The 144,179-nt window shown below is 38.6% G+C and overlaps 3 protein-coding genes across 24 annotated transcripts in view; 1 reads left to right on the forward strand and 2 right to left on the reverse strand.

The window, feature by feature from the left end:
- Positions 1-942, forward strand: part of TMEM165 (transmembrane protein 165) — a 10,576-nt gene extending 9,634 nt beyond the window's left edge. The window contains exon 6 of the mRNA XM_074822593.1: positions 11-942. Within this exon, the coding sequence (XP_074678694.1) occupies positions 11-87 (77 nt within the window). The 3' untranslated portion in view covers positions 88-942. The remainder of the gene's footprint in view (positions 1-10) is intronic.
- A 6,382-nt stretch (positions 943-7,324) lies between these two features.
- Positions 7,325-73,877, reverse strand: CLOCK (clock circadian regulator). 22 transcript variants are annotated; one of them, XM_074822570.1, is made up of 26 exons: positions 73,238-73,371; positions 62,302-62,401; positions 57,714-57,801; positions 53,398-53,488; positions 52,379-52,437; positions 43,283-43,397; positions 40,720-40,813; positions 38,955-39,014; positions 38,393-38,541; positions 34,061-34,152; positions 32,635-32,724; positions 31,015-31,135; positions 29,777-29,890; positions 27,104-27,222; positions 23,303-23,385; positions 22,973-23,079; positions 22,181-22,328; positions 21,879-21,954; positions 20,803-20,944; positions 20,309-20,409; positions 19,694-19,783; positions 18,615-18,773; positions 16,888-17,094; positions 15,409-15,617; positions 14,859-15,123; positions 7,325-12,884 (listed from the first exon to the last, which is right to left on the reverse strand). In XM_074822570.1, exons 7-26 carry the CDS (start codon positions 40,767-40,769, stop codon positions 12,702-12,704), a joined length of 2,565 nt encoding a protein of 854 aa, XP_074678671.1. In that variant the 5' UTR covers positions 40,770-40,813; positions 43,283-43,397; positions 52,379-52,437; positions 53,398-53,488; positions 57,714-57,801; positions 62,302-62,401; positions 73,238-73,371; the 3' UTR covers positions 7,325-12,701. The 22 variants fall into 22 exon arrangements, with proteins under 22 accessions (XP_074678671.1, XP_074678673.1, XP_074678672.1 ...); XM_074822572.1 differs by lacking the exon at positions 53,398-53,488 and adding an exon at positions 56,670-56,770; XM_074822571.1 differs by lacking the exon at positions 53,398-53,488 and adding an exon at positions 56,670-56,773.
- Positions 73,878-88,735: 14,858 nt separating this feature from the next.
- Positions 88,736-105,195, reverse strand: NMU (neuromedin U). The gene is made up of 9 exons (XM_074821393.1): positions 105,051-105,195; positions 101,639-101,697; positions 97,747-97,794; positions 97,590-97,649; positions 97,010-97,039; positions 96,853-96,903; positions 94,710-94,784; positions 90,042-90,095; positions 88,736-88,771 (listed from the first exon to the last, which is right to left on the reverse strand). The coding sequence occupies exons 1-9, from the start codon at positions 105,193-105,195 to the stop codon at positions 88,736-88,738; spliced, it is 558 nt and encodes a 185-aa protein (XP_074677494.1).
- Between the last annotated feature and the right edge of the window lie 38,984 nt (positions 105,196-144,179).

The raw sequence follows: 144,179 nt of genomic DNA on the forward strand, positions 1-144,179 counted from the left end.
TTCCTTTCAGTGACAATCATAGGAGGCATTGTCTTCTTAGCATTTGCATTTTCTGCACTATTTATAAGTCCAGACTCTGGTTTTTAAAATTTTTCATCACTGCAAAAGAACAAGGATTGGAAGCATCAAGCAGCTATTCTTGTGCATTTTTGTATATAATGTACAGAATTATAGTTAAACAAGCACTGAAGATGAGACACTGAACTTTTTACAGAGAATGATTCATGGGACTGACACATTTATGGACAGCTTCTGCAGTGGAGATCTGCTTATTGTCTGGTTTGTTTATTCTGTGGTGCCTGCTCCCTTGGAGGGGTTTGCGTGGTTTTCTTGCTTGCTGGACCTGGCTCAGCTGAGTTTTGAGGATCTACTCTCGTAAGTATTGAGGGTTCCTCTTTTCTTCCTCTGTTACACATGGCCACCTTCCCTGTTTCTTCAAGAGCTGATTCTTAAGGCTTCTCGAAGCAGACTGTGTCATGTTCCGTGTTGCTTAACGGAAGGTGTTAAGGAAAAAACTGCTGGCTCCCACCGCCAGGGACTTCGGTTCCAGGGTGCACCCGAGGCTGGATAATCTCAGCAACCAGAAACCTGGGAGCAGCTCCTGTACCATTGAGTGGCTGAGCCACCGACAGAGAATTTTATAAACTTAATTTAGAGGGAAAACTTCTTAATCAGGGATTTTTATCAGAAAATTGATGTGTGGTGATTAACAACCTACCGTGTTCAATATGCAATCTCTCTGGAGCTAGTATTATTTGAGGTTTTTTTTTTTTACTTTTGAGATATTAAAGTATATGAAAAGTAATAAAATGGTCCAACTTAACAATGTTCCATTCCCAGGATTGACAGCAATGGAATTCTTAGATTTAGATATGTTCCTGTTTTTCTTTTTAGGAATAGAAATGTAATCTGGAAGACCATTAATAAAGCATAGTATCTCCATTTGAGTTATTTTCAGTATTGTTTTTGGTTCCCATAATTCCTGCCACAAAGGTTTACCTAGTGATTATGTACTTAAGGTGAGGAAAGTTTACTAAATTTATTTTGGATACTGATAAATGGTGGTGTTTTAAACACCTCGAAAATGTTGACCACTGAAGATATGGGTTACAGAAATACATGCTTTTCTCTGCTCTTCAGTGATGATTTGGATTCTGAGCTAATGGCTTAAATAACCCGCTAAGATCTACTCAGTAGCAGTCTTGTAAAATAGAAGATACAGTTTCTAATATTTTGAATCTGCCTTTTACTGAAGCTGAAGTAGTATGGAGCCTTACAAACTTGACCATTCCATTTGTAGCTCACAAACTAGCTCACAAAAATTTGTAGCTCTTTCAGGTTTCTCTGCCAAGAAAACCCCTTAATGCCCCATTTCTCTCAGACTGCAGCAGCACAATGCCTGTCATGCACAGTGGTATGAAAACAGCCTGCAATTTCAGGCTCCGGGTCTAAATGTTCATGTCTTGGCCTGAAGGAAGGGTGCTGCTGACTGTACCATTGCTAATTACTAGGTCAGGCACTGCCTTGGTTTGGTGGTGTGGTTTTTTGGGTTTTTGCTGTGGGTTTTTTTTTTTTTTCCTTCTGAACCAAACATTGCAGCCAAAACCTACAGCTGCTCCTTTCCCACAGACTGGGAACACACACTCTGTCCCTGGTGTGTTTCTGTTGCTGTGTGGAGGGGGATGTGTAGCAGAGGTCATGTTAAAACAGGGCAGGAACAAGGAACCCAGAATAGGGAAGAGCCTGAACTTTTTTAACTGTTTACTGCACAACTGCTTGTCAAAAGTGGTGCTGCTGGAGTACGGTCCCTTCACGGGGATGTGTCCTGGGTAAAGTTACTGTGGGGCTGTCGTTCATCCTGCTGAAAATTCTTGCTCAAAATCCAAAAAGCCAAACCAATTGGCCATATTCTAACGTAGAAAGAAGCCTTCCAAACTTCCTATGTGCTACTTGAAGCTGCTTTGATATGAAAACAGTTAGGATTTTTTGTAGTTGAGAATGGTCAGTGTTAGGTTAATGGTTGGACTAGGTGATCAAGGTCTCTTCCAACCTAGGTGATTCTGTGAGGATCAACAGAAAAGTGAAGCTATTTAATGTGTTTGTAGAGGTAAGTGTGAAGTTGCAGAACAAACCTCTGCAACTTCCACATTTATATTTTACTATTACAAACTTAACACATGATGCCGAGTACTGCTTTTGTCCAGTCACAGCAACGTGTCTGGCTGCTCTCTAGTGCTAGCTAGGCAGGTAGGAGTCAGTCTTTTTTTTTTTTTTTTTTTTTCTAAAGCACAAACATTGGTTTATTCTTGGAAATCTATTATAAAATTAGATAACTCGTGAAATTTTAGTAAAAGCTTTGAAAGGTGCTTTAGGAGTTGCTACTAGTTATAGTGATTTAATGTTGTGAAGTGCCTGTTGGAATTTTTCACAATTTAAAGAATCTAGTCGGGGGGTAACCAAAGCCAGATGAAGGTGATGGTGAACTCCACTGACGTATTTTCAGCAGCACGGTGTCTGCTGCACTGTCTCTAGCACAAAGGATGTCCTTCCACAGCGTCCCACAGCACTCACGCCCTGGGTATCCCTCTTGCCCACTGCCTGGTGCAGGGGTTGGGATTTTAGCAGCTTTCGTCATACTTCTTTCTTGTGCTTCTAGTGCGTTGCCATCAGAGAGGTGTGTGGCACTCTTCTGTCTTGAAATACCTGCATACCTGACATACGGGTAATATCTTAAGGAGTGTGTGCATATGTGCATACATACAGAGATATATATATATAGATTAAAAAGTGTCTTGCCCTTTAGAGTGAGTTTACATCAAAAACTTCCAGGTTTTGTTAAAGCCTTTCCTTTGCCCATACTTTCCTTAAAGGAGTGGGTCTTAATTGAAGAAGGAAGTATGTTGTTGGTAAGATGACGTAAGCCTGCTTACTAGAGCTAAAACACATTTGGGGAGCAGGGTAAAATGCCCTGTGCAGGAGATGTTGAAGGCAGAGGAGAAGATCTGGACCAATGCTGCAGTGACTGTGGTTCCCTTTGAATTTGTGGGGTGGGGAGCAGAAAGCTGGTGTTTTGACGCTTGAGGTGCTGATGCACGTGTTCATTCCCTGCCCCTCCTTTGCCCACCTGTGTCCAAAGTGGAAGTTACTCATCTCTTAGTAAAAGAAACTGTCTCTATTTCTCCTTACACCAAGAGGTAAAGTGTGAGCCATGGAGCATGTCTTGAGCTGTGCGGTTCAGTCGGCTCAGGTGTTGCACCTCCTTCATCTAATTTCTTCCTTCAGGATCCTGGGGTGGTGCAGCCCCCCTGACCGGGGCTGCTGGGTGCTTGGTGTGGTTTCCCCCCCCATCCTGGGCCATGTACCAACCCAAGATGGATTGCAAAAGGCAGTGGACTGGGGCATTAAGGCACCCCCTTAATGTACCTGGCTCCTGCCTCCCCTATTGCTTGGGAGCAATAATGACAATCAATCACCTCCTGACAGCCCGTACATCTGTACCTGGGTCATGACCCAAAATGGGTGATACCAGAACTCCAAGATTTAGCAAGTTCTGGGCCTGTGCAACTGGTGGAGAGTACCATTTCTTCATCCAACTTGGGCTGAAATGGAAAATTACCTGATGAAAGTCAATTACTTTGGACCCTATAAACAGTGATTCTAAGTGAATCTTTGAGCTCTCCTGGATCTCAGTGGGCTGTGACCAGCATCTCCCCTGAGCTGGGACACCTCTCAGGCTCAGACTTCTCAAAGTTTGAAGACTGTCTGCCCACAAAGCTGGTGGAAGGCCAGGGTGAAGTCAGACTTCTTCTCGACTCTCAATTACCGCTCGTTGAGAAATACCAATGAATTGTGAGTATTTGCTCTGAACTGGAGAAGAGGGAGATTTTAACTATAGGCTTAGCCTCTTCCATCCACCTCTTTCCCTATCTATGTGTTTACACACATTTACCTTTAGAGCGTGGATGTTTATATTTCACTGGATATCCAAATATTTCTGCACTGTTTGTGTGTATGTCTGGTGTTTTACATATATACATATATATATATACACTTCGATTCAGAATGCCTTGTAAGTCTTGTAATCTTGTCGTTCTCAAATCTATAATCAAATCACTATTCTAATTATAATATATTTTACCAAATCACTGTTAATTTTTAAATCAATCAACCATTAAGAGCTGCTAAAATTTAACCTTTGATCTACCTCACACCATTAATAAATCTTAAATTGCTATTAAATCATAACCGTGTGAGATACCTTCATCTACAACAGATCCTCAGTGAGCTGAAATGTGTTTAATAGTGGAGCTGGGCATATGGGAATGGATTATTTTGTCTTTTCAGCAGTTAGCTGTAGCACTGGCTTGCTCTCTTCTGAGATACCATCCTGACAAGTTATTTGCCAACCTGCAGGAACACTAAGCCTGTGTGTTCAGGCACCAAGGCTGAGCAGAATCTGTGCCTGGTCAGATCAGGGGCAGGGGAGATATGATGTTTGCAGAGATGCTCAAGCTATGAAATCATAGCCAAGCACTTGGGGAGGGCAGCTTCTGGCTGTATCAGCATGCTCCTGTGGAAGAAACAGAACTGCACCTGTAGTTCAGCCCTGCAGTAGCAGTGTTTGAGCTGGTCTCGAGTAGGTTGGAGGAGCCATCTTCAGGGTTGGGAATTGCAAGATCTCAAGGTTCAAGATGACAGAGCAGGCTTGATGCTGTACTGGTGGGGCAACGTGTCCCACACGACTTTATCAGCTTCTGTCCTGAGGCATTATGCATAGCCACTTCCTAGATGGTGGTACTTCTGGGGAAGGAGCTGGTTGGTACATTAGCCAGCCAAGGCCTGGCTTTTCAGGAAGAAAATATAGAAAAAATTTTAAATAGTGTTATTTCCTTTTTAAATGGAGGTAAGTTTGGAAGTTGCCTTGCACTTTATGAAAGAAACAATTAAAACTTCTGCTAGTTACCTTGCCACAGTCCTATGCAATTTCTTGTTCTTTTGTAGCTGGAGAATGTAAAATACAGCCAGTGCGTGTTTAGGTGTTGAAGGGGAGGCTCTGCAAATAATTGCATCTGCAACATGGGATGTAGCAACTGTCCACCACATGTTTCCCATCCATCCTGCAGCTCTCCCTGCTGGGTGAGATGCAGCTGATTTCAGTCGCTGCCAAAGGAGCCTCTAAAGCAGGAATTTGCATCTCTGACTGCATGTGCACACAGCAGAGGTTTAAAAGTGCACACTGCCTGCAGGTACTCATTTCTAGGCAACAGAAACAAAATGGAGATGGTCAGCTCTACCGGGATTAAAAAATCTTATGTCAACTGAGATGTTTAAAATGAGAAAAGCTTGTGCTTGTTATTTTCAAAGGTGCCTATTCCTAACCCTTAGGTAAAGCCTGTCTCATTCCAGGGTATGTGGCAAAGTGCAATAAGCAAGGATTAAGGTAAACATCTAATCTGCTGTCCTGCCAGGACAAAGTTTTTCAGAGGAAACCTATGGAACCAAAGTACAGGTCCAGTTCACAAGCAAGCCCGCTCTTCCTAGGGTAATGCTACCAGGTGTGTATGTGCTGGGCGGGTGCTTGGGCTTGCTGCTTTGAGATATATTAGCCAGATACCAAGCCTGGGAACTTGAAAGTTAATGAGGGGCGCTATTCACCAAGTGCTGTAAGAGGCAGGTTGCTGCTGCAGAGGCTTCCCCTCACCTCAGCTGCACCTCCAGCTCCGGGCAGGCTGCGCAGCAGCTGGAATGCTGCCATTGTATTCACGTGAGTGGATTTACAACACATTTCTAGAAAGGAGTTGGTGGTTGAGCCTATATGTGTTAGTCCCAGATACTGTATACTAAAAAAAAAAATCTCCAATCTTGAATTAAGAGGATCAGGCAGTTTCATCCTAATATAACACAAATTATCCTTAATTTCCAGAGACATGGAAAAAATGATGTAATGGCACTTGCCATACTGACATGGCATTTCTCCACAGATGACCTCGTACAAGCCTCTGAAGTCAGCACCCTTGGAAAGTTACAGCTACAGGCTTTTGCTAATGTAGATACAGGTTACGTTTAACCTGTAACATTTTTCCATCTATATGTGGCATGTACTATAGATGTGTATTTCTTCTGGATTGTTTAAATTTATTTCCCAAGTGAAAACATAGTTGCCAAAGGGTCTGACAGTGATATAGACCGAATGCTACAAAGAATGCTAGTAAGACTAGCTAGTGGAAATTTTTGTTCTTATTATGTTACCCTCCAACAGCTGAAATGTTCTGGAATTTATATCACTAATGCCTGAGACTCAGAAGTGCAACTAACCTTTGGATTGCTAATCTTTACAAGTACTTAACAGTTGCATTCTTGTATAAGCATGGGTTTTGTTTCTACGTTTGCACGACAGCAAAATGCCATTGAACAGCATTGCTTCAGGTGTGGCAGCAGTTATAATTACAGCTCTTCTTCTTGATAAGTTTATGGAAAAATATATTGATATTTCCAAAGTTCAATTTTAAGAAAACTGATTGTTTGCCACATGCGATTGGTCTTATCACTGGTGGGTGTTGACAGATTTTAACTACAACTACAGCACTTCTATAGCTAATTTTGTTTTGACTCCTGGGCACAGGGGGTTTATGGCATATAGAAGTAATATGCAACTTGGACAAGTATCATTTAATTCCCAGAAGCAAAAGATCAGTCTCTTCACATGGGCATCTAGTGTGATATTACAGAAAGAAAAGAACTGCAGATTTTAAAAATGGCTAAGCATATTTATCATTTTCTCCAAGCATCCAGCTTCAATTACAGGATTTCCTTCCCTCCCACCTTTCCTTGAACATTTAATTAAATTTTGAATTATTAACATTTACACTTTGATCAGTGCAAAAGGATCAGGGAGGAAGGGTTAGATGGCCCTGACAGGTTACATGTTATCACACAACTCTTCAAAGCAAGAGCGGTATGCTCTAAATGAGCTGTGCTCTCAGCTAAATGCAAGCCTCTGCTTCCTTTTTCAGTGGCATAGCTGACATTTCTGATCACCTCTGCTCCTTTAAAAATATTGTTCTTTGACAATTCACCAGCAGAAGGATTACCCTGGGAGGGGAGTTGAAAGAATTAAGAGATGGGTGTTTTGCCCATGCCAAAAAGGGAAGGGCTATGCTCGATGAACCCCTTGGTGTGCATACAAACACTGTGCAGTGCTCCTCCATCGTCTGGAGAGAACAGGGATGGGGCATGTGAAGATACAAAAGTAGTTTTAAGTTGTGCATATTCAAAGAAGTGCTGCATGAGTAAATTCCAAGGCAGTAATGTAAATACACAAATCAAAGGTCTCTAGCCTTTACAGTGGGGCATCAATTTATAAAGAGATACAGAGAGAAGACAAGGAAAAAAAATACAGTATGTGTTTTTACTGAAATCTCACAAGTCATTTGTCCGGGTAGGGGAGAGAGGATAAAATCAACATCAAGCAACTTCTCACAAGTCGGTTCTGTGGGTGGGGGAGAGAGAGTGCTTTTGTTACAGTCGTGGGAAGGGTAAGAGAGAGATTCACTGTGAAACTGGGATAAAACTGACATCAAGCAACTCAGAAAAAAACCTTCTAGAACCTTAGAAGCTACAAAAAGCAAAATTTTAAATGAGTTACATTTATTCAGTTAAAAAATTGACAGTTAGTAATGGTCACATGAACACCAGGGAACTGTATCTACATTTCCTGACGTCAATATGAGCGGCACTAGGGTTTTTCTGTTTGTTTTCTTTTATGTATACAAATCTAATGCCAGTTAAAAAAATACAAAACTGAAACCCAAGACACTGTGAAATCAACACTGCTTAAAAACTCAAAATTCAATCTGATATATTTGAAAATAAATAATTTTTACCTTTCTTGTTAAAAAAAGACAACTCACCAACTGCTTTCAAAGCAGTAACATCTTTAAGACCATTCCCAAAAATGTTTCATAAATAATCACCCATTGATTGTCTATTAATGCAGCATCTCTCAGTCTTAGCTGGGGTCTTTAAATTAGGCCATACAGTATTTTGTTCAGACACAGTGTTTTGTGTTTCCTCCCCCCCCCTCTTTTATTTAGGTACATTTTCTTTGAATATAGCATATCATGCTGGCAAAGTTCATGCAGATGACATAGCATGAAGCATAGCAGAGCTTAAAATCACCTGTTTAAAAACAAAAAAAAAGACAAGGAATGTAGTGTTAAAAATCATGACAGTGAAAAAGCAACTATCCAGTCTCATGGATGACGAAGACAATTTCAAATGTCCTCTCACAGTTGTCTCATCTACTACGATTTGTTTAAATATGTCTTTTTTTAATCCAATTCATTTAATTCTCTTTAACTTTTTCCACCAGGGATAAGTAAAAAAATAAAAGGTTAATTATTAAAACTAGTCTCTTTTCCCTTTTAATCAAAATAACCATTTTTTCCAGCCCTCTGACTGTACATCTTATTTTAATAATGATTTCAAATAAAGAAACTTACGAATCTGACATGTTTGACATCCTCTGATGCCACCACATTTAAAACACTCATAACAATACCTGGGTTAAATCTCTGAAAATATAAATGGTTCTTGAATCAACTTCAACATTTGAAAAAGGCCACATCTTTAAACCTTCAGAACATTTTCACATAAATTGTAATCCTAAGGGACACTTAGAACTACTGAGCAGGCAAAGAAGCCTCCAGATGATTCTCTCTCATAGGCAACTGTGCAACTTAAAAAGTCTCCTTCCAAGGAAGCTATCATCATTAATCCCTTCCCCTGGCCGTATAAAACACAAAGCCAACTGGTTTTAGAAGCCTTTTTAATCTTGCACTTTGAGCCTCAAAGGATCACCATATTAAAGAAACATTTTCCAGAAATGTCTCTCTTTGACAGTTTTATGCATGTTATTCCTTGATGCCCCCCCCCTTTTTAACAGTTTCACTGACTAAAGAAATAAACTGTTTCCAAATAGTCTTTTCAGTAAAGTGCTTGTTATTACTCAAAAAAAAAAAAAAAAGAGAAAGTGCTATTTGAGTCTTAAAAGAATTTCTTTTTCTGTGAAAAACTGCCTGATATAGCTTTATTTTATTCATTTTTACATAAAGCTGAAACGAAACCTATCTCTTGTAAGGATACTGGGTTACTAATTTTGGTGTTTGGCAGTAGGCAAGATGCCCACAGAAGGTGGTGACACTCTGGAACCGTAGTGCAGAAGGTAAACCTTCTAGATGAAATGGAAGGCATATGGAGAGCTCCTACTAGAATCCTTTCATATTTATATACAAATATAATATATATTAAATATAATATAAAAATAGCTATATTCTTTTTCTCTGAAGTAATCCTAGAAGCTTTTCTTCAAATCCTCACCCATTGCGGGCAAACAATGTCTGTCTCCTAAACTCCATGCAACTACCCCATCTTTTTCACTCCATTATGTACCACCAGCCCGTTACTTCATAAATATAATCCTCTCCTTAACAGACTCCTTCCCTTCTGTCAGAGTCATTCTGTAACATTTACACTCCGGAACCTGCAGCATCACAGCATTCATTATCATGCTATTTATTAGGATGTTGCAAATAAGTCTATGACTGTAGTAAATGAGTCGGGCAGAAGCAAAAGGCTGATTAAGAAAGAGGTAATAGCCTGGTCCTCTTCCCACTAAAAATCAAGGACAGTTCAGCAACTGGTTCAGCAACAGGGGAAGCTGCAAACCCTTTAAATATACACTTTTTAGTCACTAGCTGTGAAACAAAGCATCTGCATACTTGCACAGAATCTGGACCAAGTTCTACATACTTGCTTTTGTAAAAAGTTTGCCTGATTCGTGGCAGGAATTTTTCGAACGCGTGCTGTATTTTTCCAGTTTCTTTGAATTTCCCCATCTTCTATACTTTCTCTACTAGCTGGTAGTTCTGTAATTGAATGACCTCTCTCTGAGGTTACAGAAAGCTTCTTGATCAAAGCGTACATTTCTATAGTTCTCTTTCAGCAGCCGTGCTATTGTCATCATCTAATTTCTCCCTCACCTAGTTTAGCCTTTTTACTGACAGACCTATAGCAGCACACCAGAGTATCTGGGAAGGGGGAAATGGGAAGAGACGTTTAAATGAAGCTTTATATAAAAAGCTGCATCATTAACCGTCTGGCTGGTATCTCTATTTTCTGTAATTCTCAGTATAACAGCTTAATAAACCTATTTTACCACTATTCAATAGTTCTAACAGCACTATTAAAGCTCTCCCAGTTTTCTTTTTTAGTGCTATATTATTATTGTAATTGGTTAAAAAAAAATTACCTAACCTATTTTCCATTAAGCAAAAGTACTGATAAGCACAGACCTCTAGTCAACGCAGCTTAATTTAGAAAGAGGTGGAATGGCGTGGTAGGGATAGTAGAGCAAGGCAGGATTTCTTTACAGAGAACTTTGCAGAAGCAGGGTTCTGACAATTATTCTAGCCCAGAGAATGCCAGAAATCCCTTTAAAGAAGGGGAAGTGTTCCTTGCTATGTTTGGTATTGGCTCCTTGCTCCAGGTTGCAAGAGGCTTCTTGGAGCAGAAAGCAATCTGATTCTCTTTGGTACTGTTTATCATGCTCTCCTTCCTTGTTCACTACTCTGCTTTTTGGTGTTGAACTCTTGCTTTATAACTGGGGAATAAGAAAGATCTAATGGTGGGACACGTGCAGAGGCAAAGGCTAGCCTCAAAACGTAACCAACTGTATCCAATGCTTGGCTAAACTGGTATTACCTTCCTGTGGGTTTGGTTCATCCAGTAATACAATCAAACTGCTTCATAGTACAAAATAGTCCATCACCATTTAGTTACATTCACTCAACTCCCTCCTCAGTATTCAAGATTTACCCAGCTTTCTCTCCCTAATACTAATTTTAACTGCTTTTACTGTTTTTGTTTTTAATTATCAGATCTATCAGCATTTATTCATTTTCTTCTGAAGTTCTGGTTTCCACAAACTAGTACCCTAAAAACCTACTGAACATTTACTTAAAATAGCACATCTGTTGGAACTTTTTATTTTCTTTATAAAGTGAAGTTGCCTTCTGAAGTCTTAGTTCAGTGATATCTCTTAAATCAATAGCCTGGTAGTGTTAAATGCAATCATGATCTCCCCCAAAACACACTTTAAATGCTACGAAAATGATTAAAAAAAAAATTAAAAAAAGCTCCCCCAAAATCAGCTTACCATTCCTTCTCCTGCAAAAGGAGTTCTGTACTTTTAGATTTTCTGATCTTTTAAGAGTATTACCTTCAAGATCTGAGATTTTAGACTCCTCTGTTTCTGGCTAGTGTTTGAGGGGGAGTACCACTCAAAAATGCTCATGGTCTCAACTCAGACCATTACTAAAATCAACACAATACAGAAATATCTATGAAGTAAATACACAGGTTTGGTTGACAATGTACTAAGACTTCAAAATTGAAAATGGTTACAGATTCAAGACATTGCAATTCAAGATGTTCAACATTATCACCTGAATTAAAATCAAGGCACTATGGGTTTTGTTGTTGTTGTTAAAATGACCCTGAATTAGTTCTGACTAATTTTTGAAGGAGAATAAAAAGATTCCAACATATTTTAACAAGTTACAATTCTTACCACAGAGAAAGTGGTTAAAAAGTGCCCAAAAGGTTATTAAATGTAAATATATTTTTGTGCAAATTACTCCTATAACTGAAACATTCTTGAAAATTACTGTCTTTTTTTTTTTTTAAACCTTTTACATAAATATTTCCAACTATGAACTATATCAAAAGATAGCTCTGGGGAATAAAATTCCAAACCATCTGCAAGAAAGCAGTGCAAATTCCTATTTTTCAAATAAAATGATGAATTAATTATGAAATGATGGATGATATTTATGAATCTGAATGTCCTGAACCCTGATGCATGATCACCAGTTCAAACAGTTTCATCAATAATTTAACCTCGAGAAGTCAACTAACCAACACACTATACCTCACCGAACAAACCCTGACATCACAGACAAAGCACAAACAAGAGACTTGTGCCCACATTACGGGTGAAAATAATGATGCATCATGTTGTAAACAAAAGGGTAGAACAGAGGAAAACATTAGTCTGAGTATGGCGTGAGAATTTAGGGAAACATATTCAAACCTACAAATAACAGATTACATTTTCATGCATCATATAAAATATTTTGCTCTTTCTCCTTTTATGCAGACATATACACAATATTTTACAGCATCTGTACAACAGAGAACTGGATTTCACACAACATTTTCAAAATATTTACTGTCCCATAATCATCTGAAAAAAATTAGATGGTTTTTGGACTATATTCCTGGCATTTTTTTTTCTGCTAATTCAAACAATTGCTCCATGTCCATTTTAATACTTTAAAAATGTACAGGATTGATAAAAATACCAATATTTTCAGCATTTCAGTCACATTTTGCGATTTCACCTGGACAAATTAACACATGGCAGCAAATCCTTTAGAACACAGAAACTGGGGCAACTATCAAAGTTGGCCATGTCCCCAATCATCATCTTGTGGCTTTTCTTAACAGATTCCAGAAGTTAGAAGTAGATCTCAACACCATGTTAGAAAGCCCTCGTACTGCTACCTCTGTAGCCTCAGTGCAACTGCTTGTGGAGCAGCTCCCTCCTTGTAGTTTGCTTCAAAAAGAGGCAGAGCCCCACACTATTGCGGCTGAACTTTGGAAGGATCAGACATCTTGTCAGTTCTGTGTCGCGCAAGTTGCTGCTGCTGCTGCTGAGACTGATGCTGCTGGTGGTGGGACTGAGTAAAAGTGCTTTGTTGTAGTGGGAAAGCAGCAGAGAGGATAAGCTGAGCTGACTGATTTCCATGAAGTAACCTGGATGTCTAAAACATGGAAATAGAAAAAGTTTGTTTTTCCTGCTGTACTGAGAAACATAGGCCTAGCTGCTTTTTAACTTTTCATAAGGGTTCAATCAAAATAAACTTTTGATTTGGTTGTTTAAGCTGAGCAAACAATGCAAAGATTAGTTCATCCTAATAAAGTTAATTAGAGCATCTGACCAATTAATAAAGCAGCTGTGACTGGTCTTCGTAATTTCCTGTGACAGTGGGTAGGAACACATGGCAGCTTGTCTCCATTTCAAACCACAAGAGCATAACAGGGCTTAAGAATCTATTTGAACAAGTGCAGGTGGCTGTCATTGCAGTCAAATGAAAAAACAGTGCATGGCTTGGCACAGACCACATTTATCCCCTCCAGCCAAAACGAACATTCAAAGAAAGTGTCGCATTTGCAGACCCAAACATCCACTTTGAAGGAGATTTACTACTGCTGGAAATAGTACTTAGTTTTAATATTAATCTTCTTAGAACCAAAAGATGATGGTTACTGAAGAAAAGCAACGAAGAATGGATATAAATGCACTTGGACATCTCAATCCTGAAACTCGTTCTGCAGCAGAGAGTAAACTACAGCGACTGCTGCACCTGCAGAATCAGCCTGTAAGAAGCTCCAGTGACCAAAGGCAGGAAAAGCACTTTTTGCCCTTTTTAAAGAGCATTTGCTTCACTTCAAATTCTAGCACTGTAATAATTTGTATTAAAAATACTAAACTTTTGCCTAGAAAGAAATTCTAGGACAGGAACAGACCTTTGGAGATCATCATCTTTTACAAAGCTTCTGTTTCACCAGAATTAAGCCAAAATTGTACAAACTTTTAAATTTAGAAACAGAGATACAGACACTACCAACGTGCTAAACAGCACTGTTGTTACAGCATTTATCTGACTTGTCAAGGAACACATTCAAATCTGCGCTCTGGTTTGATTCAGTTCAAGAGTCTCCCGCTACATGAATGAGTGCTGAAATTCAAATCGCTAGGTATTAGTCAGCTCTCTTTTTGAGAGTCAGCTTGCAGCTGAAAAGCCTTTGCCTGATGCATGACTGAAATCGGTATGTTTCCATGAAAGGTCTTTTCAACAAGGCAATATTTTCTGTCAACGACCTAGTGAAAGAAAATTTTACTCAGCCCTAAACAGAACTGTAACCATTCCTTGTGCATATAGATGTAGGTTAAGCCTCCAATTACCTACTGCATTTGTATATATTCCACCTATGCACAGGATCCCAAATTTAGTGTGAATGGAAGACCACACATAGTAAGAAATACTTGCAAAATAAGGACTTTTAATTATGTATACTCTTAAAGAGTAAAAAAATAAATAAATTGACATTTCCAGAGTAGTTAAAGAATGTTAAGAATGTGCACAAACTACATCGTGACAGTTACACAGAATTTATCTTTCTTTAGAGAAGGCAACATCAGAGGCCAAATTAAGACTTTTTTTAACCCATGTCTTCTTGGAGGCACTTCCTCTCTACTGTTCTAGCTACCACTACATCGCCCTCACGAACATCACCTGCTCAGTGAGCTATGTGCCAGTGATTAACTGGCATCAAGTGGCAACAGATCTCCTCATCAATTCTTTCTATCTTCTGGTTCTTTTCGAGATTTCCTATCTCTAAACTCCTTGGGTTTTGCCTTCCTTCTCTTTTGATCCAATCTCTCTTCTCTCTCCACTAAAACAAAGTTCTTCTCTACTCTCTGCTTACAAGGTTACTTGCTGTAGCCTAGACAGATGTTCATGCCTCATGTTATGGGGCCATGTCTTGCTTTGGTCTGCATGCTGCTTTCCAGCCCAACCAACTCTGTTTGAGATCATCTCTCATACCTCTTGCATTAATATGTGAATGCAAAGAAAATGCAAGCTGTTTTTTCAGATAAAGCACCCCTAGGATAAGCTAGCAATGCTGAAAGTGTCAGGACTTTGAAAAATTTTTAGAGAATGCTGCATTACCTGTAGGAACTGCTGGGGGTGCTGGGTCAGCTGCGGCTGAGCTGGTTGCTGAACGGTGGTGAGCTGCTGCTGCTGGTCTTGCTGACTTTGCTGCTGCTGCTGCTGTTGCGTTATTGACAAAGTCTGTGGCTGCTGCTGTTGGGCAGCAAAAGTGGGATATGCTGTCACCACCTGTCCCATAAACATTGTACTTGGTACCATTACTGCTCCACATGCTACTGGGGCTGTGACAAGTTTTGTTACAAGTTGCTGACCTTGAGAAAATCTGTTGATAGAAAAAGACATTTGGAGTCTCTTCAGAAAAAAAAAAAATCAAGCATCATGTGCACTTGAGAAATGCAGGTTTGTCAGGTTCATACTTTGCTTTAACAACATGGGTTTTGGTAAGCCTGTGAACATGTTATTTTGGGCAAAGTTTAGTTTAACAGTTGCATCCATATATAGTTAAATAATAAATGAGGTGATTTTTTAGCGCTAGTTTACCTCCTTTTGTAGCTATGTAAGCCTATCATTACAGCAAGTCATCTGAGTATTGGTCTTGAAGATTTACCTGATTTGTCTATCCTGTGTAAAAGTGGTTACTGCAGCAGCATTCTGGTTATTGTTCTGTGGTAAGCTAGAAGGAACCTGGACCACGTTTCCTGTTGTTGGCTGAGAAATCACCATAGTGTTATACAAAGGTGCCGAGACTGTGTTCTGTGACTGACTGGCAAGAGAAGACTGTTGACTGTGTCCACTAAGTACATTTTGTTGATTATGCTGAAAAGAAAAAATATTTTATGAGATAGTAATTTGAAAACAGCCAGGTACTACGGCTGTCCTCCTCATTTTTATTGCCCATACTTCACAACTGCCCATGTTTTTCTATTACAAATGAATTCTTAATTTAAGGTACAGAGATATTTCTACTGACTGAGGATTTGGAGGTGGGACTGGCCCTTGGACATCTGAAAATCTCTTAGATTAACCACTTCTCCTGTTCAGGTTATTTTTTTCCTGAATTTTTCAGCTACTTGCATACTGTTTGTTTAAGATCCTGTTTTCCACTTCTTTAGCATCTCTGTGCCAGACTTAAGACTAAAGTGCGCACATCACATCAATCAATTTCTTACTTGAAAATTTGGAACTAGCTTACTGCTGAGATGGTAACGCTGTCCACCGCTAGTCTGCCTCTTCACAAATCTCAAAAAGAAAGTATGGAATTTGGATAAAGGTACAGAGGAGGGTGACCACAGAGATCGGAGGCATAAGGAGCCTTTATACACAAAATGGTCAAACCCATCAGAAGTGTTCAGCTTGAAGAACAGGCTTCTGTGGGGATACACGTGACAGGGGACTTTGAAATCATGTATGACTGAGAAGATGAAAAGTGAATAGCTGCTCAATGTGTTTCCAACTATATGAGCTGAGTGACAAGTTTAAGAAACAAACATAATCACATTTCACAGACAGTAAAGCTGCAAAATTCCCTATGAGATACTGTGGATTTCAAAAGTTTACATGGAATCGAAAGAAACTAAGTAAACTTGTAGAAGAAAAAGGCTATTACATTACAGATGTCATACCTATGGCATCTGACTGAAATTGCTGAAGAGCAGAAAAATCAACTGCAGAAGCATCAACATATGCCTGTCCGGTTCCTATGCTTTTCTAGTTATTTGCTGTCTGGACACTGGGTTTCAAACTCACCTAGTACAAATCTCATGTTATGTGTTCTGTCAACAGAAAATTCATAGACATTCAAAAAAAAGGCAAGCTAAAAGTTTTCTTGATATTTGTCTTTCAAAAACCCTACTTGTTATTAATTATTTACATGCCTGAGTCTTACAATAAAAACAAGATCTGAAATTGCATGATCAAGAACATTGCATTTCAACTGTAAAACCTGGAACATGAAGAAATTAATATGACTCAAAGAATGTTGTTCAAAAAAAATTTGTGAGGGGGATGTCACAGAAGCTATTGTTGTGTTTCAGCTACGGTTTTGAGCATATATTCTATCCAGCAAAATCAATAATGAGAATTTCACCTGTGTTGCAGTAGTCTGCAAAGGCTGTTGCTGTACCATGTGTGGAGCACTTATATGGCCTGTGTTCATCCCACTTTGAGTCTGATTAGTCTGAACAACTTGACCTTGCATGTTTATTGGAGTAAGCTGCTGAACATTTGAAGAATTTCCAGAAGCAAGCTGCACAGAACCAAAGTTGAGTCCAGAAGTTGACTGCTGCAAGAACATCTTAAAAAAAATTCCACAAGTTAGCTTTTAAGAAAAATCTGTTAACTGTTCAAGAATGTTTTAGAGAAACTAAACTTAATTATTTTAAATCAATATAAGATAAAGTTTCATCTTAGTTATTAGAAGTGCTGAAACAGCATTGCAACCACCAAGAGCAAAAGGCCCAACTCCCATATAGGGTCAGTGTTCAGAGATGCTACTGTAACTGATAAGAATCAGAATCCTGATTTCTAGAGCCATAAACATTAAGGTTTAATATTTGTTCTTAAAGAAAAAGTACTATTTAGATACTAACTTGTAATGTAGTCTACAACTGTCTAAAGACAAAACGTATTTGAGATCACACTTCTATTTGTAGGATCTCCAGCAGTGAAACTAACTCAAACGAAGAAAATCTCAGAATCAATAGATCCAGGCATAGCACCAAGAACGTAATCTTCCTTGGCAACCGAGAAATCACAATGACTATATTGAACTTTCCAACATTTTTGCAATAAACTGAATTCAGCACAAACATATTTGAGTTTTTACAAAAAGTTAGGCCCAAGATTACAGGACAGGGTAATAAGGTAGAATGTGCAGATATTTTGCCCTGTTTCCACAGTCCTGAATGAGGTCCCTCCACAGTGCATGGGAAGAGAACTGTGAATCTCTCCTTTTGAGGCAGTCTACTGCTGGCAGGCTTATGCTAGACATGATAAAACACTGAAAATGGCACATGCCAGAAACTCCTACTCTTCCAACAGAATTTAAGTAACATACTCAATACTTCCAGGAAGTATTTTTTCCTACTCTTTATTCACAATCCACACCAGAAACATTTAGATTATTTCCTTAACGTCTTTTTTAGTTTTGCGTGGGGTTTTTTTTGTTTGTTTGTTTTTTTAACTAGAAAAAACGAATAGGGTCATTCTTTTCTTCCAGAGATAGCTGCTGAAAAAAGAATGAAAAAATTAGAAAAAATTATACTGGTTAAAATACAGAAATCAGGTAGTCACTGCTAGACTGAGTAATGCATCCTCTAGACTTCTCATCTTTCTGGCTCAGTAACTACTCCAGAATACTATGCAAAGTAGAACCACTTCACCAGGAGGGTGTGTAGGAAGACCACAGCCTCATAGCTAGGACAGTTTAAGGAACAAAAGGTATGAATTTGACGCCCTCAAGCTAAAAGAGGAAATAAATGCTTATCGTGCACATTTTGGATTAATATTCTAATGCAAAACTTTGCAAGAAGTAACAACCATTGCATCCTTTTATATTTAGGTTTAGGCATAAGCTAGGCTCGCGCTTCACAACACTGAAAAGATATGCTGGGGCACTTCCAGATACATTCAGAAGCAAAATGGCAGGTACCTTGGGAACAGTAGCTTCGGATGCTATGGATTTTAGGCACATTAGGTCCAGATGGCAGCTGACAGGGGGTAGGGAGGATCACCTTGTGGAATTAAGTGCCCAAGTCTCATTTTAGATGTCTAAATTCTCCACAAATCAAACCTGTAAGAGTTACACTGACTTACCTGGAGTCCTTGACCATGGACAATTTGAAGCTGCTCTTGAATCTTACGCAACTCTTCCTGCTGCCGATGAATATTTGCCTCTATCATGCGTGTTCTTTGCTCTAGCTGGTCCTTTAGATGCTGCATAGCTCCTAATTGAGCTGAAAACTGAAACACAGGCTGTAGTGCAATGAGTAAATTAAAAGCTGAGCAAAAATAATGACATTTTATTTACAAGCAGTAAATACACTCCTCCACAGTAGCAAAGAAATCAAGCACTTTTTAAACTGCTAATAATCATAATCCGAGGACAAATTAATTAGTATGAAAATGTCACAGAACTCACATATAATTGATGTCACATTTAATTGATGCATCAGAATTGGTGAACTAAAAAGAAAAAAATCCATAGCAAAAGAAATTGACTGGTATCTGAATCACCAAGACTCTATAAAAAGCCTTAGTAATTTACATGGTACTGCAGATGTTAAAGTTCTCTCAGGTTAAAAATTAGAATTATACCAGTTTACCAAAAAAAAAAATCACCCAGAGCTAAAACATATAAAAATGACTTGGGAATACCCTCAGTCACAAACTGTTGAAGGCTGAGCCCACAGAGAAGCTATGTTTGGCACTTCTATTCTTCCCTAGACATCTGCTATGGGCCACAAGTCAATATAACCTCTTGATACTTATATCCTATCTACAGGACATAGACCTTCGGTTGAACCTGATACCACTGTTCTTATTTCACAAAAGTGTTTCATAGACTAAGTTGCTTTGTGCTACAAGCATATGTGTGGAAAGTTACCAGCATAGTTGATGGATTTTTAAATTCATGTCCTAAAATATTTTACCTTAAATTGTGTTTATATCTACGTTTCTAATGGCCAAAGCTTAAAACTATATCCACACAAATAATGGGAAGAAAAAAAAATAAAGGAAAAGTGTCAAATTTGGGGAATTTGATCACTTCAAGAAAGTAATGCTAAAGGTGACTTTGGCACCAAAGAACACAATTTCCGAAACAGGAATTAACCTTTCATTCAGAACAAGACTGTTTAAAAAAATAAAATACAATAAACCAACTTAATCCATACCTGGGACATGCCAGACTGGAGCTGTAAAGTTGCCGGCTGAGACATCGTTGGCTGTGCTACTGGTTGTCCAAGAGACTGGGAGCTTAAAGACTAGGATTTAAAAAATTGTTCCATAACTGGAAGAGAATGAACTTCATACTTGACATGAAATATTTCTTTACATAAAATGCCAATTCCAAAATAGCATCATATGAACATATGATAAAAACAAGTAAGTGTTTCCTGAAATATTTAACCTTAAGTATTGGAGAATTAAGAACACAAGAGCAATTGATAATATACATTTTATATAGATATATATATATGTATATAATTGCTTATAAACATACATATATTAAAAATGCAGTATCACAGAAAGAAGTTATGTGTGAGTGAAAGCAGAGATTCATACACAATCTTGCAAACCCTAATGTTTAATTATTGCATTCTCTTAAAATGTCATACACTGAAGTTGCACATTGATGATACAATTCTGATAGTCATGTATTTCAAGTGAAACTGTTACAGTTTAAATGTGTTTTCAGAAGAAATAAAACAAAGGTTATATGGATTTAATAATATCTTTTAAAGGTGAATGACACTGATTAAGTACAAAATTCTTCTCTGAAGAGTTACCTGACTACTCAGAGATGATCTTCTTTGTGCAGTCTTTTCATGACCAGATAAGCTTTGCCTTGGAGGAGTGCTAGTGTCCACCGTCATTTTAGTTGGTGTTGCTGACAATGTTCAGAATTACAACAGAAAGAGACATGTTAATAGTAATCTCGATTCTGCAATACAATAACCAAATCATAGGAAGCTTTTAATGTATAAAAAAAAGCTTAAGGCTAGGACTTGTTTTTTTACCCTGACTATCCAACAATAAAGCAATCTGATGGACTGAAACAGGGTGTTCTAGGGTCTGCTAGTGTACTTTTAGAAGTAGAATTCACTAAACAACCTCTGAAAATCTGAGTGGTCAGCAGATCTCTGAACCATCAAAAAGGACGTTTTCATTTGCACACTTCATAAAATTTGATTAACTGCTAGTTATGCATTTAATTAAAGTAAGTAAAGTAGAGAAAGCCTTCACTAGGAAGGCAATTATATTTTCAACAGTTGGTGCTTACATGAATGATCTGATACTGCAGTATGTGAAGATTTTCTTGAACTCCTGGAGGAAGCAGAAGGTGTGGGGCTGGTATCAAACCTTTCCAGTGCTTCTTTCAGACTTACTGTGTTTATGTGATTATCAGACCCAGAGTCCTGATTCTGAAGGGACACACACAAACAATTATTTTATCTGATTCAGTACACAGTGTATATTTCTGTTAGTAAATATCTAAGACCATGCTGCTAATCAACCCTGTTGTACAGGTGACTGCAGAAGTAGTGGCCTGTTTGATATCTGTAAGCTCAGTTTCCATTTGCGGCTTTTATCCTTGGAAAAGAAACCAAACCAAAGCCATATAAGCCTAGAAACCAAAATGCATGCAGGTATAGGCCACAAACTCACTGCTGAGCTGACCTCCTTCTCTAGCAACTCAATTCACTCTGAACACCAGTGTAATGAGTCAACTGCTTATTCTTTTGAGAAAGCATGAGTTAATTCCACTAGAAGGAGCACTGTCAGATGAAACTTGCTGAACTGTCAAGGGAAAACATTTCTGAACTGCCAGGGGAAAACACAACATAGCATCTGCACAGGTTGGCTTATCTAAGACTCACTGAGCTTCCAAGGACATTAATTCAAAATTAAGTTTGTATACTTCTAAGAAGTGGGACTGAGTCACACAATGGAACAGACTGTGCTTTCATCTTGTGAATTTTCTTTAAGTCATTTTTGTGTGTTGACCTTGTTTTTTCAGATTATGGGTGCTTCCAGTAAGGAAGAACATTTATTTATGAATCAAACTCTGCAGGAATCAGATCTTAATAAGGACTTACGGATGTTGCTACGTTATAACTACATGCATGTTAACTCCTGAAAAGAGGAGGGTAAGTGTTCAGGGCAGAATACAGTTAAACAAACACCCTTCCTAGACATCTTTGATCATTTTAAATAGTCGTATTATTTAGAGATCAAAATAATTACTACCTTTACTTACTTACTTACAAACCACTGTTTGCTGCTGTGTATTTGCTTACATATTATTTTTAGTATGAAATAAAGAAGAGGTAAAATAAAACTGTAGAAGACACTCACTTTATCTGCTGTTAACTCTGGAAGAGACTCCTCAATACCAAGTTCTCGTCGTCTTTCTGCCCTAACTTCTGCGTAACTAGAAGAACAAACCAAATATGACTACTGTATTCTTGGATGATTTAAAACACATACCTCAGAAAGCAAACTCCTCAGAGCTACCTTGCTTACAAAGTATCTCAGGAAGTTTCCCAATGAGTCTTTAAACTGCTATGATTTCTCTACCTCCAAAAAGACCAGCAATACAGCTCCCAATATAATACCAATAGAATTTCTCTAACATAGATTTTTCAAAAATAACTTACCTTACAACAGTGTGCGTACAGACAATAAACTCTGGCCTAGAATTCCACTGATGGTACGTGATATAGTAGTGTGTTTGCAGCCAAATCCATTGTTGTCCCTTTGTAAGGAATCTGTAGTAACATGACTTCCCTTTCCCATATTGCATTACTGTAAAAGTGAAGAATAAAGTTTACTGTCTTTCCAGTCTGTAAATACTGCAATTACATAATAAACATTATTTTCCAGCTTCATATGGCCCAAACCCATGTCTAAATCCAGTATTATGACAATGACTAAGAACAGGTCTAAAACTGTAGCTTTCTACCAAAAAATATTTACACTGCATTTTTCAGAGAACTGCAGAATTCAAACTTCCATTTTCGTGGGGTTTTGTATATATTGTGAAAAATTTATGTGCAAAAAAATTAAATGCAGTTTTATAAAGAAAAACATAGCTAAACAGAAATCTTACTCTATTACATGTTTAAACATTATTTGCATTTATTAAATATCACAGAACCTTTTAAATGCTATTGGAAGAACTGCAGAAATATTAATCATAGTGCTGTGCACTCCAATTTACCATAGTGAAAACTCTAAATCATAAGATAAAGTTAAATCTGTTTTGTAGTTCTGTATCAAAAGAAAAAAGATGAAGATCAGCAGCACAATAATGTCAAATAAATGGGAGTAAAGATGCTTCACTCAAATATATCACAAAATTTCAGTACAACAGTTGCACAATTTAACAAACTTTAAACCAAACATCTATAAAGCAAACTTGCTTGTTTTAGCAACTTAGTCATACTCACAATGCTCGTGACATTTTGCCAGATTATCTAAATCATCCACATGATAATAATCATATCCTGACGTTCCCAAAACTTCAAATGGAAGATAACCTATTATCGGAGGTGCCCTAAATAATACAAAAATCAATGTCAATTTATTTTCACACAAAAAACCCAAACAAAATTATTTCATTATATAAGTTTTCTTGTTTACAGTATGTGCTCTGAAAAAATTTAAAAATTAAACCCAACACAAGCTATGAGTAGTTAATGCTGATTAGTGAACTCTAAATATTATAGCCACCACTGGGATTCAGCTATTATTGCTGCTATACATAGAAGAAATTGCACCTGTGATCCAAGAATAGGAACTTCCATTCTAAGCTATGTCTAGATGTGAACTCTTCATTGGGTTCTTCAACAGTGCACATTTCCTAAAAAGTAAAAAAAATAAAAATCTCTCTCAAAACTGCTCTATTCTAATTCATAAACTCTTTGGAAATTCAGACTTACAGAAGGTAGTAGATAACTCCACAATAGTTATAATGTTATTTTTAGACAGTTTCATTGTTTTTGCTTGTTTAGATGCATAGTACTGAGGCAGAATCTAGTCTCAGCTGTGTCAGGCTGACACCCAGTTCATTTAAATGGAACAACCCCTGTGTGCGATTAAACTCAGGCTCAGTATCTACAAACACAGATATCAGAAACGCAGAAATCAATAGTTCCTGCAGTTACGCTTTTAACTTGTAACAAGCAAAAGAAGAGATGAAACACTCTCACCAGACACTCTGATTACAGTATATGTTTCCAATGGGTAAAAACCTACACCAGCAAGATGGTCATATTATTTTGAGTTTAGGAACAGGATTCTTCCTTTTATCGAATACAGAGTATTTTAAATCACTTTGTCTTAAGGGCACGGACACATACTACAAATAACACACTATTCTTATGTTTAGAACTCACGAAAAGTCAGAGAATGATTGTATTTCCACTACTACAACAAATCCTCAAGGTATTCTGTACATAATTTTAAATGTATTCTGTTCAGACATATGTGAAATCAGCGCTTGTCAGTCAGTTTCTATTGTCCCCATCCAGAGATGTAAAGATGCCCCACAAGTACTGTGCTGAGACAGTAAGGAAGCTAAGTACCCCAAGCCAGTCGGTTCTTTTGCAAACTCCTCTAGTACTGCCTTACAAGAAGAAAGATGGATGATGGAATACATACAAATACACCCCTCAAAGAATTACAATAAAGTTAGAGATCAGTAAATCTTTCTTTTTTGGACACCTGCACATGTTTGTCACACTTGTTGGAGCTTGCAATGGTATTCCCATTGCCAGGAACACCGTAGACTCTATTGATGATCAGGCACCACAACAGTTTCCTAAAGGAAATGGAAACTGCTGCTGCACTGACATAATATTCACAACAGACATGGACAGACGAGCACACTGCTGCTCTGCAAACATCTATAACTAAAATATTCCCGCAGAAAAATACAGTAGAAGACTAACTGTTGTTCCTACAAAGGGACCACCTTCCTTTTCATTCTTGCAGGTTATAATACGAAGTTCATATGGATATTTTGCAGTTCTTTAAATAGATATTCTAAGTTTTCTTTCTATGAAAGAAAAAACTGAACGTGTCCAGGCAATGTTTTTTCCTCACCTTCACCACTGTAAAATCCAAAGACCATGACTAGAAAATGAGTCAAATTTATGACTCTTGGTGTGACTTCCAGTCAGCAAGACATAACCTTCAAAACTGAAACTACCCTTAAAACCCAAAGTTCATTTACTTTCCTAAGATTACAGCATTTAATAAAGCACTACTCATAGCAAAGTAAAATATATGACAGAGCAAGTGTATATCCTTGAGATATACTTTTGGTTTCTTGGGTTTTTTTTAAATGTAATTATTTTGGCACAACTCAAAACAAAAGTAAAAATAACTTAAGTGCAGGCAGTAAAATCACAGTAAAAACATCATTGTTAGGAGAGGAGCTGACAGCAGGTTAGTATCTGATTTCTCAATGCATTTATATCAACGATTTGCAGATATTCCACTGTAAAATACCCCTGGGAAGAAGCTATCTTGTTCAACAAGGCATCTAGAAAAGAAAGGACTTTCATTTGTAACAAAAAGTATTCTGGTAGAATCCTTCTGGCTGGATTAATCCTGTCTTCTTGATAAGATTCAGTCATTTACCAGCCAAAATGCAAGACAAATGTTTCAAAGAATGTGTAGAGCCAAATCCCTTCAATGGTGAACAAAATTTGTGGCTTATTTTTTTACAAAAGTGGTGGGGTCATATGCAGAAAATAAAAATGTGAACTTTCAGAGATTATTCTCATGAATACTACGGCTTTCTGCAAAAGCTCTGTATATCCTTGGCAAATTACATTCTAGGTTAAAAAAAATCCAGAACCATATAGCATCTGAAATAAAGAGAAAAAGTGGCAGATGAGCAGGCAGATTCTACATTAAATAAGGCAATCCAGTACTAAACTACACATCTCATTACTGGCTGCATCATGCATCTGTTAGTAAAGTTATTGGGATGGTAAAGTTCCTGATATAACACTTATTTGTTAAAGCCTAGTCAATGCTAGCCTCAGTAACAACAGAAGGTATCAAAAGAGTATAAACAAGTATTGTCAGATTAAAAGTCTTCATTCTAATGTTAGTCTTCTTCACAAGATTTCCCAGATGAACAGCACCAGTTGAAACCCTTAAGAGGATCTTAAAATCTCTGTACATGAAAGCTTCCTTAGGCACTAGGGGCTCAGAAGTTCAGGTAGAGGAATGAAACTTTGGCCAGAGTAAGGCTTTTGCTCTCAGGGACTGAGACACCTGAAAGATCATAAATGGATGTTCCTCAACTTCCAAATGTCCTGTTCCAGAAATAGGAAACACAGAAGTTTTACTATAGTACATTCTAAACTCTCAGACTTTAAAAGACAGAAATATTTGCAAATACTGCCAGGTTGGTCTTCTTTCCCCAAGTATTTTATGTAGCAACAATCACACATTTAACATCTCTACTAACTGTAGGCACAATAGGAAGCACATTATTTAGACCCGCATGGAAAGATAAGTGTCAGATGGAAGATTTCCATGGCTTCAGGAAAAATAAACAACAAACTCTCTCTGGCACGCAGTCTGGAGAGATCCAACTCCTATTCAGCCTGACAGAACTGAAGAAGTTTATATGATTTCTCCACAGGCTCCCTACTATGCTTTCAAAGTGCAAAGTATATAGATAATGTCTTCAGAGGCTACCACCACCAATCTTCAGTTTAAGACACCAGTGCATTCAACTTACAGGCATAATATTTAAACGTTCATAGAGTTCTGCATGACAGACAGCATCCTAACCATGTGCCATATACATTTCATGGCATTTTTTTACAACTGAATTGCAAGAACAAATGTTAGATAGTAAACTATCCTGTACTGTGATCTGAATCACAATCACAGACTATCCTGTGCTGTATCCTGAGTATTTTGATTGATTTTGGTGAGGAACAGGATTAGTAAGCTACAAATTTCATTCACATCCAATCCTAAACTTGAAAAGATACCTTCATTAGCAGTTAAGCAAAATATTCTCTTTAAACAACTGCGTTACTGAATAACAGTACTGAAACAAAACGAAAGAGTTCTACTACCTCAAACCCAATTCTCAGTTACTGACAAGTAATGTAAGCTTTCATTAAGCCCTACCAGATTTGCTTCTGTGTCAAACTACAGCAAGACCATCAGCAACATAAAATTCACATTCAAGTGTCAACTAAAACTATTAATTTCTCCAGTGAATGTCGAATCTCAATGTTATCCTTCATTTTGTTAAATTTGTTAAATTACATTCCTACAGACTTCTAAATCTATTTCTTGCATATTATTATTTTATACGACTATTTAGAAATGGCATTCACCATAACAACTTCATTTGATGCTTTGCATAACATTTAACCTATTTGCGTGTGAATTAAGAAACACAGACACTTTCAGTTTCCTATATTAAAATTCCTCATGGTTTTCATTAGTAATATTTGAAATGTTGTGTGCATTCTCTCTGAAGTTTTCCTATTCAGAGTACATTTAAAAATGATACAAAAAATAATTTTATTTGCACATACCTTGATAAATTGAGGTGTAGCTAATCTAACTGTGGCTACAAAGCAAACTTTGTCTTCATAAGAAGGCCGGTGCGATCGCTGAATAGTTCCTTCAAAACCATTGTGCGCTGAGTTGGGAACTGAGGGAAGATAGAGGAGAAGAGGTCAACACAGATTACAATATAAGCATGGAGGAAAATGGCCCAATATTTATCTAATGTGGTTTGGCTATAACTTAACACGCATTAAGAAAAATGCTACATATAATATATACACATATATGCACAGGAATAGTAGTTGTACAGTAGTAATGGGAACATAACCATCAAGTAACTTTCTCAAATAACTAAGACTTGTTACAGTTAATATGATATTATCTGACAAAGCAGTTTTAAAAAACTAGTAACAATTCTAATCCTTGTTCATAACTACTAAAAATGACTGGAATACACCTTCTTCAAAAATATCTTTAAAGTTTCTCTTTTGTATCAGGTTTTGCTAACTTTTTCTTTTGAAATTTGAAGTAAGTATTTATTTTCTAGCCTCCCATCACATTCCAACAGCACAAGGTGAAGACATACTGAGTAACACAACAATCAAAGGCACAATTATGTACGTGAAAGAATCAGGACACCGAGCTGAGAACAAACAAATTCCAGTTACTGAATCACAGAGATGGATGGAATAATAAGGGGGCAAAGGATGGACTAGACCTCAAAACAGATTAACCTTATCTTTCATTTCCAGCAGATATCAATTTAGTTTATCTTTACTAAGCTCTAATGATGGTGACTCCAAAACACTGTCAGGCTCTTCCAAGCCTAACTGGTTTTAGTTCAACTCTAGAATTTCCCCTGAAGCTTCTTCATGCAATTTAAGCTTACAGCTCCTTGCTCTTTACATCAGAAAGAAAACAGGTAATTTTCTTCCTCTTTATTTTATCCCTTATCCTCTGTTCTTCAGAGTTTATCTTGTCTTGTAAATCAGATTTTTAAATTTCTGATTGCTTTCATTGCTCTACTCCAACTGCTTTACTTACTCCCAACAGTGTCAGAAACTGGATGAGGACATATGGGTTCTAAGAAGTGCAGTGGGATTACTTCATGTGGTTTAGACTATATTTTAGAAAGGCTTTTGTATTTTCACAATTTGGTGATTGGTCATGATGATTTGGTCATATTCAGCTTACATTCCACAGTAACTCCTTTTCCTAAAGGACTGATATCTAGCTGACTGTAACCTTTTCCCCTGTTCATAGAGTTTGCTATTCCTAAATGTAGTAACTTGCATTTGTTCTTAGTCAATTTGATTTTTTTTTTCCCAAAATAATTTATTTTCTAAATTTGGGGCTGAATTCTTATTTTGTTTTTAGTGTTCTTTCATCATTTCATGACTACAACCTACAATCCATACTCATAACATTAATGAAAATACTGATCAAATCCAGAAGTCCATTAAAACTCCATTTTGATGGTGAACCAGTAACCTTTCCAAACAATTTCTGCAGCTACTTTCCAGCAGTTTCAACTACCATGTGCTTCCCTTACATGTTTGTGAGACCAGAATATGGTAACTGTCAAAAGCATATTAAAGAAGTCCATCATTATTTGCGCTTTGTCCTTTTATCCACACAGTGTGTTACTCTTTGGTGGAGGAAACTGAATTGATTTGATGGTATTTCTACCTGAAAAATCTACAATGGTTGCTATTCAATTCCTTGCTAGCTTCCTGAAGCTCACATATAGTTTAGTTATTTGTTCTGGAATATTTCCCAATATTGAATTGCAGCCCATAGGTCTGCAGTTTCCCAATTCCTCCTCTTTCCAAGACTAGCACCATATTTGGCCTTTTCAGACCCGTTTCTTCAGACCTTCCTATGATATTACATACCTGCATTTGGCACTAAGACTCAACCTATACCCATTTTGTGAGAAAAATACTGGTATCACATAAAAAAGCATAGGTTTATTTACAAGATACTGGTTTTGACAATATTTTTTGGGGTGATCTTTATGAAGATCTGCTACTGACCACACTGCACAACCCATTTGTCTGGCTGACCAAAGAAACCTGCCGTTCAAGTAAATAGTCAGCACAGGCTGGTCAAACAGATAAGAGATGTAGTACAGAGGAATAATATTAGTATGTAACTAATAAAAATATCTTCAATGGAAGGGAGAAGGAACTCAGTGCGGAAAACTACACTGGCCCATCCACCCATCTGGGTGGTAACTCCTGTCAGTGAAAGCACAGAGTTGAAATGGGGGGAAAACCTACATTTTACTTCCCAACTCACGGCATAATGAGAACTGCAGGTATTCAGTACCACTGATCTTCAAGTTACTTAGTCACCTGCTTAAGTATGGATTATGCTTAACTAAATTCAGGCTCTTTATTTTAAAGCATTTGCTTAAATTTCTCTTACATTCTTTTAAAAAATGTTTTACAAGACACTAGTTTTCTTTAATTGAAAGCATTAAGCACAATTACTACATTTGGTATTCAAATGCACAGACCTGTAATATCTGATAGGCAGTTTTTCTTCCTTTTCATTAAAACAATATAGAAGTGATAACTCTGCTTCTTTTGAAAGACTGATTTTAGTTCATCGTTAAGTTTTGCACAACGGTCCCAAGCCTGTTTAGCTGTGAAGCTGCCTAAGTATTCCACTCTAACATCACTGAAATTACTTACCATTATTCAAACACTTGAAATTTCCTATAAATTTTACATATTCATATGTAGGTTGCTCTTTTGGATCTATTGTTCCTCGCAGCATATGGCAACAGAATTCTAGTTGATTTTTTGCTGAGAAAAGAATAAACAAATTAATAGGCTACATGCTTGATGAAGCACACAGGCAACATGAAATGGAAAGCAGGAATAATTAAGCTGCATACTTATTGAGATACTGTAAGTATTGTGATTACAAATGGCTACAGCCTCTGCTTTTAACCAGCGTGATACTAACTAACCTAAAGAAAAGGAGAACTCCTTTAGAATTTGTGCATGAAGGGTCTGAATACTAACGATACAGAAAACCCCTGAAAACTAGAGCTATTTTAAAGAAGCAGCTGTCCTAAACTTAACTAAAGCATGCACTTCCAAAACCCCTTAGGCTGCTATGTTTTTATTCTTGCCAACCACTACAACACAAACATTTCTTATACATCGGAAAGTCATAGAGTGAAATACAATGCAACACTGAAAATTTTACTCTTCAGGGGGGGGAAAACCCACAAAGAAGTGCTACTGTTCTTCAAGGCTCACCCATATGTTTCTGCTTAAATAACACTGGAAGAAAAGTACTGATCACATATGATACAAAGCAGATTATTTTTAACACAACTACCATACTGGTTTCATCTGGGATAGAGTTAATATTCTTCATAGCAGCTCATATGGTGCTGTGTTTTGGATCTGTGACTAAACCAGCACTGATAACACCAGGATGTTTTAGTTATTGCTGAGCAGTGCTTACACAGTGCAAAGGCCTTTTCTGTTTCTCACGCCACCCCACCAGCAAGTAGGCTGGGAGCGTGTAAGAAGCTAGAAGGGGACACAGCCGGGACAGTGGACCTAAGGGATATCCCATCCCATATGACACTGTGCTCAGCAATAAAAGCTGGGGAAAGAGGGAGGAAGGGGGAGACATTTGTGCTTATGGCATTTGTCTTCCCAAGTAACTGCTACATGTGCTGGAGCCCTGCTTTCCTGGAAATGGCTAAGCACCCACCTGCCAATAGGAAATAGCAAATTAATTCCTTAATTCACTTTGCTAGTGCACATGGCTTTGCTTTACCTATTAAACTGTCTTTATCGCAACCCAAGAGTCCTCTCACTTTTACCCTCCTGATTCTTTCTCCATCCCACTTCGGGGAGTGAGAGAGTGGCTGTGTGGGGCTGAGCTGCCTGCCACAATAATTACTTACATTTTAAGTATTCTGGTGTCAATGAATCACTTTCCAGCAGATGAGAAGACAATATTTTATAAATTTCTGAATGTTCCCCCTCTGGGATAAAATTAAATACACTCTGATCCACAAGATCAGACTGAAAAAAAAAGATTTAATAAGCATTAAACTAATGCAAGATGTACAATGTCACAAAGCCTACTATTGTAATGCAAAACAATTCCACAGTTCAGAAGAACATTACTGACTCAACAAAGCCACCTGCTGGAACAGACATGAATATTTTGCAAGAAAAAAAATCTCGCTTTGATCTGTCTTAATTTTGACACTGCGAACCATTTAATGAAAAACACCACGAATGCAGCAGATATACATACACATTAAAGTACAATGGAGCTTGTATTAACCTCTCTGAAATGCAACAAGTCCAGCATAAAAGAAGCATTTTAATTAGAAATTATAGGGTGTTGTTCTAGGGCAATGTAACCTGTTGGTGGCATCCAAAACATTGAAATGGTATCTTGGAACAAAAGACAGCCCCTCCCTACAACATATAGGTTATTATGTTACCAATAATTGTATCCAATTGCAATTGATTTTATGAACACATTTTATAATCAGTTCCGCAACTATGTACACAAAACTGGGAACAATAGAAATGAATGCAATAAAATTGAACAACTGAACAACTGAACAACTGATCATATGCATAAATATATTTGATTAAGTATTCAGAAAAGAGAGGTCATAGAATGTATGTTTAGAACATATAAATCACACCTAAAAGCAAAGAACAAGTATGCCTCTGAGAACTTGGTGAATTCTACTTTTTTTTTTTTTAAAAAATGAGAATTATCTGTACATTTTTCAAAAATCTCAGGCTGATATTATGCATATCTTAGAGGAATTTGTGTTTTGCAGAATTTTTTTTAAATATGCCACTCCAAATTTTACAAAATACTCTTATCACAGTAAGACAACTAGCCTTTAACAATAACTTGTCCTTCTCTTCTAGAAAAGAACTCACTGTTTTACTCATCAGTTGCTTGCATTTTTGAGTACTAATTTGCCTCATTTCAGAATAAATTATTCAAAGGTAACTTTAAAAACTAGAATGTTAAATTTACTAGTGAGTAATGCCACCAAGATTAAAGATGAGTGAATGTGATAAAACGCAAAGCATATACCTAGCTTAAAGAGCAGAACCAGCATCAATGTGTTTCTTATAAGAGTTCTTTGGCAAGAAAGGAATAAAAAAGTAGTTTAAAAATATTCCAAAGATATAGCTCTCTAGCAATACTCTTCTGACTTATGTAGAGGCTGTGACAGGTGTGAACTCTAAAGGGTCTCCCGCAGTCAACTGTGTTATTTCAGTTACGTTGAAGAGAAACCGATGCTAGTCTGGCACTTCATAACCCTGCCTAACAGAGTGCCAACTGCATTCTGTATTTCCAAAGGAAATGTTTAATATAGGAGACAGACCAGTATGAAGGAGTTGTGCTGAAGAAAAAGCAGAAGCATTAGAACAAAGCATGCACCTGTTCTATAATGCCCAAAAGGCTAACGATTAATTAGTACTCATAGCAGAACACCATCCATAGACAAACTGATATGTTACTGAAAGCAATTTGTACTTACTGGCAAATGTTCAAGTAAGGGAGTTATACTTTCAGATACATATATTATGTTTCCATCTGTCATAATTGCTAAAAAAAAACCATCAAGAGCCTGAAATTAAACATAATGGGCAGTTAAAGAAAAAGAAACAGAGCATATTAAAAATGTTAAGCTATGTTCAACATGGAAAATAATTTAGACCAATTTCTGTTTAGTTTATTATAAAAACGAGAATGCCTTTCACTGCTAAAATTTTTAGTCTTGCTTTTACACTATGAGCATTCCAATTCCCATACTGTTCTGTTCTTGGTTTCAGAAGCAAGTCCGTATACAGCTAGCCACTCTTTACCCCATCTTCCACTCTGCCTGCCTGTTATTTTTAATTTTATTATCATTTTAAACATTAGAACACTCAGAAAAATGAGCTAGTGACAAAAGCAAGAAGATTTTATTGAGACTTGAAAACTGTGAGATACAGTTCTGACTGCCTTATCTACTACTTAACTCAAACTTATTTCTACTAAACATAACACAACTATGTTTAAGTTGAATGCTACCAAACATATAAAGCATGACATTTTTTAAAGCTCACAACTTTGAAAAAATTTCTTATATCATATTGTTCTAGCTCAACAGTCACTAGTTGTGGACACTTATTTTGTAAGAGGACTTGAGAAACACCAAAAACATCTACAAAAAAGTTGAAAAACATAAGCAACTACTTCACTAACTTGTTGGAAAAAAATATGCAAATTTGCCACAGAGGATTTTTTGAAAATTTTTTAAGTACAGAAGAACTTTTTATTTTTAAATCTGTGCCTCAAAGAAAAGGTTTAACAATGGAATGAAAACAAAAAGTGCTTGTTCATTTACTTTAATATTTTTCATTTAACTATTATTAGAAATTGTTTCACTAACATGGTACAAATGACTTACCCTCATTTCCAAGGAAATGATAGCTTATACTGAAAGTTTATTTCTAGTAGCAATCCAACTATTCATGTAACCTTCTTTAGCAAAGTAATGCTCACACACTATTTTTGGAAAGCATAACAAGCAAAGAAATTAAACACTTTATTGCTCACAAGTTACATGGATGTGTTGAGCCTTTTTTATAATTAAGATTTTAATTTATGCATAACAATTCTTTAGTTAACTAGCACTTTCCTTGTGTTGATAATTTAAAATATCCACTTTGATAGTAAATATGTTCATTTGTGGACTTGCTCTGTTATAATGTTTTATGCAACAGAAAATGTAGTTAAAAGAAAAGCTGGTTTGCATTATACTGCATACATAGGAATTCTGACTGTTTATCTTCATGAAAATGTATAATTACAATTAACATATGAAAATAAAAAGTTATGTCATCAAACTGAAAAATTTCATCATGGAATGACTCCCTGTGAGGAAATATTCTACTCCCAGAAAAACAGAAACAATATACCTCTAACATTAACTGTGTGAACTCTTCATTACTAAGGAATGTCGGTTTCCAGTCCTGTCGAATCTCACTGGCATCTGATTGTGCAGTAATTTCTACAATCAAACATATATACAATATGAGGATTCACACTTCCAAAAGCCATTATTTTCCCACTGAGCTACACATACTCAGTAGGAAATAGCAGAAGGTTCTCCAGTCTCCTCTGTTGTTCGCTCATTACATATAGATGTTGTTCCTTAGAAAGAAAATAAATGTCTTCTCCCCCTTCTCTTTCCTTCTACCAGTTTGTGCTACAGTCCTGCCAGACTTCAAGGTAATGCTGAAGTTAAGGACAGTAAGTAATGGATTTTGACAATGGAAGAATACTCTTTCCTCTGAGACTATAATAAAATGTTTTATTGAGAGTATTGTTTTTTAAAGACTTAGAAAGCCAAAATTCCTGATCAGTTTAGGTCATCAAAATGCCTAACCCTCAAGTATCTCGGCCAATCCTGGTCATTCTAACCTTTGCACTAAGAATTGTCACTGTCCTTTCTCTTCTTCCCACTCTTTTCTGTAAAGAAATAAGGTTACATTGAAAAAGAAGTAGGTTCTCAACAAAGACTGTTAAGAGCTGTATGACAGACTCCACTGCAGAATTACTGTCTGATTCATACACAGAGACAAATTTTGAACAGAGATTCCTGTAGGACTTAAGATTAACTTCCCATACATAGGTGAGAGAAACAATGGCTGCTAAGCAAAACCAGACCCCAGGTTCTGAAAGCTGATGCTTCCTCATCAAGTGATAACTGAAACAAGAAGAAGCAAGACCGTGTAGTACTTCAGTTTTTATGAGTAACAAGGGCATTACAGAAGTACTGTTTGTAAGAACAACCTTGAACAAGTAATCATGAATCAAGTATTGAGACAAATTGAAAGAACCAAACCATGTCTTTAAGGCTTTTGATTTCTAAAGGATAAGTCCGTACAAAGGCTGTAAACTAGTTTGTCAGTTCAGATGGCTCAAAGAGCAGAGAAAACCTGGAATTGAGTTAAATATGCAAAGGGCTGGAACAGTTCAGAGTTTTGGTTCCCAGACTGAAGGGAGAAAACTTTATGAAAGAGCTTTAGACTTAAGTAGAAGAGCAGTATACAACACCAACATCATGCAAGAAACTGGCAAGAAGTGGAGAGCTGCAAGGGCGGGGGGGGGGGGGGGGAGGGAATCAACAAATAAGATGGACCAGAATTTCCAATGATCAGATCTCACAAAAGACATAAATTGATCAGGCTTTTGCTATCTGTTTTGAAACAGTATGACAAAGCAGTAAAGAGTGGGCTGAAGAATAAGGATAACCTAAGTATAACCCCAAATCTAACTTTTCAGTTAGAACAAATATATTGAACACTGAGAGGCAAGTCAAAGGACACAAAAACAGAAAGCTCTACCACCAAGCAGAGGCAAAATTCAAGGAACTTAATGCATTCAGTCCACAGGACACAGATAATCTCCACTTTAGAACTGGTAAAGTCTGATTCATTGGCTCATTCTGGTCCATATAACCATCCTACTTCAGAATTTAAAAAAAAAAAAAAAAGTCAGGCTTCTGTAGTAGAAAGGACTTATACTAAATAAAAGCTGAAGTTCATGCCTTTAATGAACCATTCTGAATTATCTTACCACAAATACAGGTGTTCTTTTACATTTCCCGTAATTAGAACAACAAGTATGATATTGAAAAATAGAGCCAAAGTAACATGGAAAGAACTTGTTTCCTTTGGTAACTTCAGAGAAATGCCTAAAAATTCTGGCAGAAGATTGCATCCAAAGATAAATGGCACTGAGGTCACGTTCCTGAGCTAGACACCAGGCAGAGGAGCATAACCAAACTTGCACATTGAACTTCAGTCTTCAAATCCTGGATCTGAAGCAACTCGGCTTCAGAGTTGCAGATCATCCTCAAAAGAAATTACCAGCTGGACCAAGATCTGTAGCATTTATCTGTGGGTTGTATGAATATCAGTCTACCAGCTGTAATTATAAGCAGCTAAATTCTTCAGTATTTCATAATTTTCAAAAATTTCTTGTTTACAAATTCAAAGGAAGATGCTAGGCAATATTAGCCAAGGAGAAGCTCTCAGTAATATAATTTCAGTGTGTTTAGCCTGCTGTTTTTTCCCAATGAGAAACAGAATCCACACTGGCCAGTAATCAGCTCAAATAGTTCATCTGGAGTTGCTGCCAGAGTACCAAGCCTGGTCAATGTTGAAATGGTCCAGAAAGAACCAGAAGCAACGCAGTTAATCAAAACCTTGTGGCTGAACACAGTAGGATTTTCAACAATAAAGCAGCTAATCAGTGCTGAACAATTCATTTATTACTAGGGTCACTCTGCTTTATTATAACAGATCCAAGCACCTCAGGAGGCAGAATATGCTCCTGACCTTTGCCAACATTTTGTTCAAAACATTTTAATGTAAACCAGTGCAGAGCAATGCTAGTAAGCACTGGCAGCCAGAGCTTTAGAGTCCTTAATACATTCTGTGCAGTCACACAAAGCTGCACTCTTGTCCCACCAGGTGAAGGACAAAAGCACCATGCCCTAAAAGGCATCCATCTCCAGAGCTGCTTTTTCCCCCTTTATCCTAAAAAAAAAAAATTAAATAATAACAATAATAATTTAAAAAGATAATCCCAGAAAGCACTTTGAAGAAAAAAGTATGACTGGTGCTGCTGGCTGGCTGACACACATGTTCATTCTACTCTCTGTATTTTATGATAGGAATCTTCAATATCAGATAAAGTGATTTTGAAACAGAACCAATTTTCACAAAGGCCTTAGAACCTACAGAACTGTCTTTTACAGAAAAGAAGCCTTCATACTGCTTTTCTTTTTGTCATGAGACAAACATGTCGCAGAGAATTATAACAGTATAATCAATATTTAATTGGCAAAAAAACCCCAAGCCTATGAATTCTCACATAAATTATTCCCCCCTCCCTTTCCATTTTACTTGTTATGTTTACCCTTTTAATAGCACTATTCAGTACGCATCTGGTGCTACCTGAACTATAACACTAACGGAAGAGACATGCTAGGGCATGAAAAAATATTTATCATACCTTAAATTGACACACATACTGTTGATAACTACATACCTATTAATCCACTCAATAGCTTATATTATTTTATAACCTTATAGCTGCTTCTTTTGTCCCCACTGTTTTCTAGTTAGTATGCATGCTCAGAAACTACTCAGGGAAGTGGGTTAACTAGCGAAAGAGTTCACTTTCTTGAATTTTTAATCTTGTTTTTGGCAGTGTGAACCACAAGGTGCCATATTAAGAACAAGTGTAGGATCAGGAGTAGGGATTCTTTATATACATAACTATCAAACAGCCACAAATAAGTGTATGCTTGGTGGAAGAATTTTTTCATGACAGGAACAGCAATCTGTAATGAACTTCAGTACAACATATCTGGGTATATCCCACCATCAGCTGATGCAAACAACCAGAGAAAGAAAACATAGCAAGGATGTTCAAAGACATTGTTTTGACATTTCACATGATGTTTTACAAAACAACAAACACACACTCATTGTCTTATACATCAGTGAATTCGTCTTGAAAATTAGAAAGTTCAGCTGAAAATATTTATAGTTTTTCTGGGGATTTTTTCCAGCTAAAAGGAAAAAAGAAAATGCCCATACTCCTGGTCTGTATGCCTACTGCATGCCACCCTCTCTCATTAAACAACCTACCCGATAACACTTGTTGGAGACCAAAATGCCCTATTGCCTTATCATCTTTGTTAAAGCAGCCAGTTGAGCAGATACCTGACATGAAGAGAAGGAGCATTAAGTTCCCTTGGACTAGCTTTTTCAGAAATTTATCTTGCATTACAGGGAACATGGAGAGACAAACCAACTGTTCGAACCAGTCTTATCTAAATATCAAAATAAGTACTTCCAGCAAGTACTTCCATTGAAATGGATCAGCAGTTTTCCTGTGAAGCAAAACTTTGACAACATGCACCTTATGAACCAGCTATATTCTAACAAAGAATTTCAATGTTATTCAAAAAATAAATGTTTCTCTTTACGAAACAGACTTCTTTGACAACTATGGGACAAAAAAAATAATTAGTACTGGCTTTTGCAAAATATTAGCAAAAACATAGTTACATCTCTGATACCTAAATTATGATCTTAAGAATATGTCTTTTCACAAGCTCTTTACATTTAATTTCCTTAAAGGAGCTGCAAAATTGTTAACATTTTATGTACTGAGTATCATTTAAAAAAATTAAGAATTTACAAATATTTTTTTATTGCTCAAGTAATTACCTTTGTGCTTCCGTAAAAAGTCAATGCTCTTCTGCAGTACAGTGGATTTATCCATCTTCCGAGCATTACCTGGAAGCATGGAACCCAGCTCTTTGATAAGTACATTGAACTGATCTCGACGTTTCTTTTCAGACTTGTTTCTAGACACTCTGAAAAACAAAACAGAAAATGTTTTATAACAACTATGAAACTTTCTTATAATAAGCTGCATACTACTGACAGGTTCCTGATGCAAACAGCCGCTTAGGAATTTCTGCTGTGAGAACTGTCACAAAACCACCTACTCCATATCTCAGACACCATTTTTGAAGAGTGGCTTCCTGCTTCTCACAGAAGGGTGCAGCTAAGCCTTTGGAAGTAAGAACCCCTTTACAAAAATACAAATCACTGAACCACAATTATAAATACACAACATATCTGAAGAATAACAGTGACAGAAATGCTGTGGAGTAATATGGTTATTTATAAAAGAATTACATTTTTATTGTTTAGAAATCACCATGGTAAATTCAAGTGTACAAGTATAGGACATCTCTTAGCTTTAAGTAACTTAAAAACTTACCTTTTTGCTTTATCTTTGTCATCTTCTTCCACCAGCCCATCAAAAATGCTTCCATCATTTCTGAAAAAAACAGAAATAAATGTTGGAATGTAAAATTGCTCTCTTGTGAAGTCCAATCACAATGAAGGGGTGGACGGAAGAGCTCATTATTCATCTTCTCTACTACTTCAGGAAACTGAATCCCTGTTTTACTGTGATGTCTCACAAGGACCATCATCAATAACCTGAAGCCAAGTCTGCTATAAGTTCTCCTTGTAGGACATTTACTAAAGAGAAAGCAAAAAACCTTATACTTCTGACACAACTCAGATTTTCAGACTACTTCTAATGAGAACTTACAACCCTATGCAAACACTTAAGTGAACATTACTTAATTTTATTTTTTTTCTAGGTTATTTGCATTACCATACCCTTTTGAAAACATGAGAGAGCACATATATAATTTATTTTTACTTTCTGGCAACTTCTATTCCAATTATTGGAAATATTTATAGTAAGAAAGTACATTTTGCTAAAATACTGAAGTATTGTTAATGGAAGAGGGCTGAGGAATATGCTATACTTCATCCAGGATTGTAATTTTATAAATATAGAATTAATATCAACGTTAAACAATAACAGCAATTATTCATTTAATTTGCTTCCTCACCAAGTATCACATAACTTCCTCAGCTTGACAACTGTCCATGTACTGCTAAAGAGGTATTAAAATATCAAAATGAGAATGTGTTTTCCTTTGAAGATGCCTCAGTATACTTCATACAACACCTTTGTTTCATTTCCTTGTTTTAAAAGACAAGTCAAAACTGTTCTTCTGTTTTCCAAAACTGCTGTATTCACATTTTATTCCCCTAACTTCTTCTGTCTGCCTTCAGTCTATGTAGTGCTGTCCACACTGACCTCTGTGTATCTACCCTAAATTTTTTTGTCCTAATGTTTTCTTCCCTTAAGGCAAGTAACCATCTTTCTAAAGAGCTTACTTCATCTCTCTGATCTATAACTGATAAAACATCGAGCAATTGTAAATGATGATAAGCACTGATGTTAGGAAGTAATTATTTTGTACGCTACTACACAAAAATAGAGCTTTTAAAAGGAATTTGCATATTCAAAAGGCTGAAGTTTCAGGGAAATGCCACAAAACTTCACTAAAAGAACTGACAAGTCAGACAAGCATTCTAAAAGTTTTACCCTTTGCTTTTATTGTTATTTATTTCAACCAGGTTTAACCTTCTGTAAATTTGATGAAAGTGTCATTTCGTGGTCTCAAAAATGGTAATACACAGAATATTAAGGACAGATGTTCACCCAGGCTGCTAAGAAAGTCCAGCTCAAGGAATCAAGTAGAAAACATCTCAGCTATTACTTTTCCCTTGAAATAGGTTAGCAGGTCACTTTACTATCATCTGCAGCATCACTAATCATTTAAACGTATTTGTTTTCCTTAATCAAATATTGAGGTACTAAAAAAAAAATTCACGTAAACATTAAAAATCAGCTCAACTTGCACAGATGCTGTTCCATGGTTGAAAACAAGTAACACATTTTAAGATTCATCTCAAACAATAAAAATCACTATTTCCAATGACTAAAAAACAATACTTCTAACAACTACCAAAATAACTTTGTCAAAAATAGCCAAAACCTCACCCCTCTTATTTTTTTCATAAATTAATATTCTCTATCTATTAACTGTAAGAAAAAGATTATTAAAGAAAGCATTGAACAGTAATTCCCTCAAAACTCTCAGTATCTATTAACATACCTGTCTGCAATGGAGCTCATTTTATTATGGGTGCTTATGGTAAAAAACATAACATATCACACTTTAGTCTTGTGGTAGACATTTGTACGTTTGCCTGTAAGAGAAGAAAAAATATCAAAATGTGACTCTGGAGGAACAGACAAGTTCTTCATTAGAGCATACTAAAGTTTTCATTTGCTCTATAAGCTGCTCTTAATCTTCCCCTCTCTTCCAACCTTCAGCTCTGCCCTCCCACCTTCTCTAATGCAGTCTCCATTATCGTCATAATCTGGACTTTAATATCTCATTTTACATGATAGAGAGTTCAAGAGAACATTGTTTTATTAAATGCTACAATAAATAAGTCTGGAATAAACCAATACAAACATTTTTCTGACTCTGAATTCAGATATAGATTTTCATTGTTATTTTAACTTTTACCTAAAAGACTGTCATAATTTTGAAGGTTGAACACATGTAAAATACACTCCTCAGTAATACATTCTCCTTAGAAACTGTGCAAACAGAAAGCATTTGCGATATAGTATTTTACAGCTCTAAATTATTTCTTACTATAATTTATTTACTATATTTTTTTGTTGAGCACATTGTTATAATAGACATGTGAAATGATAACAATAAGATACCTATTAGAATGTGATCTCCATACTGTGAGAAAGTTAGTTAACATAGCCATTTCTTAAAGGAGGCACTTATTCATTACAAAGTTTCAGCATGAAGGTTTTGGTTTTCCAGCTGTACATACGATTTTGAATAAAGAATATGAATGAAATATTAATAGTGAGAGAAGGAATATAAAATTAAAATAAGTATTTAATTCAACAAGGACCAACTTTTAGGTACCCAAAAATTACAGAATTACAGGGCTTATGGAAAGGCTGAACGTCAAACACAAATCAATGCAATCCAACCTTTTTCTCTGATATAGAAAAGTCAGTTGTCAGAGGCTGCTCAAATGGAGCAGCAATATTGTAACATTGTCAGTGATTAAGGAACAACTGCATGCAGCAAGAACTTTTATATGAGCTGAACTTACAGATCTTCAGGAAATTTTACTGTTACAAACTCAATAGTAAAAATGCATTGCATTTATTTCAAAGGACCTGGTTTTAGTCACTTTAGTGACTCATAGTTTCTGAGAAGGAAGGTTTTAGTTTTTTCTGAGAATGCCAAATCCAGTGGAACTTGCAGTGTTAATACCACAAGAAATATGGCAGCAACTCTATGATCCAGACAGTCTGCAAAATGTTCCAGGAAAATCTTATCCCAGTTTTTTAATATATGGGGAAACTGAGGAAGAAAGCTTATGTTTCAACCCAACTGTCTCAGAGTCTACAACAGACACATAGTATGCACGTTTGCTTCACAAGACTAGTATTTTCCCCACAAAGTTTCATGAGTGCAGCAGGAAAGTAAACAGGAGAGCTGTGTTGCAGCACAATCTCCTTCAAGGAGCACCACAAGATCTGCATGAGGTTTTGCCCAAATGCCCCATGAGCTCTCTTAGCCACTTCTTCAATTAATACATCCCAACTTCACCTTGCCTTTATTCTCCAAAATCTAGTGCTATGAAGACACACTGGAAGCAAACCATTCCTTCACTCCTATTCTTCAAAGTAACTATTGCACTGATCATACTGACAAATTAAATTCCCAAAGTAGTTGGTCAAGTTTTAGAAAGTAATAGAGTTGCACTATTTGAAAACCAGCCAGAAATGGCATAAGGCAAGTAAATTACGAAGAAGTGTTTGAATTGTTGTCAAAAGCACATAAAAACAGACAGGTTGCTCAGCAGTAAAAGCAAACTATCATCACTGGCATGGAATTAAGTTTAAAATCAAGACACCAATTAGAAACTTGTTTTCATTTTAGCTTACATAGTATGCACTACTACAGGTATGCACTAATTACACTTCTAGCTGTGTGTTAACTTTTAAACTAATTTGGTACCTAACATTATAGGGATCAAGAGCAATATGAAATTCTGTAGGACAAATGATATACTGTTTCCTTGATTTGCAAAAAAAAAATACATGTACAGCTAAATACAGAAAACTTTCACCGTGACATAACTGACATCATTATGCAGAATCAGAATTTAAAAGTCACTATTTTCACTTTAACAAAGCACTCAATTTATAGAATCCAACAAAATCGTTCACTTGTTACAGTATACAGATCCTAAGTCAGAACTGGCAACTTAGATTTGGTATCCAAGACAAATAGTTAAAAGAACTTAAAGACTACAGGAAATGCACCTGTAGTGCATTTCTTCCTCACTTTTCAAGATCTGAACCTTCCGTCTTTGAATCCAAATTTGCAAGATGCTGAACATTCTCAGTGGTTATACATGCAAATGCATAAGACTGCAGAGATAATTCCAATGAAACCAGTCAAGTTTAAAGGAAACACTACAGACATTGAGGACTATGTCTATTTCTAAGATTCAAATTCAGTCATGTTCTGGAGAACAAAGGACACTAGTTAACACTGCTACTCAGACCTTCAGTGTCAATAACTGAAAGCCATAGGAACTTTATTAGTTATAAGAATATAATTTTACCTTTTACACTTTGGGACTTGTTAAAGTATGAGGTTTAGGGATGAAATCCAGTTCCTCTGAAGAACAATGTGGAATTAGATGTATCCTCTTCTGCAGAAAAGCATTAAATTCTGAACTGTAAAAAAATAAAAAAGGAGAATTTTAAAATCAATGAGTTTTAAAATGATCACTTTTTTTAATAAAAGAGAAGTAATCATTTCAACACGAATAATTTATAAATGCAATATCCTGGTTATTAAAAATATCCCAAGTATTTCACTATCCGAATTCACCTGGTTCTTCTCCATGGATATTCTGATACAGTTTCATCTCTGCTTTAAGCTATCACTTTATGCCTACCTTTAATCTTGATGTCATTTTTACTTTTGAATTCAGTATCACCCACACCATCTAAATCTTCACTTCCACTACCTTTAAAGTATATCTTTATATCATTACTTAAACACCTTTTCTGCTGAAACTCTTACTTGGTTCTCTCCTGGCTTTTTCAGTTATGCCTTCCCCTCTCCAAGTCTCCAAAATTGCCACTCTCAGGACTCCAGAATGTGTAGAACGCTGCTGCTGGCAACTAGCAAAGTTGCCCAGCTGCATTATTGCTACTCCCTCAGACACAGCCATTAACCCCTTCCTTCAAAACCACTTCAAGAATGTATTCCAAACTTACCTCACAAATCCACTTTTTCTATAAAAAACCTCAACTCCAGCATAAGTGATCACCAAGTTCTAGTCTCTTTATATCATTACATTTCAGTTACAGAGTTTCTTCCCTTAAACCATGCTACTTTCCACGTTTTAAAGTTACATGAAATCAGGTTTTTTTTCTCATCTTTATCCCGTTTCTATCTGCCTTGCTTAGTGTTCTTAAAATAAAATGTATTCATTATACAATGCACTTGTACCACTTCTGAAAAAAAATTATTTTAAAGCATATTAAATTCTAAAAAGGTAACTGGGATCTAAAAACTAAATTTATGCTACTCTTAATGGATTAATGGATTTTATGGAAACACCAGAATTATCTCTTATTTGATTAGAAAAGTTTTCTCCTCCCCTGAACCTAGCAGAGGCTCTTAAGTGGTTAAAGTACAGATGCAAGTATTAACATAGGAAGTTAAAGCACAGCAGAACAATCTGCCAACAGGAGAAAAACAATTACAGCATGATTCAATGAAGCCACTCGTTCTTGTCTGGCCAAATAACCTGCTGGCCCATTGACCTACTTTTTTAGGTGCTTACAGCCTCCTCTCCTATTCTGATTTGTTCCGTTTGACAAGTGCAAACATTAATAGTGACAAAGAGTCCCATGGAAGTCTAGGTTACAGAGACTGCAACATGAAACCTGTGTTTTTAAACTGCTTGGAGTCAAACAACTCTGCCAACTCTCACCCAGTTCCCATTAAGAGTTCTAATGAGGAAAATTTCAGACCACATCTCTGCAGTATGTAGAGGTGTATTTTTTTTAAAAAATCACAATCAAACACTTAAATACCACAGCACTTAAGCACAAAACCATATTTGATAATGTCTAAAACAGAATAAAAAAAAAAGCTTTTAAGGTTATTTCAAAAAGGAATTCTAAGATGAGGAGGAAAGGAATATGTTTATGTCATAAATGAACATAAGCAAGCTTAAACGAGACCAAAACGAAAGCTAATCACAGTGCTTTTGTAACCAAAACTACATAGATCTCTAACTCAGTAGAAATGGCATGCGTGTGAAAGCCAGTAGAAAGGTTAAGACACCTACACACCAGCACTGTCAGCCACAAGTGTTCAAAGGTCATGGGTCTGTCTCCATAATTCATGAGGTTTTTTTAAATACAATGAATTATGTGTATTTGTCTCTAGATACTATGTATTTTGTACACATTCAGTCCATGTTTTCAAACTTTTCTGCAACCAAAAAGGCTAGAAACTTACTGTTTAAGAAAGCTGAGGGCCTCAATCAAAAACCTTAGCTGCTGCCATGGATAAACACACTATTAATACACAACATTGCTCAATCTGTAGCAAAATCACAAAAACTAGCAATACTGCAACTTCTACACTAGACTGACTTACCACTCATGGAGAGGAAATATGTTACTGGGTGCCAAGTTATTGCTTGGCCAAAGAAACAAGGTTCTGAGTAAGTCATAGGGTAAAAAGCCACAATCCAACCTAAGGTAATAGTGAAAAGTTCACACCGTCTGATAAAACATTCCATGTCTTAGATTGAAAGAATTTCAGTAACTTTAGTCCAATTTTATTGTCAATACTTGTATGCATGTTGGCTATATTAAATATTAGAAACAAATTCAAAGATTGAATAAACTGTGAAATTACACTGCAGTCTTGCTCATGATAGATGTTCTGTCAGGACTGGACTGAAAAATGGATGGGACAATAGTCAATGTGTTGCTTGTACTTCATTTTGCATACAGTCAGTGACTGAAACCCCTACGTCTCCAGCACTTCACCTTAATGGTAACATTGCTAAGTATTTTTAGGAAGAATCGGTATTGCCCTTATATTGTAAAAAATATTTTTATATAAATGTCTTGACTTCATAAGTAATATTTTCATGACTTTACAGATTACAGTCCTCACACGGCAACATGTATTATTAAGACAAATAATTTCACCCAGGAAAGATCACAGGAAAAATACAGGAAAAAAATAGTTTTCCAACACTACAGTTTCTTCAAACAGAAACAGATTAACTTCTTTAATACAACCTGATCTCTGTGCTATAATCCTATTTTGCCAAGAGAACAAACTAGTTATAATCACTGAGGATTAGCTTTAGAGAAGATCTTGTTTAAAGAATCAAAATCACAGCACACCAGTCTGCACCTCCACAGCACTTGATGGCCCCAGCAGAGCTCTAACACTAGTTACGTACCAGGGTAAGCAAGCCAAGGAGCAGAAAAATCACACTGTGAGCAAATAGCTGAGCCAGAACCTGACTCCCAATGTAAGCACCTCACCAAAAGCCCTATTCATTATACAGATTCTGAGGATAATTATAAACCTTCTTGATACTCGTTTCCAGGAGCAAAGAAACATTTGCTTCTGATAACCTGGATTATGAACTTCTGGGATTTTACTCTACTAGGACATTACACCATAATGGTCAAGCAGAGATCCATCTGTAATCTCATGCCCAGACCAGCACATCATGATCACTCATATTTTCCATTTTGCTCTTTGCTTCATAGGTTTACCTTCAGCCCAACCATTTTTCTCTTCAGCTTTTTCTTTTTTGGAGGTGGGGTAGAGGGGAGGAGAAAGGGAAGAACTGGCTTTGGTTTAGTTCCTCTCTAGTAACCACAGACTTTTGTAGAGAGCAAGAGATCTTTAGAAAGGTAAACCAAAACCTGCTCTCTAATCAGATATAGTTACAGAACAAGCTAGCAGGTTTTGAGATACTTGCTCCCTTGCTTGCAATGGTATACACACACCAACAAGATAGCAAATTAGGGTAATGACTGTTTGATCCCTTCTTGCTAATCAAAGGCTATCTGTTAAAATGCCGTGTTTTTAAAACTGATATATGTCTCATTTTCTACCTTAAAGTAATAAAAAAAAGTCAAAACACAAAACCATCAGAAAATAGGGCTGAAAGGAATTTCAAGAAATTCTGTCCAAACCTCGCAGCTGAAAAGGTTATTCTAGCAGCTGGGAACAGTCATATATTTTCTCTACCATATCAATAAATCAGCTGTAATCTTGGTCTGTACTTGTGCAGAAATGCTGACACATCCCAGAAGTGTCATCTTCTGTACATAAACATACTATAACAGCAGGTATACATCTTCACCTGTTTCACAGGAAAACAGAGTAGGAGAGGGCTGCTTCTAGCACAGACATCCACACAACTTGATCCCAGATGGCCTTTTAACAGGAAAATTTGTGAGTGGACACGAGTAGCCTGCTCTGGCAGAGCAGCTTGCTTAGGTCCATTACTTTTGCAGGGAGTAGACAAGGACACATCTGTGCACACCAGACAGATAACCAGTGGTGTGGGTTGCCATTGTCAGAATACCTCATCCACTCTCAAGTCTGTTCCTGAGGGACTTTTGGGAAAGAGAGTAAGTCCAAACAGTCTATAGGAGAGACAAACTGCCTGGCAGGAGGCCTGTTGTGGTAGTGGTCTGAGATAGCACATATTTAGCTGAGTTATAACGGCACTCAAAAGAGTGCATACTATTTGCCCACAGACCTATTTGTACATAGTTCAAAGAAACAGCAGCATTTGAAAGAGCCTACAGATCACTGAGTGGGAGACAACATAGCAACCACTGAGGTAAAAAGAGGTTAAGTTCTTAGAAATGGTTTGTCACACATATGTGTCCTTGTCTACTCCCTGCAAAGGTAATGGACCTAAGCAAGCTGCTCTGACAAGTCTGACTAAAAGTCACGGTAAATAATATCCTCATAGAAACACAGATGATGAGGATTAGAGGAAAAATCAATTCTCTCCTGTGTTCTTTACGTATTAGACTGTCCTGCCACGAGAAGAGAACATTTGCTCTGTCTTGGGACTGAATGCAGTTTGCAATTTCCATCTCTCTGGCTCATGGTTAAAGAAAACACTCCTGCCCACCACTTCTCTGTTCCAGATCAGTTGAGCTGATCTCTGCTTGACCAGCTGTTCTGCTGCCACTCTTCCACTCATCTCTGGAGCCGGCATGTCCTTCTCCTTCCTCACCATAGAGATGGGCCCAAAGCTCCCACCTCATTACAGTGCAGCTCTCTGATTCTGGTTCAGACTGCAGCAAAAATATGTGCAAAAGAGCTGTAAGAATCCTCAGACTCTTTGCCTGGGCTACATACCCCATTGATCTGGTTTCTGACTCTGATTTGACTTCTCAACTCATCCTCAGACCTGTCTGCTCACCAGGAACTTGCTGGGGATCTGGGCTCCTGCCTGAGCCTGGCTGCCCTGCCATGGGAGCAGCCTGCCCCTCCAGCTCCCTGAGAGTGACCAGGAAAGCGCTCAGCAGGTTGCCAGGCTTCTAATAACTGCTCCTTGGCTCTGGGTTGCTGAAGCACTTACCAGGCTGTACCCGGTCTGGCTTAGCCAGAATTGGTTTTCCCCTGTAGCAGCCCTCATGGTGCTGTGTTTTATGTTGGGAGCTGGAAGGATGTTGATAGCACATTGGTGTTGTGGCTACTGCTGAGTAGTGCTTACACAGCACCAGGGCTCTTTCCAACATTTTTTCCCCCCCCACAGTGGGACGGGGTGGGCAAGATCTTGGGAGGGGACACAACCAGGACAGCTGACCCAAACTGACCAAAGGGATATTCCATACCATATGACGTCTGCTCAGTATAAAGCTGGGAGAAAGGAGGAAGGGGGTGGGGTCACCCTTGGTCCTCCAAGGCAACCACTACGCATATTGGAGCCCTGCTTCCTGAGAAGGCCCGACATCGCCTGTTCATGGGAAGTAGAGAATAAATCCATTTTCTTTGTTTTGCTTCCACGCACAGACCTTTGCTTCACTTTGCTTATATTAAAACTGCTGTTGTTTTACCCACAAGGGTTGTTTTTTTTCCCTATTTTCTTTCTCCTCTTTGCCCTGTTGAGAAAAAAAGGGGAAGGGGGGGGAAGTGATAGAGCAACTTGGTGGGTACCTGGCATTTAGCCAAGGTCAAACCACCACACAGGCTTTTCTCCCCTCCATCCCTTTCTAGGCTGCCTGTATTATCTCTGCTTTCTAGGATCCAAATTAACTACATTGGGAGATACCTGAGGTGTTGTTTATGTGCCCCCTTCAAATTATTAATAAAGATATTAAAAGAAAGTGGTGATAATACTGATTTTGAGAGTTTCTCAGTGAACACGCTTCCTGTTCCAGAAAATCATAAAGGATAATAAAAAAAAAGTAGTACAAACCTAACTAAGTTTGTAAGATAAATTTGAAAGGCAGTGTTTAATGACCTGGCCATCAGAAACAATTGTTCTTCTTCTGTATTCGCATTTAAAATATTTTCTCAGTCCTTTGTATTCACAGTTCCTTACTGAAGATCCCCTTCCTTCAATAACAAAGCAGTAAGTGTGGCAGAAATAATGCTTGTAAATCCTGTGCAACAAGTCTAGTTTGTACAAGAGAAAGATTGTGGCTACATGTTAGGATTCCGCTTGCACCCGTTTTTATAAGGCTCCACCCTGCTTCTTGCCACCCTTCCTTGGCTCTCACTGGAGGTGTGCACCCCTTCAGCTCTGGCCACACAATGAAGCAGATTTGTGAAATGATGTGTCTAAAAAAACCCACATATCACACAGTTTTAAATACAATCTTTATTATCTTGTTCTTATTAAAAAGTGTGGCTTCATGTACCTTCGAACATTGGCACAGCTGAGGAACAGTACCCCTCTAAAAAGAGGAGCAGGAACCTCTTAACTACATCTGCCACTGCTGGATCTGTAACAGGGAACCATGGGTTAGACTTAAGAGTATGCATTGCATTTGCACATCTAAAATACAATTTAGCTCATAATCAAGCCTGGCCAAAAAATACACCAACTGCCTCCTTAAATGGTCCTTAACAAGAAAAAGAGTACTTCACAACATGGTTTTAAATAAGAGAAGCTAACCTGTTAAGTGTTACAATTCAAACCTGAAAATCTTCAGGTCTGTAAATCTCCATTTCCTTTAAGGGGATTCTGGGCAAAAACTGCCTGCAACTAGACAGCTCAAGAACAGATCCTAAATTAATGTTCACCATGCTGTGGAAAAAGTTCGGTAGATGGTATAAAATCTGGAGAGCCTGCTATTCTCTCTCACGGGAGGTATCTAAACTTGGTGTATTTTACAATGAACAAATAAAATTCCAGCTTCCTTCTTCCAACCTCTTAAATGGAATGGAGAAGGTAGGCAATTGACAGCGTTTTTTCAGAAGTTCAAAAGGGGAAAAAATACCACACGCATATGATCAAAAGTTTAAATTCCCACTGAATATTACTGTTTTTCTGGGATAATTTTCTGCTACATATGAAATAATGATTTTCTACAGAATAAAGTTACCAGACAAAAAAAAGTTCTTCACTTGATTCAAAAGAACTTTAAAATAGAGTACCCAGGATATCTATCCTGGAGTTAACAACACTGTGAAGTGACTAATCCAATTACAAATATGCATATTTATGAAATGGAACATTAGCAATTTTAAAAGTTTTGTATCAGATACAGATGTTAGTTTAAAGAACCATTTGTCTAAAATAGTTTGTCACATTTTCCTCAGGGCATAAACAATAGCAAGAATACTAATAAATCTAGCCAAAGAGAAAAAAATTTATTAAATACTTTATTCCTACACTGAAAAATATACATGAAAATTCACCAAGAAATGAGACAGATCAAAGAGTAAAACACTGGTTTTCTTCTACCCCAACAATAGGAGAGAAGAATGTCTAGATATAGAAAGTAAACTGATTTTTGAAAGCTGTCTTGGAGAAAATTCATTATCAAATCCAACAGACATAATTATTACACTTTCAAAGGAAGATAACACCAAGAAAATTCTTCTTTCATTCCATACAAAATTTCTGCTTGGTGTTGATATAAACTCATGTTTAAATTTAGAATTAAAAGTAAATTTAGAATTTAGCCTCTGATTGTTACTCTGACCACTCTTTTCCACATCCATATTAAATTCCCTCTCTTCTGCTAGCATTAGTATCTGTGATCACACAGTCAACACAGCCTAAAACTGGTCCAGCCTAAAACTAACCCAAATATTGTTTCATTCAGCTAAATCAACTACATTTGTTTCACCATATGGCTGCTCAAAAGCTATGTTGGCACAGGGGAAGGGGAAGCTGTGAATCACCAGGTTAGACATCTTTTGGCAACAATGCCATTTCATGCTGACCTACACCATGTGTTAAATTACAACCAGAGAACAAAATTAGGAAAAATGAGATTCAAATTTGTGCTCAAAGAAACGAGCATTGTACCTACTACTTGAGAAGTCTGCTTCATATTTAAATGAAACATCTGTACTCTCCCATGCATTGCTGCATCTCATGTGGCAACCCATGACAAATGAAATTTCTGGACAGAATGATGTTTCTTTATATACACTGATCCAGACTCATGGATCAGCTTCTGGATATGAAAACAAATCCAGAACTCAGCCTTAGAGTCAATGGGAAGCTCAAACAAAATGTAAAGTACAGGAGTATACATACCTGACGCGTTGCTAAGTAGTTATCAACCTATCTATCAAGTAACATGCTAATTAGCATGAACTGTGTCTGTTTTAAGATGATCCTCAGTACAGATACTTATACAAGGGTATTCACCTAAATGAATAATATGAAACTAAGAAAATTTAGTGAAAGAATGATTTATACCAACAGCAGCTATTTGTAACTCTTAGAATAGTACAAGTGTACCAAATGGACATATATTAAAAAAATTAGGATAGTTGCTAACAGCAACACCCAAGAACAAGTGACAGATGTTTCAGAAAGCTAATATTTAATCTGAAACTTAATTATCCATCTCATGAAGAAATGCAAACATGTAAATAAAACACTTTAAAAATATTCAGTGATGGGCATCATTTTTTTTCCAAGTTGATTGCACAATCCTCGATTTGTGCAGCTGTGGAAGTGCTTCTGATGCTTAGACTTCCCAGCGCGGGTGATTCATGCACAGCTAAATTATTCTGTAAAGCTTTTGTGAAGAGTGGACTGCTTGACTGCCTGAAGAAAGGAGTAGGCAGTGCACTTCACTGAAAAGCTTCTTCAAAAAGAAATAAGTGAAACTTCACATTCATGCTTCCATAAAATGAGAGAGTAGGAACATTTTAGGCTCCAAAACTGAAGCACAGTCCAAGTCAAAAATTACCAAACAGGCAGCTCCTCCTCCCTGCCTCCCCCCATCCCTTTCCGCTAGAAGTCCTGCACCTTATCCTGGAGACCAGAAAGTGGTAAAAGAACACAGAATGATGTAGCAGAAAAAGAGAAAAAACAAAGTAAGGCAAACACCAGGGGATGCTAACTTCAGCATATTCAGAAAGGTGTGCTGAAATACATTTCTGTATTAGCACACTTACTATTACATTCAGAAGACTAACAAGACTAACAAAAGTAAAGACTTACTTTTCTAAAATTCTGGTGTCTGCCAGTGGATCCTTCAGTTTTTGCCCCAATACAACTACCTGTTATAGAAAGAGAAAGTTTATACATTAAATAAAAACTCAGTACTATAGTTACAGAATTCCAAACCCCTGCATTGCACTACTCCTTAACTTCATTAAACAAAACACTAGAGTACTCTTTTGTCAGAATTTTCAATATAACAATCTACACTCAACTGGAATTACAGTGATTGCATAACCTGAGGTACAGGACAAGTACTTCATATTACAAAGGCAAGAAGTGCCTCAACAGGAAAGGGAAAACACAAAAAATAAAAAAGCTTTGCAATTGTTACAGCGAGGAAATGTCTTAATTTTTGTCTTGACTAACGAACGGACAAAACCAGGGCAGACAAACTTTAATTTTCTTCAAAACCCTTTGCAAATCAGTTTGTAACCACTTTGGGGGCAGATGTTTAGTATCCTTTCACCACCCTGCTATAAGCAAGAATCAAAAGGAAATGGAACATCAACCAACATTTAGTCAATAACTGGACTTGCTCAGGCAGGAAAGATGGTTCATTATTTTAACAAAAGGGATAGTACTGCATGAACTAAGCAGAACTAGCAATGCAGCAATAGGAAAAAAACATATAAAGTCTACTCTAAATTTAACGTAACTTTACTGTAATCATTCTGCATGTATATTCTTATATATATGGAAATAAAAAAGGAAGAACATCTTTACTTAAGTATTCAAATATCAGCACTGAACACAATTGAACTTCTGAATGCTCAGTAAACATTATTCAAAGGAAAATTATAGCTTGAAGTAGTACCGTAACATTTAACCAACTGTTTTTTAGCATTCTGGATTTCTAAAACATTATCAATTTACATAGATATCAAATTTGCTCAAATCCTTTCATCATTCTGAGCAGCAGCAGCATGCATTCCTGCTTTGTGGCTTGCTACTGACATAAGCAGAAACTTTCAGAGCTTGTGCTGACTAAGGAAGTCCAGAAAATCTACCGAATTCACCTTTTGAGGGTCACCAGAGAAGCAGCAAAAGATGACCAACAAACTCCTTGTTCCCACAGATGAGTACGATCTTCAAAATGTTGGGCCCAGTCTATTTAATTGTAAATTAAGTTAATTATGATGACAATATTACTCTTCAAGGATTGGGAATTTTTTTAATGAAGGCTTTTGGGACCATGCAGACTGATTCAATAGTCATCGCAGCAATTATGCCAATTATTTCCCATTCTTCCAGCTCTTTCAAAAATATTTTAAGATCTTATTGACTGAAAGACATAAAACATTAATATAACTGAGGAATTTCTAAGCTAAGCTTTTTTAAGCTTTGCTGCTATCATATTTGAGACAAGAATTTTCAGGATTATGGGGAAATAAAAGGTTACAAATTTAGCTCCTTTTTGGAATTTCAGATTCTGTCCCAGTAATTCCATATAAACTTTAAAAAGTTTCAAATAAGTCCTGCAAGTTATTTGTGTGAGAACTATTAGTCCTTTTTACCATCTACAATATTCAACACAAAATCAACTACTTGGGACCATACTTAACTAGATTTGCATAACTTTAGAGTCTTTTCCTCAGCTTTTTTCTTTTTCTCTTTTACCACTTCTCAAGCTTTTCTTTCACAGAATCATCAGACCACGCTATTTCTATCTACCAAAACACATCTTGGTATGCTCAATTCTTGCCCCTCAAAGCCTTCTCTGCACTCTCAAGTTCTCAACACCTCTCAAATTAGTATCACCATATTTTATTTGCAAACATTTAGAACCTTCCCTTCCAGGTTGTTACTGAAGATGATAAAATTAGCACTGCTTAGAAGACTGTCACTTCAACTAGCTAGTAGGACCTAGTTAAAAATCAAGTTGCACTACATGTGTTTTACAACTAATATTTTAAATCAAAGCAAACGTGGTAATTCACCCCCTATAGGCTCTTTTCCCACTTTATTAACAGAACCTGACTTAGATCATCCAGCACTTAAGTCCTGAAAAGTAACATTAAGAAAGTATTTAGAAAGGCATTATAGCTATTCCAATTTTCAATTAATATATCAGTTACCAAAAAGTAAAACTACAATCAGGTTTTATTTTCAATAGCAATTCTCTTCTGCTCAGAACATTGTGTATATGGTTTCAATGACCTAGGATCTTGCTAGTAGACCAATACTGGTATCAAGGAATGGGATTCCAAAAGCTATTCACAGGAAATCCTGAGACTAATATAAATTATATGTTTAGGCCACATGCCAACAGGCTGATGAAAACAGCTGTATTGTATTTAAGCATTAACAGGTTGATGAAAACAGCTGTATTGTATTTAAGCATAGATTAAGGCTTGAAACAGTTTAGTTATGCCTAACACTAACAAATTATGTAAATTCAAAACAACAGTGCAATATTCGTAAGGCAAGATTACTTAAAATAACGAGGACTCTTCATAACTTGCTGGCTTACAATTCTCATGTTTTGACCCTCAACATTTTTCTTCATTTTAAATTGAGACTTGTACCTGCCCCAGTGAGGTCCCCTCCCACAGCTGCTATATGAAGCAGGTAAGTACTAAATTTTTATTTTTACTTAATACATGGGTTTTTTTAGAATAGAATAATTTAGGTTGGAAAAGACCTTTAAGATCATTAAGTCCACCACTATACCATGTCCCTAGGCATCACATCTACACATCTTTTAAATACGTCCAGGGATGGTGACTCAACCACTTCTCTGGGCTGAAGTGCTACATACACACGTGGCAGTAATAACCGCTCTTTTAGAAAGGATTATACAAGTTGAACAGAGGGATGTTTAAGTCTAGAATAAAATATGTTAACTTCTATATGCTTATGCTAGTTACAACATGACGGAATAGACTGAATAAAAACAATTTAAATAACACTACAAATAGCTTGGTTTGAAAAAAATCACTGGCTTTAATAAAAAAAATTAAAGTTCTCCAAAACACTGCTGATACTTATGCTGCTACAACCTCAGATTTGTGGGGTTTTTTAATGATTATATTAAAGGACTGTTGATTTAAATACCCCTATCAATAGAACTCTTACTTGAATCTTGGAAATTTTGTGTAAAAAAATGCCAAAAGCTAGACTCTGCAAAGATCTAATTAACAAGAAATATAACTGAGTTTAGCCCTAACCATTGGCTTAGACATGCAGGATATTAAACTAGCAATAAGTGTGCAAAATTCATGGGAATCTCTGAATTTAAAATTACACAGGGCAAATGAGAACTCTTACAACTGTTACTTTAAGAAAAAATTATTTAATATTGGCAACTAAGTATTACTTAAATTTTCAAAACCTTAACAACTGCCATCTACAACCTCAAATTGAGGAATTCAGTCCAGAGGGAAAAAAAAAATCTGGCTTGATTCATGACAGTTCAATGCACAGAAAGATGGTAATAACTGCAAACACCTGTGAAGACAATCTCTTTTTAATTTTTTGTCTTGCTCCTACTTAATGACTGCAATAAAACACTGGACCTGGGTTTTTTTCAATGCAGATGAGCAGTTCAAGCAAAACACTTGGGGTGGGAAGTATATACAAATTTTAGAATTCTATATAAAAATTAGGAAATGAAATAAATCAGAAGACTAATTTTTAACAATTTAAGAATATAAGCAGGGAAGAAAAACAGACTAAACAATCAAAATTTCAAAAGGCAGTTATGATGTAGTCAGTTGATTCACTGTCACTTGTAGTATTTATGTTTCCTTGACAGTTTGTATAAACAAAAGTTGCAAAGAACATTTGTGCCACTTAGAAAGTTGTGAATATTATCATTGAAACTTATAACTGGATTTGTAGAATAGATATCTATCACAGATGTTCAGTGTCTTCATCTACTGATCTATAACCAAAGTGAACAATTTTGGCTATGTCTCCATTAGCAAGTAATCTGGAACAGTAGAAATGGATCAGTAGATCAAAGCAGCTGGTGCTATGCTAGCTGTTCAAGATAGTTTATTTTGGATTAGATTTCATCTGGTTTCCAGAAGCAAACACAACCATCACACAGGCCATTCAAAGTCTTACAGGGATTTAATAATTAATTCAGACCTGTATGTCCCCAGTAGAGACAGAAGAGCACTTTGCACCTGCAGCAGAACTTAGAAACTAGTTTTCTGGGAAAGGAATGCAATTCAAACACCCTGAGCAAGTATGTGGTAAGGGGAGATAATGGACAGATTTTCTGTAAAACAGTACTAATGATCCAAATCAAAATGGTAATGCATACACCAGAATTATATCCTACCTTTGCAAACCAGACTAACCAAAGCAGGTGTCATCTCTCAAAACAGAATACTTGAAGGCACTGAAAGACTCTAGAAGAATTCTGTAAGCTTTTCTTCATAACTCCTCACCACAATAAAAAAAAAATTTTAAAAAAAAGGGATAGATCATGGTACATGGCAATCTACTGGCAACCACAAAAATAATTTATTTTCCCTATTCCAGAATTCAGCAGAAGACATAAAACTGGGTATGTCCATCACTTTGGCTACATTTCTCTTTTCTTCATTTCTTCACTTCATCTTTTATGTCCTTTCTTTCCCTTTTAATATTTTACTTTTCTTGTTTGCCCCTTATTTCTTTCAGATTTTTCTCTCATTTATTTATTTCCTCCCATTACCTGTGCTATTAAATACAGCAAGAGAAAACTGAGGATTCTGGCATCTCTGAATTTTCAGACAGAGCTGTCAGCGTTGGTTTTTACTTGGAAATTCAGATGGTGCAAACTGAGACAGGCATGTAGGCACTACCACTGTGATTTAACTTGCCCCTAACGCAAACAAAATTTAAAAGGGCTAAAGATGAACATGTGTTTGCTTCAATCATTCAAATTGATATCTAAATCCAGTGCTAAGCAGCTATGTGAACTGAGAAAAATCAGATTAATGACACAGGAATATTAGTCTACTGTAAGACTGAAATTAGCCTGGTTCTAAACATCATCTCAGAAAACAGCCACAGGAACACAGAACACAAAAATGTTATGGGAAACTAAAAAAGCAACTTATATTATGGAAACACTTAATTACAGAAACACTAGATAAAAATATATTTTGCGTATACACAACTTTTTACCTTAGGAGTAAAGCCAGGAATATATTGCTTAATCTTTGCCTTTTTTTTTTTTTTCCTTTCTGAGCGATGTCATTTGTTTATATAATAATTTAATCTAGATTTTAGGTTAAATGCCAGAGTTTCTCTTAGCATTGTAATTTATAAACAGGATTTTGTCACACACAATTAACTCGTTAGTTGCTTAGAACAATCAAAATATTCAGAGACTCACCTAGTTTCACTGACATTCAATATACAACATCCAAGTAATTTTCCAGAGGATTTTTGCTAATGAAAGAATGGGCTTCACTCTGCATTTGCTAAAATTTAGATGAAAAGAAAACCAGATCTCTTTAAAGCAATTCCTAAAGAAAAATTGCCTTTTAAGAAAAACAAAAAACAAACCACAAAACAACATTATACAAACTTTCAAATGTACATAAATTGAAAATTTTAAGTATAATGACAATCCTTTTCATTTCAGAAGCTTCCTTCTGTGTGGACCTGGGCTTCAAAGCAAAACCCAGAGTTTGTAAGTAATTCTGATTTTAATAACAAAAATCAGTTCACAGCAATTTTCATCAACATTAAATACAACTTATTCCATCATTTTTTAAACCCTATTAAGCTATTACAGAATTTTAAGATTAATTCAATACTACATTTTTAATCCATAAAAATCTAAGAAGCAATAAATTATTCCATTTACTCCTACACTGAACACAGATTTCGTCTTCCTGTAACTCATGAACACAAGATGCTCTTGTGTCACTTCAACACAAAAAAACCCAAAATATTTGAAGAGGAAGTTCAGTGCAAGTCCTACAATAAGCAAAAGGGAGAGGTAGAAATGTTACCTCCACACTATAAATTCTAGTTTCAGCAAAAGAAAAGTAGAACTAGAAGTCCCCAGCCTGTCTTGTAAATCTGTCTTCTAATTTGAATCTTTAGACAAATAGGGTGGTGATTTCTCCCACAGAGGACCTCTCCCTCCTCTCCACCTGGCCCAGGGCATACCTTTGCTTTGGTCAGCAACTCCGCTACTTTATTTCGTTAATTTACGTCAACTCCTCTGATCCAAATGTAAAACCTAGGATAATCTCTTAGCTTGCTCAGAAACAATCTCTTTTTCCCTTTAAATCTCAGTTAGGAACCAAGAGATCATTTTCAGATCATTAGCTCTCTATACCCTATTAAACAAATTTTGATTTAATGAGTTGCAATTTTTCTTTACTGTGATAGGCAGAGCAGCCCCAGTAATTACAACCAAGATAACTAACTGCCCTACAGTTTCCCACTCCTTGTGGATGGGCTCTGACTGTGCTGCTGCTGCTGCTCCTCATTCACTGCACTTCTACAGCTGGTGTACAAGAACAAATCAGAGTAAGACAGTGATTTGACTTCACTGTTCTCCTGAGTAAATGTGTTTTTGCACAAGTAGTGACATGGGCATGTTTCCAGAGAAGCACAGAGCCACTGCTGCAAGCACTCACACATGTACACAAGTCAGTGACAGTGCAACAACTTTCAAATCTCTCTTCTAGTTCTACAGATCAGTGTCAGAAGTATTTTCTCTCTATTTAGTTATTTACTTTTCATGTTTCTATAAAGAACATTAAGAAAAAGATGCATAAAAAGATTTTTTCATATAAGTAAATACAAAATTTATGTAACTTAAGAACAGTTTTAAACTAAGGATTTTCAGCACAAGTTAAAAAAAAAAAGCTCTGAGGCAGAAACACAAGTAAAAGGACTACTGAAAGTGTATAGGTGAAGGAAAACAGCCCATGGAGAGACAAGGTGATAAAGGTGAAGTATACCCTGGAGAACACAAATTCTTAATAAAACAAAGCAGGTCCTCATGGTCTGAAAAGGTTACTTGAAAAGCAACACCAAAGATGCAGAGCATGCGTAAGTTTTCAGGATGCTCAAAATGAAGTCTTTTGTAACTTTTAACCACACACAGTATACATTGTTCTAAACAATCTATTTCATTATGACTGCTCTGAATACAAGAGCAGCAACAAAGAAGAAAATTCAAAGAATATAGAAAAGTTGAATCAAAAACGCACAACAGTTATGGAAATATGCTAGTGAAGCAGCATTTGAAGGACCGCATCAACAGTAGAGGAGGAGTGGAGTTCAGAAAAAGCACACAGAGGGCAGAAGTCTCCTTACTCAGTGTTCATACCTGACCTTACAATGTAAGAAGAGATCAGGCCTGTTTACCTCTCTCAGTCCAGCTAGAACATGCTCAGTAGCTCTGTCTGGTTATGACTAAAAGGATTTGGAATATATCTACCTCATCTGATTTGGACAGATGAAATGGATTCAGGCAAGTCACTGAACTCGTACAAACCGTATTTTCAGAAATATATCATGCCACCTGACATAAGAGTTTGAGATGTCACCAAAAAAAAAAATTAGCCTCGTTCTGCAGCATAACAGTTTTAAGTTTTCTCCTAAAACCTCAAGTGCTTCCTGTAACATATGCAGGTGCTTCATCTTTCCAGTGGTAAGATTTTCATTGCATTTCATTGCATCAAGAAAAGAGTACGTTCCTCCACCTCATCTCATTCTCAGACAGAGGCTGACTTTTCATAAAATTTTAGCTGAAGCAGATATATAATGCAAAGAATTACTGTTCAGTGATTTAAGTCTTGCTAAATTATAAGGAACTAAAACCAGGGTCTTGGAATAGAAAGTGTCAAGCATCATTAACTACCAGCACTGCTATCGGTAACTCCATTCATGACCAAACTTCATGCATGCCTGAACATCTCCAATGCACGATAAGCCATTAGGAATATAGGAAGGCTTTCTGCCAGCAAGGCAAAATAATCCAGTTTCAGTAAGATTGGCACAATGTCTGATCTACATAAACAGACCCGTTTCTCAGGGGTTTCTTGACCCAGTAAAAAAAAAAAAAACAAAACAGAATATCTGAAAAAGTTTAACAATAATATCTACTTAGAAAGAAAAAGCATATAAATGCATACATGGAGGCTACAGAAGGCCATGGCCAGATCCTCATGATCTATTGAATCAAAACCATCGAATCAAAGTCATCCATAAGACGAACCTTAAACAAACTACTCTCTCTGTTCTGTGCTTCTCTTTGCATGACCATGGATGTACAGAATCATCAAGGTTGGAAAAGACCTTGAAGATCATCCAGTCCAACCATTAACCTAACACTGCCCGTTCTCAACTACACCATATCCCTAAGCGCTATGTCAACCCGACTCTTAAACACCTCCAGGGATGGGGACTCCACCACTGCCCTGGGCAGCCCATTCCAATGCCTAACAACCCGTTCTGTAATGAAATAATTCCTAACATCCAGTCTAAACCTTCCCTGGCACAACTTGAGGCCATTACCTCTTGTCTTTTTGTTTGACACTTGGTTAAAGAGACTCATCCCCAGTTCTCTGCAACCTCCTTTCAGGTAGTTGTAGAGGGTGATGAGGTCTCCCCTCAGCCTCCTCTTCTCCAGACTAAACAACCCCAGTTCCCTCAGCCATTCCTCGTACGACATGTGCTCCAGACCCTTCACCAGCTTCATTGCCCTTCTCTGGACACGCCCGAGTAATTCAATGTCCTTTTTGTAGTGAGGGGCCCAAAACTGAACACAGGAATCGAGGTGCGGCCTCACCAGCGCTGAGTACAGGGGTAAGATCACTTCCCTGTCCCTGCTGGCCACGCTATTTCTGATACAAGCCAGGATACCATTGGCCTTCTTGGCCACCTGGGCACACTGATGGCTCATGTTCAGCTGGCTGTCAATCAACACCCCCAGGTCTCTCTCTGACTGGCAGCTCTCCAGCCACTCCTCCCCAAGCCTGTAGCGCTGCTGGGGGTTGTTGTGGCCCAAGTGCAGCACCCGGCATTTGGCCTTATTGAAGCTCATACCGTTGGCCTTAGCCCATCGCTCCAGCCTGTCCAGATCTCTCTGCAGAGCCTCCCTACCCTCAAGCAGATCAACACTCCCACCCAACTGGGTGTCATCTGCAAACTTACTGAGGGTGCACTCGGATCCCCTCGTCTAGGTCATCAATAAAGATGTTAATCAGGAGTGGCCCCAAAACCGAGCCCTGGGGGACACCACTCGTGACCGGCTGCCAACTGGATTTAATTCCATTAACCACAATTCTTTGGGCCCGGCCATCCAGCCAGTTTTTTTACAAAGCAATCTGTAACCTTACTGTAAGGTAAAGACATGAACAAATCTTGCAATGATGAAAATCTGCACCTCCTGGCCCATCTTCAGCTGGATAGTACATAATGTCCAATCAAGGAAGTGGGGAGATGCAACTCTTTCACAAATAAGATGACATACTGTGAACAGAGATATTGCTACTTGAACTTATGCATTCTTTTGCTTTCCATATATTCTTACATCAATGGGGTGTTAAGACCATCTCCACTTTAACAAGAGCATCTGCAAAAAAAAACCCACCCACCCAAAAAAGCTGTGAGCATGGCTCATTCACTGCAACACATCCCTAGAAGAGAGATTAATTCAGTCTCCAGAAACCACAGGGCCAAACTAGCACACTTCGTTGCTGGGGACAGTGCCATCATGGCTTTTTTTTTTTTCCTTCTACTTTCCAAGGCAGCTCAGGTACAGTTAGTTCAATTGTTTCATTCCATGATCCATGGATGAAAGCTTATTAAAAGCTTAAGTTTATTCTTGCCCCCACACAACATTAATTTCAATCTCAAATTGAAGTGGAATGTCTACCTTGCCTGAGGTTGAAAAAGAGATGCTTCTGTTTAAAGCATTACTGTTCTAGTAGCAATAAAATCTACATACTTACTTAAATTACCTAGAAATGTATTGTGCCTTGTAGAGTGGGTGGATAGCATTAGTAGTCCAAATGTGATGTCATCTGAGCAAGTCTTCTTTGGCACAGTCTTCTGAAAAACAATAACAAAAAAACCCCACAGTTCTAACGATTAATCCATTCAAAACAACTTTTAGAGGTGAGCCTTTGATTGCTGCTCTCTGTTTTCTCTCCTGCCATTTCAGTCACGTTTTTTGTATCCCTAAACTGTCCACAATTTCACTTTCCAATTCCTCTATTCAGCATAATGAAGCAAATACACATGAAGGAGAACTTCAAAACTGCATACCACCTTTTACTTAGCTCTCACACTAAAAAAATCTGCAAGACAAATGCAACAGCCTAATGGTAACATTAAAGTTACAATTCTAACACTGCCTACAAAACGTTAATATTACAATTATCATATTACAATTGCTTTGTGGTATATTATGACCTTGCACAACACCAATAATACACCAAGCAAATTTCTGGAAAGAAAATACATCTGTGTATTATTCTGTATAATTCTGTGTATTATGATTCAAACAGGACATGTGATCTACCTCAGAACACAGTTTAAAACTCTCAGAGAACATGGCACACAACAGCATAAGAAAGACAAACATCTTCCCCTCACTAATGAAAAACTAATTTCAGTAAGCGGTACTGAGCAGAACCTAACTATACAACAGAGATTTCTATACACAAACACCCTACTTATGTCACAAAGAAATAGCTCCCTATCTAGCACAGATCACAAATTCTGTATTCCTACATACTGTGCTGTGTGTTAAATACGCATGTATCATTTTGGTCATCTAATCTCATTGCTGAAAAACCTGCTGAGAAAACTACTGCTAGTTATCACTGTTGATACTTTCTATTCAGTACTCCCATGTGGCAAAGTATATCCTTTAAGGTATACATAAATCTATTTCCATAAATTTATTTCCATAAATCATATGCAAGGATAGGCAGATTTCCTTTGACATAATAAAAAAAAGGAACTTCAAAACCCTTGTCCTTTACCACCTTGTCCCTCAGTACATACAACATAGAAAGAAGAAGCTGTCAAGCTGGGGAAGAAGAATGCCAATGTTTGAAGAACGTCTACTGGACAAGCCTAATGGGATAAGAAAGGGAGACCATTATCATCTACTTCTCTATTTTTCTATACAGTGAAATGAACTATTCTGATGTTAGAAATGAAAGGTTTGAATGAAATACTAGTATATAGATAAGAAATAGCAAACTATACTCTATGGAGCAGCAAAAGTGTCTAGGTGCCATTTTAAAAAACAATTTTTACAAGTTTATGAGAGATTATTTTTCATTTCTTATGCCAGCAATACAGAGATTAACATAACTCAATATAAATCAACAGCAAATTGAATTGTCCATGTAAAGGTAGTATCAGCTTAACTAAAATACTTTTGAAAAGCAATTTCAGTTATTTTAATGAAAAAAAGTTTGTGATCCTTTTGACTTAAAGTGGTAGTGCCTCAATTACCTTTGATGTTGGAGGCTTCTATAGCCCCACCTCAATTGTGCTGAAACTCATAAGAAGTCCTCCAGTTTATACAGAAACTGGGTGTAATAGGAGGTAGCAACAGAGCAACATGAATGCCTGAGATTGAATTTTCAGGTACAGTTGCCTGTTGTTTTGCCTTTAACTTTAAAAGTAAGTTAAATCAACAGCTAAATTTCTTAAGGGGTTAAAAAAAATTCTCAGTACTAGAATTTGTGTCCTGACTTTCCTGTCAAACCGATCAAAACAGCACATTCTCAAGTACTTTTCCTGTCTCATCTTTTTTCTTCATAAAAGCCAAACCCATCATCATAATTTGTAAGTTTCTACATATCTGTTTCCTGCCCCATTTTCTAACACCTCCTAGTTACTCTTCACCTTGATTCAGACTGCTCTTCTGATTTTATTATGCTTTCCAGATCCTGCAAAGTAACACATTTTCCCTCTTTTCCTCCAAATCCCTATACTATTTGGACTTCCTTTACACTGTCTTTTGCTTCCATATTCTCATCTTCTTCCTTGCTGATCTACCTTATTCTGTTCTTAAAAATGACAACTTGTTTAATTCACTCACTATGACTCACTTATTCATTTGAATCCTTGTCCCCCTTTCTGAGGTCATTCTCATTTTCTATGTCAGTGAAATTCAGATCACAAGCTCTTCAAGGCTGGAACTGTATCTTATTATCTATGAAACATCATGAAAAGCTTTAGTGCAGCACAAAATGTTTAACTAATGCTTCTGAGATGGAAAAAAAATGAAAAACACTAAAGTACAGTATTTTAACAACAAAAACATTTTCAGAAAACATATTTTAAGCAAAAATGCTGAGATGTTAGAGAGTTATCATTGGAACTACCATACTAGTTCCAAACTCGAGTTTCATCCTCAACCATGCAACTGCTAGTAGTAGCTTGATTACATATAATGAATGTTGCTCCTGTGGATGGCAAGAAAAACTATTAAATCACATTACTACATTAAAATTGGCAGCAAGGAAAGTGTGTATGTGTGTGTGGGAGAACCTGCATTCCTATTCTGACAGTTCTTGGAAGCTGTGATTCATGCTGCTACTTGCTTTTCTACTCACAGTCAGAGGAAAATCCTGTTTCCTTTAGAATATTTGTTGTTACTATGAAAACTACTTTAAAATAAGCACAAGTCAAAGTCACCGAAGTATTTTGCAGCCCATTATGATATTTTAAACCTGAAGTATTTTAATACTTGAAGTTAATGAATGAAAATTTCTGATTACTATAACATTTGTGTTGAATATGTTGGTTACTGAAGGCTTGAAAAGTATATCTGATGTTATTAAGTAGGGAATTCTCCAGTAACAAAAGTAGCAAGCTAATGAAGTTTTCTTCACTTTCACCATTACTAAGTCTATGAGAAGTTTCTCTAAACCTATCAGCAGGACACACTACAATTCTCCACCGAGAGTTGATAAAATCTTACAAGTTGAACATAATGAGGCAAATTTCAGTCTGCAGTTTATCATGACTAAAGTGTAATGCAAATATAGGCAAGACAGGAAAGAAACAGAGAAATGTCATTCTAGACAGAAGTCCAGCTCCTCCTGCTTTTCAATTAATTAACCCCATGTTACAAGACAGAGGAGTGGGCTTACAGGAGATACTATCTTTTGTTCTTATGCTGAGAGAAAAATCTTATTCTTTGGCTATTAGTGGACATATTTCATACAGTAAATAGTATAAACAGAAATTTTTAGATGGCACCCTTTCAGCTTTATCTCTTCACTATTTAAAAGCACTTATTTGCCATGGCCTTTAAAAGGAAAAGTCTGATTTCTTAAGCTTAAATTACACTTTCTTTTACTCTTTACTACTGAAAGCCAGGTCTAAGTTCTAGCCTTTTCAAAGACATACACCAAAAGCATTTTTTTTCCCCATAACAATGGGAAAATATGAATTTAATCACAGCTTAAAGCTATTCTTTGAACTTCAGGATTTATTTTACATACTAAACCAAACTAAGAGTCAGGCAACCCTGCAGTCTGCAAAACATAGTATCATCTAATTCCAATCAGGACAGTAATTCCCTGGTTAATGGTCAAAATATCTTTTGCCAGTTTATCATTAGCAAGTTCTTCAGTGGGCAGTAAAGCACAGTTCTGATAGCTCTCTATCCCACCATGAAAAGCCAACTTCCCTCCTGTCATCCCTCTGACTCACACAATACTCTCAGTCCCCATCCCCTTCCAAAGCAGTCCAATGTTCTGCCTGTCTCCTCAAGCCCCGTTGGCACATCCAACCATGTCCTGTTCTCCTACCCAACACAGACCCAGCATGTGCTGAAAAAAACAGGTCAGTACCAAACTTGCATTGCATTCTCTCTCTCTCCAAAGAGAGCGTAGTGACACATGTTTCTCTACCCAGTTTGTCTATTTTCCCAAAACCTGTAGGAACATTACAGTCTGAGATTTCTATCCCTCCTACAAACGTGGTCGCAATTGGTCAATGATTTCAAAAACTACTGGCGAATACGTAAGGAAAGAATGAGAGAAAACAAGGAAAAAGCATAAATCACGTTTTCTTAGGAAATCAGGCTTAAAAAAGGCAACTCCCTACAGCTTTTAATGGAGAAAATGTCATGGTTGTTTACTGAGCCAAGGGAAATAAGCAGATTTTGGCAAAACATTTTCCAATTTCTCTGACTTTTTACAACTTCACACTTAGGTTTCAAATATACCTTTAGCGGACTAAGGACTAGGAAAGTTACTCCATGTAACAAGACAGTTTTCTCCCTAATATATCTTGAAGCTTTTGGATGATTGATGAAAATCCAAACCTTTGACACTTTCCTAACAAGATTCATTAGAAAATTTACAAACCTTCTACCTTACCACACCAGCAGGAGTTTACCCTCTCTGAATTCACAACTACCTTCTCACCAGCAGCTACCAAACTGATGGAATATTATTCTGTCAGGGTGCCTGTCGGTAACAGCCACAACTCAAAAGGTAAAAGCCAGTCTCTGGATTTTTTTTTTTTAAACTCTGGCATGTTTAATTATATTAAACATGCAATGAAATAGTCAAACACATCAAATGCTCTTAAATGCCAGAAACTAGTACTTACTGTCTCATTAGAAACTTTAGTCAAATGTAAAAATGGTGACTTATGTTTTATTTACAACAGCAGCATTCTCAAAATTGGAAATATGAAATCAGCTATATTAACACAATTTACTTTGAAGTATCCTTTTTTATTAGGCAGCTTAGTATCTCGTACTCTCATTCTCTAAGATCATAATTTAATATGTAAAAATAAATATTTCCTCAAGACTTCTAATGTAGACGTTAGGAAATTCACACATTAACTTTCCTCCCTCCTACAAGAGCCACTTGTTACAGGCTGGCCTGCCTCCTCTTATGTTCATGAAAGCTTGCCCTGATGGTATTTAAAAGAAAGTGCTGGAACTTTCTGGATATCTACCAGTTCAGCAGATAATGAAATGCTTATGGGATCTGAGATCATCTTTCTGCAGGATAGATTGAGACATACTCACAAACCTGTGGAGCTGCAAACGAAAAACTCTTGTAGACAATGCTGTTAGCAACACTATATCCTCCTATAAAGCACTTAAAATTCAGACATCATGCTTGGATGATCACTCTGTTCCCAGTTACTCCTTCTCTTCCAAGTGTCCCACAGCAACACCACTACCACGCAATGAGTTAGCAATTAAGTTCTGCTGCCTGCTTTGGCTGTAATAGTCAATACTACCCCAAAGTATAGTCTTGATTAAAACAGATTATCAGCATGGCACAAAAAGGGGATTTCATACAACAGGATCCACAATGCTAAAGTACCAAAGCCAGGAAGAGTTGCATTGCTCAGCAAGACTTTTGAAAAAGTTAGTAGAGATGAAAAACATAAAGGTAACCAGTGAACACAATATTATGCCTTCACCTGTTTCTGAAGGCCTACGACACGACACAAGTGACATTAGTACTCACAATCCTGGCCCTGTACTTGACATACACAGCTAAGCTTTTCCCATCAACAGCAAAAGGACACAGATGTGCTCTCATTTTGTCCAGCAGCACAGGGTTACAGCAAAGTAAACTGGAACAGAGAAATCCGGAAGCCAATCTCTAGTCTGCCAGAAGGGATTCAAACCATAATCTCTCAGCAGGCTCCATGCTGCACTGGGAAGATGGATCCACTCATAACTTCTCATTTCAGTGGCAATCTTCGGGGGGGGTGGGGGGGAGCTTTGCTGGACAGAGCAGTACCAGCAGTGTGCATGCATCTCTAGGGAGAAGGGCACCCAAATGAGAGAGATGAGTCCTGCTTTCCAGTTCTCTAATGGCATTTAAAATTTTAAATGGAAGAAAATACAAAATAGTTTTTGGATCATAGGCCAGAACACAGGTACTCACCTCCTTTTTCTTCAATAACTGGCCTAGTGTCTCTCTTTGACCCAATTAGACATTAATCATCTTGTACAAAAGGAAAAGTGGATTTTTAGGGCTTGGGGTTTTTTTAAAGGAGACGATCAACAAAGCCTCTTCCTCCTCACCCCTTTGTGTTTCTGAACAAAAGGGAGAGTCACCACAGGGTTTTGGTCTCAGTCCAATCCCATAGGTGTGCCTGAGGTGTGGTTTGAACATGTCTTTGGACAACCAAATGCCTAATCTACAGATTGCCTAATTTATGAACAGTAAACAGATTTAGATGCCAAGATGCTCAGTTGTGACAAGATTACAGAAGATCTGAGTAAGAACAAAACTTTAAGGCATTTAGAAAACTTTACTAGTGAAAACCTAGAGGCCTGTAAAATTTAGTCAACACATAGCTACAATTTTATCTGGGGCTAGACACCCAAAATCCATGTAAATCACAGTTTTGACTCCTCTATATTACTTTATGGATCTGGCCATATATCAAAATAACATACATCAGAAACCTTCTCAGAGATACTGCAGATATCCTTTTTAAGGAACTCTAAAAGGACCTCTACAGAAGAACAAGGCCACATATATTTATTTTAAAAATCCACTTTAAATTGATCTTACTCCAGGAACTGTTTTCTTCTGTTTCAGCATAAGCATAATAGTCTAGCACCATTCATCTTGTGGTACCAGGCTGTCATTATGGGTAAAATGATATTAGCTTCAAAACCAAAGCTTTCTCACATACTTTTAAGCATTTAAGTAGGCACATTTGTGTCTAATTTGGCTACATTTTTATCATGAAGATGAGGAATGCCCATAGTATCTAATAAACTTCATAAGCTTCACTCTCTAAATATAAGTCTTTATCTGTCTTCAATCTCATAGGTATATCTAATTTTTAAGGATCTGTATTAAATAAAATATTAATATACTAATGACGATTTTATAATGTATTCAGCGATGCTCCTCAGAACATCAGTGCAAAATAAGAAAACTAATTCAGTGATTTTAATGACAAAATGTAACAGCTGGAAAGAGTCCAAAGTGTGCAACACTAAACTGCTGAAAGAATCTGAGAAGCCTTGTTGCTTCCACATAATAATAAATATATGACAACCACAGAGCACTGAAACATTTGACATATATGATTACATATTCTGAAAGCGGCTATAATTAAGAATTTATATTATACACAGAAAGTACGGCAAGAGAATATTAAGACTATAAAATTAAACACTCAGGCATGAGGTATGCCAAAATTAAAGTGGCTTTTGCATTACAAAGGAATTTTGTGGCAGCAGTAAGGGTTGAGAATTCAATCCTTCAGGGCAGCACACAGCTGCATTAACCATGAGTCTCCTTCCTCTTCCGTGATTTTGCATTTCACATCTTCTCCTGCAAGAAATGAACAGGGGAATGTGCAACAAATAGTTTCAAAGTAATCCAGACCCTCATTAACTGAGTTAACAAAATAACCAGCTGCAATAGTAAGGTGTTTTCCCCAGGTGGACCACCCACAGAGGTGAAGGAGATACCTTCCCCATGGATATAGCCGAATCTGCTTGTGCCAGTGACATTGAGACACTGGAATCTTTCATTTCCGACTCTGCTACATGACTGAAGGTGTGCTTCCTATATCTCTTTATTCTGAAAGACCACTAAATTCAAAATAATAATGCAAATACTACTAATAATTCAGTATTAGTAGAAGATGAGAGAGACAGTTGAATGGTTTGGCCACTCTGTCTGTAGTCTCAGATATTTTTTTCCCCTTACGGAGATAAAGCTACCTTAAAGGAGCTACTGTTCTCCCAGCAGACTGGCGACTCTCTGCTGTTCTTGTGCCACCCCTCTTGTGCCAGTACAGCTTTCTACAGGGTGAACCAGCTCAATTAATGTAAAAGGTTAAAAAAGCTTTGCAAAATACATAAATAGAAGGTAAGAATGGCACGAACAACTACTACTGTGTGCTACCTAACTGTCTATTAATACAATCTATCCTCAGAAACATTTCTAGATCTGCTTTATCATCCGGCCTTTACAATTTCTAGCAGTCATATGGAAACTAGTACTTAAGCTGAAACACTAAAATGAACTTTTCTTCAAACATCTACCAAAGCCTTTTCCTCAAAAAAACCTAACTCATTACAATGCAATGAAAAAGAAGGCACCTTAGCTGTAATTCCACTTCTTCCTAATTATATTGTGTGTTTTGTATTAAAAACTGTATTAGGGTACTAATTTTCTGCTCTAAGAGAAGAACTATCCATATTCCTCAATCTGCAATATTAGGCTGAAGCTGTGAGGCTTTAGACAGAAAATTATACATATCTCCTGAAGGGATGCATAGCTAAAAAAGGAACTGTTTTCAAATGATGAAATTACCTAGAGAAGAAATTCACAACTATTCTCAACACAATTCTACTTTTTTTAGTAAAAAATTCACAACTTTTCAAGTTGATAGAAACATTTCATATAAAGAACATGTGGGGAAGATGGGAGTCAATATCTCTACTACTAATTTATATCTTCAACTTTTCACACAAATTTAGAATAGGGCCAAAAAAAAAATAGCAAAAGCTCAAAGCTCTTGAAAGCAGCAACTTCCTTGGCAAGACCAATCCATCCATGAAGATTCATGACTTCAGTGAAATTCTATACTAACAAGATAATTAAGCAACAGTACCAATTAAATTTAAAGTAATTACCGCTCAGTTTTTAAATTGCTGAGTACAAAAAGAGTAAAATTAGCTACAACAGAGTTTATGGAGTCCTTAGAGCATTATTAAAGAAAACAAACTCTGCTTTCCTTGCATCCTTTTATTATACCTATGTGTGCTAAATTTTTCTATGCAAGAACACGAAGCGGAAGAAATAAAGAACAAGACATGGCTGAATGACATCTTAAACTATTAAATATCAACCCAGGAGTTATTTTTTTCCTGTTTGGACTGTTTCTTGAGAAGAGGTAACTCTTGCCTAACCAACAAAATTCTCAGACCTTAAAAACACTAGCACCTACATTCAACCAAAAAAACCCCAACCCAAACATGTAATGTTTGGTAATCTGAAAGCACTGTCTGTAACAGTTTTGAGAAAGTATCTTAAATGGATATATATGAAAATCAAGAGTTTATTAAAAAAAAATTTGCAGTTACTTGTCCTGTCAAGTAGAATTAATTTCTTGTAACAATCAAATAGTGTCTAATTTCAAATAACAGGCCAAAACCCACAGATATTCACAGACAAAATCAACTTTATTCCTGTAAGATTGAACAGTATGAAACAACTGCAACTGCTCATATTGAACTTTGCCAGGGCTACCACAGTTGAGGTGTATTTCTCAAGTACTTCTTTCACTAGAGTATTTGCTTAAACAATCCTTTTGCCTTCTGGCATACCTGTCACCCAGAGAAATGATCTAGGTTAAATATAACTACATTAAAAAAAAGGTAGTTAATTTTAACCTGGACCATTTCCCCAACCCAGTTATGGGACAGGGTGCCATGGACCGTTGTGCTGGCACAGCTGAGGGTGGCAGCAAAGAGGTGAGAGCTGGGAGCAAGGAACAGACAGGCCTGTTTAAGTCAACACCGCCACCAAAAGCACTGCTTGTCAAACTATGTCATCAAAAAAATACTTACTTCAAGGATTTAGAGGATCAAGATCTCTGATCAGTCACTCTGTCTCTACATGCCACTTCATATCCCAGTTAGAACTATATCTGACTTTCCTTGTGCCTTTTAGTAGGTCAACTTTTAACATGTACATGAAAACAACAGCCTTATAAAAATCTCCCTACAAATACATTTGATTCGTTTACAAGCACTCCTCCTCATGAAAAAAAACATTTCAAATTTATATCCAGGCCTGAAGTACCAGGAATTTGAAAGTGAAGCCAACCGAAAATCCCAATCTACCTTAACAGAAACACAAAAATGAAGTACCACAGATTTCCAGTCCCTCTTGGTCGTATTTCACACACGCATGGAGTATCTGACACACTGATTTTAAGGATGCACGTAAGTCGGGAGAGGACTGGAGGCTACCGAGAAGTCCTCACGTTTAGGAGCACGAATGCGTTGTAGGCACCGCCATAAAGTTATCGGTAGGAAAAACCAAAATAAGCCCACGAAGCGCGTACTCAACCCGGTACCCCGCAGCTCCAGTCCACCTGCCGCAGGGAGACTGGGCCCCGCAGGAGCGCCGGGCTCCCTCCAAGCGCCCGGAGCCCCGGGCCCCGCACAGCCGTCCCGCCTCGGGGAGGGCCCGGCGGCCCGGCCGTCTCCTCACGACCCAGCCGCCGGGCGGGCACCTACCGCCACGGCCCCCGCCTGCCCGCCGCGTAAACACCGCCCCCCCCCCCGCTCACCGCGCTGTGCGGAGCCGCCGCGGAGAAGCTCCCCCACGCGTGGGGCAGCGGGGGCGGCCGGGCCCCTCCAGCACCCGCGAGACGAGCCGCCCCACAGCGGGCAGCGGACGTGCCCCGGGGAGAGGCGCCGCCCGCGGCTCTACCCGCCCCACCGCCGAGGGGCCGGCGGCGGCGGCTCGGCGCGGTTCCGCACGGCCCGGCCCGGCGGCGGGGGATGCCGGGGAGTGCCGCGGCCGCCCTGCCTGCGCGCAGCCCGGGCGGCGGGGGCGGGAGCGGCGCGGGCGGGCGCTGGGCCAGGCGGGCAGGGCTCCAAACGTGCCCGGGAGTTGTGACAGGAGCAAAGTGGGTCACCGGGCCTAGCGGGTGCCCCGCGAGCGCCCCCCGCCCCCGGCGGCGGCCGCCCCCGCCCGCGCCCTGCCCAAGGGCAGCCGCTGCCCGCCCCGCGCGCCGCCGCTGCCCCGGCGGCGGGGGACCCGCCAGCGCTGTCAAACTTTAACGACTCCCCCCTGCGCCGTCCCCGCTCCCCCCCGCCGACGCCGCCGCCGCCGCCGCAGTCGGGCCCGGCGGAGCCACCCGCCCCGCCCCGCCGCGCGCGCTCCTCACCCGGCGCCGCACGGCCGCTGCCCGCCCGACCTCTCCCGGCGAGAGCCGCTCCCTGCGCGCAGCCCCGAGCCCGCCGCCGCCGGCACAGAGCCTCCTCCAGCGGCAGCACCAGCAGCCGGGCCCGGGAGTCCCTCCCGCCGGCCGCGCCTGCGCCGCCCGAGCCCGCCGCCGGCAGCCGCGGCGCCTCGCGCCACCGCGCGTGCGCTAAGGCGCACTGCAACCGCAGCACCACGGCCCCTCGCGCGGGGCCGCCGCCGCCGCGCATGCGCAAGCGCGGCGGCGGCGGCCGGGGAGGGGATCCCCGCTCTCCCCCCGCCTCTCCGCGCATGCGCGCCCGCCCGCCGGGAGCCGACCGGGCCGCGAGCGGCTGGGCACGGGGGCGCCCGCGCAGGCGCCGTGCGCGCCGCGCCTCGCTGACCTCGGTTCACCTCGCCTCACCTCACCCCGCTCCGCTCGGGGAGGAAATGGCGGCGGCCGCGCTACCGAGCGGGGCGGGGGCCTTCGGCCGCCGGGGGCGGCGCTCCTGCGGGGTCGCGGCCGGGTGCCTCGGCGTCGGGGAAGCCCGACTTGGCGAGACCCGGCGCGGTCACGTCTCCGGCTCGGAGCTCGCCCGGTCGCTGGGCTGATGGTGGCCGGGCTGCGAGGTGGGGAGCCGGGAGCGGGGACGGTGCCTGGCCACGCTCCGCCTCCGAGCGGCGGCGCCGTGGGAAGCCGCGAGCGCGGGTGCCTTGCGGCGCGGCCGGGGTGGCCCGGCGGTCGGAGCCGCTGCCGCCGCAGCCAGGCGCATTGCTGCGGGGCTTGTTTTGCAGGTGGGCGCCGAGCCCGGGGAGAGCGTCCCGCGGGACCGAGGCGCTTCCCTACTGAAACGGTAAACCTGGTGCAGAGCCCCGTGCCGGGCGGCGCCCGAACGTATGACACGGTCCCCGGTCATAAGTTCATCCCCAGAGGGGAGTAAGCAGCATCTCGGATGCTCTCCGGGAATAGACGTGCCACCACAAGTTATTTAGGGATACAAGCCACCCGTCCTGGCGGTGGTTTCTTTGGTCGGTGTGCGTGAACTGGTAAAGCTTAGGGGAGTGGCAGAGAACACAGGTGACTGTCTGAGTCATTTTGGCTGCGTACAATGCTTTTAATACCAGTTTTATAAAGCAGTCTTACCTAACGTTAAAAATAAGAAATGAGCCTAACCGAGTTTAAAATTTCAACACCTAATAAAATCCTGTAACTTTTAAAATACTGCACTAATACGGTTTGTACAATTTGTGTTGTACAGTACTAACGCTGGCTGTTGAGGTCTGAGACATTTCTGGTCCATCAAACTGATGGAAGGCTCACAGCAGGCAAGTTTCCTGCTTTCGGACTGAAAAGCAGCAATTTAAGTCCACTCCTGTTTGGGGGTTTCTTTTTGTGTGACTGCAAGGTTTTCCTGAACTTGATAAACTGAAGTGCCCTGTGTGGGGTTTAAGTATTTTTGTTAGGCAGACTACACTGTGATGAGGCATAGATTTGTTAAGAAAATGTATCATTTCAGGACAGGAAGACACAGCCCTAGTAGGAGTTTGCAGGACTATCACTGATAATGAACGTTAGTGTTCTTGTGTTTGTGTGTTGGTAAAGCTTATAAAAACTGTGAGGTGTGCCTGTATTACTGACTTTGCAGAGAAAGTTGTGTAATAGCCCAGCTAATAAACACAAACAGCGTCAGGTATCAGAGTTAATCAGAGATGACTGATACCGCAGAGTTTTTATGTACAGCTGTAACGGATTCCAGCCATGCTGCCTACTGCAGGACTGGAATATGCTTAAATGTGCACTGATTATGTTAGCATAAACCTGTTCTGCATGCAGCAGAACATGGCAGCAAACTGTTTTCTGTAAAGTAAAACACTGCTCAATGGTAATAGTATGTAAATATTCCCAGTTTTCTTTCTCGATTACAAGGATGTTTATTTTCAGTTGATCTAAACAGCATTATATCTAAAAGTATAATGACAAATGTGTATCTATAGAAGCTTACTTAGTGTTTGTGTCTGGAATGAAGTAAAGAACTTAACTTGGTTGCAAAATCTCGTGGATTTTTCTTTCTGGATTACTTATCAGGTAGATAAGTTTCTCCGTTTGATTTACCTTGTGACCAAAGTCTTATGCAAAGATATTGCAGGGACAGGAACCTCTTTAGCAGTAATGCTTCTAAAGAGCTAACCGTGAGCTCAGTTTTTCCACTGGAAGAATTTTAAAAAGCGTTGGTAAAACCACTTATTGTTACTTACTGATTCATAATACTGTTTCTAGCTTTCAGTTGAGGAATATGTGATATAAACAAAACTAATCATTTCATTAGTCATGCAAAGGATAATGTTCCTATGATGAAATGTAGTAAAGATAACAGGATACACTAGGAATGGAAGATCCAGGAGAAAATGCAGGAATATTTTCAACAAAAATGTGTAATTACCAGAACTAGAATATGGCCAGGAAATCAGGAGGCTAAAAATAGCACCAAGCTGTATGTATCAAATTTGCCACAAGATCTTTAGTAACCAGTACTAGTTTTTCAGAAAAGCAAAGTAGAGATATTGTACTGTCTCTCTTCACGGGCGCATGTATGGGAGCGTTAACACCTACCTGCTGCAGTGTGGCAGTAGCAAATTACTCTTTGTGGCTTGCACAACTTGGGATTTGAAAAGATCAAAACAGGTATCACAGCTGTGGAGATGACACACATTTGCATTTCCTGCCAAAGTTATGGCCTTACCAAGGTCATTTTTTTTAATGCTGCTTCTCATCTGAAAGTGTTTTAAAGGCTCCTGGGGGAACAGGACAGAAAGTTTGGAAATGGTGTGGTGGTTTTGTGAAACTTCTCCACTTAGAAATACTATTTTCCTGGCTCTTACTGTCAATGTGAGTTTGCTCTGGTGTGTAATGATAGTTTTATTTCACTCACAACGGTTACATGAGAGCCAACATATTTTTCAGACATTGTCAAATTATGAGCAGCAAGTCTCTTGTGAATTATTGAGTGATGGGACTAGATTGGGCCAGAAATGCAGAAATTTCCAGTGCACTTTCATTAACTATAGCCATATTTCTTACAGAACTGTCATCACCATGATACAGTTCATGAGCCATAGAAAAATCCTCTGCTCAGAATGTTCCTTTTTGATCCTCACTGGCATTGAAAGAGATCTGTTTGAGGAAGATCATTTTGAAACTAAATTTCACATCACTCCAGAATACTAAAATTGGTGGATTTAACAAAGATGCTGACTTGAAAGCCTGTCACAATCTACATAATCCTTGTAAAGCAAGGTTGACTAACAGTCATTCCTAGACACTTTCCTTACAAATGGTGTAACTGACCAAGAATCATCTGCTTTTAACCTGCAGATTCCCTTGGATTTTGCTGCTGCTATGTCACATCTGATGTCTGTAATCATCGCATGGTCCCTTCGCTTGGTCAAAATCAGGGTCACCGGAGGGGAGGTTTGGCCCTTTCCTGTCATATCTAACAACATAGGCCCGTTACTTCCCATGTGACAACACGAGCATTTGGACAGTGGTGTGTTGTGCTTGTGTACCCCACGGCAACCACAGCAGCAGGAGGGAGGCTCACTGCTAAGAGGGAGCGGGTGGTAATACTCCTCTTCTAGCAGCCAATGCTGATATTCACCCGAAGTGACTGTACAGTCATATCTAAGGTCACTGATGACCTATTTACACTTAAAACTACTAGTTAGCTTTCTAGTTTGAAATGGCAGATAAGCCATTATCTCTGACAGGCATCTACCAGTTATCTCTCTGAATCTGCAGAACAGAAGTTTCTGGAACTGGTATCTGCCAGTAGGTATCTACTAAAAGCACAGCTGTATCCTACTGGGTGAAAAAAAAATGGCTAATGTTAATTTTCTTGTTCATGGGTATCTACATGCCAAGTGGTGTGAGCTGCTTCTGTTTCATTTTTCTTTCTGCATCCTGATGCTATAAACCATGTCAACTGTGTATAACTAAATCTTTATTAGCACATTAAGATTGTTTTTTTTATGAGCAGTCACTGGAAAAATAACATTAATTCTATACAGTTTGGTTTACTAGTCATAGTAAATATGCTGAATCAGGAGCATGGTCCTTCATTCACTCATGTAGTTTTGCTACAGTTGTACTGTAAACTATTTTGTGTTAGGAAGGAACAACTGATCCAACTGTCAGTATTCTAAAATAGTGGGAAGATTATCCTTGGCACTGGAGAAAAATCTTGAACTCCTGTCAAACAAATGGAACTGTTAGTCAATGGGTTCAGGGCCAAATCCTGATATTATATTGCTATACACATCGTCTTTGGGTCACCTTTTCAGTGGGGGGAACTGAGAAGGTACTTAGAGCAGAGTTCCACTACAGCCATTTCACTGAGAATTAAAGTGTCTTGCACACACATGCTGGGTAAAAGGAGGAAGAAAGTATGGATTAGATCCCATCAGCTAATACCCGCCCCCTCCCATTCCATTTAAGATGAGTTTGTGTGAAATAAATAGACAATCCAGGCTCTCAGTGTCAGTGACAACCATCTACATGTATCTAAAGGCAAGCATGGCTTTCATTTACCACATCAATTATCTTCCACAAATCAAAATCAAAAAGTATACATGTGAAACAAAAGTGCTTTTTTTTTAAAAAAAAAAATTGTTTCAGGCTCACCAAAGGAGTAAAAAACTATTTGAGCAACGGATTATCTGCATTAATATTTTCTCAATATGTGGCTTCATCACATCACTGCTCTTTATATTTGCATCTTCATATTTCGCACTAACAGTGCGATCATATTCATAATGTCCTTTTTGGGGTTTTCTTCTAAGTTGGTTTCTATTGCTCCAACTTCTGCTAGTTTCCATTCAAGCTCTGTGAAAACAAATTACAATTTATTCCAACAATTGAAATAAATTCTCACTTATTATTAAAGATCAAGCTCCATCTCAACAACAGCAAAAAATAGGGGCATCCTTGCAACAACCCAGCTTTATCTCAGTAAAATGTGTAACCGTGAAATTGCAAAATACCCATGTTTATCCAATATTCTTACAACATAAATGAATTCTTTGCTTTTTGTAGACTTTTTTCTACAAAAATAATCAAAAACCTTTTCCACCTTTAAGCAGTGATCTTTAGATCTAATGATTACAAACAAAATAAAATTTTCTGTAACATGAATTATTTAAAAATGTTTCTCATACCTACCACTTTAAGATATATTCCCCCCCATTCAGCTACTCCAACAAACCTGCCTTTTATTTCACCAGTTTTATATAAAGTATTGTGGGTAAACATCTGTCATGGTAATTTGGAATGCAGCTGTTTACAATGGCTTTGAGAAACTTGACTTCTGGAAGATTTTTGGCTAGCAAGCTGAGATGTTCGTTAACCAGTAAACACACTGGGATGCTAGAAAAGAGTAAGTATGATGACACCTTCAGTGTAAATGTTTTGTAAAATAACTGAAGTTATTAAAAATAAAGCCCTTGAAGAATAAATGTACCTTTTCCTATAGTCTGCTTCTATGTTCATTTGTTTTAAGAACTGCACCACAAATTTTATTTAGCCTCTTCTAAGATCATTGTGATTTAAAGAGCTGTCCAACTAACAATACATAATAGGCATGGTCTATAATATGTCAATAAAGCTACCAGACGCTTCAAGCATTGTACCTCAATTTTGTTCTCCACCAAGATTTTGAAACTCATTTTGTCCATTTAGTGTAGTTTAAATGAGATTTTTTAGTCTGTAATATACATTTTACTTTAATTTATTTGAACTGGCTGTCACTTTAACACTTAATTACTTCTTCATTCTTTTAGTAAAATCCAAGTAACATCAGAGAAACTGTTACATAGTTGTATTACCACCACAGGCCTGTTCATTACTTTCATAGCTACTATTTGCAGTACAATCACTATATAAGCCTCAGTAAAAAAAAACCGCACACAAAAAAAACCCAAAACCAACGGGGTTTTTTTGGTTCACCTCCAGCCCGTTAACCTTTTAGAAGTTAGGGTCTTTGTTGTAACTGACTGAAGTTAAAGCTGATTTAGCCTACGGACGAGTTCCAGCAGCACCCTCTGGTGGCCAAAGGCAAGCGAGGCAGTTTTGTTACCAGCCGTAAGAGACAGCGGAGATCTCCGTATCCATTCCTAAGGAATTACGAGTTTCCTCACAGACTCGTATTTATGTAATGGTGAAATACAGAATTGGTTCTCCAGTAAACAAAAACAATGACAAGCAAGAAAAGCTGATGCTTTGTTCCAAAATATTCTAATTTGAACAATTTCATTTGATTGACCTGTTCCTATTGCTCCTGGAAATAATACTCAATTCCTGACAACTGAGGAGAATCAAAGCAGCTTCCTCCCAACAGGCTTAAAAAGCAGGAAAAGAGAAAGCTGGCCTGAATCTAAAAAAATGCATTAAACATTCCATACTAATCCTCAGTGCTTTTCAAAAACATCTAATAGAGTTGCTAACATATGCAGAACTAATCATGGGAGTCCTTCGACATTTCTGGAGGATCCTGTGACAACTTCTGCTACCATTAGAGAATTTATTGGGGAACAATAAACTAACAATTTCCCTAGCTTTCCTCAGTTTTCATAACCAAGAGTCTTCCTATTGGGCTTTTGATTTGTTCAAGTCAAAGGGGGAAAAAAGGTAGACTAATCCTGTCAGAACACTCCTGCTGAGACAAGAATCTGCAAATGAACTTCCCTTAACACAAACAGTGGACACCACTTAGTGAAATTCAGAAATCTCAGTGAGGTTATGTACATGGTGATAAGCATACAAAGCAAAAAAACCCTTTTGTATAACTGAGCAAAAGTGAAGTGATTAACTCTCACAACGTGAATTATCAAATCAAGGAGGTCTCATGCTCTGTGATTGCATTGCCTCCAAACAATTGCTATTTCATTAGTCTATTGTATTTAATTTTTCTTGGTATTGCTTTTTAATTACCAGTTCAATTCTCTGTATTGAAATATTCAACATCTTAAATGAGAATGTAATTACCTTGACTGATAAAGATGAATTATAACCCAAACATCCTCTTGGAGCATTTGTAACTTCCTTCACGTACTGCTCTCCACAAATTTCCCTTAGTTTCCCATACTTTTGCCTCCTCTGAAGACATTTCCATTCTTGCAAGCATTGCTACCTAATTAAAAGGTAAGAATAACAATAAGCACCTTTGGAACATTTAAAATGCATTTTAAAATAATATCTAGTGCATTTTTCTCAACTACTTTAAAAAATGCTTTGAGTAACCTTTTAGCTCAAGGTCTTCAAATGTAATTTCAGAGCTAGAAAGGGTTCTATGCTAATCTTTATTCAATAAGATAACATTAAAATACATTTTCTTAGTTCATTAGTATCAGATTTGGGAAACGAGTAACAAACATGTTGCACAAGGGTTTATCATTTGAGACAAAGCAAAAAATTAAAGCAGGTACTGTTTTTCTAATTCTGAAAATGAGATTAGTTTGAGGAAGAACTACCACTACTTATACTATTATTTACCAGACAATTTAAAAATAATTCATGAAAATTGAAATGTAAAAACAGTAGATGGCAGTCCTCATCTACAAAAATACTTGCAAGGTAGAAAAGGAAAATGCCTTACTGAGAGTTGTTGAACTAAATGCAGCTATTCACTTCACTAACTGTAAATCACTACCAGAGTGGCTTTTCCAAAAAAGATTAAATCATATCTGTGCAATATTATACTCTAGCAACAATGCATGATAAGTTAGGTTCACAACTTTCACATAATTATGTGAATTACTGTCTTCCTATGAGAATACAGCACTAGATGCACACTGTTGGCACTAGAATTATTTTAGTCATTTTAACAATGCAAAAGCAGTAAGTACAGGTAGAATCTAGTCACCTTTTGTTCTCCAAAGTGTCTGCAAACATTTTAAATGTATGACAAGTATTACACAGATGTGGGATTAATGAAAGAAAAAGATGTACTAATTTCAGAAATCAGTCAACTTTGGCATAACTCTGGTTAAGACAGGGGAAAAAAAAATAAATTTATTTAACTAACTATACAGGAAAATGTAGAAATACAGGAGTGGATTACTACCAATTGTTCAGAATGTGCATCTTGCTTATAGTGACGGGTTCATTTACGGAATTATGAAAATTAGTTATCCATACATGTTACATGCCATAAAGTTTGTCATTAACTGTGTTGTATGTTTAGTTTGGAATCCCTTTTAAAATAACCAAGTGAAAATAATTAAAAATATAATTACTGTACAATGTTTAAGTTACAAAATGCATTCTTGAAAATACCTCTGCTTTTCAAATTTTGTTATACTAATGGCATGTATTTTTAATTTTACTTGCCTTCAGCTTCTTTCTGCAAGTGTAAAACCATTTCTTCGATTTCATCTTTCAGTTTTTCTTTTGGAGGAAGAACTTCAAAATCTCTCAGTATGTCATACCATTCAGTATCTTCATTTGGATCCTGTTTTAATATTAGGGGACAGAACTAAATCAACTGATCAGTCTTGTGTGTCTTTTTTTAAATCACAACCAGCCCTTTTTCACTTTGACATGTACTAAGGATGTAACAAAAGGGAACCATTACTTAGAGGCTGCAATACCTTCATGGACCATTCTCTATCATGATTTTTCATTTGTCATTTTTCACTTCTGAACAGAAAACAGCAAGAAAATAAGAGAGAAAGAAAACTGAAAAGGTAAGCATAGATAAAATATCAGTCTCCAAAACATCAGCTAAAAAATTGTCTAAAAGATCTATGGAAACCAACTTCAGACAACCCAAACTTTACATAGCTTACTTAAACACACTTAAAAAAATACCACTTCATACAGGCAAGATTTTTGTATCAGTATTTTTATGTTACTACTAAGAATAAGGTATTGACACTGTGAATAAACATGTAAAAGCATGCCTAGAATTGGAAAAGACCTTTTTACTTTACATGAATTATTAATATTAATGTGTCAACATAAGCTACTTCATACACTATGTTCATAACACAGGACTTCTGTAGGTGTTAAGTCTACATTTGTGATAATTTTAATTAAACTGTTAAAGGAACTGTATGCTATTTATAAGACTGCATATAAGACTGAAATTATCACCTTAAAAGAATCTGTTTATTGTAACTGGACTGCTGTTGGAATAGTAGAATAGCAACACGTTAGAAGGCCTCGAATATGGATTAGAAGTAGTAAAGTAGATTTTAAAACCTGTTGTTAATCAAAAAGTGTGGTGGTTTTGGCCCTGAAATAACAACTTGTTTGAAAACCTCCATAAAGAAATCTCTTTATAAATCTGTGTATATCAGAAATATTTAGTGATATTCGTAATTCCTTAATAATGCAGCACCAAATGAACAAAAACTACATTACAAAAATTTTACCTGAGGAAACATCCAGGATTTCCACTGGATTACTACCATGCCCTTGAGTACTACACTGGCCTTTCCAGCTGACAGCTGCTTTATTTTTATTCAACAAGGCTCTTGTACAGAATTTAGCATGAGTATAATGAAACAAATTCTGATGAAGATCAAATGCTACACATGTCCCAAGGAATTTCACACAGGTAAAAAAATTGCTTTGCATTATAGATGAAAACATACTTGTGAAATCCACAAAGACAGTAAACAGAATCATGCTATATCGCTCACAAGGAAGTTAAGTACTGTGGGTTTGCAAGAAGACTCTTACCTCTGCCAGCTTCTCTGGCAGGAAGAAGGAAGGCTTGGCAGGGTTTGGAGTGGAAAGGAAGTGGCAGTAGTTCATGACAGCTCCTCCAACGCTCCTATTGCATGGGCTCAGCAGACTGCTGGCAAGGGTACCGCTACCAATACTCACTACTACTGGAGCACTCTGGCTTTGTAAACATCTAGTGCCTTATTGCTAAGATAAAGCAGAGGTTTCATACCTGAATACTTTAATTGATTCCTTCCACAAAGGTCCAATATCCAGATTTTGGACTAGAAATGACAAATTGATTGTAAATAAGTTAATTATAGTATTTGGAAAATTATTTTCTGCAATATTCTACCTCTTAGAATATGATTATTTCATCACCAAGTGTTTCAAATATATTAGCAAACTTTAACTTTATCCACATATGAAAATGTAGGTAAAGATAAGTGATGTTTTCTCCTTGATTGAAAAGTAATTGATATATTCCATTGGAAAAAATAAAAGAGAAGCTCCATATAGAATCTAATGAATTAGATGGTCACTAATGGGTCTGGAATAGGAAAAAACCCAAATGAAGATTTTGCTATAATGTAATTGCCCAGGGTTTACTTACATAAAAAAGTCTTACACTCAGTCTTACTGCAAGTTTTCAACCCTTCACCAAAGCAGAATTTTGACTTAGGTATCAAAAAAATCCACAGAACTAAGAGGACTACTCCTCCAAGGAACCACTGAAGAAACATGAGTGATACGCATCCACTTTGGTTTGACGTTCACATAAGTGCTTTACTGTACGATTTCCTGACTTAAGTCAGGATCAGATTTCACCACTTCACAGACTACAAATCCTTCTCATAGCAAAAGGATTATGAAGAATCATGAGACATTAAAAAACATAATAAAAACCATCATCGCAACTGGACAGATAATTTCAAAACCATGCCACAAAAGAGACTACTGAAACAGAATTGGAATGTAGGTAACTTAGAAGATAAGATCTTGCCAGCTGTTGCCAGGAGAGATTTTGACATTTTGTGTTTTCTGTAATTTTGGTTCCTACATCAAATCTTTCAATAATAATTTACTTAAATTATGTATTTGATACTATTTCTATTTAATGTTTGCAACATTCAATAGGTTTGTGTAACCAAACCACGTTTGTGTAACCTTGGACATTTTCTAGATGCCATTTCATCTACAAAATGTAAAAGAATCAAAATGGATCAAGAATCCTAGATCACAGTAAATATAACAGAAACTGGTGTCTCTGATCATGTTTATGAAAGGCAGGTCCTGCCTGACAAACCTGATCTCCTTCTATGACAAGATGGCCTGACTGTTGGAGGAGGGAAAAGCTGTGGATATTGTTGACTTGGATTTTCCAAAACCATTCAACACAGTTCCCCATAGAATTCTCATAGAAAAACTGGCTGCTCATGGCCTGGATGAGCGAACGGTCTGCTGGGTCAAGCACTGGCTGGCTGGACGGTCCCAGAGAGTGGTGGTCAATGGAGCTAAATCCAGCTGGCAGCCGGTCACAAGTGGTGTTCCTCAGGGCTCGGTGTTGGGACCATTTCTGTTCAACATCTTTATTGATGATCTTGATAAGGACATAGAGTGTATCATCAGTAAGTTCGCAGATGACACCAAGTTCAGCGGGAGTGTCGATCTGCATGAAGATAGGGAGGCTCTACAGAGAGACTTGGAGAGATTGGATCGGTGGGCCAACGTTAACGGGATGAGCTTCAACAAGGCCAAGTGCCAGGTCCTGCACTTGGGCCACAACAACCCCATCCATCGGTACAGGCTTGGGGAGGTGTGGCTGGAGAGCTGTCTGGAAGAGAAGGATCTGGGGGTTCTAATTGACAAGCAGCTGAACATGAGCAGGCAGTGTGCCCAGGTGGCCAAGAAAGCCAACGGCATCCTGGCTTGTATCAGAAACAGTGTGACCAGCAGAAGTAGGGAGGTGATAGTCCCCCTGTACTCTGCACTGGTGAGGCCACACCTGGAGTATTGTGTCCAGTTTTGGGCACCTCAATACGAGAGAGATATCGAGGTGCTGGAGCGAGTGCAGAGGAGGGCAACGAAGCTGGTGAAGGGCCTGGAGAATAAATCCTATGAGGACAGATTGAGGGAGCTGGGACTGTTCAGTTTGAGGAGGAGAAGGCTGAGGGGAGACCTCATCACTCTCTACAACTACCTGAAAGGACATTGTAGAGAGGTTGGTGCTGGTCTCTTCTCACAGGTGATTAGTGACAGAACAAGGGGGAACAGCTTTAAACTCCAACAGGGGAGGTTCAGACTGGACATTAGGAAAAAAATTTTCACAGAAAGAGTGGTCAGACAGTGGAATAGGCTGCCCAGGGAGGTGGTGGAGTCACCATCCCTGGATGTGTTTAAGGGTCGTTTAGATGAGATGCTGGGGGATATGGTGTAGGGGAGAACTTTGTAGAGTAGGGCTGATGGTTGGACTCGATGATCCCAAGGGTCTTTTCCAACCTGAATGATTCTGTGATTCTGTGATCAATCTGAACTGCAATCTCAAGGAAAAGAAGATCAGAAGCTAGCAAACCTTTAACAATTTTTTAACAAATTCAGTTAAATCAATGTTTAAAAAGTTGGTGTTAAGTGATTAATTCAAGGTTGCAGCGCACAGATGAAATAAATGAAAATGTAAGTCAAAAACTTCAGAAGACACTTGATGGTAAGAGTGCAAAGGAGCCAAGCAGTGGCAAAAGTGATCCAACATAAATTGGTTTCGGAGTATGAAGCTGGACTACCGAAGCAGGCCACAATCCCAAGCAAAAAAACTTCTCATGACACTTCTCACTGCTGCCAACGAGTAGTTACCACCAGCTTTGCCAGGGGTGATGCACATACTCCATTTGGGAACCCACAGGCTGGTCAAGTTCAGTCCTGAAGTGTAAATAACACTTCTGATGGATTTAGTTTGCAGTTCTTTTTTTTTTTTTTTGGCGAATGACATGAAACAAATTCTCAGTTATGTTTTTAAAATTTGCTACACTTATGATCGAAGTGTAGTATTTTATTATTCTTACAGGGCAGTAACGACGGTTAATTCTTCACCGTTAGAAACTCAGGGTTTCCTAAGGTTTTCTTACACGCAAACCCACACAAACTGCCCGCCCACCCGCCGTTTCCCGGCACCCCCGCAGGGCGGGAAGGCTGCGCAGCCTGGGCAGCGCCCGCGGCTCTCCCCGCCCCGTGGGGCCCTGCGGCGGGCTCGGCCGCGCTGAGCGGGCCCTCCCCGGCGGCGGCGGCGCTCCCGCCCGCCCCGCCACCTCGCCTTTCCCCGCTCCCTGCCCAGCAGACGCGGCGGTCGCTTCAGGTGGCACGACACGGCTCTCGCGGCGCCCAGCGCCTCCCAGGGCTCCAACCGGAGCCCGCCCGCAGCATCCCTCCGTTCCTTGGCGTCCCCGCCCCGACTCCCTCATCGCCCTCGGTCCCGGCCGCTGCCCCGCAGTGCTGGGGGGACCCTGTGCGCCCGCCTGCCTGGCTGCCGCCGGGCACCGCCTGCCCTCACGGAGGCCGCTGGCCTGAGCCGCGGCGGCAGGGCGGCGGCCTTTGGGGCAGGGCCACCCGCCCTCGCCCGTTCTGACGGCGGCGGGCAGCGGGGCGGCGGGCGCCGGCCTCTGCCCTGTCGGTGGCTGGTTACTGCTGATAAAACTGGTCCGTTTAGAAACGTTTCAGAAGACAAAAACCCCGGAAAGCAAACAAGAATAAACAGAATCTAAACAAACAAAACATCCGAGGCTTTCAGGCAGGGCCAGCGGAGGTGGCGGTTCGGTGCCGGCTGGGACTGAGGGAGGCAGCCCTGCTCCCCGCCTTGCCCTGCAGCCGCGGCCTGCTCACCCCGCCGCCTTCCCAGCGGCAGCGGCCGGCCGTGGGGGTAAGGCAGTGGGGGGGGAACTTAAATCACCTGACTTAATATAATACAATGCAGTCAGTGATTTGTGGCAGAAGGCCACATGTTGGTTCTGACCAGCGGTCATATAAAACTGGATCCTCAGTTCACAAATAATTGCACCAGTTCAACTGGAGACACAGCGAAATGCAGAGTGCAAACAGGTGGGTAAGAAGAGGAAAAGGACAAGGATGTCTTAAGCCCGTTTCCACCTCCAAGCCATTTGTTTTCACAGCTGCCTTCTGAAATTTAGCTGCTCATCCCAGTTTGCAGAAGCAGGAGTAGTAATGCCAAGGTCAATTCAAACTGTGACCAGCCAATACAATGTTAAAAACAATAATCTGCCGCTACATTGAATGATTAGTTACTTTCAACAGGATTACAACCTCAACATCATATTTTAACACAACCTCGCTATGAAAACAGAGAAGCTAGGAAGATTGTGAGGCTAACTTGTTCTTTTGAGTGGAATTTCTTTAATTCTACATGAAAACCACCTGAGTTTTCAAATAGTTTCTAATTCTGGAAGTGTGTGAACAATGCAATTAAGTCATCTTCTGAATGAGAACCATACTGCATCTGTGTTCTTAATAGCTAAAAAAAAAATATTTTTGTTGAATTAAGTAAAGATACTTCTTCAAAACATGCAACTTACTCAATTTCCTTTAGTTAAGGGAACAGAGATTCTCATTTTTTTCAGCCAACGAAACACTATTAACCTTAAGGCTTATTGAGGACTGCCAACTCCTGTATCATCAATATAGTTCTGTAGACCACCTGCAGAGCACTTACCTTGACCCTGCAGATTGCCAGCCGTCCACAGACAACAGTGAAGAAAGTACACGAGTAAAGAACATCATCTTGGAAAGCAAACCACATCTTTTGTTTGCCCTGCCTAGATAAGCTATGATTTTAAAGACTGCACAAATCACATGCAATATATTCAGAAAAAATGCAATAGCCTGCATTACAAACATTCTCATTAAAACAACTAAGTGCCTTTATTTATAAGGTAAAATAAATGTACGTAACAATGTTGTTAGAGGCAATGTCTGTTGCATGCATACACTGTGACTTTTTTACATACAGTTGTAAACATCATAACACTAGGAAACAAATAATTTTAAGATGCTTTTAATATAATCAACAAAGTAAAGAAACATTTGAATCCTTAATGGAATAAAATTTAATAACATTTACATTCTAATGATTTTTAATTGTACATTAGTAACAAATTATTTTTATAAGGAAAACAGTATGTCCATGTACTCAGCATTCCTGCAGCATTAGCTCTAGGTGAGGAATGTAAAATCCTGAAAAATAAGAAAAATCTTCAGCTGTTGGTGTAACAGTACTTAAAATATGACAAGAGATGTAAGATATATTAGAAAGCAGAGCACTATAATATTGTGCTTTTATATCTCTCCAGACAGCTGAATGATTTGAAATTAAATCCTGAAGTCTGTACTTAGTTTCAGTGTGAGGTTTTTTTCTGTGTAAGAACAGGGAGATGTCAGTATGCATTTGATAGGTAGTTGAATCAGTTCTTCCTGACATACACTTATCATCGTTAACTTTCCAAAATGTTTACAGATCTGGGATATTTTCCATTTCTTGCTGCCTGAAACAGCTCTGTGTTTTCTGTTCTAGGAACTAAGTACCTACAGCTTTTATTCAGTTCACCTGAAGATACGTGAATTTAGCACATCTGGGAGAAGTTTGTCTGCAGAAATCTTAAGCTGACAAAACAGTTAAAGGTTTTCTGAGACTAGTCCTCAACATAAATATTGTGCCCTATTTGTACAGATTGTCATTAAAAGCATTAAATAAATACCTCCTTAGCGAAAATCCACTGATCTCCTTCCATTGCGTGGCTGAAAGACAAATATCCAATAAGTGCTCCATAAAACTGACTGGTTTCAGTAAGAAAGCCCCACCCAAATCAGTATGTATAGAAATTGGGAAATTTCTCAGTTCTGTCAACATGATCATCATTAAAGATAAACCTGAAACCAGTTGTTGTTTAATGTATATCCACCTCTGGAGGAGAATCATACAGCAAAAATTACTGTATAGAGATTGAAGAAGAATTATGCCTATCTTGTGGGATTTTATAAGGGGGAGAAAGCTACAAGAGGTCACTTTAAGAGACCATTATCCCTCATTCTTTTTGCATTTTCTTAACGTGCTTCCAGACTGTTGTCATTATTGCATTGTAAGTGTTGTAATTAACAAAGAAATATATGTCACTGGATTATTTTTTTTTAGACTGTTCTTTATCATAGGCACAAAGTTTCTCTCTTTTCACCATGGTCATTTCAGAAATATTTTGCACTACAAAGGAACTTGATCCAATGTCTACTAAAGCTGATAAAAATTCTCTTGCTGAGCTTAAGAATTTGCTTGTTACTCTGATATCATGAATGCATCGATGTTAATATTACCCATAACTTTGGCCTGTCATAAGAACTGTAAAGAGCCAATCCTGATACATAAGAAATATAACTATACAAACTTGCCTTCTTTTCATTAGCCACTTCCTTATTTAAATAGAAAAAAAGATTAACCAAAATCAAGATAATTAAGTTTGACTTGCCATCTTTAACTTGCTCAGTTTTGCAAAAATGGAGTAAAAAAGCTCTATGGCATCAAAGATGAACAAAGTAGTTTCATTCTCATGAGAATTTCTGTGCCTTGTTTCTAATCTTACTGGTCAAAACACACGGAAAATGGGAAGGTCAGGCCCTGTAGCTGTTTTGATACAGTGTATAAGCATGGCATTGTATTTATATCACATGCAAATGTACCATATTGAACAATGCTTTAGAAGAATTGTCCAAGATGGCATATTTTCTAGAACTTCAAGAATTATATACATAATAACCAATGACTTATTAAGACATGGCATGGCATCATGTATACGCAAACATTAAGATGTATACAAAAACTCCTAATATGCCTTTATTGTAAGCCAAGAAAACATTTGGAGCAGATCTGGAGTAGTCCTATATGGCGGGATGCTCTTACTGAAGCAAGTTTCCTCAGTCACAGTAATTCTTACTGTAATAATTCACTGGTTTCTCTACTTTTTGCTTTGTAGCACTCATCACTAAATGAAAAGAAAACAAGTGAAACAAACCATACCCTGTAGAAAAAGTAGCCTCTGCTTTGAATCGCTCCAGGTCCTTGAAGTTCTTCCTGAAAAAAAGTATTTTAAATCGTATCTACTCTTGTAAATGAATACATGTAGAGGGGTTCTTTATGTACATATGAAAAGTGTTTCTTCAGTACTACTATATATTCTTGCCCCATAAGGTATGCTTTGTATGTATTTCTCCGTGTCAGTAACAAGAAGTTCATGTTGTCATGTAGAAGGAGCAGAAAACACATGAATGAGGGCCACATTCTTCAAGTTTTGGCTCAGTTCAGAATGCTTTAGAATGGTACTAGTAATGATGAGCAGCCTTTGCCTTCGACTCTCCAGGTTTCATTACCTAGACACAAGCAGAGTGTCTTTATGGTATCAGAGTCTCTACAGACAGAGTAGAGCTAGTCTTTGCACTTCGCAGAAGGACAGCAATGCAAACCTTAAATATCAGAAATACTTGCACTCTTCCCAAGAATGAGATCCCAGACTGTTCCCAGAGGTGTACCGTGATCACACCTCTCACATTAACTCCCAAACAAAAGACCAGTGCTTATGACATTCTATACTGCCAGTGCTGCACACTTTGAGAAACAACTGTCTACTGATCCATACAGCAAGAGGGGAGAAAGAACGATAAAGAAAATAAAAATTCCATTTCAATGTAACAAGTACAAAGCATGAAGTATCCAGTTGCTTTAATGAGACCTCTGTGATTAGAGAACACATAAACTTAATCCCAGGATTTTCATTGCTTGTGGTAGTATCAGATATATGAGTGAAGTGTCTGTCCTGCAGGTGGGGAGACAGGTCAATTGAGAAACAAAATAGTTCAAATCTTGTGTTTAGCAGAACATAAAATTTAGTTGGAATTTATTTAGCAATGATAGTGTTTCTCAATTAAAAACTAGGGTCATGTGATCTCTTGGCTCGTGATCATAACCTGAGTTGTCATAGAAAGAAATCACTCCATGCTCTACTCTAATGCTGTAAGAATTGTGTAAAACAGGATGACTCCCATCATCTCCAAACACAGGAGTAACTTCAATCCAGGGAAGCTCTCTGAGTCTTGTTTTTAATTTTGACCTCAGTTCACCACATATACCATTATACTCATTTCTTTGAGTATATTCTCATTATTCGCATTTCTTTACGTAAAATATCAGTATGATTTTTATTTACATTGTCCATCTCATTCTAGCATTACCTGGGTTTGAAATGCCCATCTCAGATCTATAATCCATTCAATACTATAGTTTTTATATTTCAAAAGGATAAAAATTTGTCTGTTAATGGAATCTTGTACATTGCCATTTTAGTGTTTTATGGTATTTATATTTCATTATTTTTCTACTTTTTCTATTCAATGCATGAACAAAAATAAAAACAGAAACAAAATAGGCAGTTGCTGCAAGTTAAGGAAATTGATCTAGAACATAAAGGGAATCAAGAGTACAATTACTAATATGGAATTGTGATTTGTGTTAATATGTTATTCTCTGCTTACAGCCAGATACATCTTAAAGACGATTACATAGTTTCCTTGTGTGATTTCATGTCAGAAGTTTGGTATTAAAAAACAACTGAAGCTAAAAATCTGTCTTCATTGTAACACCCACCTTCTAAACTTCCAAGGGTTTGGAGATGTTAAAAAATAATTAATACATGCTGTAACATATATGCATGTGTATTCACGGACCTGCATGTATATATGTATACATGCATATGTATATATGTATATGTATTTGTGAAGTATGGTTATTTAGAGTTTTATTTTAATGCCTGCCCTCTAGAAGTTATCTTGTTCTGTCTCTTAGATTGACTTGGCAACAAAATGCTCTTGCGTCTTCTTTCCTGGATCATATTGTATCAGCCAGGATATAGCTCAAGAAGAATCAAATTCATGATAAAATCTGTGTCAGTCCAAACTGGGAAGAAAGAATAAATTTAATAAAGCATGTTTCCTCCTTCACCCATCCACCTTTTCAGTTCCTTGTCTGGTCGGGGAGAGAGGTGGGTGTGTTTATGTATAGCAGGTTCTGTTTTTCTTCCCTGTGGAGGAGGAAGAAAATCAGCAGCAAGCTAACCCTTCCTGTAGCAGTCAGTGACACCAGAGTCCGATAGTCCAACCAAAGGTGGGCAGCCCACAGGAACATGGGGGCTTCCTGCTCCCCAGAGGATCAGAGTTCCTCTGCACGTCTTGGGCAGAGTTGCTTTGATCTCTACTGGCTTTAAAGTTCACCTGTGTCACTTCCCCACTGGTCCTTCCAGGAAAGATAGATGTATTTCTCACAGTTGGGGAATACTTGCACTACTTTTATTACTGATGTCAGATTATTTCAGTATTTTCTTAATTTTCTTATAAACTGCTATGACCCTCAGCAATAACACTTAGAGAGGATTTTAAACTCTTGTACTAAAATACATCAAAATCTGCCATATAAACAAATATGATAAGTGGAATATGGATGAATTTCAAAGATTTATTATGACATTAAAATAGATAAGGTACACGCAAAACCACCAAACCAAAATGAAATTGATTCCGGAAGAAGCTAGCGTTTTGTAAATGTCTGGTGTTTATGCACTGTACACCAGTAAATAACACCTTTAACAAGGTGACTACTACTCACAGTAGGAATTGACAAGAGGAAATTTTAAAAGTTGCTTTCTATAAAATGCAATTCAATTTAGAGCTGTTTTCATTGTTTCCTTAGATTTTGTATTGGTTTTATGAATATTTTAAAATGGCTGTGTTCTGTAAGTGTTGACCATGTCATTACTTCTCTTGGCTTCAGCCTTACAGAAGAAAATGTATTCAAGTGCATATTTAATATTACACATTTTCCTTGGGATTTAATGAGCTCTTCACTTTGTAGGCCTAAACACCAAATGTAAAAATGTTCCAAAATAAATAATCATTTAAAACATATAAGGAAAAATCAAAGGTGGTTAAGTCCATTAATGACTATTTTATATAATGGTCCCGATGAAGCCTTCAGCTTGGAAGGTGTCTAGGCTGTGCCTACCAGAAGCTAGAGAGTATACCAGAGGACTGGTCACTCCACACTTCCCCTGGTCCTTCCACCTTTTTCCTGTGTATGCACAGCAAGACACTGTTAAACACAGGATACTGGACTGATGAGAATATAGTCTGAACTAGTGTGGCTTTTGTTATTACGCCTTCTTTCTTAGAAATTGTTACTATGATATGACTGTGACAGCTCTATGTTCCATTCCTTTTCAAACAAATCCTAGTTAGACTACCACCCTTATTCTGCTTAAGGATTGATGAAGTTACTGCACCATCTACTTTAATCTAATCCAGTCATCCACAATAGTATTGACTAATCTAGAAGATTCCTGTACCTGTAGTTCACAAAACATGGTTTACTGTTACTCAACATGGAAGTTGAAAGTGCCACAGATTCTGTGTTCAAACTTTTAGCTGGAACTACAGTTCTTACGTAGCAAAGAGCCCAGCACTGAGGGTGTGGACAGTCCCACTGAAATAATGACCTTAGTTATGCGTGTCCTTATGTATTTAGCTGGGTTAACACGTAAGCATAAATGTAATATCATGACTGCAAAATGAAAGACTGCTAGTTATCACAGTGCAGAATGATTGGAATTCTAACTGTTGCTATTTCTGTGTACTACTAGTTATGAGTACAGTAATACAAATAATAGGAGAGAGGTTTTTAAAAATGAGACAGGGAAAACAATGGCTAAGGAAACACATAATATTCATCATCCTTCATTCATTTCTACTTTAAAAATGTGATGAAAATAAGGTACCTTACAAAAAGAATCTTGACAAACTGTTTGCCTTTTGCCACAAAGTTATATCTGCCTGCTCTGGGCTCATTCCCAAACACTATAGCTTTATAGCTTTTTTTTTTTTTTTTTTTTGGTCTGTTTTTTTAATTTCCTTTGCAAGAAATATTTCCAAACACTATCCTAAAGAAAGGACTTTTTATATCAGTATATGTTTACACTTTGTATCAGATAGCTAGTATACTTTTTTTTTTCCCCTAAAGATTTGTAAAGTATGGACTTTGATGTTTCTTTGATGTAAAAAATAAGCCTTTAAATTGTTTGTCACATGATGGCTTGAGAGCTCTTAAACAGAAACAATTTATTAAATTTCATTTGTGAGTTGTTATAAGTATACTTTACTGTTTAGCAGTAAAATTGGTTAACAGTAAAACTGCCTATAAATTACTTGGAAATTCTTAGTGCTGTAGGTCATAAATAATATATGTTTAAGGAGTAGATAAGGTTTGAATTCCAAACAGGGGAAAAAAAGAACCTCCCCTAGAAAATATAACCCAACTGCAGTATAATGGTATAGATAAATTTGAAGGTATTTTCTTTTTATAGAAGAACTAACAGATCCATTTTGATACACAGGCTCTGTTTTCTACCACTGTTCTGTGTTAAGCGTATATTACTTCAGTGGTTTTAAATGTTAAATATCAGCAGAATTATTTTTCCCTAATAAAAGAATTGAAAAACCTCATGTTTCTAATGAAAATACACTAGTATGATATTAAATCGTGAAAATAAAAATGTTATGAGCAGAAAGGTCTACATGGACATTTTTAGAAGAGCTAACAAATCACAAAGTGTGAGAATCCAAGCATGCAGAGTTTAAGATTACATACGTCCACTTTGTATCTCTTCAGTCTTCTCTCATTAAGCTGGGGAACAAGTTGCAGCAAAGGATGCAGGACAGACGACTGAGAGGACACGAACACAGACACATGAGCAACAATGAAACTCAGACCTTACGATGCAAAAAAAATCTCTTCCTGCAGTATTGGCTTATGGACTAAACGTGCATCAAAAAAGGTCTGAAGATGTTAATTGAGAAACTTTTTTTTTTTTTTTAACATTCTGACTTAACAACAAACAGGTACCAACAATTATATTTACACTATGAATGTGACTCACAGCATGATGGAGGGAAAAGCTATGCGTCCTCACCTTTACTCATTGAAAGTTCAGAACTGTTTACAGACTTCTTGCCCAGGCAATTGCAGATATTCAGATTTTGATCAGCCTCTGTGAGTAGTACAGAGGATATTTCTATACAGTACTCCTACTAACATTTCTATGATTATCTACTATGGAAGTTGATAGCTTCAATCTCCATTATACTGAAAAGTTCATTTTACTCCAGAATAACTTAAATTGCAGCAAGAATTTTTTTTTTTTTTTTTTTCTCCAAAATAGTGTGCAGGAGGGATCCATTCTCAAGTAAAATTTGTAACCATGGCACTGGACACCCTACCTAAAAGACAAGGTCCAGTTGTGAAATTCCTTGTTTTCAACAAGACTTTATGCTTACAGACATAAGCAAGCATATGCAGACATAAGTTAAGCACAGTGGCATAGTGTGCAGCACAAGTGCCTCCCTGGCAAAACACAACCATGTGGGCTTGTGGAGAGAGGTCTACAGTGAGAAATAAAGTAGAAAAACCGGTGTTCCATCAACCAATTTAAACCTTCAGCTCATGTAAATGTAATTTAAAAATAATGCATTTTTGATACAATAGTTCTTAGAAAAGTAATACAACAAAGAGAATTATAATATATGGAATAACTGGAGTTACCAAAATGTTAATGTACTAAATAGGTAAAATGAACTTGCCTACTTGGAGCCAATTTTGCACTGTCTGCCTAAGGTAGGCAATGTGGCATCATAATATCTAAAGAAGTAGAAGTCTGATGTGAGTGGAGGAGTTAAAGGGCATCCCAGCTGGCCACTTTGGCTTTGCTTTGCAGTCAGTGGAGAGAGGTTAATAGAGCCAAGGAATGAGGGATCTCACCTAAGTTAGTATCTCTGAGAACTGGGCTAGAAAACAGCTAAACCAGAAGAAGTGAGAAAGCAGTAGTCTCTGGGGGCAGGCAGGGACAAAGGTATTCAGGATGGGGACGAAGTAGGATGCAGTAACCTCTTAAGCAGGAGCAGGAGCAGAAATAGCTCATTTCACTGTGCCCTGATTACCATTAAAACCTCCAGAGAAGCACCATCATGACCCCAATATCAGCAAAATCACTTTCTGGGAAATATGCCACATATTTCTGAAGAAATGTAAAGAACAAGGCAAAAATGGACATTGATGTTTAAGAATGATTGCTAAGAAATGAGAAAACATGAATATGTTTAAGTTTCTCAAAATGCTATGGTGCACAGGAAAGCCACATAGATGCACAGAAATAACAGATTATGTTTGCACTTTAAAAGCAAGAATGGATCACACATAGTTTATATATTGGTTTATGAGAATATTTTTATAGCAACAATACTAGGCTATTTTTAAATAATATTTTCCATCTAAAATATAATCCAAAGTCTGAGTGAGTCTTAAATACTATTTTGCTTGATACACATTTATGACATGCACAAATAAGTACATACAATTTAATTAATAATTGATATAAATTCATTAAGAGTTCTTAATACTTATGGTCATGTTCTCAGCTTCTATAAATCTGCATTATTTCACCGTGTATATTATGTTCCAGTACCAGAAAAAAATACTTGGTCTCGTATTTAAATGTTGAAACTACAAGATTAAGATGCAGTTGGGATTCCATGAATGTTTGGTCGGGGTTTTTTTCCACACCTGTACAGTACTGATGATCCTCTCCCATGTTATTAAAACACGTTCTGTATCTTAAACATGAAACTCCCAGTTCTGAGCTTGCTGTACAGTTGGAGAAACTGCTGCAAAAAGGAACATTACCTTGTTTTTATGTACAAGCACACATGTACTCACAAGGAGGTGCTATGCCACTTACCATGGTGTCTGAGTTGCCTGAGTCATGAGTCTTAGAATAATGAAATAAGAACTGTTCAAAAAAATTAAAAGTGGGGTTTTACTACAAAACAGGGCAAGGGTCTTATGATTTTCTTGACAATTTTAGTGCGATCATAAAACATACATAGAAATCTTACCCTTTTGGTGTTGTCTTTTTCATCTAAACCCTGTGGGAATAATAATCAGTAGAGAGGCTTTTATTTGTTAAAAAAAAAAAAAAAAAAAAAAAAAAGAGAGAGAGCAATGGACAATTTTGATTACATTATAAACTTTTCAATACTGGATTGGAATATTGTACTTCCTTGGCAGATATATTACATGTCTTTACTTATTGTAACTACTTCTTTCAAACTCTGCAGAGACCATTGATTACTCTCCACTAGGAGAGTAGATGGGTTTAGTGGATGATCCTTTGTATATGCCTAGACTCTCCTGAGTAAATTTCTTTCTCCACTGAGAGCTCATCATTTTTCTAATCTAGATCAATAAAACCACCTAAAACCTTGTATCCAACCCGGAGATAATTTTCCAAACATTGGAGTCTCCCTGTTATCTTTAATAAGTGTTGGACATACGGCATTTCAGAGTAAGAACTGATAGTATTACTCCCAGCACTGAGTGACATTTCAGATACTGGGTCTTCAGAATTCATTGTAGACGCTGGCACACTGAGATACCAGGTTTCAGAAATGCTACATAGTCTTTCCTGTATGTTACCTGTGGTTTCTGGAGAAATCCCATGACCAAAAAGCAAAGTTCTTCCATTGTATTGGACACCTAATACAAAGAAAACATGAACTCAGGTATCACACTTTTAATCCTACTGCATATAATAAATAGCATCAAAAAATAAAGTAACCTCTGTCTGACTCACCTGAAGCTGAGAATCTGTAGACAGGTAGGCAGAACATGCGTCGTCTATCTGTAAAAGTTCACACAGTCCTTTTTTAAGAAGTCACATTAATAAAAACAAGTGAAATATGTATTTTCAGAAACAGTTCAGTGCAGCTAAAGCCATGGCAAGCTTGTCCACCGTTAAGGAATCCTTACAGGTACATTCATGAAATATTTTTCATTCAAGGAAAAAAAAGACCTTAACAACATAAAAAAACCCGTATACTTTATCCAACAAACACATACATATCTGTGTTTTTTATTCACTTACCTGCGTCATGCCCCTCTTATTTGTAACCTTCTCAGACTAAGTCATATTTTAAATTATGCTTTTAATCATCTGGGATGTGGACTATGAACTTAAACCTCTTCTGTGATATCTTTGGATTATACAAAACTGCAAAGAAAATGATAAAACTAAAGCAAGTGATTCAATGAGCAGCCCTCAAATATAACTCTTCCAATTGGCTTCCAGCATCCCTGCAGGTGTATGACACACACATCTCTTGAGTGATTATGATATGTGCCAGCACATCTTATGCATGCCAGTCAACTTGTGTGAGTCACCAAGCAGCCAATATCTGAGGTTTGCACCGATTTCTTTGGCAAATGAGGAGCCTTACCCGTTTTTGTTTAAAGGAGGTGATTCCCAAATCACAGTACTAGTAAGAGATGTATTCAATATATTTCAAGGGATCTAAACTCAAAGAGCACTGTGGAAGAAGTAGTTGCTGATGAACATAGACAGTCAGCACAGAATGGAATGTGACACACATAGACACAAAACCAAAACAAATAAATCCACAAATCAAACCCAGAAGTCCCAACTCCCATTTCATCTGGATCAAAACAAATACCCTTTTAGCTCTACATCTTATCTCCAAAAATGGCCAAATGTCAACACCCAGGGAAGAGCCTAAGGCAAAGCCAGTGGTTGAGTAAAACCCATGATCTCCAACCACCAGCTATGTGTAGTGCAAGCACTGTGAGTTGGAAGCAGCTCCTTTGTAATAAAGCTCAGTGAATTGTTGTGCTGTGAATTTGACCAATCTCTCTCTGAACCACTGTAAATTATTAGCATCCATAAAGTCCTGTGGCAAGGGTTTCCTAAACAGTGCATGAAATACCGCTTCTGTTTGTCTTGATCAGTCTTGTCAAAGCTATCTTCATTCAGTGCTATCATGGTCTTGTCTTGGAAGAAGTAATGAATAAGTGATTCCCACCCATCATCTCCCTACTGTTGACTACACATCCTCCTTCTGTTGTCTTTTCCAGGATGAAAGAATTCCATAATATGGAATCATTTTTAGTGGAGTTATTAATCAGAAAAGGAGAAGAAATGGAATAAAGGATATTTGAATTAATGGAAGTAATATTACCAATCTTGGAAGTAATATTACCAAAGCTGAAAACTTTCCATAAGGAAAAGAAAAAATCTCCAGTACTCCAGCTGAAGCTGCACAGTTTAATAATAACAAAAAAAGAGGCTTAACTTTTCATTATATAAATTTAAAATTGTGTCAATAGCAATTCCCATTGCTATGCGCTATTTTTTTTCCACTGAATATTTGATACTGTTAGTCCAGGTGCCAAAAAGCTCTGCCAGTCATCTTGTTCACAGACTGCATAAAATAAAATAAAGAGCAGGCAATACAATGGGTCTTATAATTTTATTATAGGTAAAAAGCCCTAAACAGCACTCTTCAGCAATTAAAACATTAAATGAAGAAAGCAATAAACAAATAATGCATATCTGGGTACTTCAAGACAAGACATGATTCATTTCTCTAGAGACAATCTATGAGAAAGCATTAGCAGAGATAGTGGGAAAGCTAATAGCTCACAGAATTCCCCCTTCAAATAGTTTTTGTTGGTAACACATCTTTCCCATTCTCTTTTCCCTTCATCTTGCTGTTGTTTGTCTCTGGGTATATTGGTTCAGCTTCACTACTTTCAGAGGAAGAAAATGTAGAGGGAGAAATCAGCAGTGAATGAGATAAACTAAACTGAAGTAATTTTGGTAACCTAAATTAAAAATTTGCTGTTTCTTCTTGGTGAGGGATTTTTTTGTTGGGGTTTTTTGGTTTGTTTATTTGCCTGTTTTGTAGTTGGAGATGACTCTTAGACAATTACCATAATTCAGTAGCAGGACAAGCCAGAGACTGCTTTGTGTTGGACACAATGCAAGGCAAGGTATCTCTCAGCTGAAGCCTGCATGGACAAAGAAAGGGCTGAGGAAAAGCCACAGTTTCTGTTAATTCCTTTTTTAAAAAAGTTAATAGTTTCAATCATCCTTGATGCATCTGCTTAGTAATTTTCTCTGCAATCTCAGAAATGTGGCCTGAGGGTGGGAGCTTATGAGTTGTTTGGTGCTGATTAAATAACAAAGAAACAAAAGGATGCGAGAGACAAGTACAGGAGCACAATACTTAGTTACAAAGTTCCCGTATTTATAAACTCAGAGTCATTCCTGGAAAACACTATGTTAATTTAGTGGCAGGGCTTCTGAATAAAATAACAAACTGAAAAAAGTAACGAACACTAATAAAAGTAACAAACAGGGAAGAACTGATTCTTTTCACTCCAAGAGAGTCTGGTGAACTGATATGATTCTGTAATCAGGTTGATTTAGGTTATACACTTATGCATCTAATTCTCTTTCCTTGGACCCTCTCCAGTCCTGCATTATTCTTGATATAACAGTAAGTTTTATATTGCTTATGTTACATAATTTTACACAGCATTTAGAATATTATGCATACTTTTTTGTTCACTGAAATCAATGGAAACTTTGCCTTTGCCTACAGTTGGCATAGGGGCAAATCCTGTGTTGCAACTAGCAAATCATAGCAATAAATGCAGAAATGTATAAAATAGGGTTTTTCAATCCAGAATGTAAATAATTTTCATGAACTCCTTAAAGCTATCAGGACCTTACTTCCCAGAAGACCATTTTTCCCCAGGAGATAAGTATCACCAGCGTTTGTTCAAGTGCCAGTCTAGAAATATGTTGGTGTTTGAGACAACACTTCCAAAATGAACTAAGGGGAGCTGACAGTAAGGGAAGTGTCTCCTGTAATGGCTGCAATAGGAAGAAATTTACTCTCTGCATCTGTACCCCTGGTGAGTCACTTGCCTTCTAATGTTATCAGAAGCTACAAAATTAAATGTCAACAGAATACTTGAAGGTTACAGCAACACCAGGGCCTGCGAGTTGCAGGCTAAACCCTCTCTGCGTGTTATGCCCTGTCGCTTCATCTGTTCCAAAAGTGCAAGGAAGAGCCCATGTTAACACACGTGTCACATCCTAGAGTCAAAGCGAATGTTCATTTCAAAGATGAGAGTGGAAGTTATAATAGTGATCAGTAGCAAAATGTTAGAGGGCATAATTGACACATTATCCTTTACCTAGTCAACTGAGAGACTAGGATAGGATTAAATACACTATCCCAGCCCTGTGTGCAGAACAGAAGAAGCAAGAGGTAGTTGAAACAATCCCTGCATATCGTGTACGAACTATAAAACTACCAGACAGGACACTGTGTTGCTTCCAGGGACAGTGACTGGTCATTCACAGTTAAATGACAACTCTTCTCAAACATAGCTCTCCATTGAGCCAAGACAGTCTTTTCCTGGAACGACATCTCAACACCCAGCCTCAACACCCTACTAGAACAACTGTTCAGATAATCTGGAAAAGAAGATGTTTCACTTCTTCACTGATGTCAGGATAGGAGATGTACAGGAGAATCAGGACTGGAAGAAGAAGTGCCTGAACTCCATGCAAGAGAAATACTGGAGAGTGAGGTGCGACTGTAGCAAGGACGGGCACAGATGAAATGGGAGTATACCATATGGCAGATGATGCTTACCTCTTTCCACAGTTGCAAATCCTCATCTGCCTCAAGTGCTTGGGATGCCATTGGTGCACCTGGAAGCACAAACCACACTTAGCAATGCTGTACAGCAAAGGTATTTTGTATAAGTATCCCGTGTCAGTGATTTAAATAAAAACCCTGAACACAATATGATACCTAGCACACTGATTAACTGCAGAGTCTGAGAGCTTCATGGTCCAAGGAAGTCTGCTGCCCCGGGTGTTGTGGGGTTTGTCCAGTAGTTTCTACCTGCTCTGTTAGCAATACAGCAGGAGGCTTCTTTGCAAGGTCACAGCAGATATGAACACTCACATCTCTTAGCAATAAACATTGTGGAAGTTACACAGGTTTCACTGAGGCTAGCATTAGTCTGTTCTCAGAGATAAGTAGCAGGCAAGAAAAATTGCATGACAGATTTTGAATGCTAAGACCTCTCAGGAAAACACATTCCAGCACCTACAACCTTGAGGAGCTTTCTGAGAACTCGGCTCACCTACAGCACATGTATTGCAAATTGAGAATCTGGATCATACCTCTTGCTTTCTTGTATGTTACAATTAAAGAATTAAACATGTGCTATGTAATGTATGCTTGCATATGAATAATGCCCATGATATGGACATGATGTTTTTGAGAAGGTGGTAGAACGTACATATGTAACTGGCTTTGTTTCCTCTGTTTGGTGTATGTGATGTGGAAAAGCTCAGTCACTTAGAGGATTAAATATGTTATTAATTGCATAATGCTGCAGCGATGCTGTGCTTGGCTTGGGGGCAGTTCCTTTCTCCATCTGGAAGTCACTGTCTCTGAGTCCCTCCCAACTCAGCTCCCAGAATATCCACCTTTCCACATCATTATTTTATCTGGCAGTGTATTTATAATAGCAATGTATTATTAGAATCTCTGTAAATAACACAAACGAACATCACTAAATTGTGTGTACACTAGACACCATGCAAGCATATCAGTGAGGGGATGGATGTATTGTAACTCACCTGGGAGGGAGATTGGTGCTGGTGAAGGTGGTGCTTTATCTGTACAGTCCTAGCACTGCAGGAAAGTGTATGAAGTCATCTAATTTATCTCCCCGCCCAAAGTTGCTGCCCATGAGCCATGCCTGACCAGTTTATACACTGTTCTTAAAGACCTCAGATTAATAGAGATCTTATAACCTCCCAGTCTATAATTACCTGTGGTCACATTTTTTTCAAAGAATTGAACCAAATTAAAGAAAAAAAAGAGGTGGAGGTAGACTTATCTAGAATGGCCAGATGAGCAGGATATGAATGCCAATTATCTCCATTTGTTTATGTAAAACCATGTAGTGCCACTAATAACAATAATTACTAGAGTAGTTAGTTCCAGGCATTAACGGGTGGATTTCAAAACCACATTTTGCTACTGGCACAGACTTAAGGTGGCTAATTATTCTGGAAGCTTGTTTCTCCAAAAAAAAAAAATTAAAAAAAAATAATAAAAAAAAAATTAGAGGGGCTCTTAATTTCGCACTATGTAGAAGTGGGATATTTTTGAAATATCTGAGATGTTCACATAACAAGAAAACTGCTTTCCAATGAAAAATTTGCTTCTTTGGATGTTTGTTTTAGTTCAAGGAAAAACACCAAATAAAGTAAAGTTGCTAAAATTCTCTTACTTTGTTTTCTATTCTTAAATTAGTATATTCAAATTGGAGTATTGCCTGGGACTGGTATCCTGGTTGCAAAGAGTGGAACTGGGCAACACTTCAAATTAACACACCTTCTCCATTAAACCTTTGCCTGCCTGGCTCTGAACACTGCTCCTGCCCTTGCCTGGTTCCCAAGGCTTTCCAGGGGGAGCAGAAGAAATCCAATAGCCTGTAAAGCTTAGGACAACAGACAAGAAAGCCTGAATATTACAGTTTGCTGCTTTCCCTCCCCCCCCCCGAGCATAAACATTTGGACAGAGGAGATGCGATTATTTTACTAGCAACTACGTTTCCTTAGCCCTTCTCCACTTACTCACAAAACTCTTATTTCATGTGCAGTCCCATCTGTTTTGTGCTCACACCTAGGACTGTGTTCCTCCCAGTGCCGAGCGGTGTCCCACCATTGCTCCATCCAGAACAGTGCTGCAGTCCCCACAGGACTTCACTCATTCACAGACACAACCGCACACACAGGGAAACAATAAGTTATTCTGTAATGTACACAAAATGACCATAGCAGGGAGGAAAAAAAAAAAAAAAAAAAAAAAGAGTACTGTTGAGGAAAGCAATTCTATTCAAAAGGAACATGGAGGAGGAAATCTTCCTACCAAATTTACACTGTCCATGACACATTTGTTCTCCTATCCTTCAATTCTGCCAACTTCTAAAAACTCAACTTCTTCCAAGGCATCAGAATGCCAGGTGCACAGTTTCAGTCACTTTTTAGCATGGCATTCACTTCCTACATCTTCTCTCCACTGCTCTCCCTAGACAAAATTCTGGCAATCATATCTATAGGAACAATGATGAAATACTGTGTGCCATTGTCCTTCCTTGCTCTCCCTTTCCTTCCCTCCCCTCTTCCACATCTCCAGAATTTATTTTTAACAGAATATTAAGTATAATGAACTTAGATTTCTTTGATTCTTGATATTAAAAAACCACAACAAATCAGAACAAAAACTCCTGATGAAAGTAACTCACACACATATAATACAAACAATACGCCTTGCACAGCAACTTATTTTGCAATGTTACTTCACAAGGTATAAGTAGTTAATCTATCTGGAGTGGGAAAATAGCATAGAAAAGAGGGTATGTTTTGTTAAAAAACCCATTAGCTGTTCTTGTTTTACAAACACTTCCTGCCACAAAAATAGCAACTCTCAGGTGTAAGACAACATTTCCAATAAAATCAAAGTAATCAAGCTCTATGCCTAAAGAGTTCAGCAGCTCTGTCCTTTCTCACTTAACCCCACTCGCAGCAATTCCTCATGCAATAAATATTGCTTCAGGTTGGACTAAGTGGCTTCCAGAGGGTCCTAAATTTTCCTGCAATTCTGTGACACATCTCGTTTCTCTTTTCTTAGCTTTTAAATCAGAGTAAATGATACTTAAAATGAAATCGCTTTTAACAACAGCCGCCTCCCCAAGTTGCTGGAGTGTAGTTTTCCCGGACAGGGTAATCCTGCCGGGCACGAATCCACACGAAGTCCCCCAAAACCGACCCCCGACCCCGTGGCCAGCAGCTGCGAAGTCCCGCGCATCTCTCTGCCTGTCTGCCAGCCCCGCGCCTGGCCCCAGCCCGGCGGCCGGCTCGCTTTGCAGCCCCTCCCCACCCCCGGCAAGGCTGGCAGGCTGCTGGGGTCACCTTCCCCCCCGCCTAAATATTGCAGGGCTGGCAGTGCAGAAAGGGGCTGCGAGGGGGATGCTCCTCACCTTTGCAAGTAGATATCGAGGAGGCGAGGAAGAGGAGGAGGAGGAGGAGCAGCGGGGACCCCGGCAGCGCCGCGCCGTCCCCAGCCTTCCTCGGGCTGCGCTGGGGGGGTGCCGCGAGGGGCTGCTGGTGGCAGAGGCTTCCCATGTCCGCGGTGTCCCCTGCGCTGCCGCCTCCCTGCCAGCCGCTCTTCTGGGCATGCCCTCGCCGCCTGCCCAAACTTTTTAAATCTCCCTGACACGTGGACGAGCATCAGCCTGAGTCAAGGAGGGCGCGTCAGCCGCCCTACCCGGCTCCCCCCGGGGAGACCCCCCGCACCTCCTCCGCCGGGGTGACTCAGCCCCTCTCGCACCCCGGGGGCTCCACTTGTGACCTTGCTGGGGCGGTGGGTGCCTCTGCCTGGCATCGAGGCGAGGGGCTGGGCAGGCTCCAGGCCCATTATTGCACCCCCTGTTAAAAAAAAAAACAACCCATGTTATGAAAAACCTGTATAAAACACCCTGAGCCCTGGTAGCAGCCGCGATGGCTGGCGCGAAGGGTGCCTCTTCTCCGTTTCTCGGCAGTTCGGAGTGATGGAATGGGGGTGTCAGAGGGCAGCATTCAGACACTGTCCCAGCCTGCTGTGGGGAGGAGAAGACGCATGATTTAAAATAGGGAAATCTCACACAGATTTGTCCCCAACTAGCTGAACCTGGGAGTTGAAACTTGTTTGTGGGAGAAGACGGTGGCTGGGCTGTGGGGCTCTAGGGATGTGCACCCATCTGCCCTGGCACCTGCCAATCACTGAGTTTTCTGAGGGACCCCCTGCTGCAGGAGGGTGACTGATTCCTGACTCCCTATTCCTTAAATACACACACACAAAATGCTTCACCATGAAACAGAATTCAGTAATATGGTGATATTTGGTGATTTAAATCCTGATTCTGTGCTTAGCAAGGCATTTTACTTAAAATACAGCTGCAGACCTTGTTCCCAGGTGTCATCTATGCCCATAGATAGCCAAAGCAACTACATTATAAGATATTCAAAAGCACACAGACCCCAAATCTGTAAAAACAGTTGGGCAGTATCCCAAGTGGGTGGTCCAGCCACCCCTGAAACACAGCCAGCCCTGGTTTACCAGCCCTGCTACCCGAGGCTGCCAGTGCCTCCCACTGCCCCAGCCAGCACATCATGCCCAGTCCCAGCGGGATGCTCGGGCTGGTGCTGACCTGCTCCTCACATCCAGCCCAGCAGCAGGACCTGGCTTTCTCCAAAGGCTCATCTCTGACTGTCTCTGCTCCCTCATCACGTGCTCGAGGAAGATCCTGCCCAGCTGAGGTGCTGCTCCAACGCTGAGGTGCTATGGAGAGCATTTCAGGGCAGCATCTCCCAGTTTACAGCCTATCTTTATGATTTGTTTCCCCTTCTTTTTCCATTCACTCCTATTTTTGTGCTTCGTTGCTTTTTTTCTGACTTCAAAGGAAATATTACATCACGGTCCAGCAATGACACAACGATACAATATTAGAGATTGTTATTTTCCAAAACAACATGCAGTTCTTTTTGACCATTTCAGTGGGTTTTGACTGGGGCTGAATGGTGGGTGGTGAGTAAAGCTGCCTGACAAGAGCAGTGTCTGTTACTATGAAACAAAAGATAACTTTGATTTGTAACCGCAGCATTGCTGTCTGCTCTTTGCCTTTACCCTTATCAGTTGTATGTGCTACAAATTGTGCTTTGCCACCCTGAAGACTGTGACAGGCCATCAAAATTTTGAAAGCTTTGCCAAGCAGTGTGCTAAGATGCAATAAAATTCTCTTAGTAATAGAAGTATCTTCCCTATCAGATTCAGTAGCAAAGCTTTCCTTAATATGACTGGGGACAGAGCTAATCCTTGTGTCAATGGAAAGCCAGTTATTAGACCAGTACATAAATTAAAGAAGCCTGTGGTTTGTATGTATTATTGTATTTCTATCTACCTAATTAAAAGAGTTGTTTTAAAACAATCCAAATCGAGGAATTGCATTTGGTTCTGGTTTCTGTTAATAAAAATAGAAGACATTTATTTAGAAGATATTATCATAAATGGGAAGTCATAGCACTGAAAGATATCTCCCTAATCTATCTTGATTCAAATGCATGAATCAGTGTCCTAAGCCTTGGCCTAAGGAAGGATTTAATTTGTTATGAATTTTAATTATTACCTTCTTGTTAAATATTTAATAGGTTGTGAAATAAAATAAATTACAGTCTTGAGAGTGAGATACCTGTAAACATACTGCACCCGTTGAATGGTACAGTATGTTTTAAGAATAGTGAAGGAAAGATACCTCTTGAATTAGACTTTATTTTCAGTTGAAAGGGTTCTGATTAGCCCAGAAATTGCGGTTTTGTGCAATATGTTTTAATACTGCAGACTGAAAAGTTTTGCTGAGTCCACTTGCACAAAAACATATTAAAAGAGATTTTGAAAATGACAAGAAAAATTTCCAGGTAGAAAAATTCTGGTCTTCCATTTACCAGAAAAAAACCCCCAAACTTCTCTCTATGCTTGTATTGCTCCACAATCCTTCATCTGAAACCTGAATTGTGTTTTCAGCAGATTCCTGTTAATGGGGAAAAGCAGTAGCCATTGAACATGCATTTCTATTTGCTCCATGAGTTACATTATCTGAATCCTAGCAGGCTACAGTCTTCCAGTGCTACCAACCCAGCATGAACTGCATTTCATTTTAGACTATGCCTTTTTACTAAGAGCATCAACGTAGTTTTGCATTTCCTGATATATGGGTGAGGTAAATGATTTGGGCATAACTAATCCTCTTAGTCATATACTAGAAAAAGCAATATAACTTTTAACAAAAATGTATATTTGCATTAAGTCCAAGCTCAAGTTTATACCAAGACAATATTTCTACTGAAATCTGTGCAAATTTTGACAGAGCAAGGTCTCCAAGCTTGAATCTCAGTTTATAGGAGGTTTACATAGCTTATGATGGTCACCTTTACACAAGGAACTAATTGAAATACAAGTGAACATTCTTGTAAACAGGAGAAAAAATACATCTTTTTCTATTGTATCTGGTTTTGTTTTGTTTAATTGCTTGATGAAATTAATGTTACACTATTGCAGGAACAAAACACATCCTCATTAAACGAATAGCTTGGAGGATGTTTTGGATACTGTAATTAGCTGCTTTGAAATATTTATGTTCTTCCTAATGTTGCTTGAATAAATGTTAATTATGGTTAGTGGAAAGGAAATCAAACAGCTGAGTATGTGAAAACATCATCTTCGCCATCTTCAGCGAAGGCAGGGTCAGGAGGTACGTCACTGAATCCGCTCACTCGCTGCGTACACGCACACACAGCCTGTGAAGAGATTAATGCGTACTGTTTTTTCTATGACTACATCTGAACATAAGCACTAAGGGAGCTTTTATCTGTACTGTACTTTCTTCAACAATATATTCCAGACTTACTGGAGAGTGTTTGAAAAGTGTCATTATGTGCAAACATGCTGATGTCTCTCACGACTTCAGATGGGTACATTAATATCTTTCCTCCTTCTGTGCAATGAACAAATTGCGTACGTGGGTTTTCTTCTTGTTTGTATTCTATGGAATTAAACTTTGTAGAGGCAAGTCTTAATAATTAACTAATGCCTGCTCAGATATTGTGCTCCTTCAAGGTATTCTCTCCTGACTAACAATGCACAGAAAGGTTGTGTCAGAACAGAAAAAGTTCCTTAAGAACTGTCACTATAGATTCAATTCAAGAATCAGCATCTCTGAATGGGCTTTTTTTACAGTGTTGACTTAACACAAAGATACCCACTCCAGTAGAAGTCTTTAGGGATATCTCCCTACATATAGGAAGCAAACAACAAAACCCAAGCCATATAAGGCATGATAGGTCCTGTATTTTCTCAGAATATTATTATTTAATTTTATCCAAGAAAATGTGTAAGCTCTTCCTTTATGATTAAGTAAAATTTAAATGACCTTAGGACCCTCTAATGAACTAGTGAGGGCAACTTGTCTGAACTACTGGAAATGAGCACAGAAACCCCAGCCCCTGGGCTAAGAGAGACTCTTACTAGGGAACAGTGATGGGAGTGATTGCAGCAAAAGTTCAGGGCTCTCTTCAAAAGTTTCAGAGTATTTTGTATAAAAAGTCCTTGAGTAAAAGAGAGATGTCTGAGACCTTTAATGACTAAAGAAAATTTACTCAACAGATGACAGTGACCAAATTCAACAAAACCATAATAATCTTTCCAAAATAGTGGGTACCTGTTTAAATTAGGGCTGAATTTGGCTCACTCTGTATAGGGAGTCTGAACTCTCCCGGTCACAGACACACAGCATGGGCACAAACTGCATAATTCCTCATTCCTTTAACTTGCAAGGAACCCTTAGTGGTAGAATAGATCTCTAAATTTCATCTTTGCATTGTTTGTAGTCTCAGCAGAAAGATCCATGCTCCTATGTGCAAAGTAATGCATGTGGAGAAAAATAACCCTGTGCAGTAATAGGCAATAGACTAGCTACCATCATATAGAAAAGGGATACCAAAATCACCATGGACGGTTCTATAGGGACATCAGCTTAATTCTCAGTGAAGTTTAAAAAAGTGAAATAGGATGTTATGAATCATTAGGGAATAAATACTATTACTACTGTTATAAAGACCTGGAAAAAAAAAAAAAAAAAAAAAAAAAGAGGAAATCCTCAAGATAAAAACCACTACTCGGCCTTTCCACAAGCCCCTAGTCCTTCCACTTGTGGATTACTGCAACTATGATCCCATTGTCCCTTCCAGATGAAAATGCAGAGAATTGTAGTGAGTTCAGTGCATGGTAAGTTTGACAAGACTGGGACTGTTCAGCATGGAAAGCTGAAACTTAGAGAGGGATACGATATAGGTCTATAAACATATATGTAGATATGAACAATGTGAAAAAATTTGAAGAGTGACTTTTAACTAATTCTTGCAATAAGACATGGAAACCATGACTCCGTATCTCATTTATTATATCCTGAGATGTTTCTGAATCAGTCCTATGGAAATAAAAAGCTCTGCATTTCATTAGACATCCCTTGCCTAGTCCATAGTATTTAATTTCCATCTTTGGAGTCAGCAGATTTCATAAGAAATACACCCATCAGAAACATGTAATTTTTATGGACCTGCATTTGTTTTAGAAGTGGAACTGGTCAAAGATGATAAATCTTTCCCACCACATTCACCCTTCCAAATTTTCCACAAACATTCCTCATTAATTCTATACAAACCATGGGACTAGAAACTTTGTAAAGTCCTAATGATTGTACAAAAAATGTAAATTTCTGTTCAAAGGAAAGCAATAATCATCTACTATCATTACTGTGTATATGTTGCATAAATTGTTTGAAAAAAAGGCTAATCTTCAAGATACTTCCATCTCACTTTTCTCTAATACATACCAAAACACATCAATGGCTGTGATGATTAGATTTATCTGGGGAAACCAGATTTTGAGCACCCTGTCAATTATTCACACATAATTAATAAAATAATAAAATCTCAATATCACTTTCAAAATCTACAGGTTTTATAACTTTATAAAAAGACCTTAAACAAGAAAGAAAAGAAGTGAAGATGGATGAGTAGTGAAACTTAGAAAATGTCATTCTGCCTTCCACAGGGCTCTGAGATGAATTGGTTTTACAATGGGATCGTTTATCTTTTAAAGAGGGACAAACTAATATTGTGACCTTGCAATGGTTTAGTCTAATTTATTCACAATATGGACATAAATCCAGCAGGAAGAAAGGCATCCTGAAAATTTTACTTATAAGACTGAAATATATTTGCCAGAAGTTTTGAATCCCACTGGCTTCAGAAAAAAATATAATCCAGGGCTGAATTTTATATATTGTCTAAACTCTGATATTTCACCATAGGTTTCCTCCCAGCTTGCTAGTGAGGTACAGCTGATGCCAACTGCAGGGAATTTCTTTGCATAGATGCAATATGTAATCATTTGCTCAGAAGTCTGAAGGAAAAGACCATAAGGAAGGAATTTGAAAAAATGGACTAAACCCCCCTGAGTCTCTTCCAGCCCAAATTGTTCAGAGATTCTCTGCCTAAGGTGTTAAGCAATGGGATCCTAGTGGTCTGCTGCTTGGCCTGTTTATCTGTTCACTGTTCTCCTAAGACCAGAGCTTTCAGTACATGTCAATTTTACTTAGAAATCATATTTATTAATAAAGCAATGAACAGAAGAATATTTAATAGATTTTGTTATGTCAGAATAATGGTGAACAAAAATCAATTCTAGCAATCCCGTCATTTTTCTCCCAACACCACAAATCTGATCTTACTGTGGGTTAATCGGCAAGGCAGCTAACCTGACAGGATATTATTTCTGGACAGAGCCTGCAACTATTTTTTTATTATACCAACCACCAAATGCAGAAGAATGACAAAAAAACATCAGCAGAGTCTTTGCACTCCAAATTTCAAAACTCAAGAAATTTCTCTTTGCTTAGTTTCAGGGTTTTGGAGTCTATGATGTTGCCAGCCCTAATTCTGAATTTTACTAGATAATATGGTTTTCTGTGCAAAGTTGGATTTTGAAAGGGAAATTCTTCTATTCACTTCTCTTGAGATCAACTGCACTGCAGTCATAAGCCTACATGACAGTGACTTGATAATTAAATATCATGAGGAGTGTTTCGTAATGTGTTTTACCTGTCTAATCCCAGACAGCATGATCAGTCACATGAACTTTTCAATGGCTTTACAATAATAACCTGCAACTTAGAAATGTCTACAACCTTTATACACACCATGTTTTTTATTATTTTAAAAACAGAGTAGTTTTCTGTGCAGACTGCTCAAATATATCACTGCTGATCAGCTCAGCATACCTTGCCCACCCTTTCTAGATTTTGACCTTCAGGCTGTCACCAACTTCACTTTCAGATTCACTTAAATTCTGCAAAATGCTGCGTATTCATGATTTCTTGTAAATTGAACATGCTGATCCCTGCAATTCCTTCCAGTCCTCGATGTTTCTAACACTCACCTGCCAGGAACATACACTTGCCTTTAAAGATTCAAGACTTGTGAACCTAATCCTGTGTCAAATGCCTTGTGAGCTTAGTGCTCAAACCTTACCATTATCCAGAACTGTGGTGCACTGGGAAGCCATGAATTTACAAGGAGTCCAAAATTTACGAGTAGTCTTTGAATAGAAAGAGAAGCTACATGGAGGAGTTTGAGGCAGACCTCTGAGCTGATTTGTTCACTAACAGTATGCCCTGGACTTGGTATTTGAGGCACCTGTCTTCCAAACTGCTTTAATTTATAGCAAGATTCTTGGGTCAGGTATAATTCTTTCATTATATGTATATGTCTGTCAAGTACAGCACAGCAGCAACCCTCATCCTTAGTTACTGCTTTCTTTGCTGTACCACACTATTAATTTGTAATATTTCTTTAGGCTATATATTACACATGGCACAGATTGGGAAGATGTAGTAATAAACTTTAAATCAATTCATTCTTCTTTCATTCCAGAGAACAAAACCCTGTCTAACTCAAGACACCCCATAGTTGTTGACATTGAGAAGCTGTAGCCATGTTTTCGGCTCTACTCAACAGCATCTGACCACTGTGACTGGCTGGACTAGCAGAGCTGCTAGATTAACTCCTTACAGAAGTTCTTTCATTTTGGCAGACAAAAGTGACACTTTCTCTCTATAATTAGCTCATACTTCAGCATCTGCATGAATATACATGCAGATATATACGTAACTACTTACAGTGTATGAGCAGTAAGAATGACTCCACAGAGCAAAAGTCCAAACGAAAGCTACATGAACTGCATGTTAAAAATCCTCTCATTAAAAATCCATCTGCTTGTAGTATGTGGTGGGTCACACAGGTTCCTCCTGTAAAAACAGAAGGTGACATTCTTCATGAAAAACGCTACTTGGCACGAAGAAACATTCACAAATGCTGAATAATATAGGCTATTACTGCTACTATGAGTGACAGTTCTCTCCATAACAGCAAATAAAACCAAGTCATCTGCGCCACTCTTGCACTCTACGTCTCAAGTGACAGCCCTGGAGTGAGCAGGATCATTATTTGTTATTCTTATCATGGAAGTGAGCCTGTAAGGGCTGTAAAAAGGACTCTTAAAGGTATTAAAGGTATGAAAATTGTATTTTCATACAAATACAAATCTGAAAAAATATTAGTTCTTGCGTAGAAGATTTTACAAGCAGTTTGAGTTAGGAACACAGACCTCTATTTTTTCAGGAATGTTTGCTAGATAACTAATTTTATTTTAAAGAAAGTGCTGTACTATTGAGATCATTACTTTAAATAAGTGACATTTTAGTGGCACATATGTGCACTGAAGACTGTTGGCTGGATTTGGAATAATAGTTAAAACTTTCTATTCCTAAAGCAAAATTGATTATTCTGGTACAGAAACAAATATATTTTGACATGAGTGCTAAGAAAATCAAAAAGAAAACTGGGTATGGCTAACTTCAGACCTTGCCAAAACGAAACAAAATCAGTAATAGGCAGATGGAAAAAGACAAAATCGCTTGGAGAGAATTTTTATTTTAAGACTTTTAGAGACATTTTATATGAACTGAGTAAAAGAGTAAAAGTACAAAAGTACAAAAAATGGCTTACTGGCTTATTTTATGTGAACATAATACAGCTGTATGTATGTGTCTGTAATGTGCACACACGGACACACACAGAGAAAGAAATCCTTTAATAGACATTTCACACTCTCATGCCTTCCATTATTTTATTCTAATTTAATTAGGTTAAGAGAAGCTTAGACAGTTTAAATATATATCTTATAAAGAGTAGAAAAATTTATAATTATTTCATCATTTCCTTTTCATCACATCAAATAAAATGGGACTCATGCATATATTTCTGGCAGAGAAGATCTGCATGCTTGCAGGAGTCACGCTATAGAAGAGGAACAGTGTCAGTAATGTACCATCCATTTTGCATTTCTGCCTTCTGGTTGCTGTGCAGGTGTGTCACAGTGCAACAATTACCACCAGAAAGCATGTGTTCAGCCAAGTAAGAGTGACGTAATGCTTCAGGTTCCAGCTTTTTCGGTCAGCTCTAATAGTTTGCCAGGCTGAGTCCAATTTAGCGAGATACTGTCTGCCACCAGCTTTACTTCTCAGATGCATAACCAACTCATGAAAATAACATCTGTCTGTGCTCCACCAGTGGATGTTGCACACGTTCTGTGCTTCAGTCACTCTCTTTTCTATTTAAATAAATGGGGGAAGCTACTGCTGGTTAGTTTATTGAAAACTGAACATGGGATGGGCAGAATTAGTAGGACAGACTCATGGCAGGTTAATCAAGGCTACAGGCAGCGATCTTCCAGATAAAGCTCAGCCTAGGTAGAGGACTGGATTTGAGGTTATAAAGAGCACCATGCTATCATCTAAAAGTCAAGCCCTGCTATCTGGCAAAGGTAAGGAATGAAGCAGCATAAAGCAGATAAATGTATTTTAATAGGTTAAAAATTGCAAAAATGACAGCCATGAGAAAGACATGCTTTTCTCTGTTTTTCTTCAATTACACTTAGAAATTAAGGACCAAAAAAGTTTTAGCTGTCAGGAGAAGCATGATGGTGTCATATCCTTCAGGGAAAAATCAATCCAATCTCCACTAATAAGACTTTCCTTTGTAAATTTGTTGACTTCTGATTTTATATTGCTGTCTTTTTCAACAAAAGAACTCCTCAAATACACATACAATCTATGTAAAAAATCAGTTTTACTAGTGACATGAGATTTGTTAAAAGTTATTATTTGTTTCTGTTGATGAATATCAGACATAAAGTCTGCATAAAGCAAGAATGTCAGAATGACTCCAGTCAAACTATGACATTGGGAGCTCCAAGACAAAAAACAAAATTAATTCAAGCAGTGCATGCTTAAAAATACAGATTTATTTCTTTTCAAATGGGCTGCAAACTGACAGGAAATTCTCAAAAGAAAAATTATCTGCCTAAAGCACAGCAGATAAAAGGGAAGCAGGCTATATAATACTATATAATAGACTATATAATAGGCTGATTCCACCTAATATATACTAAGTCAAATTCCGTCTCTTCTTGAGAAGACACTGAAATTCTCAGCAAGGATTATTTAACAAATATTACTAGGTAACAGGCTGTGTAGGGGTTAAAAGGACTAGAGCACACTTCTCTCTCCAGAAGATGGATTACCACTTCTGCATACATTGGCACAAAGGGGACATGTGAAGGTTAGTTTCAGACTTGCCCTGGGCTGAGCACAGTTTTGCAGAATAGTGTGATGTAGTCTTTCCCAGGTGAAAAGTGAATGCAAAGCACTGCTAAATCAAAATGGGAACCCTATGCAGTTCTTCTGCAATAAGAAAATTGGGACAGAAAACAACTAATCTTTTGAATCAGGCCCAAATATTTTACTGTGCCATGGTTTTACATTCTGGAAATACCAGCATTAAAAGGACCTACCTTTGAGATGAAAGTCCTCAGCATTGTTCTCCTGAGCAACAACCACCCATAAAAAGGCCTAAAAATTTCAGTCAGGGAAGTTCAAACTAACATATGCAGTCTGAAATCTATTTATGCTTGCTAAGGAACTGAAAATCTCTTTACAACAATTTTTGATGCAACATTGTTTAAGGTTAAAACAAAGCAAAGTTTGTCTAAGTTTGAATCACTATGTAAATTAACAGGATGTTTGAAAACAGCCCTCAGTGACATATAATCATGTTTCTTTTGTCCTTTCTGGGTAATTACGTAATAACACGGGAACACAAGCAGCCATCAGCCCCATCAAGAGTGACCATGAGTTGATGTTTCTGAGCTTTGCCTTTGCTGGGCTTGTTTTCACTTGTGGCAGATTTTTACTGACAGATAACGGAATCTCATTACTTCGAGGAGTCATGCTTCAGGAAGTGAACACCTTGAAATGTCATGACCTTTTCATGACAAGAAAAAATGTCACCAAAGAAAAGGCAATAAGAGTGAAAGAAAGAGACTGAGGATCGCAATTAATGAAAATATATTTATTGCAGTATAATGCAGTAATAGACTTTTTAATGGAAATACAATTTCCACTTGAATAGTTGAATTTCTAAGAAGACAGACATAGAATATGTGCACCGGTTTATGAGTCGGTTAGTCCCTGATGAAAGCATCTACTGCTTTGTTACTCTGGTTTGACACAGGTGAAGAAGCAAAATAATGGAGCTACACTAACTTTAAACTGATATAACAGATGATGAGGCCCAATCAGTTGTTAACATATTCTGTTCTGGAAAATTTTATTTTAAAGCTACCACTTCAGTGTATGTCAGGGTTGAAGAGCTAACATTTCACTAGACATTTCACTAGGTGTACATGACCTGACGCCTCCTGGTGTTAGGCCCTTGTGATGAATGCTCTGAATCTAGAGACAGCTTCTGACTTTTGAAAATATTTAAATGAGAATATTTTTTCAGGTGTTCTGTTCTCATGAACCACACGGTTATGCTGAAGAGAGGTGTCAGTGGAATTATCTGAATTTACACTAGCTGAAGTTTTTGCTCCAGACAACCTTAATGCCTGGTGGCTTAAGGCTGAGCTCTATATACAATAATCTATGTATTGTATATACCTATATACATATGTCTATATGTAATAATCTCTATATGCATATACAAATTTTATGATGTATATAGAGTTTTTCTACATTTTTTTCATACAATTGAGATTTTGTAGAGTTTTGAACATAGAATATTGCATGTACAATATGCATATGTACATTGCATATACAATATTCTATGCTGTAAATAGAGTTTTTCTCCATCTTCCTCCCCAATAGCTGCAGAAATTTTTCAGCTGATGCAGTAAGGCAAAAGAGCACCAACACTGACTTTCCTTAGTGACCAGCACCTGCTCTGACGTCTCAGGCTGGAATTTTCAGCAGGTGACTCAAAGCTAACCAAGGTATTGGGCAGATAGCCAAGGGCAAGCACAGCTACAGGGTGAACTGCCTTCTATTATGAAACCAGCCTTTAGTTACACAGTCATCGCCATGTGCAGAATGATATAACATGATAACAACCCAAACTTGGAAGCTGAAATTGAAAGTATTATTTTCCACTGACAAAAGTATCAGTGAAATGCCATAGAAGCTGCATGGAAATATTCCCTAGTCTCATTGCCCAGGCAACTATCTGTTGTCATTAAATACTTGTTCATTTTTGAATCTAATCTTTTAATTGAAAGATTACAAATACAGTTAAGACTGTAATGATGATGGTAATGATGAGGTGGTAAAGAGAAGTCTAAAGTCACTCAAAAAGGACTTCAAGGCACTGGGGTGGCTAGTTGAAGGCTCAGGAGCTCAGGTGGTGTTTTCATCAATCCCTCAAGTGGAAGGGAAAAACACTGAAAGAGGGTAGAGAACACATCTGATTAACATGTGGCTCAGAGACTGGTGCCACTATCAGAATTTTGGGTTCTTTGATCATGGCAAAGTTTATAAGGCACCTGGTCTGTTGGTGACAAATGAGACAGGTGGGATGCAGCTGTCCCAGAGGGGCGAAAGGATTCTGGGGCAGGAGTTAGCAGGGCTTATTGATGGGGCTTTAAACTAGATACGAGGGGGGAGGGAGAGATAACTGGGCCTGTTAGGAATAAGCTCAAGGGAAGCATGTCAAGGCTTGAAGGATGGTGGACTGCTGAGGGCTCTCCTTCTGCCATTTCATTTGAGAGAAGGGATAGATGTTTAGAAATCATGGAAACACCTGAGAAAGTTCTGGTAGGAAATGGGGCCCACACTCAAAAAGGTGTTGGATTCATTAGCTCATCTCATCTCATCTCATCTCATCATCTCATCTGCACGCAGTATGAGCAACAAACAGGGGGAGCTTGAAGCCATGATGCAACAACACAAGAACTATGACATAGTAGCTATCACAGAAACGTGGTGGGATGCCTCACAGAACTGGAGTGCTGCAATCGATGGCTACACGTTCTTCAGGAAGAATAGACAGGGAAGGAGAGGCGGTGGAGTGGCCCTGTATGTTAGAGAATGCTATGAGACCTCAGAAATCAAGCATAGTGATGACGGGGTTGAGAGTGTTTGGATTAGCTTAAGGGCCAATAAAGCAGATCTTGTGTGGGAGTCTGCTATAGACCTCCCAACCAAAGCAGTGAGGTGGATGAAGCTTTCTATAAACAGTTGGGAGAAATCTCATGGTCACTTGCCGTTGTTCTTGTAGGGGACTTTAACCTCCCGGGTATCTGCTGGGATCACAGCACAGCAGAGAGGGAACAATCCAGGAGGTTCCTGGAATGTGTGGATGATAACTTTCTCACACAGCTGGTGAGTGAGCTGACCAGGGAAGGTGCCCTCCTGGACCTGCTTCTTGTGAACAGGGAAGAGCTTGTGGGGGAAGTAAAGGTTGGAGGCCATCTAGGGTGCAGTGATCATGAGATGGTTGAGTTTTCGATCCTTGGAGAAACAAAGAGAAGGGTTAGTAAAACCACCACCTTGGACTTCTGGAGGGCTAACTTTGACCTGTTCAAAAGACTGATTAACAAAATCCCTTGGGAGGCTGCCTTGAAGGATATGGGAGTCCGGGAAGGCTGGACATACTTCAAGAGAGAAGTCTTAAAGGCACAGGAACAGGCTGTTCCCACGTGCCAAAAAACAAGCAGGCAGGGAAGGAGACCAGCCTGGCTAAACAGGGACCTTTGGCTGGATCCCAAGAACAAAAGGAGAATCTATGACCTTTGGAAGAGGGGGCAGGTCTCTCATGAAGACTATAAAAATGTACTGAAGCTATGCAGGGAGAACATTAGGAGAGCCAAAGTGCAGCTAGAGCTCAACCTGGCTACAGCTGTTAAAGATAATAAAAAATGTTTCTATAAATTCATTAACAACAAAAGGAGGATTAGGGAAAATCTCCCTCTTTTATAGGATGCAGAGGGAAACACGGTAACTAAGGATGAGGAAAAGGCTGAGGTGCTCAACACCTACTTTGTCTCAGTCTTTAGCAGTGGAACTGGCTGTTCCCTGGACACCCAGCCTCATGAGCTAGGAGATGGGGAGAGGAAGCAGAAAATGAGGTCATCACAATTAAAGAGGAAATGGTCAGAGACCTGCTACACCACTTGGATGCACACAAGTCTGTGGGACCGGGTGGGTTACAACCAAGGGTGCTGAAAGAGTTGGCAGATGTGCTCACCAAGCCACTTTCCATGATTTACCTGAAGTCATGGCTAACTGGGGAGGTCCCACTGGAGTGGAGGGTGGCAAATGTGACACCCATCTACAAGAGAGGCAGAAAGGAGGATCCAGGAGACTATAGACCTGTCAGTCTGACCTCGGTAGCAGGGAAGGTCATGGAGCAGGTCATCTTGTGTGCCATTACAAGTCATATAATGGACAGCCAGGGGATCAGGCCTAGTCAGCATGGATTTATGAAAGGCAGGTCCTGCCTGACAAGATGCCTTCTATGACAAGATGACCTGACTATTGGATGAGGGAAAAGCTGTGGATATTGTTGACCTGGATTTTCAAAAAGCATTCAACACAGTTCCCCATAGAATTCTCATAGAAAAACTGGCTGCTCATGGCCTGGATGAGCGAACGGTCTGCTGGGTCAAGCACTGGCTGGATGGACGGTCCCAGAGAGTGGTGGTCAATGGAGCTAAATCCAGCTGGAGGCTGGTCACAAGTGGTGTTCCTCAGGGCTCAGTGTTGGGACCATTTCTGTTCAACATCTTTATTGATGATCTTGATAAGGACATAGAGTGTATCATCAGTAAGTTCGCAGATGACACCAAGTTAAGTGGGCCACAACAACCCCATACATCACTACAGGCTTGGGGAGGTGTGGCTGGAGAGCTGTCTGTAAGAGAAGGATCTGGGGGTTCTAATTGACAAGCAGCTGAACATGAGCCAGCAGTGTGCCCAGGTGGCCAAGAAAGCCAATGGCATTAGAAATGGTGTGACCAGCAGAAGTAGGGAGGTGATAGTCCCCCTGTACTCTGCACTGGTGAGGCCACACCTGGAGTATTGTGTCCAGTTTTGGGCACCTCAATACGAGAGAGATATCGAGGTGCTGGAGCGAGTGCAGAGGAGGGCAACGGAGCTGGTGAAGGACCTGGAGAAAAAATCCTATGAGGAGAGATTGAGGGAGCTGGGACTGTTCAGTTTGAGGAGGAGAAGGCTGAGGGGAGACCTCATCACTCTCTACAACTACCTGAAAGGACATTGTAGAGAGGTTGGTGCTGGTCTCTTCTTGTGACAACTGAGGCACAGATTCTCCATTGAAGTGCAGAAGGAAAATCCTTTGTTATTACAATGGTACATACTTATGCTCTCGCTACCTTAGCTCTTTACTTCATGACAAGCAAATCAGCAGCTAAACAGTCATCAACACTCTTATCCCACAAACAGTTCCATAATCTCTCCGAGCTGACTTATCTTTCTTCCAAGGCCTGTTTCTCCTCCAAACCTTGCTGCTTCTCCGGGCCAGCACAGAGCAGAGCTGGCACTTCTCCAAGCCAGCGCAGGACAGAGCTCCTGCCTGGCTCACAAGCAGCGTTCTCTCAAGCAGAGCTCTCCACCTTCACCAGGCTCCCCAAACTGAGCTCTCTGGCTGAGCTGACCAGCTGATGTCAATTTGGCTCTTAAATATTGAATCTCCCACAGCTGCGCAGGGCTGACACTCCCACATCTTCTCACAGGTGATTAGTGACAGAACAAGAGGGAACAGCTTTAAACTCCAACAGGGGAGGTTTAGACTGGACATTAGGAAAAAATTTTTCACAGAAAGAGTGGTCAGACAGTGGAATAGGCTGCCCAGGGAGGTGGTGGAGTCACCATCCCTGGATGTGTTTAAGGGTCGTTTAGATGAGATGCTGGGGGATATGGTGTAGGGGAGAACTTTGTAGAGTAGGGCTGATGGTTGGACTCGATGATCCCAAGGGTCTTTTCCAACCTGAATGATTCTGTGATTCTGTGACTCAAATGATACTAATTCACTGGCTGAAACAACTCAAGAGATACTTGCAGGGCTGTCTAACCACAGGCTGGTGTTGAGGCCCCGAGCGAGGACGACCAGAAAGTCAACTAGTCTACCGTCTCCTGTGCATTCATCCCATGCACCGGTGCAGTTCAGGGCCATATGCCTCAAACATTTGCAAACTTCTACCCACTCACCCATAACATGGCTGCAAGACTCTGCTTTTCCTCCACCCTACAAGCTGGCAGTGGGCCCTTGTGGGAAGCTGCCAGTTAATTCCCTCTCTCTTTCCAATGGAGATGTAATGCTTTAAATTCCACATGAAGCAGAAGAAAGTTGTGGTCAGCCTAGAAAGAGTGGCCAAGCATGGGGAATGGGTTTTGGGTAATGATGATTGTGTGTATTTGAGGGAAGACTAAGAGCAGCACTTTGTAAAGGAATCATGGTTACATATTTGGCAGTTTTATAAGCTTTATTAACAACATATTACTTTAGTAGCAGTGCTGTTTTAACTGAAACACACTCAAAGACACACTGCCATGCCCTCCTTCCTTTTCTGGACTATGTTTTTCTGAAACTTCGTGTGCGTTTACTAGTCCCATGGACAAACATGTTTGTACAGGATAGTACTTTTACAGCAACAGATACTTAGAAAGGTTAATTACTCCTGGTCTCCCCGAAGAAGGAATGTAAACAGAGTACATATTACTTACTTTTCTCAAGTACGGAAAACATAGCTAGAAATTATTCGTCAAAGGCCAACAAGGACAGTCATGTCACGTTTGAATTCCTTGGCTCTTATTTCAAAACATGCAAGCATACACCCTTCCCCCAGTCGACAAAAAGAGAAGACACAACCCACGACACACACTCTACGTTAGTTAGCTATAGGTAACAGGCAGCTAAAAAAAAGACAAGGGATGAAAAGCTCCTTCCTTCCACTGGTACAAGGCTCTGTACACAGTCAGAAGACTTCTATGTGGGAAAGCGGAGTGGATCCTTCTCTTTGCTGATTCCAAGAGAGTTTGAAGGGCAGGCAGCACTTATGAGAAACTCCTGGTAACTCAAGTGATTAATATGCCCTGGTTGCTTCTGAAGAACGACTGATCGGTGTCATTTGCATTTTTCCCATTTCAGAGGGCATAATTTTGTGACTGTCAGTCTTAATCTTTTGGTCTGTTTTGGGACTGAAGTGCTACTTTTTCTGTATTTTTAAAGTTTGATTCAGAAGTAGCCATTGGGATATTATCTTCCACAAAAATTGACACGCTCCAGTCATTTTGAATTGATTTCTATCACATTGCACATTTACAGATTAAAGTTCTGCAAAACTGTAAGTGCTTCTGTATGTTAGACAGATTTACCACCTTTCCTAGTTGAAGGACACGTAGAAAGTCTTAATGCTCAAATGGGCTTAATTCCATATACTATGGATGACTCAAATGTTTATTCTTTTTTTCATTTTTAAAATCTACATATTGATAACTGTCATAAAGCAACTGCAATATGTATGTTACACCTGTGCAACAGGTAGAGTACCGAAAGCTAGGAATAATATTTTATGATACATTCATTCTTTGACAATAAAGATTCCTTACTTAGACTTTTTTTTATTCCCACCTTTCCCCCTATTTTGACATCATCCCTTTCTGCAGTCCAAACATATAAGCCTTCTCTTTAGGATTCCTTGATATGTCCCCAGCTATGTATGATCCCTTGATATGTCCCCAGCTACAATCTTTTGTAGCTGCAAACACATTGTAGGCAGTAGCTTTAAGAGATTTGTGAAGCCTCTTCATCTGTTTCAGTTTACAGGTCCTGATGCATCCTGAATTATAATACATCCTACAATAGACATTACATAAAGATTTTAATCTGAAGACAAACTTTGTTTAGAAAAAAGCAGTCTTAGAAATAATGTACCCAGGAATCTGAAAAATTAGGTTAGGTTTTCTAGTAAGTCTTCTATTTTCTCAGCATCTCTAATTACTCATGAGCATTTCTTGATCTTGCAGTAACAATGTAAAAGCACATCTTTCTTCTTTTGCCACTGCAGACATGTGGGGTGATCAGGTTACTTGTGCCCCATCTCCATCCCACCAAAAAGAAAAAAAGAAAAGTTTGAAAAATAATGCCCCTGAACTCAGCTGATCCTGAAAGTCCAGTGTGTTGACGTCGCTTCTCTGGGCAGTTCTAAGTCTTTGAAATGTCTTTTATAAGGGCTGCAACCTTTGCCACTGTGGCTCTCCTTTCTGAATGCAGGACAGTGCTTAACACTGCTCGTGTGTGGTCAAGGAGACAGTGAGACATTAACAGTCCAAACCCAAGGAACTGGAATATAATGTTGTGTTCAAGCCATTTAAAAAATGAGGTCCATAGGCTTGTGATGTGCATTAGGACCCTAAATTCAGGTTTTCAACTTTAGTTGTATTTTCAGATATGTGAGTAATACCCATGGGGAGAAATAGCTGGAAATTGGGGTTATGACAGTATGCAATGATATATTGTTAAAGAAGGGTTGTCTCTTTATTTCAGTCTAGAGAATCACCCCACACACCTATTACAAACAAAAAGTTGTTTGCTTTCATATTCTCATTATATTCCTAAGGAAACAATTCAGTGAGCTTTCAAAAAATAATGTGTCTGATTAGTTTTTTTATTGCTAATATCTTAAAGCCAAATTTTTTTTTTTTTCTAAAAAGCAAATGAATTATAAGAAATATGAATCACTTTTGGGAAGGAAGAAAATGAGGAAAACATTCTTGGTTTTTGCAAAAACTTGTGAGCTTGAATTAATTTTACAGGTTTCCCTGCTGCTCGCTCCAAAATCAGGTGGATGTTGGAAAACTTCAGCACTTTGCCCATCTTTACTGAGTTACATGTGTTGAAATAAGGGATAAATGTTTAAGACGTTAAGAAAATGAGTTTTAGGCAACGTTGTTTACAGCATCAAGGTGTGAAAGTCTCCAACTTCAAGGAAGCTGCATTATTATTGGAAAGAAAAAATATTATTGAAAAGAAAAATATTATAATGAGAAAAAAATTTGAGCCATTGATCTAAATTTATGCATGGAGAAAGTATAGATGCCTCAATATTTGTTTTTACACCTTTATACCAGATCCAAATGTATTTCATTGCCAAAACAAAAGTTTTTTTTATTAATACTGCCATGTAATCTTCCACTTTCACACCAGATCATTTCCGAGGACACCAGCTGGTGTGATGCCAGCAATCGGGGCCAAAGTTCTGGACTGCAGAAGGTCAAATAAAACAAACTGGAACTGAATAGCATAGGTACATGCGATCTGGTTTTTACGCTGCCAGTAGAAATCAGACATAGTGAAAGATGCAGCATCTCTGCAATTAGAGGAGTAAATTTGTTGTTAACCATTTGAGTTCAAAATCATGCATTCAGGAACTGCTTTCAGAACAAGAAAGCAGAGGCTGATGAAGTTGCAAGGTGAGCCCCTCTCCCTCTCTCTGCTAAGAAATGAAATTCTTATACTGGTCACCACTACAAGACCAGTGTGCATCAGAGACTAGCCTACCACATTGTTTTTCTGGTATCTTGGTACTGTAGTAGTTACTTCATGTTAATCATCATGTAAATGTGGGACACCGAAGAGCATCAACCTACACCACTTACACTGTGCTGACAAAAGACACTTTAAAGGTGAATAACTCCGTGTTGCTAGGACAGATTTCCTTGTTCTCCAGCAAACCTTGCTTTCCCTCTCTTTTCTAACCAAATGTCACAAAATGTTATGCTGCAAGCAAGAATCGTCCATTACAAGGTTTCATGCTGGTTTTCAGTTAACTTCCAAGGAAAGGAAAAGTACATGTTCTATACCTTGCTTAGTTAAGACAATATTTACAAAGCAGGTACAGCAGCACAAACACTGAAGCCACTGTCAGTATGGCTGTTTGTAGGATTTAGTAGTACTAATAATGAGTCTGAATAGAAGTAATAACCATTTTCAGCTTGTTTTGAATTCCTTTATTTCATAACACCAACAACACATTTAGATTTTACAATAACCCATTTACATTTTTAACAATTTAAGTTGTTGGAGCTGGAACTGCAGGACACTAAAGAACAGCTCAAAACTATCATTATGATTCCTCAGACTAATATTCTCCCCTTTTATGACACGTAACCAAACTACTAAATATTTAACAGTATAATGAGTAAGAGTATAGAATTGGTCAATTTAATTTCTCTTCACTTGGCTAAAATGGCTTTTTTGTTATCTTGGGTATGTGGTGGTAGCATTTGTGTATCATTAACAAGAACAGCAGCTGACAAGTTCGTCTGTACGTTACTCCAATAGCCGGTCTTCATACTGCTCTAAAAGACAAGATTCCTTCAGATAGTTTTCTCAAATGGGGGACAATAGATGTCAGGCTGGCTTAAGAACTGTTATTTTCTACATTTTCTTTGTGATGATTTTTTTCCCAGCCAGTTAAGTACGATTTGGCTTCAAAGATAACTAGACTATTATAAACCATCTTGCTGCAATTTGCTGTGCCACAAGCATCTCACACCCAGGTTTTTAAGATTAGCCAGTACTTAAATTTTGCCTCCCCTAAACTTACTAGTGCAAGTGATTAAGTTTACTAATAAATTACTTCGAGCAGTCTAACTATGATATATATGAAGCGGTGACACTACAAGTAATGCTTAATACCTTAAGTATCCCCCAGACCCTTTTAGAAAAAGTAGTCTTTTGGGACTAACTCTGGTGTAGCCCATCATCTAGCATGTATCATTTGACCTCACACTCCTCTTTCCAAGTAAGGGAACACATTAAATGCACTCACCCACAAATCATATACAGTATTATACATCTGGGTACAGTGTCAAGCCATTTGATCCTAAGGTGACAAAGGGCTCTGGCATACCTGGAGGTATGATGCTTCTCATCTGATTCTCACAGGCTTCTCTTTCATATCTCTTCTCCTTTGCCCTGGAGATGGAAAGTGGATAAAAAGGAATAGAAATTGGGCACTACTTAATTTATGAGAGGAACATAAGGAATTTTCAATTCTACAAGTATAATCCCACACTAAAACTTGTAAATAAATTATGCCATATTTGGACATGTTTTTAATGATGATAAGAATCTTCTAAATTATAAATGATGAAATGAACTACAGATTTACACAGAGAGGAAAGTGTAGTAACATCTCATTCCCCTACAGGCCCAGGGAAAATTTGATATACTATGTGAGAGAGTGTTTTGGAGGCAAACTGTCCATTGAACATCCTGAGATGCTTTATAAGGCCTCATCAATTCTATACTTAATACTTCATCAATGGCAGTCTGCAGTAGGTAATAATTCCCTCTAAAATTCCAGGCTTTGTTGTGAGGTCAGTCAGACTGAAAAAGTAATCCTAAAACTTCAATGGTAAATCCTAAAACTGCCCCTATACCTTACCAGACAGTCTGAAAAAAAGAGGTTTGTGGGAGGGAGAGGAGCTGTGGGGATGCTGGAGGCAGAGACAAGAGTCCTCTCCTGAGGCAGAGCCATTGGAAATGACCCTGGGCCAGGCTCCCCAAAGATCCTGGGCCAGGCTCCCCAGAAAAGCAACTGGGTTTGGAAAACTTAGCAAAGGCCATAGTCAATTAGGATAGAAATCAGTGATATAAGGACCTGACCAGGGCTGCAGCTTGAAGGGTAATCCTGGAGTGTCCTAGGGAATGTTCACACACACATGCCCCCACATAGTTAACATGCCACAAATGGTGCTCCTTTCATTTTTATTAAAGCAAAGAGCTTCTCTCTGAAAAAGTGCTTTGTGTGTGAAATGAAGTGCCTTAAACGACAAAATACCAAGAACCAGTTTCTTCTGAATTACAGGTAAACCCTGAGTCTAACCACAGCATGGAAGGTCCTGAGCACATTGTCCGTCTTCAGCCCATGCTTGATTCGGAGATTATTTTTTTTCCTGATACAGTTAAGAGCAGAATATGGCCCTCAGCCTGCTGAATAATAATAATAAGCAGAAAGATGACAAGGGAGAAAACAGAGTTTGGTTCATACCAGAGTGTGAAAGTTGTCCTGAACTATTTGCCCTTGCAGCTTTTTCTTCACTGCTGTTGTTGCACTCCCATGTTCACAGTGTCATTCTAATAAATTTATCTCCAGCAAACAAGTAAACCATAAAAGATCTACACTCTGTGACACCAGCAGTAAAGTATTCAAGTTCAAAAAGATTTCTCCTAAAGTCTGTGTTTCAGTACTACCCAGCTGCCTGCCTGTTGTTCGGAGGTCCCAGAGGAGACCTGTTTTACTGCTGACTTTCCATTTGCCCAGCCTGGGACAGCTGTTTCCGTGCTTTCTCTACACTATGCCCACACTGGCAGCGCTTCACTGGGTGGGAGCACCACTGGGGAATGCCAGAAGAGCAACCCCAGTGCCCTTCATGGTAGAAGCCAAGAACCAGGACCAGCTTCCCCAGCAGCACGAAGTCTTCGTGTGGGGACTTCTGTCACTCCTGTCACTGCTCACCCCTCATCATACCCCATGCTTCAATAGCTCTGCTGGCATGAGTTTTTACTAATTACATGAATTACAGCGTTACGTGCAAAATAATTGAAGTTCCTGTAATGCTTCCCCACTTCTCCAGCTTTGCCCTGGAGCCTCATCATGGCAGCTCACTGTAGCATGGCTGCCGTGCCTGCCTTCTCAGTGTCCTTCTGGCCCTGGGTAAAATTGATTTTGCATAATGAGCACACACAAGCACAGCCATGGAGTTGTTAGCTTTACTTCAGCAGGGTTTTTTAATACTTTTTTAAAACTAACCACTATTTAATCACTATCCTAAGGTCAAATCCTAGAGCTCTTATTAGCATTGGTTGAATAAAAAGGTGCAGCTAGCTGTTGGGAGAGTTTCCCAAGTCCATCTTGGGATTTTGACATCTGAACTGTGTAAGGCTGTCCTTATCCCACTAAGCACTGGAGTCCTGGTCCTGGCTATGGGACCATGAGCCTGCTCCAGTCTCCCTGTCCAGGCTTCACTCAGGCAGCAGAAATGAAGGATTGGTGCAGGTTTAGCTTTCCTTGTGGGTTCAAGACACAGTTGAGGTACATGTCTAATTTGGGGAGTTGGGAAGGACTAAAGTCATGAACTTAAAACGTATTTCCCCTTATACTACCATGTTGGTACAGTAACTACACCACAGTAACAAGTACCATATATAATAGGTAAGCCTCTCTCACAGTACCTTGTGTAGCATCTTGTTTAAAGATCATCTTCTGTTAATATTCCCTCACTGAAGACAGTTAACTGAAAGCTCTGCATCAAAAGCACAAACAGGATAATTTGAGGACATATTGTAGGTAACCAGGTACGATGTCCCTGAAAACCATACCTGTTATGGGAACTGAGCATGCAGAAGGTGGAAAGATGCAAGGATGGGGAGGTACCCATGCAAATTCTCCTCCTGTTGTATGCCACAGTGCAGCAAGCACAATCACAACTGTTGCATCTCCCTAGATATGGCAGTGACAGTACGCAGCTGAACAGGAGGACAAGTCACTGGCACACATTGTGGTTGAAGTTCTGGCACTGGGGAGACCTACTAGAGGATGACTACAGAATGATGTAGTGCGACAGAAGCAGGGAGTGAAACTACTTCAACGACAACACTAACAAAAGAGACAGCTCATATCTTCCCAAAACACACATGAACACAAGACACAAGAACACCACAAAACCATCAGGCAGGCTGGATATGCTCATACAGTTTTCTCTAGGGTTCTCTTCTCTATAGACACCTGTGGACATTACACATACATAGCAAGTATAACACTAATGAATCAGTCTCTCCTGATTGTTATTCCAGGCATGATGCTGTGGGATATTTTAATAGTAAGAATAATTCTTTCAATTATACAAGTCTCAAGAGGCACCTTCTATTTCTAGAAGCACATTGTAAAAGAATTAGACTCCTTAAGTCTATTTCTTCAAGTGTCTCTTTAAAGGCCTCATTGGAAAAAAAAATTATTTGGCTTTATTTAGTTCTCTCTTTTTCAGTGGTACTGTTATCTTTCAGGTCACATTAACGGATCTTGAATGCAACTTTTCTCTTGCCCTGACTGTGATAGCGGATTTGCCTAAAATACCTGAAACTGCAGTTCAGTATTCTTTCAGTAGAAATTATGAGGAAAGGAAATCTGCATCTTCAGCCTCTGTAGTCTTCATTTCATGACAAAAGAGATGACAGTAAAGTAGCTGTTAATGGCAACACATTGTTAAGAGGTTCACTCACCTTCGTCAAGGGGAATAGCCTTTAGAGACTGGCTCACAGTGAAGAAAATTGAATTTTTCTTTTCCAGGGTCTGTCCTGCCTCTCATAAAAAAGCTTTTGTTTCACATGATTCCTACCTCTGGGGTAGCAGTTCATCTCACTCTTTCTGAGGATATTAGAAAACTGGACATTGCGTATACCTTTCTAGCCCAGGAAGGATCTTTATGTACATGCCTTTGAGACTCAAGCCACAGCGCTTGAGGCCATTTTTTATTAAGAGTGTGTTTTAGAAAGGGTGTAATTGTGCAGACAATCTGAAAACATTATGTCAGCACATGTTTCCAAATCACGTGTTGGCTTAAAATTAATAACCGACAAAATATCTATTGTCTTTAGTTCTGAAAAGAGGTTGTTCAGGTTTAAGCATGACATGCTCTAAATTAAATATGATGGTCTATTAACTATATCCTGGTTTAGCATAGATTATATTTCATACACATGCACCCACAGGAGTTCACTAGATCTGAAAAATTAAGATTATTTTCAAAAAGGCATATGGTATTTGGGCAGTGTATAGAAAGCATACATACAAGTTTTATGAAATAACAGCTTATGCAAAATATACTAGAAGAGCCCCACAGAGCTTCTTTGCTGATGATTCATGAGGATATATTTTCACCTTACTATAAACATAATCTACATATTGCATTGAATATATATGTATAGACAACTGCCAAGTATAGGAATTTTTACAGGCCAGTTCAAGCTGCTGATAATAGGAAAAACAAGCTGCAGATGGTTTGCTCAAAGAAGACAGTAAAGCAAAAAACCCCAACCCACACAAACGTATACAGTCCATGAAAATAGCATAAATAGACAATAAAATAGAAGTAAGCACAAATTTCTAGTGTATCTAGATTATACAACACCTTCTAATTACAGTACTACTTCATTTGTATGACAACAGATTTTAATACAAAGCTCTGATTTCCTGTTTTGGGAAAGCAGGGGATACCTTTTGATTCATTGCATTTCTACCTTCCCCATGTCCTTCAAATTTAAATAAAACAGAATATTTGTTTGTCCTTTGAAACATAATTAAAATAAAAATAACATCCTGCAAATTTCTACCTGAGACTAAATAGTGCTCTACCAAGTCCTTCCAATTTACTACTAGAGCACGTATTTGACTTTTGTTCTTTTCTCTTCCTGAAAATTTAACCTCTTTCGTTACATCCTTCCCAGATATAATGTGTTTAAAGCCATGCACCTCTGGCCTTAGCAGAAATGGAGGTGTAGATAAGAACAGAAATTTCCTCCAAAATAAAAATTTAGTTCAAACTGTGACTGGCAGTACATGACCAGGAAGACAAACAATTTCATTTTATCTAGTACCTTAAGTTTTTTGCATCTGCAGTATTGTAACCTGAGAGAGACAAAAAATACTTTGCAGCAAAATAAATAAGTAGATAGGTTTTCCAAGACTCTTTTGGAAGACAAATACCTTTTTGAGAGGTATGCTTGCTCGATAATTCCTTAGCAGATCAGTACTTCTGTGAACTATGCCTTGGAGCAGAGTTTGGACAGCTGTGGTGAAGGATTCAGCCTTCCTCCATGGCTGATCTAAGGTAGCTACTCACATTCACCATGATGGACCAGAAACGTCTCCCACCCTGAGCTGGAAGATGCCAATGCATCTTCCTTACTTAAAGCCAAGCTCACAAACACAACTTTAACCTATAGACTGTAGCTGAACTACAAGCCCACGAAGTGCAAGAAGCTCCCAGACAATGGAAAGGTGCATTTGCTTGAACATGCAAAACATGTCTCACATACATGTTGCACATTTCAGCCAACAAAGGGGAAAGCGAGGCCAGGCTCTTTGCTCACAAATGAGCAACACCACTTGATTGCATATCGTTTCCAGGATTACCTACAAGGAGCTCTAGGCTCTGTCAGGTTTTGGGGCAGTATGCCAGAAGCCCAGTGCTGTAGTCATCAGAAGATGGTTGTTCAGTGTCTTGTTCATTCTTCAAGCCAATTGTACTGGCCAACTCTTGGGATACCTGACAATTACATGACATGTGGGAAATTCTGGTGTTTTGTTGTTTTGTTTTTTTTTTTAAATTACCTCTGCCCTCTTCTTGAGCTATGTATCAGTTGAGTCTGCAGTGATCAATCCTGTGGAGCAGCCCAAGGTAAAGCAACCTGTAGGAACCAGGACCTGCTTCACAGACTTCCCTTTTGTAGGTCCTTGGCTTACAGGAGACAAGTGAACATTCCCTCCAATTACAAGATTTCCACAACTGTGGGGAACAAGGATTCCTGTCCTTATACTAAAGGTTTTGAAAATATTTATGAAATCCTTCTTCACTCCTGATAATCCTTGAAGCCTAATCCATGGTATACAGTTGGGAGCTGGAGTGGGCTGACTGTAGGCTCAATATGAGAAAGAAAAGGGCATCTCTGAAGAGTGGTGCATAAACTTCTTGGTTAGCTCTCATACCTTTGAATGTGAAGTTTCTGGTGCTTAATACAGCCAACGTGCACAAACAAAATGAATCAAAGCACTTTTCCATGTAGAACAAGAAAAGCCAGTATCTGTACTTGAGGAGAAAGGTGGCTAAAGCATGCACCTCAAAGGCCAACTCTCCACTGAGTCTGGCATTCATTTATTACAAGGCCGTAACAAGTTCCACTTGCTGCTCCATGACAGTCCAGTCCAGTGTGCAAACACTGGTGGGTACGTTCTTGTTCTGCCTTTGCTCCCAAGCTCAAGTGCAGAAGGATTTTGGATCATATATTGCAAAGTCTCCTGCCTGACCTGCAAGATGCAGGATGGCTTGGTAGAGCTCGCCATCTCTAAAAATGTTTCCTCACAAATGGGAAACTTTACAAGTATTTTGTTACAATTTCCATTTTCATTGTATTATTATTGGGACTGCTAGTATTAGTAATATCAAACTCTTCTCCAAGCCTCTTGAGTTTTCTTTGTGTTCTCCCAGAAAATCACACAAGTCTTCTTTTTTAGAAATACTCACTTCTTACATTGGAAGAAATTGCTTCTGTTTCTAGTTACTGATATCTTATGAGTATTTTCACATAACACAGATATTCTGGGACAAAATCCACTATTTTTTCCCATAGTTCATATATAAACATCACAGTTTACAACTTCCATGCTTCCACAGGTTCATTTACAGTAACTTCAGCAAACTACTTCTAGTCAAATACTGATCCACCTCAAATGTTGTTGATCGCCTGAAGTCAGATTCACCCCCCAATTATGGTGACAATTTGCTCTGGCAGGACAGCCCAGCAATGGCCTGAAGCAGACTCCACAGCGCTGCTCTGAAATAAGTCATAACATACAGAGTCTGGACCTAAGGATACAGTCTAAGGAAGCCAAAGCCAGTGAAGACAGAGGCTACAGTACACTTAAATGATGTTTTACATCTGACAATGTAAAATAGTAAACAGGGTGTAACTGAAAAATAATTTTTACCTGCCAAGTAGCAAATAACTCAGAAATCCAGCATACAGCATTACAGAAACTGTACGTGGAACATATGAGATGCTAAACCAGCACTGCAAGGTACTTTAAGTAAACATTGTGGTTAGGAAGGTATTATGGCTCCCTACAGAGGTAGGCTAAGCTAATGTTAGATGGAGTGGAAACAAAGAAAATGTTGTTTTGAAGTAGGATGGTTCTTAATTTCCCTTCCAACGTTAATTGGACAAGCAGTTGTTTATCCAGAGTGCAAAGGAGGAAAAAAGAGCCTCAAAGGTACATAAAGATATGTAGGCTGGTACGACAGGAATCCAGAAGTCACAATTCACACCTGGTTTGTGGTTGCTGAGCTGTGCGAGCCTCCAGACAGACTCACTTGAACATGTATGGACTGAGAGCAGAAGGCCAGGCCAGCCATCCGGCAACCTCTTAGTCCACCCTGCAATCCCTTTCAGCTGCAAGGGAGGGACGGTTAAAATAGTAGTATTGTGCCGGGAATTTCTGGTTTCAGAAATCAGCCTCCTGCTAATTCTTTCACTTGTTCCAGGTGTGAATCCCTAGGAATCACTAGCATCTGCTGACCTGCTGTGCCTTGGAGAATGACAGCCACCAGATAATTAACCTTTTTGCCCTCTGCTGTTCAGTCTGTGTCTGACACTACATTAATTATTTATATTCTGTATACTAACCATGTAGATGTCAGCACCACTTAACATACGCATCACATCTTACAACTTCCATGGAGGGCACAAACACCAGGGCTTGAACTCACAGGTGAGTTGGAGAACCTTTCAACCTGGGTGAACTGCTGAGGCAAGTAAATGGAATCATTCTTAATGGAAAAAAATAATGAAATTGGCTTTTCAAGAAAAAACCCTGCTGTTCAAGACCCACTTTATACTTCTGCCATGCTGCAAGCTCAGAGAAACACAGGATCTGTCTGCGATCTTGCCTTGTGACATGTATGCACAGCTACCAGCCATCACCCATAAGAAGCACATGTATGGTCAATCATCTCTCCTTTGTTTTACTGCCCATAAATTCTTTATATTAACATGAAGTAATTCAGTAATAATTTCATTTGTTGTTAATTTAACAGCTAACTCTCTAGACAAAATCTGTATTTAAACTTCTATTAAACTTGCATTTTAAAATTGTCATGTGCTAATTTGCTAATGCCTGCCTTGTTTTGAGCAGTGGGAATGTTGAAAATACTGCAACTACTTTATTGTACAGGAAGTTATACTGATCACATTTGTTATCTAGTACCAAAAATAAAAGACATGATATTTTTGTTAGATTAGAGTATTTGGATTGTTTGCAAAACTTGGTTTGGGTAATTTAGCACAAGTTGTCATAATGACATATTGAACAGAGACATAGTAATGCAAGTTTGATATCAGTGATTTATGTGGTCAGTAAGAATCAGACTCACAAAAGTATTAATCAGCAGAGTCAGTAAATGTGTAGAAAATGTGTAAAGCAGGTAAATGACTTTTAAAGATACATGAACAGTTAGGAACATTTCCACAGGTGACATTTCTCAGCACCATACCTCTTCATTTTGCTATTGCTCTGCTAGAATGAACGAAGTTAAAACAACTTTGATTTTAGCAATAACAAACATTAGGGGGAAAAAAAAAAAGAAGAATGCAAATTCCTATGAAGCCACCTGTGGGATTTCAGCATTAAATATAGCAAAAGTAGCAAGCACGAATTCAGATTTATTTGGTCTTACTTGAATAGGCAGGCTCTGATGTTTGAAGATCAGCCATCCGTTAACTTCCCCACAGTGTTTGGTGGAGTGGGACCATAATCTGCAGAATCACCTGCATTCACGTGCACGTTGTACGTCTCCATGGTCCTGTACATCTACAAGTGAATGATTTCCCATGAGCACACACCAGAGCATCATCTCCCTTTCACTCACTGAAAGCGAAAACATCTATTCACCAAGTAAACAATCACCATCCAGAGCTTCCAAAAAGAAAATTAAGGTGAAAAAGGCCACATGCATCTCTCTAGTGGTTCAATGATGAGTTTGGTCTTTAACATGCTCCCAGCCTTCAGACTAGCATACTCCACTAATCATGCTCTCTGATGGGTGGCTGTTTGTCATGGCAAGTGCCACTCATCTGGATTTGATAGTGCTTTCCTAGGGATTCTTTTTTTAGGAATAAGAGTGCACTCAGCTGCCTCACTAACGTGTGGAAGACTTAAAAGTTAAAAAAACAAACCAAACCAAACCAAGAGATGCTTCTAAGCAAATCAAAAATCTTTTCCTAGAAGTTCCCATGCATTATTGTTGTCAAATAGTGCTCAAATTTGCATGTGCATTTACCACCACGTGATCCATATTTACCACAAATATCAGATCCAGAATTATAACTAAATCCAATCAGAGAATGGACAAGGTGCAAGAACTAACAATTTTGCATTACATATCTATAGACAAGAGATAGGAAAGTTGAAGTACACTACCATTCAGAATAGTATTTTCTTCTGTCTGTAAAATGATGGGTTCATTTTGATCTTAATGAAATCTGTAAGGAACAAGTTTTTATTTAGAGACAGGTTAAAGTAAAATCAAATTATATTATAATCCATATTCTGCACAGACATTTTGCCGATACAGTTAGGGCAATTTCTTTGGTTTGAAATTATAGAAAACTTAAATATATTCTCCTGAGCTGTTAGATTTCAGGCCACATCGATTTTGCTAGCCAAAATTAGGCAGGGTTTAAAGAGAACCTGCTGTATCTTCAACTGCAGTTAATTGCAGAGGAGAATTATCAGTCTTCCAAAACCAGAATCTGATTTAACACATGTACTATTATGCCATTTCTCAAATATTTCCATGACACTTTAAGAAACCCTGTACTTGGGAGGAGTGAGTGCAGCACATGTGGTACAATGCCAGTGCTCACTGCACCTCTGGCTACCATGTGGCACATCCTCACATTTCAGATTGTAGGAGCATGCCTTTGTAGGGTAGAAGTGTAGGGAAATCTCCTCTTTAAGTGAGACAAAAAGCCTAATGTTACTGAATTTTGTGTGGCCCCAAGCAAGCTGTCTGTGGTGTTTCCACCAGGGGCTAGAGACTGTGAATACTAACGCACATCTTGAACAATGCAGTACCAAGCATCATCTGCAGTTAAAACCGATAGCAGAAGCCATGGTGAATACCTGAAGGATTCACACCACAGCCCATGCAGGAGGACCTAGGAAAGAGTCTCAATGTTATTATTATCAATCCTGCAGTAATTTTTGTCGATGAGGGATAAATTGTCCAAGATCTGGTACAAACACCAAACAAATAACGTCCATAGTTGAAATGTTTGCAATCAGAAAGGAAGAATTTTTTTTGTCTGGAATATTTATTTTGGTTGGAAAGGGCTGATTTGTTGCAAGTGAAACGCTTCCACTTTGAAAGTGAAAAATCGCACAGTGAAAAAAACCAACAAAAAAAGACTTAGGGAGAACAAGGAAGCTAAAATACACTGGTTGACACAGCAATCACATAATATAAGCCTGTCACTAAGTTGTTTTTAAACCTCTATATATGCAATGCTAATAATTTATGAATATTAATTTTGTTTATAATTTTTGTCTCTAGTTAAATTGATTGATCTCCACTATTTCATAATTATTAAAAGAAGGAATATATTATTAGCTTTTACTTCAGTCTTTGTACATTGAGCATGTTTGTGTGTGTGCTTCTGTGTGTGTATGAATGCTATGAAGAGCTCACAGGTCTTCACTAGTAAATAGTAAGACCCTAGTCTCTTTCCTTTACTTTCTCACAAAAGTATTAGTCTCTGAAACAGGATGAAGTGGCCAGAGTCTCAGCTATACCAGACAGCCAGATTTCCATTTAAAGCCACTGGGGACTGTACATAGACAACATCTTTAAGAATCCTGTCCATCAAGCCTGTATTTGTTTTCGTGAAAGCAGTCATGATGACATGAAAACCAAACATTCCCCAGATTAATGAAAAGCTGAGCACTCAAAAACAATGTTTCCATTCCATTAATGAGCAAAGAAGTTTCCAAACTAATTTACCTAAATGCATGTTGACAAGCTTCACAGGGAAAAGCATTTTATTATTTTACTACTCAATAAAACAAAATTGCTTTCAACCTAAAAATCCCACAAATTCTGGCTTACAGCATTCTTGGTAACATTCTAGAGGCTTATAAAATGCTGCGCAATGGAATACAGAAAGTTAGTAGGGTAGAAAGCACTGCTTTCAGAAACCAATGACTAAGTGCCAAAACAGCCTGTGATTCACTTTGTAGTTCAAACTGCAGCAGCAGCAGACCTCGAATGCTCCTGCAGTTCAAGCTGTAGTTCTGCAAGGTTGCCCATGAGCTGTCTCTGTCTCCAACGTGCACGCAAAGCGCTGGAAGGCTCTCAGGAGAGCACAGAAGGAGTATGATCGCTGTCAGATCAAAGTCTGACTGGGTGTTACTCTTGGCTTTGTAAGCCATTTTCTTGAGTTCTTGATTTAGAGCACAAGGAGACCAGCTACCTATCTGACTGTAACTTCTAGGTTTATCTGATGAGACACATAGAAAAACATCAAGTTACTTTAACTTGCCAGACATTTCCATGCCCCAGTCATATGGCACAAACAATGAAGTGCCTTCAGATCCTGTTCAGTATTGCAATTTATTTATATCATGAGGATATCCTCCCTGTTGTACCATTCATCTTCTTCCTCCAAGACTTTCTTTATAAGGTAATGGCTAAATATGTAACAGCTATACTAATTTGTTGTTATTATCTTGATAATGAACCACCTGTACTATTCTGTTTAGTATTAGACTTTACTCTTAAATGATCACTTCACTATACATTCACACACACATACAAAATCTTATGGTGAGATCTCCACCAGCTAAAAAGCATTACAGCCAATGTCAATGAAGATACTCGAAATAAAGCCTGAAGATTTCAGCAAGATGAAAGGCATACAGTATAGAAATAATCTCTCAGCTATTCTAGGTACATGAAATACTGTGAAGAACATCTGCGTTTTGACCATCAGGCTCAAAATAATATCCAATCTTTTAAAAAATGGTTCAGGAAGCAATAAGTAATACCTGTAATATTGAGGAGAGAGAGGTTGCATGACTTTTTTTTTTATTATTTTGGGGACAAAGAGTAAGCAAAGAAGGAGAAGAAGGGAATAATAGTGAAATGTGCTTTTAAATTATTGTAGAAATGTAACAAAATGGAAGTCTGTTTGTTTTAATAGTTGTATGATTTCTATGTGGCTACACTACAAAACTGGATATGAGATCTTCCTAGTCACACATATTTTTGTGTTTATAAAAAAATTAAATTCTTGTGAAAATAATCACATGGAGAGACTATCAGAGTAAAATCTCCACCTACATTGCTGACAAAACATCCCAAAAGAGACTGTACAGTTTGACAGGTAAAAGAATTATTTCATAAGGCAATCGAAGAGCATAAGGCTGAGCACAGGAGAGGAACCTGTTTCCCATAGGAAAACATGGCTGTTGCAATTGTTACTGGCAACAGAACAAATCCTCTAACAAGAATATTTTAAACAGGTAAGTGGGAAGATGAGACTTTTACTATTTACATAATTTCATAATTGCATTTAAGTAAGTAGACTTATTACTAGTCTCTGGCTTCAGCCATGTGCCGATGATGAGGAAGATCTGCCCTTGCATGTAAGTTCTACCTTCACCCTTCGGCTTTCCAACAGAGCTGTCACTTCCAAGAAGGGCTGCCTGCTATCAGATCTGCCTGCAGTGCCTCATTACCACTCTATGCCGGGTCACTGAAGGCTCCTCTGGCCAGCAGAGAATGACACGGTGCTGCCGTTGTCTATTAAACCAATTGACAAAGATGTTAAAGGAAGAAAGTGCTTAAAATATTCATTAGTTTTAGAAGCACGTATATCTTCTTAATTAGCTTTGTCACCAGATCAAATTAACAAGGTTTTAATGACAGTTAGTAAGTGATACATTAATTAATTTAGGAAATGATTCATTTTCTCTGACTTTTTTATTTCCCCTCTAATAAAATAAATTCTGGCATCAGTTTTTCAATTAGACATGATGTCCTTATTTCTCATGGTGTAATACTGAAGCTTGAACACCAGGATAGGATGAGTATATTCAAGCAAAAAATTAGTTCGATTAATTCCAAATAATTGTGTGACTTCTGAAGTCAAGTTTTTTTTTTTCCAAAAATTTGTGTGTGTTTGGCTTTGACCGAAGATTTATTAGCAACTTTAGCATACTTACAGTTTTTCCATACCAACCTAAAATATGCTTAAGTGCCACCTGATTAATATTTCTTAGACACCTTCACTATCTGGCCATATACACATCATCAGCACTACATGAATGAAGAAACCAAAAAAAATAAAGCAATCATAATAAAGAGCCACTATTTCAGCAATATTTGACTGGATCAGCTTACTGTCCAGATCAGTCAAACCCCTCACATTAGTACCAGGCTAGAGCTTAGTGAAACATATTTATTATAATTGTGCATTTTATCAGTATTTATGCAGCAACATGCAAGAGGGTCAAGCTAGCACTCTACTACTAATTTTAAAACCCCAAATCTTTCTAATTTGTGTTTGAGTCTCACAGTCTAAAAAATTGCATGAGACAGTCTGCTCTGTGAGGTTCAGGAATTCACCTGATAACTGCAGGTGTCCCTACAGTTTTGCTTTAAGGAATATAGATTTTTTTTTCAACAAATTAAATGAAGAAGAAAATAAAGGTACAGTATTAGTTACAGTATTAGCATACAAATACCAGCATTATATTCTGAGGTTGCTCTAATTACCCAGGACACTTATGTTTGTAGAATATGCTCTCCCTTTCACATGCTCTGGGCTCTTTAATCAGCCTTTAATCAAAATATAAAATCTTAGCCGTAAGTCTTGGCTCTAGAAATCTACAGTGCTTCCCAGATGGCTCTTGATGTAACATCAATCATCTTTCCAGTCTTGAAAGACTCTTCATAGTTAACAAACCTCTGATCATTGATTAATGAGATGTTAAATCTACTTCCAGTTTTCAATGAGTCCTTCAAGTCTAAGTAGCAAAATGTAGCCATGTGCTGACACTTCTAAATACCTGTGGCTTTGCTTTTGGACAGATGAGCAAAATCCTTCATCCTGACTGCATAAAGCTATGCAGATGCTGCTTTATATGAAAGCCCTAACATGGAAATGGGGGAGATCCTTTCAGCCTAAGAAACTTTAAACCTGTATCTCCTACTGTCTAGGAGAGCGTCCAAATCACAGTTCATCAGGTAATCTATGTTATATGGCTGGAGGGCTCACCTAGATTTTGGTTCCCTGCAATAACAACAGTGCAACAGTTAATTGTGCAGGGGAGGAGGGAGAGAGAGAGGGAAGGGGAATATCCCATCACTGTGGATACACATGCCATGGACTATAAATATTCCTTATACTTTAGGTCTATTGTAGAACAAAAGCCACAACTTAAGTCCACTCAGGAACAGAACAGGAGAGCGTAGGCTTTGCTGAGTCTGTGGTGCCTTAAAATAGTGCATAATTCATTATCAGGCCTGAAAGGTGAGTAGCAAACTCACCACACTTCTCCTCTGCCCATTCCCTGCTGCCCTGTTCTCAGTCCGGAGCCCTCTATTCCTGTTTAGGTACTTAATTCACATGATGATTTGTGGAGGGGATCAGTATCCTACCCTGGGGCTGCGCTTGGCAGAAGGCACCCAAACATTAAGTAAACAGGTGCTTAGAACCACTTTGGTACCAAGACAGTATGTTGCCCTGAAAATCCACACCCCATCCCACGCTCATTCAAAACATGAAAAGTTCCAACTCACAGCTCCTGTTCAGAGCCCAAACTCCAGGACAAAATACAGCATTTTATGACCACTTTCCAAGCAGAGGCAAAACTCTTCAACAAGGACTGCAGTGTCTTTTGAAATATGCATTTGTTCTGCTGCTTGCCACATTCACATACTATCCTTTTCAGTTTCATGGCTGCCAGAGTTTTCATTAGCATCCTCACAGCAGTTCTCAATACCATGCCTTACAATGGCTTAAATGTACCTTCTGGAAAGCAGGTAACTTTAACATACTTACTAATATTACAGTGACCATTTGAATTTTCTGGGATAATTTTTGTTCCTGTCCTAAAGAAAGCAGAAAAAGCACAAATTCTTGGAAACAAAGCAATCTCCAAGTTTTTTTTAGGGCAATTTCACAACATAGAAGTGGAAGAAATCTGTGCTTTGCAAACTGCAAAAAGCTGACTTAAAAACAATTTTTCAACATACTTCTCAGTTCATGGAGAAATTTGAAGTTTCATGAGTAGAAACATACCATTGCTCATTTGTGTAGCTGTGTTAGAAGCCATGTAGTACACGTTTTAGTTACAGGTGGAGTTTTTAAGAGCCTGTTCTCCAGTCACTCGGAGCAGTCTAAATCAGAAGCAGCTTCACTACACTTGGAAAGCTAGAACCTGCAGTATAAATCCAGAAAAATGCTAGCAATATAATGGTGGCATATCAAGGCAGATAAATACTGTAATAATGGTACAAAGCAATAACTTTCTAAGCTATTAAAACTGGCTACATTTGCACCTAGTTATTAACAAATTCTCCCTATTGTTTCAAGAAAAAGTATTCTTTTAATATTTGGTTTTGTTACATTTTACTAGCAAGAGTCTGTAAGATCTCCACAAGGAGCAGTGAACAAGTGAGTCTCTTTTTTTCTGAAAAGGGCACTGAGAATCTTCTGCTGAAAAGCAAAATGGGGTTTTATGCTTGTTAATAAACCTCCTACTCTGCTACGAAGCACTTGGACAAAATTACATTTTTACTGAAATAGAAGTTAATTACTCTTTTAAACTGGAATCTTCAGGTCTTTCCATAATACATAAAGCAAGTAACAATAAAAACTGAGCTTGAAACACAGAGGCAGTACCACGCTTCCCACCACACCTCGGTTAGCTTTTGCTCAGAGATGTGTGAGGTGTTTGCACAGACCCCCCTGTCTTTGTCCAGACTCATCTCAGCTCACCTGGGGCTCTGCTTTAACTTGTCTAGCTGTAGCTGCAACTATCTAATGACCAGATAACTATAACCTACTTCAGTTTAGCTTTTGCTTAGCTTTGGATGAGTGTGTGATGCAACATGTACATATTTCTATAACTAACAGATAGTGACAATAAGAGGTTATTTTGTGCAGAGCACACTGTCTGACTGTAGAATAAAAATGCAGCCTGGAGGAATACAGGTACCGGAGACCAAGCGCCCAACTCATAAAACACAGCATATATAGCTCATTCAGATGCAAATTAGCCTTGAGAACCCATGAAGAAAGAGCAAGGTGTACAGCACGTACAGAAATTACGCTAAGCAGATCCTAAAGTGAGAAGAAAGAAACCACCACTGACACACTCCTCTCCACACAGGATTCGGGATGCTAATGGCTCCCTGCAGCTGCCCCTGCTACTGGAACCAGCCATGTCAGGGCAAAAGGGGACAGTGGGAAAACAAGGCTGAGAAAAGGGGAGATGACAGCAGAAAGTTTGTGTGCATAGCATAATGCATCCCACTGCCTGCATTTGTTAAACCTATCCATTTTCACACAACTGAAGTTTTATAATAGTGTCGCAATAAAATTCTGTATGTTAATAATTATATATATATATATCAGTTTTCCATGTGATCCACTCTTTTCTACTCAAGCAGCAGTATCTGGAAATTATACTGTCATATGGCAAATTTAAGAAGATCTGCAGAGGAAGGACCAATGTACTCATAAGGTGCCTGATTTAATTTTTTTTAATATCCAGAAGCCCTAAAAAATTTAATTTTTTAGGGCTTCTGTCCTGCAAAATCCAGACTATTTTTGTTCTAAATTAAATTGGGACCATGGAAAGGAAGAAAATCGCCCTGTAAAGATCAGACAAATATGGAATAACAGTAGAAATGACCTGCTATATGCTTTATGAAGTCTAATTTCGTGATACATCTGCTGCTTAACTAAACAAAACTGTATTACATTGCAAAGCGATGACAACTCAATCTGATAATTTTCCTGGTGTCATTCCTCACAAACTACTTCATTCTTCTGACAGTATGTAAGGGCCTTTAAAAAAAAAGGGAATCAGCAAAGGTTGGTGCCATGGCAATCCCTCCCCCATATACAGCGTAAAAAGGGAGACTCTGGGGGTAACAGTGGCAACTGGAGGGAAAGAGGAACGAGCCTATGCCTTTTTTTAAGGTGTCACCATCCAAAGCACAGAAATGCTGGGTGAGAAAAGCTCCCATCCCTTCCAGTCAATCAGTTTTCTCCCAAAAGTGAGATAAAATCCAGGGGAGAGTGAGAAAAGACAACAGGGAAGCTTCTTGCTTTGGCATGAAGGATGGAGAAGGATTTTCAAATAGCATGCACAGAGAGGGTGATCTGGGGTACCCTTCACAGGCCATGGAAATGGGACGCAGAGCCAACCCTGGAGGAGGCCATTATGTCTGCAAGACTCCTGAACTGAAGTAATTTTGTGTTTCGACTTTCATGGCCAGTTTGGTAGTAAGTGGACCTGGTGAATTTAAAATGCCTGCTGTGAAAGAATAGCTCGAGGCATACCTTTGCTGCAAAATTCATTTTCTTGCTCACACACACACTTACCCACCGTTTCTTCTGTAATACAGAAATGAAATAATGCCTGTTTTATTCAATTAGGTGTGTAATTGCATCTATTTGGAGGTTTTTACATCTCTGATGAGCTGCTGTGAGGTTTTCCTAACTTCCAGCAAGACAACAGCAGGCTCAAAGCTATGTTTGATCATGCAGTAGGGAGTCACATCAGAAATACCAAGGCTTCCTTCTCACTGTGTTTGAACCCATTGACTTTGGCTGAGTCATAGGAACAAATTCTGTAGGACAAAAGATAGGGGACATCTTCCATTGTCAAGATCAGGAAGCGATATCGTACAATTCCAATCATCAGCTCAACAAGTTTCATACAAATCAGAACAAAGTCAGATGTTTGGGCAGGTTTGGCCACACCTGCTACTGCTGGAAGGCTGTGCTGGCACCTCCCTTCCCAGTACCACAGGGCAAATCTATCCAGATGGATGCAACTGTGTATTTGCTCTGCCCACGCTTCAAGCCAGCTGCGTGCAAACTGCAGTCCAGAAGCCACGTAACTACATTAGCTCTGACTGTGCCTGCAAGGGAGATGTGCACTCAAGCCCAGGGATGTGCTATCACCGACAGCTACCGTCCTTCAGAGGAAGAACATGTTAGAGCAACGTGGAGGGTGTGTTGGG

This window comes from Strix aluco, chromosome 4, assembly GCF_031877795.1.
Source record: "Strix aluco isolate bStrAlu1 chromosome 4, bStrAlu1.hap1, whole genome shotgun sequence".
Classification (NCBI taxonomy): Eukaryota; Metazoa; Chordata; class Aves; order Strigiformes; family Strigidae; genus Strix; species Strix aluco.

Bases quoted from the DNA above. Each gene is read 5' to 3' on its own strand.
- CLOCK (XM_074822579.1), bottom strand. From the start codon at position 40,769: ATGTTTTTTACCATAAGCACCCATAATAAAATGAGCTCCATTGCAGAC. The intron at 39,015-40,719 runs GTATGTTAATAG...TGTTTTTTTCAG, and splicing joins ATGAGCTCCATTGCAGACAG to AAATGATGGAAGCATTTTTG. The intron at 23,386-27,103 runs GTATGTGCAAAT...TTTACTTTTTAG, and splicing joins CTACACCTCAATTTATCAAG to GAAATGTGCACTGTTGAAGA.
- NMU (XM_074821393.1), bottom strand. From the start codon at position 105,195: ATGGGAAGCCTCTGCCACCAGCAGCCCCTCGCGGCACCCCCCCAGCGC. The intron at 101,698-105,050 runs GTGAGGAGCATC...TTGTGCTTCCAG, and splicing joins CTCGATATCTACTTGCAAAG to GTGCACCAATGGCATCCCAA. The intron at 97,650-97,746 runs GTGAGTCAGACA...TCTTTGTATTAG, and splicing joins CTACAGATTCTCAGCTTCAG to GTGTCCAATACAATGGAAGA.